The 104,095-nt window shown below is 38.6% G+C and overlaps 5 protein-coding genes across 7 annotated transcripts; 3 read left to right on the top strand and 2 right to left on the bottom strand.

Moving 5' to 3' along the window:
- The first annotated feature begins 12,095 nt into the window (after positions 1-12,095).
- Positions 12,096-50,634, top strand: LOC146164474 (uncharacterized). Of its 2 annotated transcripts, none has more exons than XM_083381953.1 (7): positions 12,096-12,607; positions 14,464-14,511; positions 22,880-23,582; positions 24,128-24,270; positions 27,507-27,748; positions 48,633-48,840; positions 49,124-50,634. In XM_083381953.1, the coding sequence occupies exons 1-7, from the start codon at positions 12,583-12,585 to the stop codon at positions 49,573-49,575; spliced, it is 1,821 nt and encodes a 606-aa protein (XP_083238079.1). In that variant the 5' UTR covers positions 12,096-12,582; the 3' UTR covers positions 49,576-50,634. The 2 variants fall into 2 exon arrangements, with proteins under 2 accessions (XP_083238079.1, XP_083238078.1); XM_083381952.1 differs by having other exon boundaries at positions 48,630-48,840.
- A 13,579-nt stretch (positions 50,635-64,213) lies between these two features.
- LOC146164473 (cytochrome c1, heme protein, mitochondrial-like) lies at positions 64,214-70,111 on the bottom strand. The gene is made up of 7 exons (XM_083381890.1): positions 69,993-70,111; positions 68,201-68,349; positions 67,065-67,191; positions 66,502-66,672; positions 64,991-65,138; positions 64,744-64,844; positions 64,214-64,469 (listed from the first exon to the last, which is right to left on the bottom strand). The coding sequence occupies exons 1-7, from the start codon at positions 70,101-70,103 to the stop codon at positions 64,371-64,373; spliced, it is 906 nt and encodes a 301-aa protein (XP_083238016.1). The 5' UTR covers positions 70,104-70,111; the 3' UTR covers positions 64,214-64,370.
- A 1,900-nt stretch (positions 70,112-72,011) lies between these two features.
- Positions 72,012-76,287, top strand: LOC146164472 (uncharacterized). Its single transcript, XM_083382498.1, has 7 exons — positions 72,012-72,150; positions 72,342-72,517; positions 73,549-73,639; positions 73,764-74,008; positions 74,662-74,821; positions 75,278-75,454; positions 76,040-76,287. Exons 1-7 carry the CDS (start codon positions 72,097-72,099, stop codon positions 76,169-76,171), a joined length of 1,035 nt encoding a protein of 344 aa, XP_083238624.1. The 5' UTR covers positions 72,012-72,096; the 3' UTR covers positions 76,172-76,287.
- A 2,982-nt stretch (positions 76,288-79,269) lies between these two features.
- Positions 79,270-89,178, top strand: LOC146164471 (cytochrome P450 4F2-like). The gene is made up of 12 exons (XM_083381990.1): positions 79,270-79,400; positions 80,660-80,747; positions 83,487-83,643; positions 84,211-84,264; positions 85,313-85,440; positions 85,588-85,718; positions 85,851-85,958; positions 86,117-86,255; positions 86,494-86,684; positions 86,935-87,065; positions 87,234-87,381; positions 88,071-89,178. The coding sequence occupies exons 1-12, from the start codon at positions 79,279-79,281 to the stop codon at positions 88,237-88,239; spliced, it is 1,566 nt and encodes a 521-aa protein (XP_083238116.1). The 5' UTR covers positions 79,270-79,278; the 3' UTR covers positions 88,240-89,178.
- A 2,184-nt stretch (positions 89,179-91,362) lies between these two features.
- On the bottom strand, positions 91,363-103,867 carry LOC146164470 (long-chain fatty acid transport protein 2-like). Of its 2 annotated transcripts, XM_083381469.1 has the most exons (13): positions 103,140-103,867; positions 102,834-102,975; positions 102,571-102,747; positions 102,400-102,499; positions 102,094-102,186; positions 101,081-101,239; positions 100,754-100,878; positions 100,089-100,286; positions 99,295-99,365; positions 98,404-98,530; positions 97,762-97,951; positions 95,294-95,414; positions 91,363-94,978 (listed from the first exon to the last, which is right to left on the bottom strand). In XM_083381469.1, the coding sequence occupies exons 1-13, from the start codon at positions 103,310-103,312 to the stop codon at positions 94,795-94,797; spliced, it is 1,860 nt and encodes a 619-aa protein (XP_083237595.1). In that variant the 5' UTR covers positions 103,313-103,867; the 3' UTR covers positions 91,363-94,794. The 2 variants fall into 2 exon arrangements, with proteins under 2 accessions (XP_083237595.1, XP_083237597.1); XM_083381471.1 differs by lacking the exon at positions 102,094-102,186.
- Between the last annotated feature and the right edge of the window lie 228 nt (positions 103,868-104,095).

Below are 104,095 nucleotides of genomic sequence, written 5' to 3'. Positions count from 1 at the left end.
GTTTTATTTATACTGGATATATTTGATGTTTGTTGTGCTCTACGAAAAGTAGTATAACCACGTTTCATTTTCCCAAAGCTTTTGCGCTACACGTAAATCGACCAGTTATGCGGTATTTTTACTCTGGTTTGCGTCAACATTTTATATTCTCATTTTGGACTTGGCTAATTGCCATGCTAATGACTTTGATAGATACCTAAATGATTTGTTATTCACTTTGCCTTAAGGTTTTTTTTGGCCGAAGTTGAACTCGGATCGGGATTATTTTTAACCGACTCGATCCGCAGCCCTGAGACAGGGGCCTGAAAAACTTTAAAGTATACTCTAGAACAGTGTTTCCCAACCTTTTTGACACTAGCGCCCCCTTGGGCTCAATATTATTTCATAACACCCCCCTCATCTTGCTTTACAGTTAAGTATTATAATAATGGTTGCCTAACATCATATTGTTTTTACTTTCGTTTCGATAAGCTGTCAGTCTTATTTTGGGTTGTTCATACATTCACTATAGGAAGTTATAAATACATTAATTCACCAGGTTATGTCATTACCAGGAAACAATTTCTGCACCAAGACTTTATATCAGGGGTCGGCAACCTTTTCTTGCCACGGGCACTAATCAAAGTCAGAAAGGTCTCTTTGGGCCGCACAAAATGTTAACTAAGAATTGTGTTATTGGAATGTTAGAACAAATGTTAATCAGGTGGGTATCGGATTTTTTTCATCCATACTACTAATGAAAAGTGTAATAAAGCTAGTTTGAGTAAACGCGATAACCTTAGTGTCTATAGATAGTGTAATTCAGTGTTTGTTAAGCTCTTTAAGTCTTGGTGCACCTGGCAAGCGAAGCGAGCGCGATTTTTGGGGGGTATACCAACATTTCTTACAAATTTCGTGCTTGGATTCATTACATTGCCCAAAAAAAAAAAAAAATGTTAAAAAATATATGTCTAATATTTTTGAATACGTTTTCCGTTTGTCCTCAACGGTAAAAAAACACTAATCTATTCCAAAGAGAGCTTGAAAACGTAAACAAACTGGACGTAGAAAGATTATTCGCGCGAAGCGCGGAAAATTTTTTCCCGTACTAAGTTAAAATAGTCAAAAAGTATTTAAAATGGTTTTCAAAGAGGTGGCGGGCCGTAAGTTGGCGACTCCTGCTTTAAATATACCAACATTTTGCCACCTATAAAATTGTGAAACGCAACAACAACTAGCAGCTTTACATAAGAAAGTCAATTATTACGTAACAATGGTCCGAAAACTATTACAAGTTCGCAGTACGGAAGTTGCCATTTAAGGTTAAAAGTTACCTACAGTCCTGTTTGATGCTATTTTTATGTGAACTTTTTTTAAAATTTAGCCTGTAAGTTATTTTATGTAACGCCCCTTATGTGCATTCAGCGCCCCCCAAATTAGAAACAGATCCAAAACGCCCCCTTGTAACTCGCCAACGCCCACAAGGGGGCGGTACCGCCCACGTTGGGAACCTCTGCTCTAGAACATTGGTTTTCAAACTGTAGGTCGCGACGCCGAGGTCGCCTAAAATTATGTGGGGTCGCCATCACTCTTCATATTCCTACTGTTTTAATGCGATTGATGTAGTTTGTTTTCTTTACGTTGACCACACTAATAAACGTGAGTGAGTATATAGGTGAGACAAGCTTTCGTTTATTCGACATAAATTCAAATTATATTTTAAATAAAACTTCCTACAGGAAATCATTTTGGTGCTCATGTGTCCACAGTTCAATGGAATTGTGTATAATTTACCCATATTCGATCGTGTTACTTTGTTCGAGCATTATTTGAAGTATTTTTATTTGTATCTTATACAAAATGAGGTCTTAATTTAAATTCTGATTTCATTTTGTTTAAATTGGGATCGCTTGTTAAAAAGGTTGAAGACCACTGCTCAAGAACAGTTGTGTAATGTAGAAATGACAGGTTTGCGCAAAGCGTAAAAAATTGTGGCAGTTTTGTTGCTAAAATTGAAAAAAAAATAGTTTGTGAAGAGGGTAGCATGGTTCACAATTTAGATCTCCATCAACCATATCATATTTTTCTGACTAAACACAGCCCCAATCGGCCGTACTATAAGTAGCATATATTGTCCCCAAAAAACGAGAAAATACATTAAAACATAAGTAGCCCCAAAGTTCGCAAACCGCAAAATTATCAACCTTTTTCTTCAGTTAGGCCCTATACTTATCTAAACATGTGCAGTTGAAAATTGCTTGCAACGAATTTTAACAACAATCCTTTCTTTTTACTTGACGATAACAAAGTTGTCTAAATTTATGTTTTATTACTGTTTAACTGACTTTTAGAGCATTTATGAAGCGCAAATCCTTTCAAGTTGCTACCGTCGCTTAATGTTGGATTCATACGGTCTGTTACTTTCACCACGTTTATAACGTTTCATGAAAACAAACGAAAAAATCACAAGTATGGGTAAAATAAACAATCCATATTTCCAGTATATTACAATGTTTTCCTGTTTGATGGATTTCTTTGAATCCAGGGAATACCACAAATGTCGAATGTGTGTGTCCACTCCGCGGTAAATGCTGACGGAAGAAAAGTTATCATTAGCATATTTTTGTTTTTCATAACATTACGTCAACGGTTTAGCGCAAAACTATATATTACCGTATGTTATTTTCATTTATAGGCTTTGGTATGAGTCTTATGCAGCAGCAAGTTATACTTTAAAAAATCGGAATAAACAGATAAAAGTCTAGTGGACATAGAAACTTCTGTTTTTTGTGCTCCGTGTAAGTGTGTTTTGTTCGCCGTGTATAAGTATTAGAAGCTACTGCACTTAAACCGAGTAATGTACAGAGGCACTTGGAAACAAATCAAAAACCAATACCTTTCTTGTAGGCCTACTGATTTTTGCTTTCAAAATACCTCTATTGTTCTTTTGATTGTCCTTCATTTTATAATGGACCGTGAATCATTTAAAAAACTGTCAGGGGACCGCCATAGATTCAGAATCACTGGCCTAGTTGTAATTTCTAGTCTTAACTAGCCTTTCTTAGTTTAAAAGAAAATACCATGATCTAAAGGTCATGTATACATAGCAAGGTTTCAGTTCTAGAAATTGTTTTTGAAATTAGAAGAGTATAGTACACCGAAAGCCAATGCAGACTCAGCGAATCTGTCGATCAATAATAGAAGCAGGGCAGGATAGAAAAAACAACTAGCCTGCAGTGAGGTTCGAACTCACGACCTCCTTACCGGGACCGTCGCTCTATAAACTGAGCTGCACCGGCTCAGAGAAGAGCGCCTTACGCCAAGGCTTGCCACATTATGTTAGCAAAAGCAACTTAACATATAGAACAGTATATATATATTTTTCTAAATGATTATTTTTTACTTAAATACTTTCTATTAAGTTTTATGAACTTACTTTTGCGGTCGAAGCGTTACTAAAAAAGTCAAATTTGATGGCATGTTTGGTTGTTTCTTGCTTTATGTCTGTAATGCCATATGGCATACAGCGGGGCTGCAGAGTCGGTTAAAAGTAACCCCAGTCCGCCTCCGGACAAAAAAACAACCCCAGTTGGAATCCGGAAAACTGTGCGATTTCGTGGAGTCACGAATTAAAATAGGGTAAAGACTGAAATTCACTTGTAGGGAGTGTCTTATCATGTCATTTACCGAACGGAAAACGGCGATGGAAAGCATTCTACCATATGCTGTTCCACCTTTACGTGTTACTATTTGCGGCCCTTTTAGTTTCGAAAATTGGTTCTGACTCGGGACTCGGGTTGTCGCGTCGGACTCAGGACTCGGGTAGTCTTATTCCGAATCCTCAGTCCTAGTATAAAGTTCTCAGCCCTGGTATAAACTAAGTTGTTATTAAATATGAAAGAAATGCACATTTTATGTTATTTTAACATTTATCGTTTATTTAATAATTGTTATCTTTGTTAATAAACTTTTGTTTGCAGAGAGACTGAAACGGCAGATACAATTTTAATGCCAGGATCAACGTTTATATCCGCAAGTTTCTTATCTTTCATGTCGGGAATTTTAGCCGATTACAGTCTCAAAGACAGGATGTCCGGCTTGCGAATTTGACGCCATATAATATGCAGTGTTGGTATTCCCAATTTTTTTGTCAGCTGGTCCTGTTGTGTTTCTAACCTTTGTTTGCCTTGCAAGAATAGTAACAGAGTCCAAGCAAGCAAATGGTTTAATTCGAATGGGGTAACACACTCCATGACACCTTCCCTTTGAAAGAAACGCCTCGTTAGCAGCAATATAGCTGCCGAGGCTTACGTTGGCGTTTCGAGCGTCGTGGATTGTGAGATCCGTACTTTTCTTGATTGGCCGTGGCCAAATTTGGATTTGGCAGCACCAAGGATGGCCGCGAAGAATTCTTCGATGGTCGAGGAGCCGGGATTTCATTTTCTTTTGGATCGGCGTCCTCGTCGCTGGTGTAGCGGAATTGAAGTTGGTCGATATGGCACCTCCATATCGGACCACAGGGAATCACCTTTACACTAACACTTCGACTGCCATGTCGTTTGGTTACGACAGCTGGAACTCAACGTGCATCTTGGTCGCGCTTTGGACCAAAGTATAACGCATAACAGGGATCGCCAACTTTAAACGAGTGACGTAGTTTGTGAATGATTTCCCTTCGAGGGAAGTCTTTCGATGCACATCATCTGCTCGCGTTGTTTTACGTGAGCGGGTGTGGGAAACATGGTGTCGATCCGAGCACGAATTTGACGTCCGTTTAACAACTCACTCGGAGAGCAACCGCTGCTGTCAGCCAGTAGCGTTCGTTTGGAGACTTCGACGAATTACGGAGAGCTTTCTTGAAAGTCTGCACCAGCCTCTCGGCAGCACCGTTTGTAGCAGGGTGATAAGGCGCACCTGTTAAATGTATGATTCCCCTTTGTTTGCAGAAATCTTGAAATTTTGCCGAAAGAAATGCTTGAGCATTATCGGAGACAATGGTGTGCGGGTACCCAAAATGTGCAAAATCCTTTTCCAGCAATACCATAGTAGTTTTGAATGACATGGATTGCGTTCGGTGATTGCACGGATACTTCCGAGTATGCGTCGATTACCAACAGCCAATTGTAGCCCATAAAATTCACTGCATGATCAATGTGAATTCTGCTCCACGTTTTCTCTGGCATCATCCACGGATGAATGACTGCTTTGATTGGTGCTTTCTGAGGCTGTGCACAAGCAATACATCGCTGACACAATGACAGTATGTCTGCATCAATATTTGGCCTGTATACGGCAGTTCGTGCAAATTGTTTCATGCGCTGAACACCGAAGTGTCCCTGGTACAATAGCTGCAAGACGATCCATAGAGCATTCCATAGAGCAAACATCCATGGCAAGCACTTAACGAGTCGGATATTTTCCGAAACTTTTCTGCTTTATCTTCAGCACTTCGATTGCATTTAGGTGGCCAGCCTTTCCTTGTAAATCGCACAACACGCGATAAGATTCGGCGGGCTTCACTTGTAAGCTTAATGTAGTGATAGAGCAAACTGTGTCCACGTCATCTACACTCTCCTCTCCTTCGAACTCCTCATCTTTACCTCCAGGTAAACGACTGAGGGCGTCAGCATTGCCGTGTTCGGACGTCTTTCTATACTCAATGTCATAGTCAAATTGACTGAGAAAAAGTGCCCATCTTGCGAGTCGATTTGCCGCAAGGGCCGGAGTAGGCTTGGTGGGCCCGAATAGTGCCAGTAACGGTTTGTGGTCGGTGACAAGAATAAATTTCCTCCCGAACAAGTACTGGTAAAACTTCTTGAGTGCAAAAATAATAGAATGTGCTTCCTTTTGTATTGGACTGTAGTTGCGCTGCCTGATTGAAAGCGTCTTTGAAGCGTTAAGAAATTTGGCCTTTCAGTACCGTCAGGATAAAGGTGAAATAAAACGGCGCCAATACCCACACTTGATGCATCACATGCAATTCAGATCGGAAGCGATGAATTGAAGTGAATTAAAACATTATCTTTCGAAAGCCATGCTTTTAACTGATCGAAAGATTTTTGTTGAACCGCTGCCCATTTCCAAGAAATGTTAGACCTAAAAGATCATCCTGGTATACAGCAACTCCTGAAAGGTATTTTTGTAAAGGTAAAACATTTTGCAGAAGGACTCCACGATGTGTGCGAAGAGCCAACCTCTTTCGGCTTTCTGGTCCGAGACGTATCTGATTGTACGCATCAGCCAAGTAGATTTTCGTGAATCCATATCCACCTTGTAGCTTGCGTAACAAATCTTCTGGAAGCGCCAAAGGGTGGCGGTGCGTGGCCAGTTGCGGGTTTGCCGTCACCGAATAGTCACCACACACGCGCAATCGACCTTTGGATTTCCCTGGAAACGGAGTTTTCCGTATGGGTACTACAGGCGTACCCCAGTCGTTTTCGCTGGAGTCCAGATTCCTTTAGCGATGCCAACATCATATGCTTGACCCACGTCGAGATTTACAAAACACAGGCTTCGTCGCGGATTTGAATTGTACCTCTAATTCAAAGTCCTTTAGACAACCTAACTCTTCTTAAAACAGGTCCGGAAATTGACTGCAAAGTTTCCGGCAATCCGTTTGTAACTGAATATCAGGTTGAGCATCGACAAATAAAGCACGTACGGGAACAGCATCGGTAAATATCAATTTGTCCACTGATATTTTTAGCGACTGAATAGCATTTCTTCCAAGTAAATTAAGGTTCGGTATCTTAGATACGTGGAACTCTAGCGTACACTTGGTGTCGTCATATGCTGCTTCTGCTTGAAAAATACCGATTAGTGGCACTTAATGTTCTGTCGCCGAATTAAAACGATAAGTAGGCGTCTCCAGCGTTGGACTGCCAATTCGCTTCCATGTATCAACAGAAAGGAAGTTTCCGGTATTTGCAGTATCAATCTCCAAGCAACAAATCTTGTCTAAAACGTAAATATTGACGTCCAGCTTCGGTGTTGACCTCCCCAATGCTTGAAATAGGCTTCAAAGTATGAACCACGCTTAATGGTTTCGTTGACGCCAGTTTCTTTCGACAAGCCACTTCCAAATGACCGATGCGCCTGCAAAACTTGCAAATAGAACTTCGGTGACGACATGTGAAAACAAAATGTCCAGACTTGCCACATCGATAGCAACACATGTTTGTCGTGACTTTTCTGTCCCACGTAGCATAACTTGCGGCGATCTTTTAAACTTTAGTATACGGAGACGGACTTGGCTTCGCTGCTTCGCGTACCTTTTAAACAGAGCCTCGTTTTCCATATAAAGTTTCCTTCGCAACTTTGGCAGCATCCTCCGTTTGAATTAGAGACTGCGATGGCTCGCGCAAAACTTACGCCTCGTCCAATGGCTCTCTGATTGCCGAAAAGTCGCAAGTGGCTGCCTCAAAACGAATGCGTGCAGCCAATTCTTGAACAGTCGCACCAGGCTTTCGCTGCACACTGCTCCAAAACTTGAACCTTTGCCGAATGACGAATCGCTTTGGGTCAAACTGGTTCTTCATGAAACCCTTAATGTCGTCAATAGATAGATCATTAGCACTTTTGGACGGGCTGCCCTGAAGTGCCAAGTTAGGTGACAGCTTGTAAGTTGTAGGAGTTTGGTTTGTTAAGAAAACCTGAGCCTTTCGTTCGTTCGGGACCGCATGTGCTTTGATAAACGTGCTGAACCTCGACCAATAATCATTCCATAACTCAGACGTAGAATCAAATGGATTGAAACTTGGTACTGCTGCGGATGACGTAGCTGCTCGAGGTAACCCAGCCTTTTCAACCAGAGCCATCATTACATGCATTTATTCTTCGTGACGTCTCGATTGTTCATCCTGGCGTTCTGCTTGCTGTTGTAATTGTGCTTGCATGAGCTTCAATATTTCTTTCATTTCGCAAACAAAAGTAGTTGGAATAGTCAACTGCGTAGATACCTCGTTCAGAAGACCTTGAATCCAATATCCTCGTCGCCAAAGCTCTATTGTGTTTCTAACCTTCGTTTGCCTTGCAGGAATAGTAACAGAGTGCAAGTAAGCAAATGATTTAATTCGAATGGGCTAATACAAAAAGGGCACGAGCATTTATAGGCGAGTAGTCGCGTAATTAACATTGCGATACAATCAGAGCGCAATACAATAAATAATTACAGACACGTGACTAGAGCACGCGGCTCATGGGCAGCGGGCAACCTCTCGCAGTAGGACCACGTGAACACTCCATGAGAGGTTCTATCACAAAAGTCATATATTTCAGCCGGTTCCGTTACATATTTTCCGGGAAGTAATAATTAAAGTAGTTTCAAGAACAGGATGCAACCTCAGGTTCCAGCAAATGTTGCAAACTGCGAATAGGCTGAATTCCATCACTGCTAACAGCCACTCTAAAAAGCAGCAGTTGTCATATGACTTGCAATTATGACGCGACAATTAAATTTTCAAACAAAAATCACGAAAATTTATTACAATTATAAAATTAACACAATGTACTGTATGACTGTTACATGCGACCTTGACCATTGCACATTTTGAAAAAAAACAAAACACGCAAGCTACCGTACTTGAATTTAAAAAATCAATGTATGTAATAAGATGCAAAATACATTGACAGTAACAGGTCTGCGGAGTCGGTTAAAAATAACCCAAGTCCGACTCTTGAGTCCGACTCCGGCCAAAAAAACAAACCCGAGGCCGACTCCGATCTAATGTACGATTTTGTCGAGTCCCTATTCCGGCCCTGACTCCTGTATTCCGCCAATTTATGTAACTAAAATAACGTGGATATTCAGCAATCCACTTATAGGGATGTCGTATAATTCATTTAGTCACAATACGCGGTTGGAAAATATTCCACCATATGCTATTCCACCTTTACAATTTGCAGTTGGCGGCCATATCAGTTTTACAATTTGGTACTGCGCATGCACATGTCGGACTCGGGACTCGGGTAGTTTTCCGTGGTCTTACTCGAGTGTCGAGTCCGACTCCGACGAGTCTCGAATCCGACTCCGTGATGCTAACCGGTTCGCTGATCTCATAAAATTTCGCGAGTAGTTCTATAGAACCGGTGCGAACCGGTTAAATCCCACCACTGCATATATGGCTCTTTCGATGATTGAATTTGTATGACAGATAAAAATGAAACATCATTTCCAAATTTTGAACGCCATTTTCTCTAAAACACCATATTTTGATTTGTCTTAAATTGCCTTAAATGAAAAATAAATTTACAAATATTTCAACACAAAAAGAAAAAATTATTCTTTTGTATTTAGTTTTTAATTTAATTTAATTACCAACGACCGCGGTACGCAAGGGGCCGTAGGTTGCGTTAAAATATGTATTTTCTACGGTAGCTGTAATTCGTTGAGCTCTTTTGCATACAGTAAATGCTTGTTAATCCAGTACATTTGTCATTTAGATATCGGTAGAAAAATTAAATACTTCGACTTAACCTGCTTTCTAGTATGTCTGCAATCGTTATATGCGATAAGGCGAATTAGCGAGCCATAGGTTCCCCACCGCTGCTCCAGGACTTCCGTTGTCAATTGTCATGTTGGCGACAACCACCGAGACTTGACTAGGACACCCATCGCTGTACTGCTGGTAATATTTTTAAAGCTTAAAAAGGATTGCTCTAGTCTAAGCAAAACCGCAAGCCTGGCATCAACCGGGAGAAATGGCACCCTGTCTCTTACGCTGTAATCGGCCAAAGTTCCCATTCATATATATTCTGTAACCTGTGTAAACATGGCCTGCTGGTAAATTGGCATGGAATGACCCGTTTGTGCTCACAGCAAAGCATCAACACAATATAGACATGTTAATAACATTTAAACGGTAAATATTGGTTTCAATTAAAACAGCATGTTATGTTTTTTGTCATTTATTGTAAAAAAGTTTTTTGAAAAAACAAACGCTTTTCGGTGATGATGGAAATTTAAAGTCCAACAAGCCTTAGTGCACTCCGTTCGCTATAATGTTTTTTTAGCTGAAATACAAAAACTTTATCAATTTTATTTTCGTGTTGAACGTCATGTTTACCCACTAGAATTTGATCAGTAAGTAGGCCTACATATGTGGTAATAAACTGAATTGTACACAAACTAAGTTGAAAGTCCTTGAAATAAAAAAAAGTATTGAAAAACCTTGTTGAGATATTTTGTCGAATTACAGTTGTCTATGCTGATTGTGAGATGTTTTTGTATAGGTGTGATTTTAAACTTTTAAAGCCCTGGCCTGTCGCAAATAAAAATAAACGTTGCGAAGCATTGGTCGAATTGTTTAGTATTGATTTAACTTTTACACCTCGTCTGCGGGGTTTTAGGTAGTTTGTTGCAGTGCTTGTTAAACTTTTTGATTTTGTCCACCTCTTTCCACTGACGATAGTACAACTGCACATAACGATACTATGGATGATGTTAAAAAATACCTTTTCCATATAACGCCAAAAGGTAAAATTGCAGAGGCAGCGTACGTAGCTATCTAAGCATTTAACCTAACATCAAGGTTAAACAAAATAGTTAGAATAAAAATGTTCCATTATTAATTTAGAAATATATAAAATAAAGACAAATAAATCCCATTCCAGAATATTTGTTTCACAGTCGGACGATTTGAAAAGCTTATATTTCAAATTGTAGTGCACGCATTGGCTTAGAAATAGTGTCCGAATGTGTCAGCAGATTTCTCAGAAGTTGTGCGTTTCGAATAGCTTATTTTAAAAACCGGAAAGAGCGCAGCCGCTAATCGGCGCAATTATACTATAGGCGCAAATTCTTAATAAGCGGAGAAGTTTAGCAGAAGCCGACTTGTCAAATAAGTGCCGGAATTTTGCCGATTATTAATTACGAAACTACGGTTTACCAGAATAATTGACATAACAGTTTATAGCTTCCTTACTTTTTTTATAAATGTATCGTTCCTTAAAAGTCCAAGACGAAGTCTGACAGGAGTTCAAATGGGGTAGGACACACCTGTCTGTACACAATTTATAAAAACAATCATATCTTGGCAGAAATATAACAGCCTCGGAAGCGAAAGTTATTTCTGAGAAGTTGTAAGATTATTCCGTTCTCAATGTGCATCGGGTAATGCCAAACACGACCTTTCGCTAAACAACGCCTCGGGGACTGAATTGGCGCTGCGTTTGGTCTCATTGCAAGCGGTGAATATATACCGTTGAAAGTTCATAGTTTTCAGTACGAGAAATAAATAATCTGACAAATAACGTCGAACGTAGGCAACAAAAATCTGGTTAGGCAAAAAATAAGGTTGCGCATGCACCCCGTTTCTAGAAAATTGAATTTATAGTATAACTTGTGAGTTAACTGATGCATATTTTTTAGATGTTGGTTTGGTATATTGTCATGATTGATAAGAGAAATAGTTTTAAAACGTTTTATAAAAAGAAAAAACTTTAGCTATGGAAGATCATCTTACTCAATGGATGTGATAGTGGCATTATGCAGGCCGAAGGATAATACCTATTGCCGAATCGGCATCTGTTTTTTTTAGTTTTATACAACAATCAAAGCGGTTAATAAGATTTGCACCCTTTTCAACATGAGTTTAAATGCTTTTGAAAATACTTCATTTAATATTTAGCTTTATATTTTTTTGACATGGGCATACGCTGCAATTTTGTTAATGTGTCTCTGTTAAGCTACTTTTCCAAACTGGCCAAAGCTAATTAAAACGAATTGTCTGGCTAAGCTCCAACAGATTTGATTAGGGTTGCTTGTTTATTACAGAAAAATCTACCCAGTTATACCTCATTCAAGTGTTTTGCATGGAAATAAGAAAAGTTCACGGTCGCGTTGTCTATTGTCTGGCATGACTGGACCCTTTTCCAAAAGCGTGTGGCGGCTTTGCATTCATTTTCCGTCACGAGAGAAGGCACCGGGTGGGTGACTCCACAAAGAGAGACAATGGGAGAAAGAGTTTCTTTTTTTCTTTTTTTATCAGTCTCTCCACTTTGCTTCGCTCTATTGGCTCCTCGGAGGAGAATAGAAGAATCGTACGGTTGTTTAGCGGGGGGACTGTACAATACCGAGGCGTATGTACTTGGACAAGTCTGCGCGGTGCAACCACGTCTAGCTTTTGTGTCGATACGTGTTCACTGTGCCTGTATACCGAATTTTGCCGTGTGTTATTTGCAACCTGCAAGTTATAGCATACCAAGCAGGGAAAGCATAGCTTGTGGAGCTGTCAGAAACCGTTATGTCGTTTTTACTAAAGCAAAGTACAGTTGTCAGCGTTCAAACTAAACTAGAAGATAAATTTTGTCAGCAAACTAGAAGATAAATTTTGTTTTTATCCATCGCGATGCACTTGTGGTTTGTTAGATTACCTTAAACACCTAGAGATAAAATTTTTTTACAATTTATCAACATATGGTTGAACGGAGTTTGTAATTAGCATATGCAATTCCTGCAGCGACATTTAGAGTTGAAATCAAGGTGTGTTTTTACGGTGAATTTTAATAGGGTTAGGAGTGTAATGCTGCTGAAATTTGAGCGGATGGAAACACGCCGAAAGCGCAAATGACCCGCATACCAGCGACTAGCTGCTGTCATGCAGTATGCACTTTATAATTTTAGCAATATGTGAGTATGCCCATTTTGACACCTTGTTGCCCTTGTTGTTTGTTTTGTCAAAGTGCGTACAAACGGTAGATGGATGTTTTTATATTACAAAACTCTACTCAGTCAGAAAAGCCAACGAAGGTGCTCTTGCAGCCAGTCGGGCCCCTTTAATAACACATTCCTTCCGTCGTGACCATGAACACAAGGGGTTCGTGTGTATGGTGGTGTTCTGTTTGCCCTTTCTCTCTTCGCAATCCACCTTTGCCGCTGCAGACCTCTGCTAAAGAGAAAGACCAGAGGGAAAATGGGGGAGTTGGCTAGACGCTCCACCGCTCGAACTGTTAGTGAAACAGCGCTGTGTTGCTCTTTTTTAAGCGTTTATTGTGTCTACGAGCGGCGGAGGTGAGCTGCACACTTCACCGTTTGCTGGTGCGTAATTCGTTCGGGTATCCAGAGGCGGCCTATTTCTTACTGTGTCGTCGACTTTTTATGTCACCTGTCGCCGCGAAAACAAAAGAACAAAAAGGGCCAGAAGCTCCATAGAGGAATCCGTTCGTTTGTTTAACTACTTTCGTCACCTTTTTAAAAGTTCCGAACGCTCACAGCACGCCCGATAGGAACAAATCGATAAAGCACATGGGTTGGGCAATTGGGCATTTTGCAAACTAAATTCTTTATATATGAAACTCGCCAAAATTTCGGTAAAATTTTTATGCGTTTATTTTAAAAGGGCAACACAATTTTTTTCCGAGTAAGCCATTTTTTTCGTTTTACCTATAGTTAAGGTACACTCTGTCTTTATACTAATGGTCGGCAAACTGTTTGTGTCGCGGCTCAATTCAAGAATATTCGTTTGGGGAAGGGCTGCGGAATTGGTTAAAACAACCCGTGTCCGACTCCGGCCTAAAGAAAGAAACTCGAGTCCGATTCCCGAGTCCGACTTCGGCCAATTTGCAGATTCCGTCAAGTCCCGAGTCTGGCTCCGGCTCTACAGCATGTATTCCACCCATTTACTTCATTCAAATAGGGTGGATATTCAATAATTCATTTAAAAGGGGGCGTATAATTCATCCATTCACATCACGTGGTTGGAAAATATTCTACCTTATGCTATCCAACCTTTACAATTTACAGTTTTTCGGCCTTTGGTTCTGCGCATGCGCATATCGGACTCGGACTCGAGTAGTCTTGCGTAGTCTTACTCGAGTCTAGACTCCGACTCCGCAGCGCTGTTTTGGGGTATTATAAAAGTTTTTAGCAGGACGTCATAAATTTATGTCATAATTTACGTCATTAAACAATTTAAAAAAAAGGTTGCGTTCCTTAGGATTAATTTGGCAAAACTTCGGGTAAAAGAATAATTGACGCACGAGGCACATAAAAGAGGTTCGAATAACGACATTAATTACTTTAATTTACCATAAATTGGACTTCGTAGAGTTAATAAGTCACACAGCGAAAGTGCGCAACATGCCATAGTATGCATTGCGCTTTTGGGCTAAATCGTTTTCATTAAAATGACGTAACGAATTCTAGTCATATAGTTAAACTTGGCTTAAAAGTATAATTTGGAAGCATAGCCTAGAGGCCCTGATATGCAATAACGAGCCAGAATAAGAAAAACTCTTGGTGACGCCAACTTAAAAATACGCTACAATGAAGATCACACCGTGTATTTACCAAAATGCCTCGTGTTTCAACTTGCCGAACATTTCAGCTGTATCTATTGTTGTATACCATTGTATCACCACGTTATAAGCCTATTGCACCAGAATCAATGCGGCCAATGCTCACCTGTCCACAATTCTCCTAGTTTATTTATATTCTGGAATACTGATTTTACACAATATGCGTTAAACTCGATTTGTGCATTTCAGTTGCGCTGATTCCTTTGCTTTTCGACCATGCTTCGTCCCGGATAAACGGTAAGTAGTTTGAGATTATTAATTTTGCGCTAAATCGGATTGAACATATATCTATTTCTCAATATTTATTTCCTAAAATATGTATTTAAAAAAAAAAATATGTGATAAAACTGTTAAACTAACTCAAAAGGTTTACCCGTTGCAAGTTGCAAAGAACACTGAAGCGACCTTGCTGGGAATTCGTTGAAGCGACCTTGTTAGGAATTCGTTGATAAAACTTAGGGCTTAGGATTTCTCCAGATAAAAAGCCTTCCCCGGGGGTCAGGAATCAAACTTGTGTCCGACGAAAGCGTAGTCCGCGGGTTAAATTTGCTGCAAACTTGACCGAGTGACGTCAGCGCCCTTGTAATGATGTCAACGACATTTCACTGAGGCGGTGCGCTCGCAGACGCAAGACGCAAGAGGCGCAGGCGACAGGGGTGAGAAGGGCTGCTGGGGATTAGGCTGAGAGCTAGTCGAGGGGAAGGGCGAAAGGCAACTGCGGCGACCGGCGCCTCTTTGCCAGCATTTCGGAATCGAGTTCGTTCGTTCACCAGGGCCCGCGCGCCGTTCTGCAGGTTTCTCTCTTGTGCGCGATCGCGCGCAAGCGCGGCGCCATTGAAAATAAAGTCACGTTTTGAATGTCTAGACCAGGCGCTGTGGCCGGGCCCGATCGCTTTTGCGTGTGTGCCTTCCACGCGCCCGCCACCTTCGCCGTTGGACCGGTGGTGCATGAGCGGGTGAACGACTAAGCGAGCGAACCAACAAGCAAGCATGATGACTACTAATGCCTTGCTGTTGTTAAACCTCTGGGCGATGTAATGTCGCCGACCGTGTGTGTTGGGCTGCGCTGGGCATGCGTACTTGCTATTTGCTACTGCGGCTTGCGCGTTTTTCGTTCTTTTAGCTCCTCGGCTGTACATGATTTCAGTGCATGCGACCTATCTTGCTCGCTTTGCTTTGAGCTTCAACTCGCAATCTGGCGGCCCTCCCTTCACCAAGATCAACATAAGTTTGTGTGTACTCATGTCCTTGTAACATAGCCTTCTAGCGCGCAGTTGTTGCAAACCAAATAGTTGCCTTCCGTACGTTTGGTGGAGTTGGTAACTGCCACTAAGACACTTTCTCGCTTGCGCCTTTGCGGTGTGATTCTTGCTGCACCATAGTCGTAGCTAAGTAACGAAAACTAAATGTAGTGTCGTCTTAAACTTAGGCTTAATATACGTGCCAACTTATCTAACAGTGTTTTAAGGAAGCCAAAGTTACCGTTGCATGAAATGTATTTTTCAGTGTTTATGTCCACACCACTTTCACCTTTGCTTAAAAACATTTTTATTCGACGCACAACGTGTTAAATTCAGATAACATTTTGCTGATCGATACCGCTATAACGTACGTTTTAGTTAGCCACAAGGCCTTTTAACGAGCACCCCTACGTCTTAGCATGGAAAAAACGGCTATGTAAACAAGCATTACTATGTAGTCGGTTGGAATCGGCGAACATTGCACTTACACCAATGGCCAAGAAATGCGTTTACCTACCTACAATTGCATAAATGATTGGGGTGTTGATACGCGCCATTCCTAAACTCGGAGACATTCAGCAAAATGTCCTTCAATTACCATATCGTAAATCGTTTAGATGCTGGGCAAAGACTTTGAACGAAGCACTGCAAATGAGCTGTTCAAATGAAGGAAACTCGGCTCGTGTAAACTTTCGTGATACCTTAATTTGTGTTCTTTTCTAAACGGAGTGTTGAGACATCTGCCATTTATCAAGTCGAGCACTTTCATGTTTGCCTACTGCAGTTTTATGGAATTATGTTGTTAATACATAAAGCCTCTATATGTATCAAAGACTACAAGAAGCGCTTTCTGAGTTTCTTGCAACAACTGAACGAAACCAATTCGGTAACATCAACCCATCGCAGCGAGCGACATTTGAAGCACTGTTCAAATAAACTATACAATTAAGTCAGCCCAACCTTCATATATTTGAAATCTACATTATCAGACTAATATTAAGAGTCGTAATAGCTAACAATTTATAACTTTTAATCAACTCGAATAACTGGTATAATCCATTTCAGTTGATAATTGTATTCATGTGTTAGGGAGTTAAAATAGCTGTATTTTTCGTTTCACCATAAATATCAGGGCTACGGAGTCTGTTAAAACTTACTAAATTAAGGTGGATTTTCAGCAATCCTTTCATTTGCCATTCCACCTTCTACAATTTACAGTTGGCGGCAATATTAGTTTTAAAATTTGCTACTGTACGTCGAACTCGGAATTGGGCTAGTTTTTCGTGGTCTTACTCGAGTCCCGAGCCCGACTCCTGCAAAACAAACCGACTCCGTCGAGTCCCGAGTCCGACTCGGACTCCTCAGCCCTGATATATATTCTTACAATTTTTTTTTTAATGCTTCGATATGTCAGATGAGAAAGATAATTACCCTGGTTTGTAACGAGTCATGACCTAATCTTGTCACAACTGACTTACATATTATTAACCAGCAGAACCATAATTTCGGTGGTGTGATTCCAGCTGGTTAACAACTGGATCGCTTACCAGGGGCTGGCCTAGAATTTTTGTTTAATTGAAGCATGAACATTTTTTACACAAAAGCACGTCATACGTTACGTCATAAGACAATTAGTCCTAAAACACATGTTGTTCCTCAAACTAACTCGTGCGCCAATTTACAACTAAAATACAGTTTAACACGAAGCGCAAAAAATGTGTATATTCTGTATAAATTGGCAATATTTTTGATTTAAATTTAACGAGATTTGCATATTGCTCGATATAATGAAATTTATAGTCTGAACTGCGTAGAATATAAATGTTCACACCACGCAGATGGCTTTTATTTGATCCACTCTCTGAAACGGACGAAAATATACTAACAATGGAATGTAGTTCGCGCGTAGCGCGTAAAACCTATTTGCTTAGTAAAAGTCGGCGATAAAAATAGCTTGGGGTGAGCATGGCCTGGTGCCCTTCATCCTTGGTTCCGCCCTGTCGCTCACTTGCTTAATTTGGAAGGACAACTTAACCTTTGTACGGGTATGAAAAATACAAATAATTTATTTAGTAATTTAATCAGCCTTAATGCAATTAAGCCTGTTTGTTTCAAACTAAAACTGGTAACCCTTCACTGAGTGAATATATGAGGATTATTAGGTCTGAGAAAGTTGTCCAGGAACCGGTTCTGCGAACTTCTTAACTTTTAAGAAGCAGTTCGCGCAAACCGGTAAAAAACGGTTAAATCATACCACTGGATGTTATTCGTTAAGCATTAGCTTCTAATGCTTTTATCTATGCTGCTAATCGAACCATTTTTGTCTTACGGTCAACACATTTTTTAATGGTTCCCTGGTCACCTATATTACGATTTAGATTTTAAAACAACGATACAGTGTTGGCGTGTAGTTTGGCACTTTTACTTATCTGGCGGAATAACGAAGAATATCCCATAGAGTGGAATCATCCCTTATATATCGATGACCTTGTCTCAGTCTGTTCAAGTTAAGTCGGAATAACGCAGAATATCCTATAGAGTGGAATCATCCCATATATATCGATGACCTTGTCTCAGTCTGTTCGAGTTAAGTGAATAAGTTAAATCAATGCTGTAGAGTCGGAGCCGGATTTGGAACTCGGGAAATCTGAATATTGGCCGGAGTCGGATCAGTATGTTTCTAACCGACTCCGCATATAGTTAAAAAATCCTGAAAAGCTTTGTTGTAGACACCAGTGTGCATGAAAAGCAAAGTACATACAGACAGCATTGGCATACGAGGATTCGAGTCAATGTGACCTGAATGACATTGCCGAAGATGTAAATGGAAGGCGTTTTTCATAAATATTGTATGATACCTAACGCGATTCACGATTCACGAAATTGAAACGCGACGTGAATGTAAATTTTCGACCTGATCGATCTCTTTTGGCATATGCAAGGAGGATAAAGGTATACTGCATTCTGTAAGGGCTGGCGCGCCTGCTATGGCTGTACGTTTCGAGCGGAATCAGATACACGTATTAATCACTTCATATTATGTCGTGCGATGCTGACAAAGACGTCTTTATTTAATTACAGTATTGTGGAAAGGTTTCCGGGTTGATAGATCTATTGTGTTATTGTGGTAGCTACGTGGGGTCAAGCAGTATTCAAAAAGGACATTTTCCAAGGCTCGTTTGAGAACTCCTATCCAGAATATTTTTATTAGTGAGTTTTCGGGGGAAACCATTACCTCACTTTTCAATTATTATTGGATGTCCCATGTCCGGCATGTCAATACATGATGTTTTCGGCAAAAAATACTGCTATTTGATCTTATACCAATTACATCTTTATGAATCGCAAAAAATGCTGAAATGTCGATATATACGTGCAAATCGGATGGGCGACAATTGTACCCTCCCACAGCCCCACCTGATATCGGGATTTGCCGTAGATCACATATTTTCAGGCACTTTTACTCCAATTCACAGTTAGTTTTTATCCAACTTATTTTTTGACATATGTTCTCAAAGAAGGACTTTTTTGGTATTGCATTATTAAAACAATGCACTGTCTCATTATAGCCTACTGAAATAAAGTACACAAAACAAGTTACAAAAGGTTGCAAGTTCTTCGCTGTGCCACATTCAAATCCCAAGACAGAAAACGTATGGCTGTATGTTTTAAGAGGCCTGCTTCCCGAGGTGGCAACTATAGTTCTGACATGACTTTACCCACAATTATGCGCGCGGCTTCCTGCAACGACCGTCGATAAAATATTCGCCAGAACTTACGAAAAGGCAATTGTACACCCCCAAGCGAACTCGATCCTCGTCTAGACGCGACCACACGTCGCCGCCATCACGTTCGTCAGCTCAGCACTCTCGCATACGGCATACGGCATACGGCATACGGCATACGGCATACGGCATACGGCATACGGCATACGGCATACGGCATACGGCATACGGCATACGGCATACGGCATACGGCATACGGCATACGGCATACGGCATACGGCATACGGCATACGGCATACGGCATACGGCATACGGCATACGGCATACGGCATACGGCAGGGTTGGCTTGTTCGGCGTTCACCAAGGAAGTTTCGCGGCGTTTAGGGGTTCGCCTTATCGACGAATGGACACCGATAGTTTGGTTCCAGATCCACACTACTATGGTTAAGTTTTTTTTTTATGATTTTGCAATTTAACTGATCAGGTTAATTTTGTTTCATCTTGACTAACAACGCAGATGAACGACGTTCGATATCGCTGAATTGGTGGTATAATCTAAAGCTAAACAATTTACATGTGACAGTTTAACACCGATATATCAACCTATTTAAATGTCGTACAGCCGCCACACTAAACTATAGTTCACATGAAGTCCGAGTTTGTGAGTTGAATCTTGCACTTTTTGTAGCTTTGTGATGCTTGCGGGCGAATCCTTCCTTGAAAGGTGAACCGATAAAACTTTGCACGGTTGTATTTTTACTGTTTACCGTTCAGAAGTACGAAGTGCGTTCATCCTCAAAAGGCATACATATGCCTTGGCGAGTTTGGCTTGCAATACCTATACTCGCTTTTTCCGCTCGTTTGTATTTCAACACGAACCTACGTCAAGGCTAAGGCGAACAATACATTGTTCTGAAGGGAATGCGTACAATGGAGGAAGCTAGTTGGCAATCACAACAACGAATTGTAAGGCCGTCGTCGAAAACATACCCACGATGGTGCTTCTCTGACTCAGTTGTATGCAAACCAGAGGCGCGGGGAGAAAAGATGGAAATCTCGACGAGTAGGGATTTAAACCTTTTAAAAACACTTCTAAAGTTGTTTTGTGCGTATTGCTAAGGTCATAGACAGGCGAAATCATTTGCCGTGGATTCAATAAAAAAACCTGCCATTGCTATCCATAAAAATCATTATCAAGAACAAGAACAGTAAAAGTCATAGTTGGACCAATTTATTAGTTATTCCGGCATGTTAACAGTTAAAGTAACCAGCGTTGAATCGTAATCAAAACTTTAGATATTTTTTTTAATACCAACACACCAAAGTAAATAAAAAACATACACATCGCTTTAATGCTAATTGTTACGCTAAAAGTGAGGTTACATGTAAGTGGGCGTGCAACAAAGAAGCTAGCAAAACTTACCTTTATTGTCGATGCACCTAAACGTCGATTTTTGATTGACTTATAATCCACCTGCATTCGACTGTTTTGTGCCTAAAACATTTTGCGGTTTTCAGAAGCTCCCAAAACATTTTTCGGTTTAAAAAAAGTTCCGTTCTCAGTGTGCTTACCTCAAATAACTGAACATCGTGGAATTCTTTCGGAATGCAACTTAGGTCAAGGTGATTGAATACAGTGGCTGCACCATATTTTTAGTTACTCAGAACACTGCCAAGAATCTATGCTGAGGAACATGAAATATATTGAAAATAAAAGTGTGCTTGACGACGATTCATAAGCTTTGAGGAGGTATTAATAGTTGCAGGACAAAAAGTCGAAACACGGCTGTTTTGTAAATTTAAGTCCAACACGGCTGTATTGTAATATTTTTCAGCCAGTGGAGAATGCAGTTGGAAAGCTGTTTGTATTCCTTATTTTTGCTGTCAAAACGATGCAGTCTGCAGTCGATAAAAACGTTTCACCCATTCTGTAAGTTTTTCAACTATTTCTTTTAATACACATGCGACGAAAGTGTGTCAAACTTCATTGGGGGTTTTAATCACGGTTTTATTTGTCATTTTATTGTAATGGTATACCCTTGGCTACTGCGTGCATTGCGATAATGTGGATACCTGTTTTGGTAATTAATAAGTTGAATAATAAAAAGTGGATCAAATAACAGCAAAAATACAGAAAATTGCAATACGCCGGTAAAACGGTACACTTCTGTTGTAAAATATTGACACGTTCGCCAAAACATCCTACAAATTCAAAACGCGCAGCAACACGGAAAGCCAATAGAATAGCTATATATCAAGCGCAAACACTCCCACCCCACTCTGGGTCATTTGCGGACTGACGGCGCGCTTGGCAGTTGGTACTTCAAATTTGCCCCCTCGAAATACGAGCCATCGTAAGGGCTATTTTTATTTTAACCTAAAAAACAATTTTTTTAACTTCTAACGAAATTGCTTGTTTGTAGAGGCCACAGTTCTTCCTTTGATGCCAGTTACTGAATTGATGCCAGTTACCCAAACATTATTTTTTTTGTCGGTTTCAGACCCAAACGTAATATTTTGTCGCAAAGTCAAGGTGTTTTATGGATTATAAAAAGTGTGTGGGTTTTTTTTTGGCGATACAAACTGTTGATCTTCGAAAAGACCACGTTTATCAAGATCAAGTGTTTTATAAGAATTATTTAAATACGTATAATAAAAAAAAAATAAATAAAAAAATAGACAATTTGCGATAAAAGTTATTGCTGATTCAAGTGAGCATTGTAACATATTTCCTGGTTTTATAGGTTAATTGTGTCGCAGTTTCTGATTTACAATGCTTTCACGACGATTTTCGCAAAAATTACTCTCAAGAAACACAAAAACTTTGTCAAAATAATTTGACAAATTTTGACTTTATTAAAAACTTTTAACTTTATTGTAAATTTTAACTTTATTTTGACCTATAAACTTCTTAGAAACAGTCCCCTAGGTGCTGAAAACAACTTTATTCTTTGATTCGTGGACAGACAAGGTCCTTAAAAAATTTTAACTTTATTGACTTTTGCGGGCCCTAGCCATCATATTCTGTCGGAACTCTTTAGTCCAGCGTTCCAATACAAACCGAATCCAGAAAAGCCGTATTAGAGGCTTCGCGATATACTGTATATTGCACGTAAAGAGTTCTAAACTAGAAAATTACGCAACTTAGTCGCCGGGCACGTGTTCTTTTTCGTTTGGCATTTCGTTGATTAAACGTTAATATGATATTGCGCTTTTATTTCTGCTCACTATAGTTTTACAGATCTATAGCATATGCAGTCATAAACACCCACTAAAAAAGCATTATGATTCTAGGATTGTAAAGAACAAAATTTTAAAGAACAAAAAAATTGTAAAGAACAAAAAGTGCCGCCATTCGCGAATGACATTTGCTTATAGGAAAAAAACAGTGTTTGAAGATATTGTTTTCCGGCTCAACGCATAAATGTAGTTTTAAAAAGCGAAATACGTCAGTTTGTGAGACAATTTACATGTCCGGATTTAAATACGTTTGATGAAAATGAGTGAAATTTTCCTGTTGTTGCAGGAAGTGTAGGTATGTCGCTACAATTTTTACGGCATAAATAACTGATTTGTTCTCGCGTTATACACGTTTGTTGGCGAGGTTGCCCGTCGATAATGCGAATTTGTTTATTGCAGGCGGTTGCGACGTTGTAGTGACATCGACCTCCTCCTGGCAATGTCACCTCGGATCACGTGACGCAAAGCCAATCGTATGCGATCTTGCGTCGGGCGGCGCCGGCGGCGAAGCAAGCGACAACGCCGACGCGGGCGCGGAAACGTCGCCCCTCCCCGAAAAACAGTTTCCTTCGTTCCGCTTCTGTATGCGAGCATCGATTGACCGGCTGGTCGATATTCGGGTGTTCGCGGCAGACTCGGGTTCCGTCACGAGTAGGCCTGAGTTCTGCGGCCGTCAACGGACCGACGACGAGTACAACTCATCAAAGTGCGACGGCGGGTCGGACGCGGCTTCTCCAATGCTGCTGATCTGGCAGGGGAACGGCACTCTTTCGCGCCAGCGACGCGACGCGGAACAGCAAGAGCAGCGGCGCGACACGCGACTTATGCAAACGAGCTTTGGTGCCCCTTCCTGGCGCGGCGTGGCGGACTCGCGGCGCGGGGAAAGCACCGACGCCGCGATAAGGATTATTAATAAGCGCAAAGGCGCGCACGTTGCAACGGGTAACGATAAAGAGCACTCGCGCGCGCGCCGTTCAGCGCAGGACGGCCAACAATCGTGGTTTTTATTGCAAGAGGTCTGCGCCTGGCAGTTGATTCAGGACGCCAAGGGGAACCCCCAAGCCTACGCTGGGCAAGAGGACCACGTCGCTGACGCCGAATTGTGAGTGTTTTTTTTTTTAACAAACTGGTTTAACTTTAGCGTTTAAAATGTAAGGAAACGAGAGAATTTAGATTGCTGTAGTGATAACGGAAAGGGGAGGGAGGGAGGCAATTTGTTTCATCAGAAGATACTAGGGCGATACTATTCGTGCTCCGTTATGTTGTATGTAGACCCGACCTACTAGGTTTAGGGTTAGAGTTTGTAAAATGATTTTCAATTTACTATAAACAAACAAAACGTCTTCGCGTTTATATTTCAGTGGTTAGAAAAATACACAATTTCAAAAACAACGCACTATTTTGAAAGATGTATTTCAATATCCGGTCTATTTGATAGCGATTAGTAAATGAATTTCCAATTTGTAGGAAATTTTGTCCCCATACCTGACTAACGACATTCTGGCGCCGAATATTTCGTGCGTTTTGTACATTACTCGGTAGAAAGGATTCATTTGAGCTGGATATTTAAGATAGATTTATTATCGTCGCCTCTATTCAGCGACGGGGTCTTGACTGCATATATATATATTGTTTATTATTCCGCAGGTCCGGCGGCGAAGTTTGTTTATTTTCTTTGCTTAACAAACTAATCGTGGATGTTAGATGGCCGACTAGCACCAGTCCCAACGAATTTCCCAAGCGCATCTATCTTGTGTTCAACTTAAGGAGACCAAACCGTCTCCAAAACGGTAAGCAGACTCAACTGTATTTTTCTTATATTTTGCTCAGTGATGTGGACCTTATGATATGTAGGGCAACGAATTTGTATCTCACTTGATTGTGAAGCAATGCATGTTTGCCTACACGAACTATTTAATCTGGTACGCAGTGAAATCGTAGTTTTCTTGTTTACAGTCTGGCCGTCATCCTGAAAACCATAGCGGCGTATAATGAATTGCCGCACATCACCCAGTAACGAAATGTTGATCGTACTACGCAGGTACGAAATACTGTAACGTCTGTGCGTTTAAAAACCTCCTACTATAAAGAAAATTGTTTAGCTAAAGTATGTCAAACTGACTATGGGGGTTCTAGCCATATTTAGCCGTCGTTTAAAAATTTGCAGGTAATAATTCGAATAAACAACTCTTAAGATTGCAAAGAAGTTAAATCTGTTCATTCGAAATAACCACACATTCAGTTTGAAAGTACTATGTGCATAGTTTAGAGTACGATCTCCAAAACACTGTTATTGGCGCCAACCCAATGTTGTTAAATTATTTACTATTCTTGGTTAAACAATTACTTTCCAATTTAGCAATTCTGGAATAATGTATCACATAAAACATAAGTTCTGCAAGGTTGAATGGGTCTAAATTAAATTAGTCTCTGAAAAATTCAGATGGGAGCCGATATGTGATACCCGATACCTGTTGATGGCACTGATAGCTATTCCTAAAAACTTGATCTCATGTGCCGATCTAATACCTATATTTTGAGTAGCTAAAGAATTTGGACCAAAGTTAACGATCAGACAAAAGTTTTCAATGAGAATTTTTATTATCATTAATAAAATAAGCACAAGAAGTGATTTCTAAAACAAACGAATAAATTTTTGATTCATGAATCAGGAATCATTCGAAACGTTCACCAAATGCTACGAATAAAACTGTTTCCAGATTTCTTCTCATATGTCTGTTACCGGTTCTGAAACCAATTCAGTTAAACTTGGGATATTTTGCTGAAAATTGTCTTTATATTCCCGGCAAATGCTTCTCCCGTTAAAAATGTATATCGGTCGCTCGACTAGAAATCAAACAGTGGCGCTAAAGCACAACTTCAGTGTGTTACCTTGCCGACGGCAATTGACGCGCAAGGTATATAAAGCCGGTAACAGTCCGCTCGATCAAGCGAAAACGCCAGGTCGCCACAGTTCGCCGGTGTCCGTTGCACCTCGCCAACTTCAAATACAAGCCATGCATTTGGGGCGCCAAGACCTAGGGATATTACCTTCAAGCTGCAATGTTTTCGCAACGGCGCTGCCTTGAAGGGGCCAATATGACGAGCTTGCCAAAAATTCAATTGCCGGTCACGTTTTTGGTTGTGAGCTCTGTGTGTGTACTTTGCCACCTGGCAGTGTATTTTTTAGATAACACGCGTTTGGTCATACAGGCGAAATTGTTTTACTATTGCGCGCCAATGCGTCTATTTAGCTTTGCGGAGGTTTGTCTATGTATCCCGGCCTCGTCTCAAATTTAATTTTAACGATCTTTAAAATACCATATAGGATGTTCGGTCACTTTTTCTCGTTGTATGTAAATCAGATAGCTAGTAAATTGAGATCAAAGGTAAATGTCGGTTATAAAAACAAGGTGGATTGGTGGTTGTCGTCGGTACGCACTCCGGCTGTAAGTATGCACCTCTAAGTAGTTGTAGTGTTTTGTCGTCCTTCTATACTATGTACAACAAAACACTATAACTACAATTAGTTAAATTAATTAATGGTGTCGGCATTTAAATTGTACCTTTTACGTTTTTGTCACACCCTGTAGGCTAAACTATTTATTATTATAGAGATAACGACAACTCCTTCCTTGAATTGAATTTACCGATCTCGTTCCAAAAAATCTCAACTAAATATGAGACTAATTCCTTATTTTTCCTGATTTTTTTTAAACAATTCGATTTCTAGATACAAATAAATTTCGTTAAAAGGTAGGACAAACCTTTTAATTGTCCCACATTTGGATAGTCGCTTCCATTATCTTTGATTAAAAGGTCGTGGTACAATGTTTAATCCAATCCGATGCTATTAGTAGAAAATATTGCAATACATCTTCAATAGGTTCTTTAACTTTCTTTAGTCGGTTTTCTCAGAACCGCAAAAATTTACCATTGCGTGGCATTGAGATAATCACAGATCCAAAGCAAGTCCTATGTATGTAGATGATTTAAAAGTTGTAGTTTTGTACTAATATCACTGTCCGAAAAGATTTGTATTCCCCGTGGTTAAAAATATTTCTGCGAAACAGCATAACATTATTCCCGCCTGACGTTTCCAGTGTAGCTGAGAAAAAAATTCAAAACTCATGGCCAGCCTTCCAGTCTATCCGTCATTAGCTGGTCGCACCGGAAAATTGCCATAATATAGCCGCGCGATGCTAAAACAACATAACCGCGTGACCTCTGAACTCGGGGTCACGTACCAGTCTAGTCCCTTGCTGCTTTCGGGCGTTATCGGGTCGAGATTATCTCGCGTTTTCGAATCCCTGTTTGATTTGCGCTTAATCGCGGGTTAAGCCAAGTTGCTTTGTGCTGCAAATCTCCCGACGGCGGCCCGTGGTCATGAATCCTTTGTTTATACAGCGCCGTTTAAAACGTTTTTTCGCCTATATAAACGCACATGCTGTTTTTTACCGGTTGCTGCAGCTTTTCTTGAGAATTCCTGTTTGGCGGTTGAAAGTAATATATGGTATATGCTATAACTGATGGTGTATTCAACTGAACTTCAGTTTTTAATTTAATCTACTATCTTTTGTTTGGAGGTCATGAATCACGCACCTTAAAATTGTTCTTAGTTATGTTTGGAATTCGTACCCAAACATTAAAAACTACTTTATAATTTGCGGAATTTAAGCCATAACAGATAACAACAAACTGCCATATTAACTGTATATTTCACAGGGTTGAAGTATAACAAAACGGATATTACAAATATAATTTACCACAACTAAAATGCCATGAAAAGTCCGATTTCATTAATCGTGAATTTCAGTAAATCGTCGTAATAGGAAATAATAAACCCCAAATGAAAGTGATAAAAATTAAAATATAAAATTGTTACCCACAAACATCTTCAACGTTCGATGGAACCTTTTTTACCGACCCAAAACAAATTATTCTATGTTTGAGACATTTTCCATTTCTCCTATTTTCGAAATAAATGTTATACGATTGATTTAAGGTAAGATTTTCAATTTCTCAGTGTCATCTGTCGTGCACAACGGAACGCCGGGTAGACCGTCGCCCTCGGTGGTCACAACGTCTTCTTACGGCAGCAGTGCGGTCAAGGTCACCTTGGCCGCCACCTTGGTTGTCATGACCTTTCTTCTCGGTGGCCTGGTGTGCTGCGTAATACGGCGAGGTTCACGAGACCACTGCTGCTGCGACATCCGCCGGCCAGGATCAACTCAAACTGGCGACCGCGAGGTGGCGCCGGAGCATACGGTTTGTGAAATGTCTTAGACAAGAGTTTTCTGTGGTTATAACTAATCGTGTTAGTTGCCTCATACATGCACATTAGTAAAAATAGTACGGCTTACGAGAGTGAGTTTCAAGTCATTTAGAAAACATATATTCAAGTTAACTTTATCGGTTATCAAAAATTACCGGTACGGTTGGAAGCTTAAGTAAAGAAAGTAAGTTCAAACAGAAACAATATCAACAACAATTGCGTTTCAATTGAGCTTTGAGCGTTCTTTATTCTTTACATTATTTTGTTTGTTCATGGTTAAAGTCGACAACAAAGTTCAAATTCACTTGGAAGAAGTAAGTTGTTTATTTTAAATCTTAGCCGTGTCTTGTCTGTTACAGGAATACAGCAGCGCCAGGTCTGAACGTCCCTTTGTTTAAAATAGCAATGCAAGGTGTTTATTTAAAAGAAAACAAGCAGGAACATTCAGTAACTTCGAAAGCCTAATGATATCCTTAGTTGCGGCGACCTAAAGTCAGCGTCAACTACTCTCGTCTCTCGTATTGTTTACCTCCTAGACACGCCCACTTTGTCGCTGACCAATCATATTCCAGACAATTCGCATTCAACTGCCGAGGTCCTTATTTGCCCTAAAAATGTCACAAAAGCCTAATATGCGTTAAATCAACAGAAAGTTTGCGTTTTTAATCATTTTAACGATGCTATACTAAACTTTATCGAAGCAGTAATAAAGAGCCAAGATAGTCAATCCTAATGATTAATAATTGCTTTACACTGCCTCGTAACGAAAAAAAAACACCGATCTAGCGCACAATATGTCCGATCGATTGTTGTGTTTGGACAGATCTCCGGAAATTTTAAAATCACTTTATTTAGTATAGCATTTCGTCACCCTTTAACAACAGCAAAGTCTGCTTAATATTAAAACTTGGTAATAAACTAATAAAAAATATATTTCGTAAAGAAGTCATAGAAACGGTGTTCTATATAGTTTAAGCCAATTTTCAAAAGCTGCATATTAAAATCTATTTTTTTCCTCGACACTAATTCATTAAAATCCCCGAACTTATATAGTGGCGGTTTGATCGTACCCCAACGCATCGTGTTGGACGTTACACAATTATTTCTGTCAGTAGTATCGTTGTACTATGGCCGAATTAACACCTTTGGAATATATTTTATTGGGCAGTGTTAAATAGGAAAATTTTGGCTGGCGAGAAACGGTTTGACTTTTGGCCTATGAAATAATTTTTCAGGAAACTATTCACAATTCCTATCACCTGTATACATCTAATGGAAAAATGATACATTTGCTAAACCACACCAAAAAATCAAAATTAGGAACAATCAATATTTAAACGAATCAGCTGGGGTGGTATCGACGGACAATCTTCCAAATTATGTCTTAAATTACAACTAAAATGCATAATTAAAATGCATTATAGGCTTTTACGCGAATTGTAAATTTTGCTTAAAATTAACTTGGATTTCTGTGCACTTTAACTTAACTTGATGTGTTGTTGTATGAAAGTTTCGGTTAGTATTTTGTTCCATGTTTGCCAATATTTGCCAAAAACCTTCCCTGGCATCAAACGTCGATTGGCTTGCATGATGACAAAAACAAATCTGCTGCAGCTCATTGGGTAATCTGACTGTATAGCTTAACCAACAAAAAAACGTTCTACAACATTAAGATTTATTGAAACCAATGTGTTCGTTCAACTTTAAATATTACTCGAGATAACTCTCCGTGGCACATTTTACTAAGAACGTCATCGCCTAAAATATTTCCAAATTTCACTATTGTATGTTGAAGTGAAATTATTCTGTGGCCAAATGTAAACATCCCTGTCCAAGGAAACTGCTGTTAATAAGATAGCTTGTACTCAGTGGTGGTATTCAGCCGATTCGCACCGGTTCTGTAGAACCGTCTCACGAAATTTTATGAGATCGGCGAACCGGTTAGCATTACTGGTTGCTTTCAATGGATTTTTGCATCTTATCTAACACACCGATTTTTAAGGTCCAAGAAGTTCACGTGTTTTGCTTTTTAGTGTAGCTGTTAGCAGTGATGGGATTTGCATCCTGTTTATACAATTACTTGAAAGATTTGCCGAAAAATATGACTTTTGCAACAGAACCGGCTGAAAAATATAACTTTTGTGATAGAACCAGCTGACAAAAAATTTGAATCCCACCACTGCTTGTACCAAGTTCGGTAGTCCGGAGACTGGTTCCGAATGGTAAACCGCCACTGCTGACACACCTACAGTATGCGGCCGCAATACATTAACATGCGTATCATGAAAATGTGGAGAGTGGGCTGTGCAGACGCAGGCTCCTCTTGCCTATCTGCCGTTCCTGTACGTAGCACTCTAAAGAGGATGTGGCTTTCGCGAAAGGCTTGGTCGTAGGCGTGCTTTGTTGTTTTTACCGCCCGTGCACTGCCGCACGTTACCCGGCGGTGTGATGCGGTACGAGCAGAGCGGCAGTTGTGTTTAAGTATCTTCACCTCTGCACGATTTCGCGCTGTTGGTTTAAGCAAATGTCGCAGCATCGTTTCTCGCTTTATTATCAAACCGCGCGTCGCAGCCGTGAACATGCCAATCAAGCTGCTTTTTTTCTGTATTCTGTAAGAGCGTTTTCCCCTTCCCGAAGCGGTATGTTACATTAGTCGGTTAAAACCTGTGGTCTTACATAACTAGATGCTGGCGACGCGTGTGTTATTTTTAAGAAATATCTGTGATGTCACAGACAGAAAATACGTAAGTAAGGTTATTCGATTGCGCAATATGCGTCGGGCATGATAATTTGTACAACGCTTATGTTCAAAATACCGGAATTAAAATAAATTCTTTTTTTAGACTTCAAAGACAGCAGAGAATTTCGAGAATAGTTTAAAACACGGAAAAAGGATGTAAGCTTTATTGACTTTGAAGGCACACTTATAATAAGTACAATTCTTCAAAAAATTCTTCATGTAAAAATTTGACTTTTATAGTGGGTCTATTTTTAACCAATCACAGAAGTTAAGTCAACAAAGAGCACAACTTTTAGAAAAAGCGTTGTTGAAGTATAATCAGAACTAAATATGGGGGAATTTGGACAAGGTTAGCATCTAAAAAACCAACAGTCTACGTTATACGTTATCCAAGGAAAACTATCCAAAGAAAGGCGAATACTTTTTCCCGAGAGGATAGACTTTACCTTCTCGTTACGTCTATTTTTTTTATTAATAAATGATATGGCTAAAAATGCACAAGGAAAACAAATTATAATGGAAAAGCTCTCATTCAGCTAACGACAATTTACCTTGTGTGTTGTATCGCTATACTTCCTCTTTTTAAAGCCGAATTTTGCTTGGAAGTTCGCACAGAAGATAACATCGCGAAAAAGAGTAACATGGTCGGGGCATATTCACATTGATAGATGACATATACATATACCTTGCACATAGAAGGACACAATTCACAAATGTTTTGCACGGTTCGACTTTGTGCACTACAAAGAGCAACTGCTCGGGGGATTCTCGACACGTCTAGCTGCTGGTCACCGCCGCCGAGCCTTTCAGCCCTCGCCGCCGCGCTCCTGAAAATCCGACTTAGTCTGGGCGCGGGACGGCCATCGAAAGGTCAGTTGACAAACGTGCAGCGCGACTGTCTGCGCGCCGACAAAAGCAGCACTGTGACGCAGCGTTGGCGTGACAATGCGTCTGCGCGTGATATGGGCTGGGCGCTGGGCGCTGGGCGCTGGGCGAGCGAGTTGGCAATCGCGAATGTTTTGAAATGTGCCACCAGCAGTGCGTGTCACTGCAGCGCGCCTCCCTGGGCCTGGCTGGCCAGACACACACGGCGCGCGCACTCTGTGCTTAACCAGCGCCAAGTAAGTGTAATTAGGCGATTAGTGAAACCTAACGCCTGCTCAGAATTGGGAAAGCCCTACGTTGCCTTGAAGCGAGAGTTGTGCGGATTTTCAAAATATATTACGTTTACAAATGTGCGAAGATTTGACGTCGATCTGTCGAGCTAATAAATCGATAGTGCGAATGTACTGAAGGTACGCTGTATTTTGCTTGCTGAAACTGCACCGTTTGCATATTATCCTAGCTTAACCTTATTTGCTCAGAAATTAGAACGGCGGTGACGGTTGCAGAGAAATTTTGATTTAAATTTCGAGAATAAGTCACTTACCTGAAAGCGAAAGTGTCGAAATGCGGTTCGTGCTGATGATTTGAGTTCATTTTGTCTGTGCCTGGATGAATTACACTAAACACATTGATGGTGACCCAATTTCAGGTGAAGAGGTACAATTTGAAGTGTTAGGTGACTAAAAGGAATAACGTCAAGGCTTAATAGGTTTGTAATTCAAATGTTTAATTTTTTTTACTAAAGTGCTTGCGTAATTGAGCATTTTAATATATATATATACATATATGTCTGCGTAATATCGATGACATGCTCCATACTTGTCGAATAAACATTTATGTTTGTGTGAAAAACATATATTTAACTGTTGCACACCGTATTTTTTAAGTTTATGTCGAGGTAGGTTAAAACAAGTTGACTGGCAATCGGTTGATACTGAGTGAATACACATTTTGGTTTGGTTTTTCTTGATAACGCTCTGAGTGGTGTTAATTTCAGCCTGGCTTAAGACTCTATCGCGAAGTTAAATTAAACTTAGCCTTAGTGCCGCGAGCCATAGGTGTCTCTCACGATTGCAAAACCGTATACTTAATACATACACGCGCTCGTGTGCACATCTTAGATCTAGACAACGTACTTTGTTCTCCGGAGCTGGGCGAATGGCGGATAATATGTTCAGCCAGCTTGCTAATAGTGTTCGCGTGCATCGATTGCGATTTCCTCAAAAGCAACTTGGTCTGGGAAAAGTGCGCAATTGCCAGTCGGCCTCGCGAGATTGTAGGTTGCGCTCGGACGCGACTGGCTGAGCGATGCGCGCAAATTATTTCGGTCTGGCTCTAGGAGACGAGGCCAAATATAACCCCGCCGCGAGTAGCCCGTTTACGCGACTATCCTGCCCCGAAAGATGCTCGATGCTTTTTCTCTTTATGCTAAGGGCGCGGTGCAAAACGACCTGAATTGAACTGTGTAAGCCAAAGAAGCTCTCGCCTTTGGGGGATGACGGAGGGGAGTTACTTGGGACACATGGCTTATGTCGAAATCCTTTACTGCGCTGCTTGACACACTATCCCACATAGCATGGTGCCCACTGGTGCCGGCAAAATTCGCCTCGGAATTGACACCGGATTACTAGTGCGGTGTTGCGTCAACTTATTACAGGAATGGTAACTAGTTTACGGCATTTGTTTGGGCTTATTTGTGCTCTGTGACTGTGTTCGAGATTGTGAAGGAATAAATTGACCCAATGAACTTGTCTGAGAATAGCTATCTTGCGTAATCCTTACCGGTAAATTTCCAAACGGCCCCTGGCGGATAAATTCATGATTTTACATTCTTGGCGGAAACAGTTACATTTTTATATTGCCAGGCGACAAATCAGGCTAACATATAGAGATGCAAAGTAGCGACTTGTCTTATTGCAATGCCTGCTTCACGGCCCGCCGCTGTATCTATAACGGAACACCGCCGTTATATTAAAGTTGCTGGCAACTTGTTTCGTGCAGAAAGCTACGGGAAAATGTGGAACAATTAAAATTAAAATCGAATTTGTTTTCTCGAACTTCGAGGGATGTGCTGCAGGCTGTCCATTGAAATTTGAGTCGTGACCCAAAGCTTAGCTGAGAAAGTCAATTCACGGTTGCCAAGAGACCTGATTCGATGAACCTTCGACTGTAAACATTGCCTCGCCTCGTAGTTAACGAAAACAAATGTACGACCAACCTCTAACTGCTCTTTTAATCCTCCTTTTTGGATCGGGATTCAACCAACCTTTGTTAAAGAGATGCGACACAGAACACACGCTCCATTTGCTATAGGAGTCGTTGAATTGGTGCTACATATTTGTCGAATATGCGTTGTCGGATAGATTTTAAGCAGCGTTTTAAGATAACCCCTCGACCAACTTCCATGAAAACTCTAAAGGTACATTTTACGACAATTAGCAAAATACCCTTGGGCTTGTACAGTGGCTCTGTTCGCTTACAGCGTCAAACGCATCACGTCGATACGCGGAAGTCTCGAATGTCGAGGATGCACAGATAGTCGCTTCGCTCGCCGCGGTTCAGTGTTCCACCTGTCGGCATGCTAACGAGCAATTCTCCCTCCCCCCACACACATCCCATCAAGAAGAGCGGCCACCGGTTTAGTTGCGAAGTGGTGTCTTTTGTGTCAATGATCAACGTTAGGGTGTCCGGTTATGTCTGCGAGTGAAGCGGCCTTGGTGACGCAAGGGAGGTAAACTACGTGACTTCGTCCCGGCTCGGCAAGATTCCTGCTTATTGTTGCTGGCGTTGTTGTCGTTGGTTCTAATTCTAGACACGAAGAGGGGCGGTATCGAATTACAATTAGCGTTTTTGTGTGATATTGAAAAGCCTTTCCCATGTGTTAGTTTCAAAGATTGCGTAGCGAGAAAATTTAACGGTTATCAATTGATGCTCTTTCTGGATGGTAAACATGCCGCTGGCGGTATCCACAGTTTTAACAAGACTAAATTTATTCATTGTTTTAATTTCAAGCAAATTAATCTAAAAATCTTGCGATTGACAAAATAGGAAATCTGTAAGTATGCATCTTTGTTTGTTGCTAAATGGGCAACTAATGAAATGCAAAAAGTATCTTTGGGACAGTGATATTAGATTCTTGCAATCCTTAAAAACTCCCAGTCAGTGAAAATTGACAACAAAGTCAATGATAATAATAACTTGGGAGGTTTGAATGTATTTCAGTCACTTTATCTGTCAATCATACAGATACCAGTGCGTATCGAAACGTTTTCATTAAGATGATGTCGATTTACTCGACCTATTTGGCATGACATTCATTTTCAAGCAAAAAAAAAAATCAATATTACAACTCAATATATTAGCCAATTTCCAAGTCTAAAAGCGTATTACTTTCAGCGAGAGAAAATTTATCCAAAACCGTGCCCAAAACATCAACCTTTCCAGTCATTTTGCCACAATTGAATTTAAAATATAGTTATGCGTAATTTATTCCCATCTTCAGGAAAATCTGCCAGCGTGGTCCTGGTTAACAGAGTGAGCCAAACTGCAACCAGAAAACAAAGTGTTGCCTTATATCAAAACATTTTCTAAAGCAACAAAACGTTGTAAGGCGCGAAAACTGTTGTTGAGATGTCAGTGACATGTGCTTTATAACGCAGGTAATTTTCGTATTCTGTTCATGCCGGTAAATTTCAACGAACTAGAGACTTTTTTCCGCGTTTCGTTGGAACTTGTAAACACTGAAGAACACAAAATATATCGTTGTCTTAAGGTAAGGTTATCGCGCAACATGGGCAGTACGAAATCGCGCGAAACCCGATCGCCGAACTTGCGCGAAACAAAGCGGCGCTCTTTTCTACCTGCCCTCGTCGAGACTGCCACGACCTTGTTGTTCGACAGCATTCCCACAGCTAGCAGCGATTTCGTTCGACGGCCAATAATGAAAGGCACTTTCAAGCGTGCGCGTCGCACTTAAACCGCTGCTGTCAGTTCTCGTTTTAATCAACAGCTCGCGTCGAACTCTCGCGGGTCAAAAACTTTTCCCGACACCGCGCTTTTGTTGTTGATATCGTGTGTCTACCTGGTACCGACGGTAATGACTAACCACGGGTTTGGCGAGACCGCACGTGTTCGTCAAAAGCACCCGGTTCATTATGTGCTCCCAACATATGCATCCCCCAGGTCGAGCCGATATCCGCACCGCTTGGAATTGCGTTACTGCAATTAGCCTGGTCGTGAAACCGCCTTTTGTGCTTTGGTGCCGCGGCCAGACAGACACGGTCTCATTGCGTGGTGCAATTATTTTTATTAGCCGGTGTTCCACTCAGCCGCGCCAAGCGGGTGTGTAAAGTCGTCCGGCCGACTGCGGCCGGAAAGCGCGGCACAGGGCCCGTCACCGTCTGCTTATTCACACACACCAACCGCAGCGTCGCATCACGTACGTAACTTTGGCCGCTCGGCGGCGCTTCGCTGACATCGGGGGCATTTGGGTTTCGCTTTGATCTGCCCGCGACGGTGCTTATCTTTGCAGTTGTAAACTGCAAAATTAATCCGACAAGTCGCCAAGGTTTGCGACGGTTGGTTTTAACATTTCCAAATTTACCTTTGGGTATTTTTCGTGTGCTATAATTTGATAAAGGAAATAAAAAATAGATGTCTAGTTAGTGGGGATTTCAAAAGTTTTTTCCGTCAAATTGCGCAATGTTCGTAAATTTGAAATTTATATGTCGCGCCTGGATGCAACATGCAACGTGATGTCTAAAGGCGTAATATACAGCATAAGCCGGGGTTGTTTTATGTTACACACAAATGATAAAGCGATTAATAAAGCCAGACTGTTTAAAATATGTCGCCGTCTTTCGCGGCTAGAGGAACTACAAACTTCTATTTTGAGCCAGACTGTTTTCCCCATCTGCCGTCAAACGCTTCTTTTAGGACGGTATATACTGACGAGTTTGTCATTCTGCCATATTCGCCCGTTCTACGAACAACTATTTATACCATTCCAAGTGGATTGTCGATGCACTGCTGTCACGGAAAGCCGCTGGTAGCACCAAACATAAATTAAGCCTTTGTTTGATATAATTCTTTAGGCTCGATACAAACGTTGAAAATTACCAAGTTGAAACGTGCATGCATAAAATGAAGGGATGGAAGAGGGAGCAGTAAGGCAATCGAATTGATCACAGGCAAATAAACTGTCCTCAGTATATCTTTAAATTAAACCCATGGTATATCGTATTGGTTTGTGTTTGCTGGTGTTTGTCAATATCAATACAATCATTATACCTATGCCCGTAAAAAGTACTCTTTCTCTTATTTAAAAAGCTTTGAATGGCCAGGTCACTTTTAGTATACATGTTGACCAAATTTTAACAATTTGTATTTTCTTTATCCCTCAGATCACTTCACTATTTGATGTAATCGACATAGGCTACACGTCTTGCAGATCAAAAAGGTTGTTTTTCATAGGTAATTTTATCTCCCTGTAATCTTAACAAATAACATTAAACATGTCACGTTATTCGTGTTGAGTCTGTGTCCTCTGCAGTAATTCAACAAGTGATACCAGTGCTTTCAACAGATATTTTACTTCTGACTAAAAATATAAAGGCCTGGACAAACTATGGCCCAAGCAGTTTAATATGGCCCGCGGTTCATTTTTCATAAACTTAAGCAAAATAAGCATTTAACATTTTTCTCTTAATTGTAGAAAACTTTATTAAATAAATTGTACTTGTAAGACATCCTCATCTATATTTTTATACCCCTCCTTTGACGAGGGCTTACAAGACATTTTCTGTTTACTGATGTGTCCCTATGTCAAAAAGAATTGCCCAACCCTGCTCTAAATAATTGTTCATGCTTAATACACATATTTCAACCACCTTTGTTTCACCGCAACAACAACCCTAGATAAAATCATAAATCAAGCGTTAAGCAAATCATGTAGTTGTTCACGTCGAAATATAAACCACTACAAGTAATGCATTTTCGAGAGCGTTCGTAATTTGGATTAGTTGTTGGTTCACAAAGTCCTTGCTGCTGGTGACATAAATCATTCTGGTACAAGTAAAAGGTACAGGCTAAACTTATCTTTAAATAAACTAAATATTAACGCTTTTATCATTTCTTTTGCACCTCGTCTCGGAATTCATTAACTGTCGTGCAACACAGAGTTAACTTGTTTTATTATAATACAAAGTTAACTTGTTTTACAATATAAGCTGTAGTCCGGCTTTGTTAGTTTTGATTTTTACACAGTATAGGATATATTTGTCGGATGTTATCAAACCTAAACAGGTGTCCTTTTAAATTCGAGGATAAAGTGGTACAAAGATACCAGCTGCATTTTTTTTAAATTTGGAGCCCTGATCATTATCCTAATCTGGTCGCACCGCGTTCTTTTTGATAAACGTTAAATACATAGATTCTTAATTAAACTATTCTAATCCGCTTTATGATTTGGTGCCGTATTCACTCCCTTTGCGTATCGTGCTGCGTGCGGATGTTTGCTCGAAATGCAATATCCGATTATTATTGGATGTTGCTTGTTTGCAGAACGAATCACGGCGCCCCTCGCTCAGTAATAACAACATGTTGCGCAAGCAAGGAGTAAGTCAATGAGCGGCGGGCGATAAAAACAGAACAGGACGCAATAAACCGCGACATAACAGCCACCAATTCTTCGTAAAAATATGTCGCCTACAAATTTGCGGTTCGTCGATTACGCGCTACCAATATAGCAAGTTATTGATTCCAATTTTATGAACGGCACCAGTAGGTTTCTTGACTAAACCGGGAGATAGACAAAGACGGTCACTTTACAAGCCTGCGTTATATACTTTTTTTTCGGAGAGCTAAAGCACGTGGCTTACTTTTGTTAATTCTTTTCTGATGATTTTGTCGCCAGTCGTTGAATATGCAAATTTAAACGATCGGACTGAAAAGCAGTCCTTCTGTGTAAAGTCAACTTATGTTTTCTGCTAAGCGCACAAAGATATATAGCATTTGTGAGAAAGTGTGTTCCTGATTTAGAACTGTTTGATTACGAGTGCCCTTTAAAACGTTGGTTCGAGTACATTTCGGTATCGAATCAACGCCCACGTTCTGTATCCGTTTGTGTTTCTTGTTCAAAAAGGTAAATGTGTAGAAAGCGAAAGGTTTTATTGTTGCCACTATAAAATCCATGACGATTTATTAAAACAGGTGTGTTGCCTGCCTAGTTTTTGGTAAAATAAAAGGCTATTTTTGAATTGCTGTCAAAAGGCCTCTTTATCTAATTAAAAGATATAAAAAGATGTTGGCTATTTGAGCATATCGTGCTTTGCGGTCACTTTGCATGTTGTGCAACCGACAACCGTATAACACTGCGTTCCCGCTCATTCTTTGTGCATGTGTTGAAGTGCTTGACTTATATCCTCAGGACATTATACTACAAGTCGTGTTTAAATATATTCAATAAAAGTACAGCTCTCTTTTGCCCACGCAGTTCACGCGACAGCCGTTGTTGTTTTCATGTCTTAATGCTCAAACCGAACAGCGACCAGACTTTTGGCTATACAGGAAAACGAACCCTGCAATTGGCCGATGGGAGTTCACAAACAAAAATATTTGCGGAAATTTTACTCGCCTGCCCGTCTGAGTGCGTCACCCTCAGTTTCTCCTTTTGACCGCAAGCACGTGCGAAGTCGTAGGCTGTCGATTTTCGTTCTGTATGCCGAGTGTCGCAATGTCCTTGTTATAGCCCACAGCAAGTCGCCACGGCCATTGGCAGCCGTCGCTGATAAGCCCTGTAGTGTCCAGTTTCGCGGCAACGACGCGTCGCCGTCTACCTTCGCCAGCGCCAACAAACAAGACGTCACGTCTGCGAAGTGTTGATGGCAGGCGCGAGCCCAGCCTTACGCGAATCATCTCTCGGCCGTGCTTCCGTGGAGAGTGCGTGTGTGAGAGGGAGAGACGCGCCGCCGTCTGCTCCGCTCGGCTCTTCGACTCTCTCTATTTTGTCTGCGCCGCTCCCTGTCCTTTGTCAATCGGTCACGGTTAAGATTGTGGCCGAAAGCCTGTAGCACCGCTGCGCGGGGATGTTACCCGAAGCAGAGTCGTTTGATGGCGATGTCGAAGGCGCAACAGTCAGTCCATGGCACAGAGTCGTTTTTACCGGCTTACAATCAGCAGCTCGAGCGGCGAAGTACATAGCCGGTTGAAAGAGTGACATGGATTAAGGAGTTTAGGTAGTAGTACAACCACAGACGCGAATGCAGCATCACGCCGTATTCTGTTAGACCGTGGCCGAACATTTTTGAGCAAGGTTTTTGCGACCCCCCTGAAATTGTGTGTGGAAACACACACTCGATGCAGACGAACATCAGTACAGATGATTTTTGTTTCCAAGATCGTTTAATTCAAATACGCTTTATTTAACAGGTTGTTTTTGCCCTTCACGCGCGTACAATGTTGTTGTTATGGCATTCGCCGGACAGAGACAATACTTTGACTGGCATATACGGACCTGCGGTCCTTGTAATTAAACCGTAAAAAAGTAAAGGTTTACAAGTAATACAGTTTAGTTGTTGAATTGTGCAGATAGCAATTTCCTCAGTAAACCGTTCGCTTGTTCGTAGTACTATATCACTACAAATTTAAACTTATCGTTATCCAATAGCCTATAGGAATATAATTTTGTTTTCTCTTAACGGCTTTAAATATCCAACAGTGTGGGTTGTTAGTTGAACGCTGCGGTGATATCAGTGGTGGCTAATTGTGTCTAGAGCTCTAGCACTTTTTTCATTCGTTCGTTCGGAGAGCCGCGCACTATAAGTGAATGGTTCTTGAATGCGTGTGGCGCACTCGCCAACCTGGTTGTAGGTAGAACAATCATCGGTAATTGTGTGAGTGCAGGAAAACTGCCAGTTCGTACCCTAGTGTGACCAGCAAGCACAAAACCAAGAACTTGAACAACTTGCAGAAAGGCCATTGACGTAAGATTTCCAGCGACTCAATTTGGCGACAGCGTTGGCACATCTGACCCGACTGCATCCGCAGTGTCACTCTTTCGTGTTTCTTTAAGGAGCAAAGCGAGTTTGCAAATATCTTGCTTTGCACCTCGTAGCCGTCGAATATGAGCTGCCACAGGAAAGGTTGTCGAAAGTTCAAGTCTTGCGCGTAAAGAAGACGTGATGAGACAGTTATTTAAAAGTGTTTGATACATAATACGCCGGCTTATACTCAGACTTAGATAAGTAGATTTATTTTCGGTTTTTCAAATTATATTAGAATTCGAACTGGATCATTTTAAGTTTTTTTCAAATTAGATTACAATCAGAATTACCGAATTCTTGAAAAAACGAATTTTGAACTACAATTTGAACTAGAATTAAAAATGTAATTCATTGAATTAGAAAACTAGAAATATCTAGTTGTCCAAGTCTGCTTAAACGCACCGTCTGCTATGTTGTTCATATGGTGAAAAGGTGCGTTTTAACTACCCGACATCAAAGGTCAATGAATCATGTAACGGCAGAGACGCGTATTTAGAAGGTGCCACCGAGTGCGTCTGCGAACTTTGCACGACGTAACGTTGTGCATACATATTCCGTCGTTGAGTCATGAGCGTGGAATGTCGGGCTGGTTAGCGAAAAAAGGGAAACGAAAATTTTGCAATACCAAATATATCTCTTTGACTTGACTCCATTGCGAAACTCGTTTTAAACCTTAGCCAACGAACACATGTTTGCCCGAAACCGGTGACTCATCGACAAAGCAGGCTCGGGGCCTTCACATTTAAGATCGCAAATTAAGTTCACTGCTCTCGTCTGGAAGCGCCAACACGTAAAGGAGAAATCTGCGTAGTATGCCCGTAGACGAGCCAAGTCCGCGAAATCCACGGGCTTAGCAAAGCAAATTCCACTAATAAGTTGCCTCTAATAGCGCGCGCCCAATTTAGGCGATTGTTCGTTAAAGGATTTCCCAACAAGGTCGCGCATCCCGTTCGCCTTGAATCAGAGCTAGCAGGCATAACGTGGATGGTGTGTCACGGCTAAGTTTGGCTTGGTGTGCAAGCGAGACACTTGTTTGTTTAATCGTCAACCGCACCTAGCCCAGTCGCTTCTACGTGCGACGAGGAACTTGTGAAAAGCTATTAGCACGTAGTCGGTCTGAAGCGGTTCGCTGTCACCTTTCGAACGCTGTTGCTGCTGTTTATCTCATCACCACTGACTCGCACACAATGTACTTAAAGGGTGTATTTAGATTTGTCAAGCTCCTAATCAAAAATCAAAATATAATTGTATGTTACCCGAATAGTGACTTTTAATTAAAAAAAAAGGTATCTGAACAATTTGTTTCGCCTGTTCAGACTAGCTCTATACGAAGCAGCGTTTGGAAACCAATTGGTCGATATCTGCGAACCGCAAGGGTTCGGGCCGGGTCATATGCGATTTTGTTTCTATTTCCAACGACGCCGTCGCGCTGTTATTTTCTTGACAAATCGAACATGGTTCGCATGCCCCGTGTAGTTGTGATGAGTCGCGTTGTTTCAAATTTTAAAGGAAATTGCATCCCGTTCAGGATAAGGCTCGCGTATTATCGAACGACTACAATTTAGAATAAATTTAAACTGACTATTTAACGATTATTCTATATGCAAATGTTTATAATCATCATACGCGACCTCCTATGATGTTTACTTCGTTTTTTTGGCACGTTGGGTTTTTCAAACTGTATGTTGCAATGGTATTTTTCTATATTTGAAAACCAAACGAAAAATATTTGTTACGTTCATACAGGCAGGTGTTTTTTGTGGCTTCACTATCCGCACTTGACGTTTTTAATTCTCAAATCAAGCATCTGAGAAAAATTGTTTTCGCATATTTTTGTTTTGTCCATGTGTTTTCTCGTCTTATTAAAAAAAACTTGAGAAGGCCGCCGTTATGATTTATGTTTTGCGTTTAGTGAATGTATCGTTGCAAAACGCGTTTCGCGAACAGAGTAAACCTACTAAGACTTTGGCTTTGATACCAGTTTCGATGGATCCGATGTCCAGCCAAGGTTTACAGGGTGCTTTGCTTAGTTTTGTATTGGAGACTTAACCTTTTTCCCTTCCACAGGCGAATCATAGAGCTTGAAAATAATTTGCTTAAAAATAATAACGCGAAAAGAAATTTGCCTCGCGTGCGTTTCTTTGGAATGGGAATAAAAGGCCGCGGATGCAGAAATTGACGTTTCTTCGACATGCCTGAACCGATCGCTTATCTTTTCCGCTTTCTAAAACCCAAGCTTAGCGAAAAGTCCAAGTGCTCTTGCCTCCGAAAGAAGAAAAAGCGACCGCAGTCCCAACCGTCTTCGGACTCTTGCAAACACTGTCGTTTCAACGCCCTGTGCCCCTGTTTTCCGGTGAACAGAAAGGTATACATCCCTTTAACAAGTTACTTAACGAATGTATGCCTGTATGCTAGTTCGTTACATGCATTTTGGATTCTACACCCGGTTAGCTGTTGGAAGTGCGCCAACGAAACTGTTAATCAATATATATAAAGTTTGAATATACTACAGAATCCAGATACATGAAAAATTACAGGTTAAACAATGTTCTTAGTTGTCTGTAAATTAAATTCCAAGTCCAGCGTTTTTTCTTTATTTTATCGACGTAGCATAATTCCCCTTGTCACCGCGTGATATCTAATTGCATTGCCACTAAAATAGCCGTGTCGTCCCAGCAAGATTAGAAGTAATATTTGTGTGAAAACCTATGCATCAAAATACCTGAAAATTACTACTTGGTTTTTGTTGTCGGCTTATAAAGTATAAAAGTATATTTCTAGTTACATGCTTGTGAAAGGTTTTGGCGATTTTTTTTCTGTTTATTGTTTACGCGTTTAAGTTATTGTTCACTCTACTGCGTAACCAGTGTGGTAAACAAGTCAGACCATTATTCAAGTTCCAGTCAAGTCATTTGCAAAGAAAATGGCAATTCAAGTCCTACTTAGAATAAAATGGTAATTACTCATAACACCGGCGTAAACTTAGACTCTGCTTACGATTGCGTGTGTTTTCAATTATGTAATCGTTACTAACCCCCGACAACAGTCTCCCTCTGGACCGGAAAAGGTGCGTTATGAAGTCAGTCTGCACCCATCCTTATTGAATAGCTGATAGCTAGTTGTAAACTGGGCCGCGCCGTTTTGCACCACTAGAAAAAAGGGAGAAGCTCCCGGCCAGCAGCATACAAGTACGGCAACAGGTGCCCGTGTGATTTCGAAAAACAGGCGACCAGCTAGCAACGACACACACAGTGTACACACACCACCGTCTGACGCGACCTCGCGTTTCAATCATTAACCTCAAGCCGCCTCCGTCTGCTGGCCTTGGCCGATCTGGCTTCGGCTACTCGCTTTTCTGCACTCGCAACTATGCCCGGCACGCGACGCGACGTCTTACCACATGACTTCGTGCTCGGACCTCTTCGGGATTCACGCGCGATTGTCGTTTAGCCGGACTGGTTACCACCCGCTGACTTTTTGTCGCGCCAATTAACGATGAGGCAGCATTAGCGTAAAAGCGGTTACCTCGCTAAGGTCTTAAGCGAAACCCAATTTTGTTATGTTTACAGTACATTTCGGGCTTAATGCAGCCACCAAGTCGCAAAGAGGACTATGGTTGGAAAATTCCCCGATATTTGTGAAGGAAAAGTGCCGTTTACGGTAGGCCACCTTCCCGCAATCGGGCATTAACATTTAGGGCGCATTTTACACCTGTTATTGGATTTTTACGTGCGCGCAGCGAAGGCTCAAAACAACGGGTGCCTGTTTGCTCCTCGTGTATTTTCGCTTTACTGCCAGCGCTTGCATTTAGCCTTGGGTGAGGCTAAACCGCACAGTCATTTTGCCGTGCGTTCTACGGCACAGTTGTCCAGAGACTGCGCCGAATGCCGTACTTTCACTGGATGTATAAGCCTTGTTTTGCCGACGCGCAACGTAACGGATAAGAGTCCTCTTATTGGTGCGTTATCCGGATTTCTCCGTTCGTTGCCTAACGGTAGCTCCGCTATTTTCAAGAGGAAATGGAAACAAACCAGTTAGGATGAGTTCCTGTTACAGCTTAATCGCGCCCCAGCCGACAGAACAAGTGGGGATTATGACGCTGCTGCTAACACTGGCGGAGCGAGGACGCGACGCGACGCGAGCGTGCTTTTGTTGCGCCTTCTCGTCTGTTCGCGCAGTTCAAACCGAAGGCGAGGTCGGGCTTGAGACTTTGCCCGACACAATTAATAGTCTGGCGTCTAGACGAGTCGAATCACGCCCCGCGAAATTAGAACGGAATAGGAAATAAAGATAAATAAGTCATTTTCTCTCTCAATTTAGCGACTTAACCGTCTTTTTTTCGGCTCTCTTTTTTCTTCCTTTCTCGCTTAGCACGCCACAAGCTCGTTGCTGGCTGGGGAAAAGTCTACTTTTAGGTCGTGAAATCAAGACACGACATGACACTATCGCGTTGGTATCGGAACAATCACGATCGGGTTGCAGACCGGCCCTGGCGCAATATCGCCTAATCGGCTTTGGCCCGGTCGACGTCGCGCAGTTTCATTTAAAATAATGCACGACAGTCTGATATCATGTTACAGCTGCTTGGCGGTCGCTTATTACGCTTTTAGTGGAGTGCCCCTTAGCTGGATTGGGTAGTGGCATTGTCTGTCCGTTGTTCGCCTTAGAAACATGCCTCAATATACGACGATGATATCGCGCTTTCGAATTACGTCAATGGCAAAGCATGTGCAATGCAGGTCACCCGACCGTCGGCACTGTCACAAAGGTAACAGACTGAGAGCGACTCTCGCTTTACGGTCAGTGGTGCGAGCCGAGGGCCGGGGCAACGCACAAGATAGACACAACACAGGATCCGCCTGGGTAAGAAAAAAACCCAAAAAACGCAAAGAGCGAAAGCCAAGCCTTTAACTTAAGGGTTTATTTAGTTAGCTTTTGATTTCAACACTCATCCACCCTAAATTCCAAAGTTTATCACTCCTAGTTAAAAGTAGTGTATTAGTCCAGGGTGGTTTATTACTACTTGTTCCTCGATTAATATATTTTTGGTGAAAAAGAAATTTTGTTGGTGCTGTATGCCAATAAAACTCGTCCGGTTTAAAAGAAAATACCCGCCCCTCGCCCAGTTTAGCATTGTTATTGTAAGTTTATGTAGATATTAAGTGTATAACCACCGCATATCCAGACCTGGATCGAGGTCTTAGCATACGTCCAGTATCCAATCTCAACCCTGTAGCAGCTTTCAAGGAATCATGGACTGGAATTGGTCGTACGCCGAAATATAACGTCGTTGGGGTTAGCAACTCTCTTGAAAACGGCGCGATTAACGTTGATTACAATACTACTATTAACGCATCCCTCTACGGGTTAAGCCGGTGCAACGCAATTTGCATACACGTGCCTTCCAACTTCTCCCCTAACTCTCTGTATCTAAGTTGTACGTAAATTCGTCCCACTGGTGAGTCGGGTTTGGCCAACCCGGCGCCAGACAGAAAACTATTATATTTTTGCAATATGAGGACTCGTCAGCACGCAAGAGTGAATTTCGTTTTCAGATCTGTAGAAGCATGACACTGATTTATGGAGCAAGGTATTTAACCTGCGATTGAGGGTCTCTCGAGGGCGTGCTTAATCAATTTCGAAGGAGCAATTACCCATCACTCTTCAGTTGGAATATGATTAGGCGCAAGACATTTTGCCAACCGTTGTCAGACTTAGATAAGCGACAATCGAGTGGTATTTTTCTATTTTTAAAGTTTTTGTGAGGTAAATGTTGCCCAGGGTTACCGGGGATTTGGTGCAACATACCCAAGGTAGTCTTCTGTGTTCCGTGTTATTCCTCCTTCCTACTAAGACGTATAATTATATATTTGTCACTATTTGCTCCCCAGTATATTGCGCCGTATCACATCAACCGCATGACTTCTTTGTCGAGAGCGGCATTGCCCACGCGCATTTCCGATTTCCTTTCCCTAGCAGTCTGTCTGTGCCCCAAAAATTCCCCACACAGCCACTTACTACGTGATAATAGCGCGTCTGTGACGTAAAACATATCGAGCCGAATACGTGACTGGAGCGCACCGCTGGTCTATCACTAGCTAAGTTCGTCGGCGGTGGCAATTTGCGCCATTCTGCGGTACTCTTAACTTTGTAACCCTCGGTTTAAGATATTTGTTTTGTTCAATTTACTTTGAGACTGGGTTGACTACGTACGTGTTTTTTTATAGTGTTGCCTATGCTTTTATTGTCTCTTAGATAGATACCTATTAAGTTTAAACTGATTCACTTTATATTATAATCGCAAATTTTTTATTTAGCGTCACTCGTTTTAGATTTACCTAATAAGTTAAATTGGCTTAGCATAATGAAAGAATAATATTAAATTAACCGAGAAATAATCATGTTAACTTTTACCCAAGATATACTGCAAAATATCACGTACTTTTTATTTGAAAAAGTACGAGATTTTTCTTACATTTATATCATAACTTGTGATGAGAACTCGAAACACTTAAAACAATTACGTTCCAAAAACTATTTCCGTGCTCTACTGGTTAAAAACAACAATCTTGCCGCTTTGGAGCCGTCACAGAAAATGTAAACACAATTACCGCAACTTGTTGTTCATACCCGCTTTGAGTCTTAACCTATGTTTACCAGCAACTTTGTGTAGGAACTGCTTTTTTGCTATAGTTTTTAAATGAAACTCGCGTCGCGTGTCGTGTCGTGCAAAATAAAACGTGTCGCAGTAGAAGGGAAGCACAGCCAGAACTTGCTTTTCGGTGCGGCAGAGTGTTTAGTCACGCCTCTTGTTCGGCATCCTCCATAGAAAATTGGCGGCTTCGCACAAAAGTTTGAGCGATTTGTTTATTCGTAAATCGTGTCGTGTTGCCTTTTGATCGACTACAGACTTGACAATGGCTAGGAGCGGCTGTGGCCGTGCTATTGTAAAACCCTGCACGTTTTTGAGCAATCAGGGCGTCGACGCCGCTTTTTTAGCTTTTAACTCCATCGACGCAATGTATTGTGTTCCGTAAGGTGTTGATTAACTTAATGAAGCTTCTATTAATCGTTCGTTGTAACACTGCGATTTTACAACGGGTGCTACATGGACAAACAGATTTGGGATTGAACATACGAACAACCAGTTTCTCACCCCTTTTTATAAGATATTTTGGTGCAGACTGCATCGCGTGACGGTAAATATCCTTTGCTGTGTCCTTGAGCCCAGAAAGCGCTGTTGCATGCGCGTTGAGCGCTGGTGTGATGACGCGCGGTTTCCCCGAAAGGCGGCTTGCAGAGGGCTTAGCACGCACTACGTGATAACCTCCGCTCAACCCGTCTGCGAGTTCGCCGCCTCGCGCATGCCTGCGGTGCCAGCGCGAACCGGAAGGATAGCGGGTTCGAAACCGGCGCCGGGGAATTTCTGCCCCATGAGATGAGACGACCGTTGATGGAAGTGGTTGGCGCCGCAGTCCTGCGAGATTTGCTCATTCAGCGCTACCGGCCCGTGCCTTGAATGGTGGGCTTTTGTCGCCTCGTGACTAACTATTTATGGCCTTGTCCCTATTCTTTGGTTTAAACTTAAGCCAAAACATTATGCGACCAGGATGTTGTTGTTGTCGTTGATTAAAGTGATTTCTTTTATACTGCACGCCAACCTAAGATTTATGCTGGTTTGGTTTTGTGTTTTCTAAACCACAGATTGGTTAGATTGGAGTATTCTGTCGTGTTCCCAACCTTGTTTTCGAGGTTAGAGGCCCTTGTTTTCGACTTGCCTTGGTACCAATCCAAAAATAAAACCTGTGACCATTTGAGCTCCGACCAAGCGTGTTGTAAACAGGTCGACTGATTTCGAAAGAAAATCAAGTTCCACCGTTGGTTGGAATTTGACCTGTTGAACATTGCGGTATATGACGCTGTTACAAATCTTCTAGCGGTTTAGTCAAATTCCACAATGGTTCGTTCAGTCATGGAATTTGACTTTTACTGTGTCCTAATAAATACAATTGGTAGCACAGTGAACGATGCGCGTTTATGGGGGTGGGGGGGAAATTAATTTGTTTTACTCCACTCAGCACTTCCTGGGTACATAGCTTAGTAAACTTTTATGCGAACGAAACATTTCTTAACCGCAACAGTCAAATGTATTCAAAAGCGTTTGCCCGTGGGGTCTAAAAAAGCTAAATATTTTCAATGTATTTTTAGCAGCCTCTCGCCGGAAACTTTTCCTGCTGTGGTTTGCAATCGAGCGACCCTGGTTCGAATCCCGCGCCCGCCACTGAACACAGAAGCAGGAACAGCTGTGTGATCTGCTGCTGCACGAAAAAGAACTGCCGTCGCGTCACGCGTCACGTGCACAGCGCATCGCAATCCACCCTCATGACGTCACACTCTGGTCTGAATGCGAGTCGATCACGTAAGTAAACAACCGTCGGTCTTCAGAAAGTTAGCTATTCTATTTTCTTTAAAAAAACAAAACAAATCCACGGCGAATCGTTTAATATGGCTTTAACTGGTTCCGTGTAACGCATTTTTGCGCTGCACTTTCTGCCTTTGTCCTTCGCTTAATACATTGGCAATCCAAACCATCACTATAATAATAATAATAAAAATAACAATGGCTATCTACGTCAAACGAGAACTGGCGGGAATCCAACCACTATAGTCTGCGTTTTTAACAAAGGGACGTCGCATTTCAGGTTCAACGTCGTTCGGCCATTCCTCCCACACAAGCCTGACGCCGCAGCCGTTCACCGGCGGCCAAATCAACAACCCTTACAAAAGCGTTACCGCAGCCCCGCCGTTGTCGTACGGCGGGCGTTCGACGCCACTGACGCCGCCACGCATGACGTCGACCGCGCATGATCGGCGACCCGAATACAGCAACTGCATTCGCGCGCCGCTTAACAGGACTTTCGCCGGCGCCGACAACGCGCTTATTTCGGCTTGCAACAGCGCGGGTCACGTGACCTCGCACGTGGTGCGAAACTCAAAAGGCGCTGCAGCGCCCCCGGCGGTTGCCTCTGGCGCGCAAACGATCCTGGAATCCGGCCAACTGCTGCTGTCTTCCGGCGACTTCGAGCCGCCGCCTACGTACCGAGAACCCCCGCCCGAATACTCGGAGCCCCCGGGCTACTACTCGGTCGTATGACGAACCGCTGCGGGAGTTATCCTCTACTTTGCCCCAAATCGCAACCATACTCTTACTACTGTTTGTCCCACTTTGCCCCCTTTCGCTTTAAAGTTTATATTTTAAGATATTTATACATTTTTGTTTAGCCGAGAAAGTTTTTTGCTCGTTGTTGTTTCTTGTGCGTTCTCGTGTTTAAGCACCTTCCTCACCAGTTCAAAGTTGTTTCTCTCTCTTTTTTTTGCGCTCTCCTTATCTCTCTCCCTCCTTCTCGTCAAACGAAGTGTTTTTTTATTTATCTGTAAAACAGCAACTTAGCCAGTGGAACTTTCTCTCTGTATGGCAACATCGCGTACGCGGCGCAACTGTATTTTGGGGAACGTTTTTTTGCTGAGCGACGTAACCGTAATGCGCACATGCATCTGTAAAACAGTTGGCATATTCAACGTTTTGGTGCTTTCCCTATTTCACTGGTTGGTCGTTTCACTTGCAACTGTGAAGCACTATGTGTTTCTGCAAATTTCGATTACATTTTAAAAAAGGGCAACTGAAGATTATTACTAAAAATATCGCTTTTTGTGCCGCACTGCTGGTGCAAATTAAGATTTCTACTGACCCTATAGTTTAACATAGCACAATCAAAGCTGCTTAGACCCAAAATAAATTAGTAATGAATTCCCGTTATACTGTTTAAATTGCAGTTTATTTAAACAGCCCTATAGTTTCAAACATGTCTGTTTAAAGTAACGGATATGGTAATCAACCAACGGTGTTTAACTGGAAATTGCTTACTTGGCACACTTTTATGTATGGCACCGCCTAAATATCAATTTAAAAAATAAATGTCGAGGTTTCAGTTTACACCAGTCAACAGCACCATATGGTTGCCAAACTCGATGATACCACGAATGCACTGCATATGTGGGTTTTGCAAGGTATTTTTTTGTTGCACGAAGTGCTTTTTTTCTCTCTTCCCGCCGTCGAGTTTCTGTTTTTGTCTGTCCTTTTTACGTTTGATAGTCTTCTGCGCGCGCCTCTACTTTGTCTCTCCTTCGAAACGACGTGATTTAAGAAATGCTATTTATTTGTCTTGCTGAAATTTTTGAAAGGCTTGTCAGGTGTTTAGAGCAGTTGCGAAAACCTCCCAGGCTTCTATTCAATATTTATGTGGAAATAGAAACAGTTTTTTTGTAAACACAGAAATAATAGCACGGCAACGGGATCATACAGCCTGGAACAAAACAAATGTAGATATTTTATTGCATTAATTTAGATATATTTACAGCCACCCTAATTGGTCTGTTTACACCAGGGGTTCTTAAACTGGGGTCCGCAAACTAGTTTTAGGGGTCATGAAAGGCCTAAATAAAATGTTAGTCTATATTTAGGAAGTTATCAATTTTAAAAGAAAATTGTTTAACGTAAAATAAAACTGTTTTGCACTGAATGTATTTAGACTATGTGTCACTTTCACATTTTTGGGACCGATATTAGCAGATTTCTGAAGTGTATTTGCATTGTGTTGTTAATTTAAGACGTCTTTTCTGAAAAATTCTTGCCTACCGTGGTCCACGCAAAGCAGAAAAAAACTGGTGGTGCGCGAAAAGTTTAAGAACCCCTGATTAAAACGATAAAGCCCCTTATTTCGGTGGAACTGATCAACTATAAGCTATAGGACAATTGTTTCCTATAGTATAGAACAGCGTTTCTCAAACTGGGTGCTTCGTGTTTTTAATAAGTGTGCCCGAAACTTTTTCTAATTTAGGAAAATAAAGTATCTTATTACTAAAAATCATGCAAGCAAGCATGCCAAATTTAAATGCCAGCTATTCTTTGAAAAACTGATATAATAATATGGTATTCACCGATTTTCCGTGCAGGTATTTTTTGGTCAAGCAGTGTTGTAAAGAAGTTCTTCCAGCAGAACTAAGACCCAGTCAAGTTATTTACAAAATAACTCAAGTCCAAGTCACGTTAATTTCTATAATTACTAATCAAATTCTAGTCTAAGTCATTAGTTATTCCAGGCAAGTAAGTTTTATAGTCAGTCAGTTCCAAGTTAAGAATGGGCATCAAAAATGAATGTAAAACTAAAAAAAGTAGTAAATGTATACCATTTAAAGCAATATGTTGCGTAGTTAAACTCATAACTTTAAAAACTACCTTTGCAAGTTTCAATTTTACTTGTTTGAGCATAGTCATGACGGGGATCCGTAGACGACACTTAAACTATCGTGTATCGTTATCGGGTTAAAACTTCCAATGTCTAAAATTGTCAGGTGAAAGTGTGCCATGAGCGAAAAAGTGTTTGAGAAACACTGCTATAGAATGACAGTCAAGCAGTTTTTACATGGCGTTTGGTGTGATGCATTGCGTGTACATCTCTATATGTCATCTAATGGTATTACAATGCAATGTTATCCCGATTAAATATTAAAGAACTTTTGGGAAATTTCGCTGACGTTATCACCAACATAAGTAGAGTTAACACAAAAATTGCAAAATAGAACCGCGTCTTGCAAAAGAGAATGGCATAAGTGAATCGCGTAAACGTCATTGCACATATTTAAATAAGATTTTAAAAGGTTCTGTTGTCGTTGAACACCCATGAAAAGCGTTAAAAAAATCGGAATCTGACTGGCTAAACAAAAATACAACGCCTATAGTAGCGATAATTCGAATGTAAGTGTCATTTTCTGTTTACGAAACTAACCACAGGTTTGAACTACGAACTGGTTTCATTGTGACACTTCCGAATCAAGAGCTTCCCACGGATTATTTTTTACAACACGGTGCTTCCGGAGTAAGTTTGTTCGCGATGGTATCGTTTTTTCAGAAGCATAGTATAAATACTATAGGTTGCAGTCCTTCTACATAGCTTTAAAACATTATATTTTTATTATCGCTAGGATTTCAATCGAAGTATATTTGCCTTAAAGAATTCTGCTGTTAATTAGGAAAGTAAAAACGCAAATGCAGTACAAAACGTGGATTCTTATTGCCTACCTTGGTACGGCAACTCTTTGATGAAAACCCAACAGGGTTTTTCTGTAATTGCGTAGACAAATTTTACATACCTTACTAAAACGTATAGGCCAATTAAAAAGTTTTTTGCTTTTGCTGTTTTTTCGAACTAAGAATGTCTGTTATACCTTATTTTGACTGTAACATTTTAACTGCCACTGGCTTTATTCGGTTGTTAAGGTTTTTAGCTATGATTGTTGTTCTTACCTATAATGAGGTGCAAACGAAACAGACAGTTTGCACTGGTCGCCCTGCTGTGTGTAGTAGCGTGGTTTGCCGCGTTGCGTTCATTCACCAGAAAAAGCTACATGGTTGGAATACTTCCATGTAAAGGTAAACATATTCAGTTATTTTTGGTAATTATTTTAACATAAGGCAAGCATGGGCGCCCCCACGAGGGGGCAAGGGGGCACTTGACTCCCCCCCACTGGAATTTTAAAATGCGATTATTAACATTATTTGTAAGTGTAATATATATTACTAATAAAGGTTAAAAAATAGTATACATTATCCATTGCCCCCAGTGGCGTATCCAGGGGGGTTGGGGGTTCTTATCCCCTTTTGTAAGTGATAATATCGTTTTTTGTTCGTTTTTGTCATTTTTGTTCGTTTTTGTCAAGTTAAAATTTTTTAAGGACCTTGTCTGTCCACGAATCAAAGAATAAAGTTGTTTTCAGCACCTAGGGGACTGTTTCTAAGAAGTTTATAGGTCAAAATAAAGTTAAAATTTACAATAAAGTTAAAAGTTTTTAATAAAGTCAAAATTTGTCAAATTATGGTTTTTGACAAAGTTTTTGTGTTTCTTGAGAGTAATTGTTGCGAAAATCGTCGTGAAAGCATTGTAAATCAGAAACTGCGACACAATTAAACCATATTAACCTATAAAAGCAGGAAATATGTTACAATGCTCACTTGAATCAGCAATAACTTTTATCGCAAATTGTCTATTTTTTTATTTATTGTTTTTTTATTATACGTATTTAAATAATTCTTATAAAACACTTCATCTTGATAAACGTGGTCTTTTCGAAGATCAACAGTTTGTATCGCCAAAAAACCTACACACTTTTTATAATCCATAAAACACCTTGACTTTGCGACAAAATATTACGTTTGGGTCTGAAACCGACAAAATATTATGTTTGGGTAACTGGCATCAATTCAAGGAAGAACTGTGGCCTCTACAAACAAGCAATTTCGTTAACTTAAAATAAAGTTAAAATTTGATAAAAATAAAGTTAAAAAATTTTTTTTTTAGGTTTAAATAAAAATGGCCCTACTGATTAGCAAGTGTGAATTCGACAATTGACAACGCGAAGTCAAACCTTTTTTGTTTTTTTCTCGCTAAAAACGTCGAGTTTAGCGCAGTTAATGTTTCTCGCTGTACGCTCTCTGCGCTAATATCCGATATTGGTGTAACATCGGCATTTATTTAACTAAAGCAGATTGTTAAAAGGAGGCATAATGTTGACTGTCGTGCGCGTTTCAAAGTCTCTATTTTTATGCGTAAACACTATTAGAGAGTTAACGCAAAATTATTCTCTTTAAGCATATTCTAAGACCACGTGTTAAGTGTGCAATTGACACAACTTATTTTTCCTCAACCGCAGCTTGTAATTTAGCTGACTTGGCACACAGCTCGGCGCAGATGTGCACTAATCGTGTCATTATAACACCCGGGAAATACGATCTTCGTGGTGACGAAGGTCGTGCACGTAATTTAGCGTTAGTCCCGTTTATATAACTTAGGAAACTACGCTGCTGATAGCCGAATTATGATTCTCCCACAATCAATCACACATATTTCACGGTCTTGGTATATTTTTTTGCCTAAAGTTAACGATTGCACACTAAGTTGTTTCGCAGCTGGCGCGTGGCAGGAAGGTCGACGACGCACGTGTAAGTTCTCTTTTGCTTGGACGTTTTGTTTCTGATTAGTTTTTTTATGACGTCATACGGTCACTATTTTATGACGACATTATTCATTAACGTCGGAAGGAAAATAGGGGGATTCCCTAAGTTGAAAATGCCCCCCCCCCCTTGAAGATTTTCTGCGGGCGCCTCTGCATGTAAGACATATTAAAAAGATAATAATTTATATTAAACAAAACTTTGCATTACCATAGTTAAGATATACAAGAAATACCGTTAGGCCTAATACCTCCCTGGATCCGCCCCTGAATTTGTTGATATATTGGTTCCAGGGCACCAAATTTTTTGACCTTTATATGAATGGATATTTTTAAGTTTTTGACCTCCATATGAATGGATATTTTTTGTACTCAAGACTTCAAATGAAATGTTCAAGCACTACACAACTCTCAGTTATTCCATTTCGCTTTATGGATTTTGTTTATTGCTTGCAGTTGTGGTGTTAGGAAGATTTGAATTCCTCGGTAAAAGCGCTTTGCTAAGAGAAGCAACTGTTCCGTACGTGAAGTCGGAGAAGGAATGCGTAATGGCCTGCTTTCTAAGGTAAGCATGGTCTTGCACGATAGTTGTCAACCGTTTGTAAGTGGTTGCCCCTCCCAGCTTCCATGACCTCTCAACACTTTGTCTCCCCTTGTTCACGGGAAAAATGCGAAAACAACACTTTTTAAATATATAATATTTAAATTAATATATGCTCGTGTTCCCCGAACGCCGACCCGTGCCCCATTCTTCCCAGGGTGGCCGACGATCGCGGGTGAGAAAGATAGCTTAAAGGTAAGCACACTAAATTAAAATGTTTAAACCTAAAATAAGTCAGCGCTTGTTATTCAGATATGACGTTACAATAAACGACATAACCTGACATCCAAAACACGTAAAGTAAATACAAGTTGTTTGAAAAACAATTAAAAAAATTAACTGTATGAATCAAAAAAAAAAATTCTGTGGAATTTAGATTAAGATCCTTTTACTTTTTTTTTCCATATAACACACTTTTTATGTGTAGAAATTCCAATAAAACAGATATTTGACTTTCATTTTTTTCTATGCTTCCAGAAGCTTGCCCCTTGCTTCCTACTATTTGGTTTGTCGATGTGCAACGTCACTGCTCACCACCGCTGTAAAACATCTTGCTAAAGACGGAAAGGGACGTATGCGCGTGGAAAAAGTAATGTTTATCACCAACAAGTGTGAAAGAGGTAATCTTAAGCTATAACCATCACATAATTACAGACAGTGCTCGTTATTGGTACTGCCTGAAGTCCGTGCTATCCAATTTCTAAAGATAGGGTGATTTTGCTAAACTAAAGCGTCCTTCGCAATAATGATAAACATCCTTAACATTTAAAAACACGCATTACAATATATTAACTAAGGAGAAATACATGTATGACTCTTTTAAGACTATAGTATAGGGCAGCGTTTCTCAACCGGTGCGCCGCGGCGCACTGGTGCGCCATGGAAGGATGCCATGTGCGCCGCGAGCAGAAGGAAAAAAATAATTTAATATATTAAACATGTATTTTTACTTTTCTATTAGGCTTAGCTCATTGATTCCACAGTTATTTCAAGTAGAAAACACAAGAATACCTACAAAGCAAAAATATCTAAGTCAAAATTTCCATAATACCATGTTACTAAGACCACCGACATAATAACGCCAAATTCGAATAAATGACCACGACAGAATAAGATCTAAAATAGTCTAGATAAGACCTAAACATGTCGAATTAAGCTCCAAATTAATCAGAATAAGACAGAATTACGCCCAGGACTGTAGCGAAAGGGTATGGGATGATTGGGGGACACATGTTAGGCATTGGCCGTTTGCTGTCTCCATTTGGGCGCCGCTGTTTTGGCCCTGGATTTTTTGCCTCTGTTTGGGCTTATAGGCGGTAGTTGGTGGTGTTAGCAATTGGGCTGGGGTTAGAAATACTCGGGGAGTTGGTGTTAGTTATGGGTGGTGTTTGGGGTTAGATAAAAGGTTGTATTGGCCTTATTTTCGTCTGATTCCGATTTCGTCTTTTGTTCGCATTATTCCTAACTGTCTTTTATTCCGAACTTGACGTTGTTCTTATTTTGGTCTAAAGGCTGGAGTCTCTTTAAAGATGCTAAAAAAATTTTTCGCGCTTGCTTCGCTCGCAATGTGCCCGGCAACGTTTCAAAATATCTCTAGGTGCGCCACAAGTAAAAAAGGTTAACAAACACTGATGTAGGGGCATGAAAAGTTTTAATATATCAAAAGGATTGTATCCTGAAAATTTGAAAAGCCCTTTAATATGCTGATATGCTCCATATTTTTTCAAACAGATCGCCAGACCAAGCTCATTGGCTGCTTTAGAACGTCTAGCAACTCCTCCTCTTTCTCCAACCAAACTTTGCCTAACCATGATGCTCCGTCCCGTTGGACTTCGACAAAGTGTGCCGAGTTTTGTGAGGATATCGGCCAACCCTTTGCCGCGGTTCCAGCACGCAGCGGCTGCCAATGCCTCTCATCAGTACCAGAGTGTGTTTGAGAAATACCTTGGTCGAAATTTACATGCGCAACGTTTTTCTCATTCTGTCATGTTTCTGTCTTTGTTTAGTTTTAAGACAGTTAGGAATAATGCATAATATACACGTTCGTCTTTCAAATTAGGTTTACCTTGTTATTTTTTAACCACTAATGTATTTAAATAATAATTAGTGGTGTTTTAAAAAGTTTACCAGGTATTTTGTGGCTTTTTAGCTGATTAACGATAGTACATTTCAGTGCTGAATTGATGGAGAAAATATACGACGTTGAATGTCCGCACGATGATAATTTGGAAGCAGTTTCTGTTTGGCGAACGTGGGCGGAATATCCCCAATGTGAAACCAAAAGGTTTGCAACGAAGGGCGACACCGAACCTGTTGGCTTGGTGAGTTTTCCTGGCTCGGGAAATACCTGGACTCGTCAACTGTTGGAAGTAGCAACGGGGATATATACGGGAAGCGTATATAATGAAATGGAGCTGTACTCTAAAGGTAAGGCTTGTTTCGTTGCGTTATTTAACGTGATTTACTCAGCTTTTTCCGTATGCCTAAAGATTATAAAGGCAATTGAAAGCAGAGAATAATGCACAGACATTTATGTGTGAAGTCATAGTGTGATTAACACCAACTATATATGGTTGCATAAGCACTGCTGTGGTATACTGAGCACCTTTTTCAGGTTTTCTCGGAGAAATAACCCATATGAAAAACGGAAATACCATCTTTATCAAGGACCACTTGTATAAGGTAATTTTGCTTTGAAAACCCAATGATTAACCTCTTTAAACATTGTTTTTTGCTTTAAATACTTCAAACACAGTACCGGTATCCATGAAGTGTTGCTAACTTTTAAATCTATTAATGGAATTATAGTAGGTTTTATCTTATATTTAAGCCAACCTAACACGCTGCAACTATATAGTTTACTCAAGCCGCACTAAAATACTTAAAGCGTCTCCAACGTCAACGACTTTAGGTATATTTCAATTCTACAAAGTTACGACTTCCTTTGTTATTTCCTAAAATCTGAATTCGTTTATACTCATGTAAAAACACTGTTTTGCCGTTTTCAGTAAGGAAAAATGTTTGATTGGCAATGTTTTTGGTTGAATCTGCCAAAATTTGACTCGTGCTCAAGGTAACATAAATTTGGTTAAAAAAACGTTCATATGTTTTATCTGTCGGAAATATAATGCTCAACAAGAAAACGCAGCTGTTTTCTGCTTACTAAAACAAGCATATTTCAACCCATATACAAACACAAGTGACTTAAACTTAACTTGTCACAATTTGTTGTATGAAGGGCAAGCACCGAAGTTTATCGGAATACAGCAAAGTAGTTTTATTGATTCGCAATCCTTTTGACGCGCTTGTGGCCGAATTTAACAGGAGGAAAACCCATGATCACGTTGGAAAAGCTTCACCCGACACATTTAACTCACGGGGTATGTCCAGTCTGAGCAAAAACAAAAATAAAAAAATACTACATACTAATTAAGCAGTGGTTCCCAAACTTTTTTTGCTCGCGGCACACTTTTACCAGAATAACAATAGAGTAATTTTACAATTGCCCTTAACACACGACAAACTTTATATAAATGTCTCCAAATTATTAATTTGCAATGAAGTGCGTATTTCTTGCGTGTATGCTTATTGGTAATAAAAGTACTCTCTTTTCCGGAATTACAAAAAGTTTCGCGGCACACTTGACCATCTCTCGAGGCACACTAGTGTCAGTTTGGGAATCACTACATTAAGGTCTGCTAATTTTAAACTAACCTACAACGGCGGATTGAACAATCAATGCAACAGACCAACTTTTTTTAGCTGATATAAATTGGTGTTAACCCTAGTATAGTTTTACAATAATTATTTGTTAGTGTATTTTGTTGCCCTAATGGGCTAATTTGGCGTCTAAATTTCAGATTGAATAAAATAACCGTTTTTTCCAAGGGCGAAGAGCGCAATAATCGTATACGTAAATGAACATATTTGGGTGACAAAAGTGTGTTGTACATCTCTAAAGCGAACTCCTAAAGCAACAAAGCAAACGGTCATTTGAAATATGCAAAAATAGTTAATTTTGTAGTGGCCTAAGTTATTTGAGGTCGAAAGGGCTTGTGCCCAGCCTTAATTACAACTTGGGGCATTTGCCCAATCAGAAACTAACGATTTTCAATTTAATATTTAGAAAGTGCAAAACAATTTTTTTGTATCTCAAACCTGCTTTAGTGGTATACTTGCTTCACAAAACAACCTTTAAACGCGTATATTAAAATTTACAATGCGGCTAGACCGTCTTAAGACAGCCACCCAAACCTTACCCCTTATCACACTGATTTGTCTCAGTTTCCTTTACTTGACTATTATGTCTATATTCACCGCGTCCGTTTAAGGGCTCGACAATTTTGTTTTGACACATTTTTTTAACAAATGTAAATCGCCCCCCCCCCCCCGCCTTTCTCACATCATTCAAACAGTATATTGTACTTTTACATTAGATTGGTCGAGGTACGTAATTCCACTTCTGAAAACGTGGAAATCTATAATCTTTCAAGTAACCAAATCGGGCATTTCGATGAAGATCGTTTACTTCGAGATGTTACAAAAGGACAAAGTAGTTGAAGTGAAAAAAATTCTACAATTTGCTGGCTTTTCCGAGCGCGAATACGAGCACAGAATGAAGTGTATTCTTTCGGAAAACGACGAATTGTTTCGACGAAGCAGCAGCGAGCCTCCTCGTTTTTCAGCTGGACTGACTAACCTCGTCAACAGTGCAATCAACGAAGTTCGCAATTATCTTTTCGCGAAGGATTGCGAAGGATGCCGAACATTTCCGAATTACGAACGGGTTTCTGGCGATCCGAAGGCCAAAATAAACCTTAACAGAGACCATGGAGCTAGTTCGGTGTGTGCGATTTGCTGATACGCAATACAAATAGCGTCAATCGAAAAATGTTAGGACACTGTTTCTTATTATTGTTGCCTGGTTGATATTTTTATTTAAAAACGGCGATTCGTAAAGGATCACAATTGTTGATTAATCTTTTACTTCTATTTTGTTGATATCATAAACTGTTGAATAGTTCACCGCAGGGTGGATGAAACTTTTGCAAGGGTGAACCAACAGATAGGGGTAAAAGAAGGGTGAATCGTTTATATCAACCTATTGTTAATAAGCTTTGCTTACATGTCTAAATATATACAATCGACCAATCAACCGTTAACAGTACGGATTCTGACGGAAAGCCGAACAACAGGTTCTATTGCAAAATAAAATTTAAGCTTAGTTCAGCCGAAAGCAAATTACCTAGAAATCACCGACACCTGGCAAATTTTGGGGGAGTGAAACAAACTCGATCATAATTTTGAAAGCACTCTAGTTAAGGGTCGGAACACCGATTAAGTAGGATAATTGCTCTAATTATTATTTTTACTGCTCTTTTGTGATAAGTTGCTCGTTGCTATGCCAGGCTTGTGATTTTGATTTGCAGTGATACTAAAATTCTGTTTCGCCTTGTTGTTATTAAAACAGAACGGATTATTACGTTTGTTGTTTTTTTCCATTTACATCCTTTTAACTATAGATATGGAGTTTCGCAACACATGAGCAGTGCTTTTCAACCGGGTGTAGGCCTATACACCGCAGGGTGTACTAGAATGGGTAAAAAGTGTACCACTTTGGTGGGATGTACTGTGGTGTACAAGATACCGCATTACAATAAAGCCTATGACCAGGTTTCATAATAAATAAACAGGTTTATGACCAGCCTGCCTGGAGTGTTTAATATATGGCTCTATTTATTTAGGCTTAATTAACTCGTAAGATAATATATTCTATTTGTGACATCATAACTAAATATTACGGTACTGTTGAAAATCGTTATTTTGTGGTAGCTCTTCATAGCGGTTAATAGTTATTTTTGCAGTGCAATACGGTGTATATGTTTCTATTCAGTACATTGCGTGGATTGGGTGTACAAGTTATCCAGTAAACGTAAAAGTGTGTACTGATCCAAAAAAAGCACTGAGCTAGAGTATATGGGAGCAAACAGTTACACCCTAAAAGCAACAATACCTAAAGAAGAAAAGTCTATACAACCAGATTTATAGCATTTACATTAAGACTAACGACAGAATATAGCCAAACATATAGTAATATCGACAACAGAACAAGAACTTAATAGTCAAAATAATTTCTAAATTCATCGGTACGGTTTAGGCTTAAAAAGCCAATAACACCTGAAACTGTAGGGAGAGGGTATAGGAAGATCGGGGGCCATGAGTCTCTCTACTTTGTTTGGGGTTATTGGTGGGCAATGGGTGGGGTGAGGAACTGGGTTAGGAATAAAATTATCAGGGGAGTTAGTGATATACTTAGGGGTGGGGTTTGGATTTAGGTAAAGTGTTGTATAGGCCTGATTCTAGTCATTTAGGTCTTATTGTGTCAGGTCTAGGACTTTTCCGATTTAGCCGTTATTACGACTATTAGGTATAGGCTAAGTCCTAATTTGGTCTTATTCCGAACTGTGTTTGATTCCGAAGTAGAGATTGTTCTAATTTCCGTCTTATGGCTGGAGTCCGAGTATATCTTGTAAACCAAACGAAAGTTATAACACCTCAAGTGTGGATCCAGGGGGGCTCGAGTCCATGATCCCCTCCTCAAAACAATATATTTTTTTTTCTTATTTACTTATGCTTACATTAAACCGAAAAATGTTTGCGATTTGCACAAATTCCATACGCCTTTGACAACATCGCGAGTAAAACAGGTTTATTTCAATATCTTGTCAGCTTAAACTGGGTAAAAAATATTTTAGTATTATGATTATATTGGTTCTCAACCAGGGAATTCCCCTGTAATGTACAAATTTGAACTTTCAAGGGGGGAATTGGAATTTGTGTAAAAAATTCAAACCAAATAAAATCACGTTTTAGTTGGTGTTGAACTTCGCGCACATACTGTATGGATATTGGGGTAAGTTATGAGCAGAACTCACTTCAAAATGTAAGTAGTACAGAAATTTTTCGCAAGTGTAGAGGAACGACGCATGTTTGTTTGTGCTTGTAATTATAGCGTGTTCGCCTGATAAAGTGTTAAATATTTCACCTCGATACTCTTTTCCTTTCGTGGCCGTTCTGGCAAATCCTGCCGGCATTTCAACTCAATTAATCTCCATCGCAGTCGCTCTTGTGCTATATAGTGTCACGCTGCTGTTGGATAAAACACAACAGTCAACGATGCGCTTCTTACTGGCAACACGTGTTTTTACTGCGCTGTAAGCTCTTTTATTGAAAGCGAAATATGCTAAATTATGTGAATGTACAATAAATCTATAAGCGACCTGACAGTATGCACTTTGAAATGCTATAACAGTTTGTTTAGTTTCGATTTAGTGGAGTTCAGATAGCACGGTGGTCATGTCTCACCTGTTGAAATATACACAAGTGAGATTAAAGTTATTTTGAGAATAACTAAAGTGTACAAGTTTGGTATTATGACGTCACAATGCGGTATCATTGAAGGTACTAATTACTAAATACTGTACTGTACTAATAAATAGATACTAATATAGCTTCTCAACAGCTTATAGTTTTAAATAAGTTATACTCTCTTTTGTATGTAGACTACTTATTTATATATATCTGCAGGTTATGTTTTATTAGGGGGACTAAGTTTAAATATCGGTTTAAAGCAGGGAGTCGAACCGAATCCGAACTTTATAACCCGTTTTTGGGTGATTTTTTTCCCGAACCGTAACTCAACCAAATATTTTAAATGAACCTGAACCTTAACCGAACCACAACTGGTTAAGAAGGCGGTTCACTCCAGCCAGCATGACGTCACAACTTGTATTTTACAGAATAAAGTTACGTAAGTTAATATTCATTAAATAAAACTTGTATTTTTTTATTATTTAAATATTTCAACAATGAAATACTTGTTTCTTAATACGTCACTAAAGACTCCCTGTAAAATTGTGACAAACTTTATGCGTTGACAAGCTGTCATCACTTGCCTGGTTCAGGGGTGACCAAACATTTTTCATTAAGGGTCGGATAACTGTAAAGCCTGGCAATCGCGGCCGGGTATAAATTTTGTGTTAAACGTTATTAACTTGTTTAATGTTAAACGAAGGAAATGCATTTCAAACTGTATAATCACCTTTAATAAATTGTCGTTCAGTTTAAATTTATTCAAATTTTAGTTTGGAATTGGCATACAACAATATTTCAACTGTAGCCTACTTTATATTTGTAGGGGAAATAGGTCGACAGAAGTAATCCACGGGCCAGAATAATCCCGCGGGTCGTAGTTTGGTGACCCTGACCTTGAGTGATGTTTAAGGTGGGAAATAATTGGCAACTTATCACATCACCAGCAACATTGCCGAACTTGTTGAAAGAAAACCAGGCAAAAATATTTATCCATAGTATCAATTAGTTTAAAACTATATAAAGTTTTATCCCTTTTAAGGTCATATATCCATAACGCCTAATTTGGATCTGTGATGTAATAAGACATGGTCGACCAACCCGCGAGCCCCATGTGACTTTTTCCCCAATTCGATGTTTTTTAATTGTTTTTTGAAAGATTCTGCTGCTTTTGTATAAGATACTAACATTTGATTTCAGAAGCTTGGACAGCGTTGTTATATAACGTGTGTGGGTGATGAATAAATGGGATGATATTGTTTGGAGTGAAAGGGGTTTCTCAAAACCTTTTTTAGATGGGTACCTTTTCGATGTACCTGTATGTCTGGCGTACCCCTTTAAAATAATCAATTGAAAAGACAAACATTTTGAAAACCATTACTTTTCTGTTTGCTATACATTTATAAACTTCAACAAAAGTAAATTTGTGCCCTTTATCGCATACTTCTCAAAATAATTTAAGCTGACTACAGTAACGTAAGCAGCGAACAGAATGTAAAACCTCTTTTGTTGCGAAACAATGATTTCCAGTCCAAAGACAAAATGGTGGTTAGAATGGAAAGATTTGATGATTTGCTTTTAAATTAGCATCCCAATAACAGTATTTTGTTAAGGTCTAGCCTAGCAGCTAGTCATGGCATGGAATGTTTTTGGCATCTTTCTATTAGTAAAAGAAAACTAAAAAACAGTTACGCCATAACCTCCTTTTGTCAAGCTCGACTTATTTTTTTCTGCAGCAAACCTAATGCACTGTAAAAACCAACACAACAGTTTGAAATAACAAACGCTTTCAATTTTTTCGATATAGAATAATTTAAAACTGAACAAGGAGGCTAGAAATTTTGAAAATACAGAGTTTTTACTGGACTTTGAGCTGTTAATTTTAAGAGGGTCGTAGAACCCGCGGTATTTCAGTTCTTGTAGGCTATCTTTCGGTTTTTGACCATACTGAAGACTCGCTTTTTGTGGTACCACATCAAGGGAATGAACAATGCAGTAAAGCATAGCATCTGCAAAAAAGTTGCGTTAAACATTGTGTAACCCACGAAATAGCTTTTACGGTTAATTTCTGTTCTACTGAAGAGAAGTAATTTCCTCTCCTGAGCAAGTGTAAGATTCCAACCATATAAAGGACGTCCGGCGTAACTGGCAAGGCCGAAATACTAGTCATTAACACTTATTGTAAACTAGCAAACGTTGTAGGAAATTACCTCCATCTAACTGCAATGCTGGCTGACTTCTGCAAATACGCACCTTGCACTGTTTAATTCTAGAAAATCTTACCCTAAATCCATATAACTTCCTCGTGTCATGGTCAGGACTGGCAACCCATCGCAAGAAGGTGCTAACATCTTTGGCGAGCTGACTTTGTGTGGCTGGAGTGCCTATCAGAACACAATTTGTTCGGTGAAATATAGGTTGAAAGTAACTTTTAAATGTACGCCAACCGCCACACAGATTTCGTAGGTAACTTTCTCAAAATTTATGTAATATTTTTTCTACAGGGGGCATCTGCATTTGCCGGTCTTACCATCCTCGTATTCGATGATTTCATTGTACAGAGCCTGCGCCATTCCGATGGCTTGTCCCGGGAAGTAAGCATTGAAGTATTGCTCCTCGGGAATCGTTACACCGGCAGGTGGATCATAGTAGCCGGTCAGCAGCGAAAAGATGTAGTCCTGAAAAGCACAACCACTTCTATCTAATATCTCGGCTATTGACTTCTTTACTTAATGCATAAGCCGAATAAATAAGTTTAAGGCTCATAAGAATAATCTAAATTAAAAATAGGATTAGATTTAGAGATTAGACGAACCGAAGTTTGGGGATGTAAAGTTTTTGGAATCTGCCGTTAATATTGGCTAATCGGAACCGATAAAATTAATTTCTGGGTGACCAATTAAAACTATTATCAAGTGTCAATCAAATGGTATTTGAAGTATTATTTGCAAGATATAACTTGACTGCCTAAGCAAAGTACAAATATAACATAACAATTTTATGTAAAAAAAATTTGCTCGTGTTGCATGTCACTCAAACTAAGGACCAAAACAAAAAAAATACGACTATAATGTTATTTTTATTAATTTTTGCTTTACTTTTTATGTGTTACAATTCCTGCAATATACCTTCAGACCATCATTGTGATTTTAGTAATTATCATAATTAGGGATATCCGATAGCGGTCGTTTTATTTCGATACCGATACACGATATTTTAGACAAATCCGATACTAAAATGACGTCATTACTAAAAAACAAGCAGAATGGAAACTTAATCATTCAGCGGCAACTTTTTTCGGTTATGAGGCAAAAATTTGCCTTGGCGTTTAGAAGTTCAGTCAGTCCCACCTCAAGTTTTTTAACCTACTATTTTTTTATTAATATTGCATTTTGAAGTAGGATTAACTGCGTTGCATGTCAAATCATGGCTAAAATTCTTAAATTTGGTATCGGATCGGCATCGATACCGACATAGTATTAATACGGTATTGGACAAGTACCGATACTACCACTTGGCATCGGTATTGGCTACGATCCGATATTATCAAACACCCCTAATTACATATACGTATTTAAGCAAATTATTTGGCAATTATTAGGTATTCTATTTTTTAAGAATTCTTTACTGAGCTAAGAATTCCCCCAAAAATAAAACACGCGTAGGCATATTATACTGTGGTTTAGCCCTGTTGAAATAGTACTGACCAATGGTCATGGTATAACAATATACCGGGTGCCTTTGAAAATGTTTAACTTATTAGTATTACCAATATCAGTTGGCATAAAATTCTGTGCCGAATGAGCTAACCTAATTCTGTAATATCTTTTCAATGGGTATTAAGGTGTTTTCTAGTTGTGAGTTTCTGTTTATAATTAAATAGAGTTTAGAAATGAATTTATCAATTGGATTTCATACTGGTGTCCTGGACGGCGGAAAAAAGTTGAGCTAAGCGTCACCTTAGACAACAAGAGTTTTCTTTTGTGCAAAAAAAAAGAAATAACACGCAATTTTAAGTTATAAATATTAAGGTCAAGTCACCTCTTCCCCGTGTCTTCCAGGAACTATAGAGCTGAGATCGGGTGGAAGAGCACCGTTGTTTGCCGCTCGGGCCGCCTCGTCATTAGGGTAAGGTGGCTGGAAGTAGTCAGACAACTTGCCAGGACGCATGAACATCTTGCCATTTTCATCGGGACCATCCTTAATGCTGACCTGCAGAATTTCAGCAAGAGTGGGTTTACGGCCGTTTAACCCGGAGATGCGACACTGTGTTCTGCCTTTTGTGCGTCCACAAACTCTTCCTTTGGATGTACTTTTGGCTTGACGTTATGTTTTAAAATCTAATACGTTTGTCACGCTTTTAAAAAACACGCGTTTTTCACAAAACAATTGTTACAAATGTGCTATTCAGACTAAGTAGAAAGGTTTAGGCGTGGCTTTACTAATAGTGATTGCTGAAAAATTTAAACCATTGCATTACCAAAAGTATCTGTAAAGCAAGTGTATTAGCCCACCAAATGCATGTGTAATAGTCACAGTTGCAACAGGCTAAACAATTATGACACATTCAAATCCTACCTACTTTATGATCATCTGCAACTTACCTCGGCTGCTATAGCCCTAGCCTCTTCCTCAGTATGTGTGTTGTCAATCAGGTTTCGGAATGCGATATTGTTCAAGCTATGACAAGCAGCACACACTTGCTGGTACACTTGGAAGCCACGCCGTACACTAGAATGCATATTTTTACTGGTTGAAAGTAAAAGTGAATAGAATAACCATAAGATATTATGGATCCAAGCAATAAGATTGAAGTTCTGAAAATATAATGTCGGAATAAAGCTAAATTGGGAACAAGACCAAACTTGAGATGTTATTTAGGCTTTAGATATAAATCCCAAATGAAGTTGTATGTAGTTTTACGGTTTGTATGTAGTTTTTACGGCGTAATTCAATCTCATATAACTTTGTTTTACCACAGATGGAGGCGCTACATTGTCCGTACGTGAGTAAAGTGTTATTTAGTTAAGCGTCAGGCTACAGGTTAATGCAAAGGTCAACTTTAGGCCAATATTCAGCGAGGTTCAGCGTATTTGTCACTAGTTGGTTAATGGTTATGCATTACTGGCAGTAGTAACTTGGTATTTTTGTAAAACAATATTTGACTGCATAACACATCACAATTGTAGTATAGTAGAACAAGGGAGTTCATTGTGTTGCATTTTACAACAAGAACAACCTAATAGTTCTTTTGTGTTCTTGTTTTGTATCTTATATAGTTCTGCATTGCGCTCCAATTAACACCAGTTCGCAGGCTAGAGAGTGCATTAAGTGAAAATTACTGGCTGACCCAATTTGTTGATCTGTGACAACTGATATCTGTCAACATGAATGACTGAAGGCCAAGAATTGATAACAACGAATTGACATGTAAGGTTAGGCTTTGGTAGCCGCCAAGAAGTCATAAGAAACAGCAATTCAGTCAAAGTCTCTAAAAATAACCATAAAGCATTAGTTCAATATTTTTGCGGGCTGGTGGACAAATTTAACACCGTTTTAGTCACTCAAAATACCTTTTACTGGTCATGTCCAAGTAACAACTTATGCAAACTTATAATCTCAAATGGCATGTCAAAATTTTTTTGTGAGTGGTAATTCTATTGGGCAACTGCTAATAGGCAGACAAATTCTTAAATCAATGTTCACAAGTACAACGCATTGGTAAAGAAAACATATTAACCTTGCCATGTCAAGGGTGGACAAAAGTGGACCATGGCCCCATGCCATTTTAGGTGGGTGAAGTTCATCTTCTGAAGCATGGGCAGTTTTGTAGTAGGTGCATGCTGCTAATGCACCTGCTCCAGACAAGACTGTTGAAGCACCCAAAACCTGTAAACAACAAATTAAAAAGAAATTTTAATTTTCTTGCTGAAGAGAGCAATCGTTTATCGAAAATCATTTTACAGTTATTTTACCCAACAATTACTCTTAAAGAACACCTGCTATTGTCAAACAAAATCATGTGCAAATACAGTTTAAATGAGTCCAACAAGCAGCTTTGGGCTAAATAGAGTTATATAAAACAGGAAAAACATGAAGTACTTAAAATTTTGCATGTAGTAAAAACTGGCAAAAACATAGTTAAGGAGGGAAAGGCTTGGACCTTCCCAGACCGGCACCTGGTTATGTGGTACTAAACATGACTGGATAGCAGTTCGGAACCAGTCCTAATACAAAGATTTGTTGTGATGAAATTGTTTGTCAGAAGGTTTATGCCAGGGGTTCTTCAACTTTTTTTTTTTTTTTTTTCGCGGATCCCTAAAATGTTTGTTTGCCTCGTAGTGACCATAGTAGGCAAAAAAATTAAAAATTGACGCCATAAATTGACTATACAGTATAAATAGACTTATAAATCTGCTGCTTTCGGTCCAAAAATGTGATAGTGAAATAGAGTCAAAATACTTTCAGTGCAAAACTGTTTTATTTATAATCAAACTCTTTTCTTTAAAAAAATGATTACTTCTTAATAATACTCTAATATTTCAACTGTTTTATTTTTAATCAAACTGTTTTCTTTAAAAAACTGATTACTTCCTAAATATACTATGATATTTAAAGTAGGACTTATGGACCCCCTAAAACTAGATTAGGAGCTACAAGGGGTCCATAGACCCCAGTTTAAGAATGTCTGGTTTATGCTATACTTATTGTGGTGTTTCTATAATTACTGTGTAACATTATGCAAAGCTTGTATGTACTGCGTTTCAGAAACCCTGATTGTAGAGATTTCCACTTGCGTTGTGTGACTCTGCTAAGCTCTATTTTTGTTAAATTAGACTATAGATGCTGTTATTTAGCACAATGTGAATCGCTATGTTTCCTCCTAAATTTTTTCAAATAAACTATTAAATTTGAGCTGCATTTGGTGCGTCCGTTTGCTCAACAACAACAGGTTTTAAGATAATTTTATTTTCCTACAAACAAGAATTCTGGATTGCGCCATATACAGAGTAGAGTGCTTATTTTTTGGCCTTTGCATAAAAATAGTAACAAATAACAACTTTTATAAATTAAACCTATATTGTAACTTACATTCACTTTATCTCCCTACTTAATTGTACAATTATTTATTTGATTGTACAATATACATATTTTGCATGTTAACTTTGCATAATGTTAAGCAAGAAACTTCTAAACTAGTCAGTCATAAAAACAAAAGCAAATGACAAATTTTAGAAGTTAAAAAAAGCAATTTGTTTGTTTACAAGTAAAGGCTATATCCTAAAATATCAGCCGAAATAAACAGACACAGATGTAAAATTTAGGTGGAATATTAGCTGTTATTATTGGTCTATCTCTACATCGAATTGTTACATAAAGATTGAATAGGTCAACAACTATGAATTTAAAAATTTGTTAATTCAGACTTTCTGGGGAGTTACATGTAAATTTCTAAACAGGCTATTTTATTTGAATAAAACAATATAAAAAAATATGTTGTAAAGTAAGGTCACACAAATAAAACAACTTACAATTTTTTTAGATTTAGAAAAATTAGAAAATTGATGTTTTTGTGAATTGCGAAAGTGTTGAACCAATAGTAGCTGCTTTGAACTTAGGCCTTTTGATAAAACAGAAGTCATTATGCTAGGATTCTATAATACAAAAGAAGTCATTACTGTACATAGTAAACAGATTTTACCAAACTTTAAATTGCATTAGTTTATAAAGGAGATATAAAGCTCTGCTGCTTTCATGCTTGCAAATTTGCTCAAGTGACAGATATACAAAGTATGTTTAGGATATTAAGATACTAATCCCAACTGTGTCTTATTTAAAAAAACATACGTATTTTTTTTTGCAAAGAATAATTTTTCATGAAATAAAAAATCTCATTTCAATGATAAAATTATGTAACTATTGAGGAATTGTTAAGAGCATTAAAGACCATATCAGATGTATGAAAATTTGAAACAAAAAAACTCTGTTCAAAAAGGTTTGGTGGTTGTACAAAAAATGTGTTTTGTCACTCTGCTGTACATTGTATTTTCGGCAGGAATTTCGACAGACCCAACTTGTACACCAATTTTCCAATGTGTCAAACAAGCAGGGTACACTTTGACCCTAGTGCACCCAGGCACCTGTGGGGCACGAGATTAGTTTAGTTGAAGTTTCTGACTCTCGTTTGAAGGTAACTTGAAAGGTTGCATGCGTATAACTCGTTAGCCAACCACAAGACGTATAGGTTATTAGAATTGTATTATCTGATAAGCGAACAACCAGTTAAACTATAGAAGGCGGACAAGTTAGCATATAGCAGATGCTACTTGCAATATCAAAGTTGCGAACAGCAAGACGATAACTGAAAAGAAGATGTTCTTACAAGCGGAAGGCAGTCTCTTAAATAGCTACCGACAATCAAACAGCTGTCCGCCGAGATAATCGCGGAACAGGACATTTAGCATTTACACTTTGGTGCGAGTAGACAATAAATCTGGAGCATAAGCCGTTACAGCGTAAATTGCACAATAGACACAAAATCTCTTAGTCGGTAAATAGCCGTGCGCTACACACCCCTATTTTTTTGCTGTGTACCCATAATATCTCATAGCAATTTCCCATACAAGACAGAGTGTTAAAATTATTGCATTCCGAACATATAGATATTATAGAGTCTAACAAAAAAAGTGTTAAAAGTTACGAACCACAACACTCCATCAAAACTCAAACTGCACATTAACCTAAATAATGTTAGAACTATAAACTCCCGGACCAAATTCTAGACTAGCGCAGAATAATTTGATAAGTATAAATCAGACCTCTACTGATTGAATAAGTTAAATCGATACGGTTGAACTCCAATTACTCCACTACATAATACTCTCGTTTACTGCTATTGGTCGACATTGGATTGGATTGATTCGACATAAATGTTCCTACCGGCGTTTTTCGTTACAAATCCGAAACAGTAGAGTTACATTCTGGTTTACCTTTTTATATAATATTACTATTAAACTTTTAGTTTATACAAAAAATCTTTAAAACAAACCAATTTTATAAAAAATATCTTCATGTTTCTTTTTAATTTTAAGGCAATAATACAAAATTAAAAATCCTTTATTGCAGGAAAAATTAAAAAATAATTACAAGGACACCGTTGCGATAGAAATCAAGCATTTTTTTCATTTTTTCACATAAATAACTATTATCAAATACTTTTATTTAGCAGTATGAGTTGTTCTAAAATAGGTCCAGCTCAGTTGCAGGTTGGCTCCAAATGCTTACAATTACGCGTTAAAATTGTTGGACTTTTTATTTTAGAAAATCGGTTGTTGTGCCGCTGCCACCCATAAACAATAGTTTAAATTATAGCCTGCATCAAGTATTTCGACCATTGTTTAAATGGGTAAATGAAATGAAAGGTTTATTCAAGAATCAATGATTAAACGAAACCAGTGATTACTCCGGCTGACTCGAACGTTCTAAAATGTACCCCGGGGCGTCGCCTGAAAACTCCATAACCACGCGACAGTTTGCGAAAAAGGGCGGCAGTCGACGAAACGCTCGATATATTTGGTTGTCAGCGCCGTTTTCTTAGTAGTTTTAGAGGTAAATTGTAGTAAACAACAAAGTTAGATGATGGTATTGAAACTGGTTATACCTTTGGCAACATACTGCCTATTTGTTTTGGTGAGTACCCTATATTGTATCGCCTAATTGCTAAAAATACATAAATCTTTTATGTACCGGTAACCTAAATCCGAACATAAACTTGATGAAAGAATATCGCTATTAATTTGGTATTTTGTTGAAAAAGAAGCGCGGCGTGAGGAATTTCAAAGTTAAGCGAATGGAATTCCAACATATATTTAAACGTACAGGCTAAGGAAAAACGGAAAAGCTTGAACATGGACCCGATCGATGTGACGGAATGGGGCCTACCTGCCGACGATAAATACCCATCCATATTCCATTTAACCGATGATAATTTTAAAAGTTTAGTTTTGGATAGCGAAGACCCATGGATTGTAGTTTTCTATAAAGGACCTTTAAAAAAGTAAGATTTTACTTATTAGGCCTATGTAAAAATACATATGTCTTAGAATTTGAGAGCAAAAATATCTTAAAATTACTACGTTACAGGGCAATGTTTTCCATCCATATAGGTCACCCACCGCAGTGTTTTTTATGATTAGATTTACTATAAAGATAGGGTCAAAGAAAGATTGCTCCAAAGTGTGGGAAAATTGCGTAAGAATTCGAAGACATGGTGCAAAAATGTTTGTTAGCTTGCAAAAAGTTCAATGAAGAGTTGCAAATGGGAACGTGGCGGTTTTACAATGTAGGCAAAAACGTGCACGTGGAAATATGCGCACATTTTTTTAGAATGTGTACATTTTACTTATGTGTAGGCTACAATGGTGATATTAGCAGAGTGAGAGTGGAAGAAGAGTTGGAAAACGAGTTGGAAGAAGAAGGCGAAGTGTTAGAGGCAAAAAATGAGAGGCAAAAGTTAGAGAACATTTTGCGAAAAAGCTCGCATCACCGTCTCGAAAATTGAGTCACAAAACTTCGCTGTGACCTAAACTTAGTATTATAAATGGCCTAAAGAAAGTCAAGAAATATTGGTAAATCTATTGTAGTCTACCACATTTGTAAGAGTGTCCAAAATCCTAAACGTGAATAAATATTTTTGTTTTGGATTGTTTATGCTGCTTTGCTTGTTAGACATTAGGGCATTAGGCTATACACACAATAGTGTTTAGTCGTATAAATATAGGTAGGCCTAAGTGCGTTGACTTGTTGGTCAAACTAACATTTCAGTCGTACGCTACCAAAGAAATTACATTTGACAAATTTAGCATACCCTTTTAGTACCTATCGTAGTAAATTATCTAAAACAAAATTATTAAGCTAATTTTTGAGGCCTTGTGTAGCATGTGAAAGTTATTTTAGCTAATATTACCCCCACTGCTCTTCCCAGTATGAAGACCCGCTGTACGTAACTATAGTGTTCAACTGAAAAATGAATATTGTTACTGGGATAATATAGCATTTGAAATTAATTACCATTTAATCGTTTTCCAGCAAATGGCGACTGCATTCACAATACCTGAAAGGCTCTGTTTGGTACGGCGTCGTCAACGTGCAAAAGGAAGACAAACTGGCCCAAAAATGGGTAACACTTTTTGGGCATTTAATATATTTGTAGTACTTATTTAGACCGAATTAGGCGTATATAAAATCATATTTTTTGCGTTTGTCATTGTATTTTTTGAGCGCTACATGTTGTTTCTTTGCAGGCACCTTCCTTTGTAACAGAGAAAAAGGACAACGAACTGGCTTTAGTTTTTCCGTTCGGTAAAAAGCAAAAGGCAAAGCCGGGCAAGGATGTACAACGTGTGGATGGAACAACAGAGGCAGAGGAAGCCGTCAGCAAAAGCTTTCCGTCCAAACTCGCCACGTTTAAATTCACGAAGGAAGAAATGCAAACAAAGTTCCACGATTGGGTCGTCGACTCGTACTACAACAAAAATTCCAGGCCTCGGTTCGTTTCAAGTAACAATAATTTAAGATAGACATAAAGGATCTAAACGCACATTTTCCGACTTGTTTCACTCACTTAGTTTTTCCTAACCTTTTTTAGAGCGTACTTGTTTTCCTTTAAAAACGTAGTGACGCACCTGGCAAGCGAAGCGATTTCTTTTGAGGGTGTGACGATTTATGTTTTGAGGCTATATTTTTCTCTTCCTTTGTTTGACCTGCCGCACTTGACAACCTTCCATGGCGCACCGGTTGGGAAACGCTGCTCAATAAGCTAATCTAATCTATTTACCAACAATGGTGAAAGTCTGCCGGATTGGCGCCTTGGTAAAATAATTCTTGTCAAGACGCCGCACCGGTAAACCGTAGATATTTTTTATCAAGGTAACGCCACACAACAATATTTCCTGCTTTATTGCAAAATAATAGTAATACAATATATCGAGCAATTACCAAATATTTTTCGGGTCCAATATGCGTTACGTTCCCTATTTGTTCTAGTAAAAAAACTTTTCATGTTTCTATTGCTATAAAAAACATTCTACTTTCACTTCTGTTTAACAGTAAATCATTTAATTTCTAAATCAGTAGAAATTAGTTAAAATTTATGATAATCGTAGTTTACGAAACAACATTTAACAAAAAACCCATTTCTAGATTTCCAGTATTTTGCATAACGGATACTCCTACACCAACAGTGCCTGTAGTATTCCGTGCTCTCCAACTTTATTTTCGCGATTTCTTTTCGTTTGCACTTATTCGAAAAGAGGACGTGCCCCTTATGCGAAGCCATTTTAAAGACATTCCTGCTCCAACTGTAAGCATACACATTTGTTATGTGGCTCGGTTAGCAATAATATTCTTAATATACAGTTATTAGTTACCAGTGTCGACTGTTTAGACAGGTTTCTACAAAAAAAATTTTACACAAAAAGTTACTGCAAGGCGGTAACAACCTTTAATAATAATGTGTTTATTAAAAACGACTTGTGTACTATAGGCAAACAGTTTAACGTTTTTTATTACTTCTGAACTTTAATTGTAGCCTTGTTTTTGTATAGTAGGCCTACACTTTATTTAACATTTTTATGTACATTTTAGTCCAATAATAGCAAGATGAATCGTAAAAGAATCAGTTTGATTAAAATATTTTCGTCTTTGTACACAACTATTTAAATTCACAGTAGAAAAATGTAACCTCATTTAAAACTGGTCGTAGTCTATATTAATCTGTAGGGAAAAAATATAAATCCTACTGTTTCAACTCATGCAGGAGTATCCTCACTATTGGCTACTTCTTGGGCAAGAACCGTCGACAGAAGAGTTTCACCAGCAAAAAGTCGGATTGCACTTTAACGTTGTCCCTTTCAACTCGAAAAAATACGGAAATTCAAACGATTTTACTGCGCTTGTCAAGTTTTTATTTGCTAATAACGAAGACAACCGCAAGGTTAGACGCTTTCGCACAGCAGCGTATACAAAAAGTTTAAAATTAAAAAAATATATAATATGTCGACTTTAAATCAATGTTTACGATTGTTAGCCTGCCACATTGGTTTTAAAGACGCTATCGGGCTACCGGAAAATAATGTTGCGTGTCCTCCTTCGTTGTTTTTAAAACAGATTTTCAAGTTTACTATACGTAGCCCCTCGGATACATGAAAAGGTGGTCTGCCCCAAAATATACCAAATAAACAAACCTAACAATTGGTTAGGCTAGTTAAATATCCTAAAAAATAATTTGTAATACCTTATAGCAGTGGTTTTCAAACTGGGGTCCGCGGACCCTTAGGATTGTTTTTAAAATTTGTTTAAAAAATGCTATACTTACTGAGATTTAAGGATAAATTAATCATTGATTTTTTCAATAGTTTGCATGAGTACCGGTACTGAGTTAAATGTAGTACTATGAATTTGTAATTTTTTGAGAATCACTGTCTTATAGGCTTTAATTCGATTTTGATATATTTGTAAATACTTAACTGTAGAATGATCTCCAAACTTAAACTAACCATATTCGTGAATTTTTCTATAGAAGTTACCAGGACTTCGACCCGATGAAGATGCTGAGCAAACCTTGATGCAGCCTGTTCGACGTCGCTTAAACCGACGAATTCCTAAACATGTGTCCAAGAAAAAGGCAAAGAAAGTCAAGCAGGAGTTGTAAGCGTGTTGATTTACGTTCACAAAATTCAAAGATTTTTCCTATCACCTCTAAAAATGCTAAGATCGGTTCAACTGTCACCCGGTATTTTGCATCATAATGCGTTTTTTTGCGTAGAAATAAAGTCGTATTTTCAACAAAAATGTTTTTTTGTTATCTATTGAACATCCAGGATATTGCATAATATTAATAGTCAACGTGGAGAATAAAATTATTTATTCAAATATAACTATTAAGAAAGTACAATGTGGCTTTCTAATAACAGCCACATTAAAAAAATTAGTGTTATTCGTAAGGTTAAGATTATTTTGAATCCGGGGTATTACACGAACCCATAACGGCATGAAACATTTAGAGCTGCCATAAAAAAGCTAGTACCGTAACCTGCCCCCCACCCCCCGAAAATTATTAAAGCATAAACGTAGTGCGAGGCACCACAGTAAAGGTAAATTTCTTGATGACCGGCGAAATTCCCTTAGTTTGCAATTTCATCGAAACAATTGTTTATAGTGAAGCAACAATAAAACATTTGGTAAAAGTTGCTCGGGCGGTTTACAAAAAAATAACTTACCCTCAGTGATTGAAGCTTTAATCAAAAGGCAGCATAACAATACATAACAAGTTGTGTCAGTATAATTGGCTTAAATTTAGATCTTGAGTCGCATGAAATACATTAGTGCTGAACTGGTTTTCCCGAAGCCGCTTAGCATAGGAGCACATATAAATTGCGCGAAGCGGAAAGACTAATTTACGGAGTTAAAGTATGAAAGAAAAGCATACTTTGCCAACACAAATGAAGAATAATTTTCGACAGACCGGCAAAATATTTTAGCGGACCGGCGATAACACTATTGAAACATATCAGGAAAACTGTCAGCATTATCGTGCTGTTGAGCTGTAGCCAATTGATGTTTTTGTTTGAAGATAAATGTCAACACAAAACAAATATAGGAAAAGTCTACCCGTTAACTAATATGTACTACCAACCAAGTAAGTTTGTTACTTAATATTGCTAAGAATAATTTGACTAGATGAAATCAAAGAGATTTTGTTGAAGTATCTTTGTTGAAATGGATCACCTTTCAGAAAGACAAGGGTTGTTATAAGATGTCTATGATAAGTAATGTAAGAGGGAGTTTACCTTTTTTAATAATTGCAATTTTATAAATACATATATTTTTTATTAAAATTTTCGAGGACGAATACCACAATATAACAATAAACCTGTTGAATGTACAATGATTTGGAAAAACGACTGGCAACGATAAGACTGCTGAATAAATGCGAACGACAATAGAGGCAAAACACTTTTATTTTGTAGAGCTCGCATTTCAGTATGGATCTTACGTGGTACCAGCAAAGCTGCAGATTCGCGCAGGACTCGGAACCCCACAATCCCAATTTATTTGCCTGATTCGGACTTGGGATATGAATATTCGAGACTTTTCGAGTTTGACGTACATTTGCGCAGTAAGTTCAGCACCGATTAGGGCGCAAATCGTAAAGGTGAAATATGGTTTGATTACTGGATAGGTGGAATGAAGGGTTATTGTGTCGGAGCCGGACAAGGGACTCGACGGAGTCGAGTAATTTGGCCCTATTTGTTTGGTCGAAGTCGAACTCCAGATGTTTTATATCAGCCTGATTCAACTATTTTTTGTCGCGGTCCATCGGTTTATATAGCGTGCCAATGTTGCAAACGTCATCATTTACGCCATAACTTGACGTCATAATTTGAGTAGTCTTACGAAACGTGCTGTTTTTGAAAGAACTGGTACGTGCAATTATACAACTGAAGCTAAGTTATTTGCGAAAAGCGCGAAAATTTGTTTCTGTTTGGTAACTTTGGTTCCAGTTGGTAAATTGATAAACTTTCACCCTTGAATGACTGCACAGTCTACGTAAAGAAGTTATAGGAAGCTCAAAAAAGCTTAATACACTGTATCTTGTTAAAATTTGTATAGGGTTAATCGCGATTAAAAGGTCACATTGCAAAACTGTATAGAAAATTTTTGTGGTATGCGGTATTATTTTGTTTTGTTTTTTGCATAACTTTTCACGTACGTAAGTATAAGAGCGCCGGTATATGTTTCTGTAAATTTGATTTGCTTTTGCCGAACAATTTTAACACCAAAAGTTTATTCCCAAAATTCTGTAAGCCTAATGCTTTGGAAAGTGTCCTGAAAAAAGATATGATACCGTTAAAAAATTAATTTCTCTGTAAGCTATTGCAAATTTAGCATAAATTTGGCGCTGGTCTCGAATCCGGCGCTCTTTCACTATTGTACGTAAAAATTAATAAAAAAAAAACTTTCTTCAAATGCCGCATACCACAACGCATATTGTTTGGGTTAGGGTGCGGGTTAGCGTTTGGTTGAGGGTGGGTCAAGTTATTATTAATAATAAACATAATATTACTTGACCCACCCTCACCCAAAACGCTAACCCTAACCCAAACAATATGCGTTGTGGTATGCGGTATTATTTGTTTTGTTTTTTGCATAACTTTTCACGTACATAAGTAAAAGAGCGCCCATATACCAGTTGTATAAACCACTATGGAAGGTATGGCAAGTGCACCCGCACCAGGTTGGAAAGTATGGCCAGTTTCCCGCTCGTCATAGCTGCATATTTCATGTAAAATCAACGTAAAGTGCGGCCAGCCGCGAAACATCACTAAAACGCGCAAAACTTATGTTGCGCTAAAGGTTTTCAGTATAGTATTCCATTTTCAGCACCCAATTTTCCCATGATTTATAGTTGCAGGATGCACTATGGACCTTAGTTGCACCAAGTCACCTTGATTTTGTCGGCCGTGCACCCACAAGTTCTTGTCAAGATCTTCCATACTTTTCAGACAGGACTGTAAACAAAGAACCTTTTTGTAAATTTGTTATCAATTTTCGCTGCTCACCAAGAAAAGTTACCTCCATTGATTGATTCCCTTAGTATCTCAAAAGGGGCATGCCAATTTATTATTAAATGTTTAAATTTCGTGCCAATAATGTCCTAAACAAAGTATCTGGAAACCCTGAAGATGGTCATTGAGTTGATGTTTATGTACAACTTTGTGTGTTATAGGTTTTCATGTGGGAATAAGTTTGAAAATAATGGAAGCTATGAAAGCTGTTGAGCAGGTTTGGTTGGAAACCATGCTGCAATTTATCCTTAATGTGCTGTATACTGCTGTTGTCATTGCAGCTGTTGCCATTGTATATCTATTTATTAAAAGGTATATATACCTTATATATAAATATTTACTTTACACATGTAAATAGTAAATATTACCTTATGCTTTTAACGTATGGTGGCACCTGTTATTCAGTGACGCCTGTTATTTAGTGACTTAAGCTGCGTACCAGCCTGGTTTGCTTTGCTAAGGGACAGATCCATGCTTTCTGTTTGGTGGGGCACATACATACAAAACAATGCAGATATTTGGTATAAATTGAAAAAATTTTCTATTTAAATGTAATAAGATTTGTATAATAATGCAGCATTTATTAGTCCAAGTCAAGTCTTTTCTAATAAATAGCAACTCAAGTCCCAGTCTATGTCATCGGCTGCCCAAGTCAAGTCCCACTTAAGTCATAATTAGAGCAAGGCAACTTCAAGTCAAGTCCTTGTCATAAAAAAAGTTAAACTGTTAACATTTGTAAACTCGTCGAAACGTGAGCAATTACTCATCTAAATAAATTGTAAAAGTGACATGGCAAGCAAATTGTTTTATGTACAAAATTAGGATAACTAACCCAATTTTATAAAAAAGTGCTTAATGAAAACACTTTATTTCAACCCAAGTCATTTGTACAAAATACTTAAGTCAAGTTAAGTCATTTTTCCCCAAATGACCTAAGTCCAGTTAAAAAACAGTAATTTAACTTAAGTCATTAGAACACTGGTTGTCTGCGCCAAGTGCAATAAAATTAAAAAAGTATATATAGTAAAAATATATAGCTTGAAAAAGCCATGGCCTGGTCCCCTGCTCTGTTCCTGTCACTCACTTTAATTTCACAAGTCAACTTACTTTTTATACAGGTATTAAACATATAATTTAGTTTTACTGCATGCAGATTAGCCCATTTGGTTGAAATTAAAACTGGTAACCCCATGTTGAGTGATTATATCAGGACAATTTAATCTAATCTGAGGAAGTTATCCAGGAACCAGTTCTCTTAAATTTTAAGAAGTGATTTATGCGCACCACTTATATCCCCTGACATGCCAGGTGTGCAGTTGTGCCATTATGCTTTTTCACGCCTGAGGTTCCCACTACAATGTAACCTTTTTTTAAATATATATAGGTGTTTAATTTGTGCATACAAATTGCTTTATATGTGCCAGGGACCCACACAGGATAGGAGGTGACAAGTTTAATCAATAAAAAACATAACATTATAGATATGAAATATATAGTTTTTGGCTAGTATAACAAAACTGCAAATTATTGTATATTCTAGTCTTATTTTTGTTTTCATTTATTGTTAACAGGTTGTTTACGTATTACAAGATCAGGCAAAACTTACGTCTCAACTGGAGCGGACCAGCAAGTCATTGGTTTTGGGGACATTTGGGAATGGTAAATTTATTTTATAAATATAAAAGAGATAGTATAATATTGCTCCAAACTAAGAAAGCTGTTCATCACAAAGTTACTCATACTATGTTTTCAAGTTTATATTACCTCTATGTTTTAAACAAAATAAAAACTAAAGACTGATCAAATTAAAAAGTATTAAAACTTATAATGTGACGCTACACAACTTTTTCAAAATGATTGTAATTTTTTTGGCCATTATTCCATTTTTTGTTTATTGTTCATCAGTTTCACAAATCCAATTTATTTTAGACATTATAAATCGGTAAGTTTCTATAATACAGATAGTGTAGTTTAGTAGTTTATTGAATCCAACTACTAAACTAGGATTTTTGTTGAAGTAAATGGTTTACCGTAAAATAGAATGGTTTAACTTCAAAATAATCGCCATATTTAATTAAAATACAACCTATATTGCATGGTAACTGGTAATGGGGCCACAGATATGTATACATTCTATATTTTTTAATGTAATTTAACTCTTACAGGGTTGGGCTTAAGCACTCGCCCGCTCGCCAATGCGAGTGCTGATTGACACCCACTCGCCCGACTGGCGAGTGGCTTCAGCGGGAAATTTAATTAGTTGGTGTAGGTCAACTTGTGTTAAGCACCACTAATAAGCGAAATATTACTTAGCGCCAGTTATTTCCTTAACACTAAGGTGCAAATACATGCAACACTACACAAATAATAAGGTTGATCGAAGTCACGTTCGAAGCTCGTAATAAAGACTCTTTGTCCCGTTTAAAAAAGTCGTTTACCGGCAAACAACCAAATACGTCATTGCTGCAGTGGTAAACAGTTATGAGGTTTATTGCTTAACTTGAACGTTGTTAAGGTTTAACCCGGTCATTGACGCCTTTGGAAAAGTTTATTGGACGTACCCAGCGATAAAAAAATTACTTTTCTGTATTTATTGAGAAAATTACAAGCAGTTGCTGCAGTTTTGGGTAGCAATAAGTTCGAAGCAAATGTCTTATAATAATATTTGTAAGCATTGTTTTTAAAATGTTTTGAGGGACTGAAACGGACCACTGAACACTACGATATTTAAAATATCGCCTTTAATTGTGTAACTACAGCTGATAATTAGTAATTAGTCTACGTAAGTATGTTGTTGCGATCTTTTAAAGTTCATAGCGGTCAGCCAGGCCAAAGCTTAAAAAATAACTGTCTTTAAATATTTTATATCGTAATTAAGTTTAGATACGAATCGAAACCATTGCGGACGCCCTTGGAAAATAGAAACGACCCACTATAGGGCGTCGCGCCGCACAGAACCTCTAGTGCAGGGGTCGGCAACCTTTTTCTAGTCGCGAGCCAAAACGAAATTTTTTTGGTGTACCGATATTTCTTTTAATTTTTTTGCGAGTTTTTATTACATTGCCGAAAAAAGAAAAATGTTAAAAAAAATATATCCAATATTTTGCGCGACGCACTTTTCAGTCTTCCACGGCGCAACGGTAAAGAATCGCTGATCTAGTTGAAAAGGCAGCATCAAACGTAAACAAACCGGACGTAGAATGAACATTCGCGCGAAGCGCAAAAATTTTTCGCAATTACGTAGTTAAAATAGTCAAAAAGCATTTAAAATAGAGTCGTGTCTAATTTGTCAAAGAGGCGGCGGGCCGGATGAATAACATTCGCGGGCCGTAGGTTGCCCACCCCTGCTCTAGTGCCCGTGGTTGTTAACCTTGCGAAAATAAAAGTTAACTTTCTGTCATTTTTTGCTTTTGAACCAGTAACTATAGTGTTAGGCGAAATTTGGCGTTTTGTTTGTGGTGCGAACCAACCTGCGATGAAACATCCTGCAAGCACATAAAAACAGAATACGAAAAAAATAGAGCGCGAGGAATTGTCAGTGTTATTTTTTCACTAAATTTAAAAAATATTTCGGCTAAAAATCATTGTTTTAAGCGTAAACTGCTTTTTGGGTCATTCATTTGTTCATACATGCATAAAAAACTTAACGACCAGACTTTTATAAAAACTAATGTTTGCGCCGGGTTGGAAAGTACCTGCTCGGCCGCGCTCATAGCCGCGCATTTTATGTAAAATCAACGTAAAATGCGGTCAGTCGCGAAAAATCGCTCAAACGCGCAAAACTTTCGTCGCGCTAACGGTTTTCAGTATAGTATTCCATTTTCAGTTAAGCAAATTTTACAGATAACTTTATTACAGCCAAACAAAATTGCCTCTCCCGCGCAAAATGTAAAGTTTCCAATCTCTGATGTTTACGTATAGAAAAGACAGGTTAACGATAACCCAAGAAATGACGGCGCTAGGACGGAATTTTGCAGACGGCGTGCCAGCCAATTTGGCGAGTGTTATTTCGTCCTGGCGAGTGCTGATTGATAGCCGATCGCCAAACTGGCGAGTGTAAATTTTTGCTTAGGAACAACCCTGTCTTACCTGTTCTTGTATTGTGCAACATTTTAATAGTGCACTGAGGATTTAGTCTATAAACATGCCAATAGGTTATGCAATGTTTTTGATCGATACTTTGACCAGTGCTCTGGGACCTTTTGTCACTTGCGGCACAACAACAGAGTTTAAAATTCTTGGTTGCAAATCTACAAAAATGTATGTAAAATGATGGTAAATAAAGGGACTACTATCCTGTGCAGCCAAGGCGAATGAAGAGTTTATGGTTGGATAAAATTGTGATGTATTATCAAATTTTTAATACTAAATTCATTCATTTTTCTATATATGTTTTAGGTTACGAAAGGAAACAAAGACCCTGGTAGGTTTATCACTTGGTTTACACAAAAGGAAAAAGAGTATCCTGTTGGTTTTACATTGTATGCCGGGCCATTTTCTGCTATTCTGATGCTATATCATCCTGGCATTGTGAAGGAAATCCTTTCCATGACTGGTGAGCAGTAAGCACCTTTGTTGAAAGGTTTGATTTATTTATATTAATCTTTGTTGCTGTTTACACTATCTATAAAAGAAGCTTAACAAAATTAACAATAAAAAGCATAAGCTAGGCACGGTGACTTAAATTGATGTCAAATATGACTTTTGAAATTTAATTGTGTTGACTTCTATGCCCTTCTGCCTTAGCTTAATGGATTGCGGAGATTGTAAACATGACAACTCAGCTAAAATATATCTGAATATTTAGTTTACTACATTTTTTTCATAAGACACAGTTATATAAATTTGCTGGTAGCTTAGTACACTATGTATTTCAGACTTGACTAATGTAACAAATTTTACTCTTGTTAAACTACCTCAAATTATGGCCTGTGAGTGGCACTGGTCTATATTCTTTAAAGTGGAATGCTTTAAATTGTATGCGTATATTAAAATCATTTTAAACCTACACCTAAACTAAAGGTGCTATTTTAAATCTACATTTTGTTCGATGTAGAACAGTTTCACTAAAGCCCTATTGTTAATTTCATTAAATTATCATGATTTCCTACCTTTTGTTTAGCATTTGAGGCACCGAAAGGAAGAGGAGGATACAAAAGTTTAATACCATGGTTAGGTCGGTTGAATGGTGAACTTATTTCAATGTGTTATGTTGTAATATAAGTATGATAATAATTAAATTGTAATCCAACAAAAATAGTTTAAAAATTGTCACGCTTTGTAACTGTGAATTGCTTTTTTTACAATGCTGTTTGGAAAACTATGGGTAGATTACAGCTTTGGTCTTCAACAGTTTTATTAACTGACCTCATTTAAATATAATGCAAACAGCATTTACATGCAACCCAGGTTTGTTTTCTGATAAGTAATGTAATGTTTGTTAGTTGTTAACTAAATAACACCAGCGATTGATTGTATGCATAAATTATACACAATTCCAGAGGACTGTGGCACAAGTGTACCAAAATGAGAGGTTTAAATAAAAACATAAATTTGAAGTAAACATGACCCGCAATTTTTAATTTGTTTGAACATTTTTAACATACTCCTTGCCCTCGTTAAAGCTACGAGCGCAATGAACCACTAAAACTGCAGGAATCGGGAAGACTGAAGTCAGGGTTCGATTTTTTAACTTAATGAATGGCTTAATTGAACCCAGGATCACAAAACATGTAACAATTTGTATGATCAAACCATAATTTTACTATCAACAGCGAGGTTTTTCTAAGTTGAATGCCTGGAACTATAACGTGCGCCCTTTTATAACCTGCAACACAAAACGAAAACAGATCAAGTTCATAAACATGAATACACCGGAACGACTACACGCGATTCAAATATAGACCGTTATTATTCGGATATTTTGGTTTAGTTGCACCGGATGTTAGCGCAGACAGCAAACAACCATGTCTAACTGAAGGTTTTTAAGAAAATATCGTCGCTTCAGACAATGTTTATGTCTTGTAAAAAAAACGAACACAAAACTATATAAGCATTTACAAAAAAAGGGATTCGGACCCCGCCTGGATGCACCACTGCCTGTAGTTACAACTTTCACCAGGCAGGGAAAATCCCACCAGTCAACAGCACCTTGGTTACTTACAAACAAACTTCACATTCTATTTGTTTGGGTGACAACTGACCAGTAGTTTAAATCTTTTAAGGTAAAGGTTTGCTGGTGCTTAATGATTGGCAATGGTACAGGCATCGCAAACTGCTGACATCTGCTTTTCATTTTGATATTTTAAAGCCTTATATTCAAATAATGGACAGTTGCAGTCAAACTCTAGTGGTAAGTTTTTGGTTTAAAATCCTTTTAAAAATAGTGGTAATTAAAATCAGTCAATTTATGAAAGTTTATTTTTTTATCCCGTATATCTTTATAAAGGGCCAATGAAACTAAAGGTTAAATTTTTAAATATGAATAAACTTTCAACAGAGAAAGTGGAGTTCGCTTACATCTGATGGTAAAACCGGCCATGTCGAGATCTTTAATGAATCCAGTTTACTTACTTTGGATACAATACTTCGTTGTTTAATGGGGTTTGAATCGCACTGCCAGGACAGAAGGTACAACAATTTATGTAACGTAAAATCAAGTAGAGATTGCGTTCCTGTAGCGCTGCTCTTGGCCTTCATGATGCCTTACGCCATGACTGAACCAAATAAACACAAAAATAATTTTAAATGTGTGTTTACCAGGACAAACAGTTACATTGATTCAATATATGAACTATCCAAACTGCTTGTTAAGCGAAGACGTGGCAGAAACATTTTGGCCACCGTTGTATCATCTTACTACAACTCAACGTAAGTTTTTTATAATTCTGCTGAAAACTGGGCTATCAACCTTTAGTTTGATTTATTCTAGTTATTATTTTTCTATAGAATGTGTAGTATAAGTTTCTAAAGTGATAGTTCTATAAAATATATGCCATTGTTTGTTAAATTAAGGCTCTGTTGTGAAGGGATGACGGAAAAGCTTTCAAGCGAGCATGCGATATCGTGCACCGATTCACTGATAAGTTGATTAGTGAACGGAAAGCCGAAATCCCAAAAAAAGAAAAGCCATTTTTCGACTTTTTGGATATTTTAATTCAAGCAAGGGTATGTGTAGACTGTAGACGGTATAATGGACTTGAATTGCAGTTTGCTGACCATTTTTAATATGAAAGACCCCATGCCCTTTTCAATACAAATTTAAATTGCATATTTAAAATTTTGGCGAAAGATATAATTTTTGTTGTTGTTAATTTGTTGTTTTTCAAAAAAAAATTGCGTATTTTCTGTCATGTCAATGTCCAGAGATTGTAACATAAACTCTTTAGAGTTACTGTCTTTACAGGATTCCGAAGGTATAGGATTGTCCGATTCGGATATCAGGGCGGAGGTAGACACCTTTCTCTTTGAAGGTCACGACACGACCGCGAGCGCCCTCTCGTGGACTCTTTACTGTCTTTCAATTAATCCTGAGCACCAGGATTTGTGTGTGGAGGAAATCAAATCCGCGCTCGGCGATAACAAGGGGGTTCGATGGTTAGTCAATTTTGTTTGGCAACGGATAAAACCATTAGGTTTTCATAAAAAAGTTTTACTGACCTAAAAGTAAACATGCAATTAGTTAATATGACAGCATTTTCGGTACAGTTTGCATTTAATGTACGGCGTGTTTTTTAAAATGCCGATCTTAACTAAGTTTAATATATCTATTGGTGTTTTACTGCTTTAAACCTTGACGATCAGACTTTACTTTTGAGCTCAACAAACATTAATGTTGAATTCCAAGGCGCGACATGTCTTCGCTCCCGCACCTGACGCGCTGCATAAAGGAGAGCCTGCGAATGTTCCCGCCCGTACCTGTTATTTTACGCAAGCTCAACAAGGACGTTACATTTGAAGGAAGTACTATTTTAAAAGGTACAGCGTGTTTTTAATCTTGCTTACACAATGTCAAACGGTGTTAAATTTTGTTTTTGGGGAGAAACGAGAAGCTACTATTGCCGATTTAAAACATGTTTTTAGACAGTAAATTGTAAAATGCCCGCCACTAATTGTCCGTACTGTATACTCCTGTTTCTTCTGCAGGCACAACGGTTCAGCTATCGATCATCGGTGTTCAGAGGAATGAACAGTTTTGGAAGAACCCAAAAAAGTTCGACCCGTCGCGGTTCGACTCCGAAAATGTCGCCCAACAACATCACCACGCCTTCATTCCCTTTTCGGCTGGACCGAGGTTTCTGAACATGTTTTGTGCGCGATTAAATCGCCAGGGAGCACGGCATCGTAGTGTTTATCAAACGAGTTTGTATATTCAGTGCGATGTTTAAAAAACGGGCAAAGATCTGTGCATGCCCACGTGAAAATTAGAACATATTTTAAGTAGTAAGTTTCTGACTTTACTAATGCCACAAATATCGTCAGAATAGTTGATATATTAGGTCTTTTTAAGCGATCAATGTACTCTCAAGTTTGAAAAGGAATTATTATGACAGCAAGCCATACCATTTACACATATTTAAAAAAGATTTTAGCAAAAAAATGAAGTATATTTAACTCGTAAGAATCATGGCTTGTGATTGCAGTTGTCAATCTATTTAATAACTGTCCTCGTTTAACTTAAATAACTAAACGTCCAAAACTTACTGTAAAAACTACTTACTATTGTTTGAGGCCAGTTTAAAATTTACTACACTCGGTAAAAAATAATCCCAATGTGCCTATTGGTATCTTTTACACATAGCCGACTGAAAAGCTATTATAACTAACTTTTTATTATGTTGTATCAGTAACGCTATCTTTAACCATAAATTGTCTTCCTATTTCAATTGTTGCCAATGAGTTTAACAGAGAAATAGTATAAGGATTATCCTACGCCCTTTAATGCATATTGAGTATATGATTTTTCCCGTTTATTTTTTACAGAAACTGTATCGGTCAGCATTTCGCCATGAACGAGTTGCGGGTGGTGCTCGCCAATGTTCTCAGGAAATTCAGCTTTTCGCTAGACGAGAGCAAGGAAATCGTGTCTTGCCACGAAGTCATTTTGCGTGCCAGGGGCGGCATTCATTTAAAGATACGAGAGCGGACCTAGGCTGTCTCCATGTTCTTCTTGTGTAGATCGTAGTGGCACAAATACCTCCGTATTTGCTACGCTACTGCAAGGTCCGCCTTGCTACAAGATCTTGTTGTTACTGTTATGTAGTAACGCGTGGCTCGTTCTTTGTTTGCGTCGTGTAAAACTTTTTAAGCTCTTCGGGCGGCACTTAAAAAAATACGTTTATTTTTAATTGTGAATCTTCGATAAGCGCCCCAAGACATAATTGCCGAAGAATAATTAATACAAAAAAGAGTTAAATGAATTCAATTTGCGCTAAACATAGAACTACAAGTTTATTAGGAAGTATTTTGCTACAAATAATTAAATTATATAATGGAAGTAATAACTACGTTATATAACGGAAGACAAGCTCACGATCTTCCATCCAACTTTTATGATTTTTTAACTGTGTAAAACTCCTCTAAATTCTAAACTGTTCTTTCTCAATATCAATACTCGTTTATCATAAAGTGTACGTCACAGTTTGGTTGAACTTTTTAATCGTGCTTTAAGTAATTGGTACCCAGAAAAAAACGCTAACTCACTAATCTTCTCTATGCAGATCTGTTCGTGTAAATTTGTAAGGGGTGCTGAATAGAATTTGAAAACTTTTTCGAATGTTGTGAAATCGTAATCGCGTTTGTAGCCAACTCCTGTGATGTTAATAAGTCACCGACAATATTTCAAACATGTCGAATCGGCGACAATGGTTCACCATTGCTGAAAAACTTGTCGACAAAACCAAACGGCTTTAACACTTCCAAAATTTCCTCTTGTTAGGGGTAAAGGTTTTCCATAATAACTAGTTATGTTTAATCGAAAATTGATCACTTTATATTACTCGTGTGTGTCGCCTTGCAAATCTGATTGTATTTTGTTTGTCAACGGTTACGTATTTTTCTCACTAGACCTATATCATGTAATCTTGACTGGTGTGGTTTTATTCTTATTTAATATACAAGAAGAAATCCTATTGTACTCGATCAGTTTACGCTTATTTAAACAGAACGAAATCAAAATTCTTGGGAGCATTGCTCAGTTTTTTTTACAAGTTTTCACTTGTAATGCAATTTGCTTTTAAAATTTTCATTAAAACGTTCGAAGAGAGCAATTTTCTGTCAAAATATGTTTCAAGAAATCCCCTTATCAATCCGTACCGACTAATTAACAATTAAAGAATGGACTTTCTGTTGCCAGAAATAACTTTAAGCTAACACAGTTAAAGGGGGTAGATTAATTATTTTTTAATAAGCAAAAATTTTAATTTATGAAATTACTAAAATATTTATCCTCGATATTATATCTGCCACCATTTTAGATTATATAACATTTTTTATAATAATCTAAAAAAACATCTACCATCTAGATTATATATTTGACATTTCCTAAATCTAGAATCAAACCAAAACATTTAGATTTTAGACCTAATCTATGGTAGCAACTATGGTTTCAATTTCATTTATTGTTACGCTACAGCAAACCACTGAGCGAAAACACTAGTATACATGCCACAATCTATTTTTAACTTTTGTGTATGAGCCATGAGCCAAAAAGTTTGAGAACCACTAACCTAAACGGTAAATATGCCTGTATAAAATTGCCTGATTGAAAGGGATGGGGTGTTTAAAGTAGCATAACTAGGTACCATTGAATGGTAGTTTCAAATCCACAAAAATAATAAGGTTTTTTTAATGTCAAAAATATTGATTTGTTGGTCCATAAAGTGAGTGACATTAACACAATTAGGATTCAAATTGTATGAATGCAGTTACTACTTTACTGTTTGGATACGAAAAAAGGTGCAAAAACTATAATGTTCTTGTATATATATTATTTCCTTTGTATTCTAATGCATTTTATTTCAACTTTCTTTATTTGATAGGCATATCTATTATATTACTAACTAGGTTCAACATGCTATGAATAGCCTTTAAGATCTTCTTCAATGAAGTTGTACATGCAACAGAAGGCAGCAGGCAATGTTGCATAGCTATTTTTTAACCCGTTCCCATGAAGCCCTATGTAGCTCAGTTGGAAAAGTGACGGTTCCTGTTAAGCCAAGATCTAGGGTGCAAGCCTCATCATAGCTAGATGTTGCTGGCATGACAGCCTGAATTATTGAACCGGATTTTAAATGAATGTTTTCAAATATTACAGTTAACTTTCAACTTATCTAGTGTTATTAATTGTTGGTTTAATAAAAAAAAGCATGATCAATGTATATGTTAGGTATGCGTACATTTAAAGCAACAGCATACATTTTTGTGAAAACAGTTGTATTTAGAATATATATGTCCAAGGGCACTGTGGTAATGTTGTCTAAAATGAGATATCATGGTTCATATTTGTTTAATATTGGTAAAATATAATTAGGTACACCATACATTAGATTTATTTCTTGTTTAATATCTTCCAAACAATAATTTGAATAGTATCAAAAGATGTGCTTAAACATGTAGGATAAATTAAAATAGTCTCATTAAAAATCCTACCACAATGCATATTATCTCAGTTAGCGGCTAGTATAGGTTTTGGTTTTGTTAAACATTATTATTAAATTTAATAATATTTGACCCACGTGAGCTCAAACGCTAACACAAATAATGTTAGCAATATATGCCAACGGACGAAAATTCGGTACGATTCTGAACTACCGCCATTTGCTTTGATATTTTTTGCGGAGGTGAACAGCATTGCAGCTGCTCGAAGTGTCCTATTAAAAGAGTTAAAAATATGTTCAAAATACCCGTCTGGTATTTGTCTTCTTTATCAAAAATAAATATCTAGTACGGCCGCTCAGCTGATCGTCTGTTACGTCTCAAAATTTCTTCTATGACGTCATAACATTTCAGCCAATAGGAAGCGATCTGAAAACGCTTGGATTTGGAATCCCACTATGGACGTATCTACCGTCAAAGGGTGGTTCAGCAAGAAAGCGTTGCCACGTAAAAGCGGTTCTTAAAACTCTTATTAAGTAGGTACTAACACACAGTAAGAAATGCGAGATATATAAAAACGCTTAAATGCCACCTACTTCTAAATGGGCTTTTAACACCCCTACTACTTCTAACTAAAACTTCAAACGATTATGCTCAAAAATATTCTGGTTAGTACAAGCATATATTTTGAAGCACAATAATAAGAAATTCTACAGGTAAGGTAAAAGTGGTAATATAAAATTAGGCAGAAGTTAAAACAACGTAAATTGACAATACTGTACAGCAGGGCTACTCGATTGGCGGTCCGAGTGGTCGTTTCGGACCGTGTCCGGTTGGTGATTTTGGCTACATTCAATTTCTCTTTTTGTTCATAATTTCGTTGATTCACAATTGCGGTTATTTTTGGATCAGTAGTTATCTACTGATATGATCGTCTTTGTTACTGATTGTTTGTCGTCACAATCACTTCATTGCGTGGTCTTCAAACCTACATTTGAAAACTGGCAAGTGCTAGTTCTGCAGCGTCAAAATAATCTCACTGCTGTTAATACTTTCAGACTAATTTTTACCCAGACTAATCTTATGATAACATCTTCAAAGAGAAGAAAATTTGATATTGAAAAACGCTTGTTCAGGGACGAATGGAAAGAGCAGTATGCTTTCATTCTTCCCACAGGCAGCTCAAATCCACACTGCCTTATATGCAGTCAAAGTATTGCCTTGGTGAAAAGCAGCAACCTAAAGCACCATTAGCAGGCATGGTGGATTTGAAAAGATGTATAAGCATCAAGGAACCGAAGAGAGAAAGAAAAAAATAAGGCTACTCGCTTTGCAGTATGAAAAGTCAACCATGATTCTTGCCAATACCATGAAAGCTCAAGAAAAAGCCACTGAATGTTCATTGAAAATAGCTTGGATTTTAGAAAAACATAAAAAGCCTTTCACTGACGCAAAAGTCGTCAAAGAATGCACGATACAGACTGCTGAGACTTTGTTTGATGGTAAACAGAGAGACGAGATTAGTGATTCTCAACTGTACATTTTGCGGCTCTCACTAACGGAGTGAAAAATTAGCAGTAGCAGAACTGCAACAAAGGAAGTAAAATAAATTAAAAGTGAATGAATTTGATCAGCAAGGATCCCGAGTACGAAGTACTAATGTTACCGGGTACTTCCGTCCGGCTCTTTAAAATAATTTTGTGGTTTGTTACGTCACAATATATTTAGTCCTGATCGCCAAGCTATGGCAATAGGCAAAGCTATGGCAAATACTGTTAATTAGTTAGCCTAGGCTAGCGTGATGTATATTTGTTGTTTTCTTGTTGCTATTTTAATGTTTTTTCATTATATGCCTACTGTTGTTTTTTATGCGGCTCCTTGCAAACCTTACTCTGGGTCTAAAAAAGGTTGAGAATCACTGGACAAGATTATTGATAAATTAAAGCAGATCCCATTGTCCGATTCTACAGCAATGAGGAGAACTGAATTATTGGCTGAAGATCTTATACTGCAACTAGATGAAGGACTGAAAAGCGCACCTTGCATTTAATTAGCTATTGACGAGTCAACAGACATGACTGACAATGCTCAACTTATGGTATTTGTGAGATTATGATGAAAGTAAGAAAAAAATTATGCAGGACTTGTTTGGTGTGGCTGCTCTTTAAAGGAAGAACAAAGGGAGAAGATATCCATGAAACCTTGAAAAGCATGATAGAATCGCGAAATATTGAAATGAAGTGGATCATTTCACTGACCACAGACGGAGCTCCAGCAATGCTTGGTAAAGGAAGGGGGCTGATTGGGCGACTACTAAAAGATAATCCTAGTTTAATATCTTTTCACTGTATTATCCACCAAGCAGTACTGTGTGCCTGTCTGGGAGAAGAATATCGTGAAGTTATGGAAACTATTATGAAACTAGTAAACTTTCTTAGATCAACGTCTGCATTACAGCACCGCCTTCTCCGAAATTTTCTTTCCGAAAACAATGCTGTTTATTCAGATTTGCTGGAACACAACAATATCAGATGGCTAAGTAAGGGAAGAGTGTTGGAGAGATTTTGGTCAATAAAGGAGGAGTTAATGGTTTTTTTGAACGGTCAAAAGAATGTGAAGGCAGATGCATTTTTGGCATTTTTAAGAGATGATACAAAAATGGAAATTATTGGATTTTTGGCTCACATGATGTCGCACCTCAATGAATTGTGTCTAAAACTTTAAGGAGAAAAATGCAATATTTTTAATTTGATCAATGCAATTCGCGCATTTCAGAAAAAATTAACAATTTTCAAACATGACATTCAGAATCAACTTAACCATTTTCAGAGGCTTTTGGAGCAGTCTAAAGGGAAAACAGATGCCAGATACGTCGCATTTATTGAAAAGTTGATTGACAACTTTGCAGTACGATTTGATGACTTTTTTCTTGGAAAACAGTTGTTACTGTCCATTGAAAACCCGTTTCTAATGACAAATATTGTAAACTTCTCAACTGAAGCAAAATAAACATTTAAATGGGTAGATGTGGCTAAAATTCAACTTGAGCTAATCGAATTTCAGGAGAATGCAGCAGTGAAGGAAATATTTTGCAATTGTACGCCAGAAACTTTTTGGTCAAAGGAAGGGCTCTTTAGTAATGTTCCTCTTCTGCGCCAATTGGCAGTGCAAATTCTCACCTTGTTTGGATCAACATACTGCTGCGAGTCTGCATTTTCAACCATGAACTTCATAAAGAATAAATTTCATCTGTATGACAAATGAAAACCTTCATCACTGCATCCGACTCGCTATCACTACATTAGAACCAAAATTTAAGGAATTAGCAAGAAACAAGAAATGCCATTTCTCCCACTAGCTGGTTAGTTGAACAATAATAACTACGTGTTTTGTTCGCGTAACATGTGTTATATTTGTTACCATATGTTCTGCATTGTGTTGTAATTTTTCTCCGGAGTGAAAGGACCGCGTCAAGCTTGGAATTTCTCTAAATGGACCTTTGTTAAAAGTAATTGAGTAGCCCTGCTGTACAGTGAACAACTGTACATACATGTTAAGGTATCATTGCTCAATTGCTTCAGGCTTCAGAGTTAAAAATAAAAAAAAACATGTGTCAGGTTACATGTTCACTTTAACAATTGCATCCGATATACAAATTCAAAACTTAACAAATAAAAAAATGGATAATATGACAAAATAAGGCAGAAATAAAAAAACTCTAAGCGATTTCTAGTGCAATAACGTAAAACACGGCAAATCTTATGTTAAACATAGGTAAGAAATCCTAAAATCGAAAAAACGGTAATGCTGAGACAATAAAAAAACCCGCTGTGGTAAGCTATAACATAAACACGGCTGGCTAAGCAACGGCTCGTATACGGGTACACGCCTAATTTTGTACAAACAAAAAGTAGTTTGCATTTTACAAACAACATGAAAACCTTGTTTCTAAATAGCTTAAAAACAACCTGTATAAGCCGGAAAATAAATTGGGAGAAAATTAACAATTTTTTTCCTGAATGTTTTTCCTAACTTTGAGTCGGAGATGCATTTTCACAAAAACAGGAAAACACAGGCAAAACTTAACTTCGTCCCCGTCCTATTTTGCACGTTAGACTCGCAGCGTGCCGTTTTCGATGTCGCGCTGCAACTCGTCGGTCATAGGGACGTACGACTTAGTCGCCATGTTGAGGAAATAAACGGGGTCGGAGAACTTGGTTCGGTCGCAGCCCTGCGTCTTAAGGCGACCCTTGCACATCTTCAGTGTACCGGTCAGGTCTATGTCATCCACGATCCTGTTGGCAACAATGCATATTATTTGTTAATTTCAGACGACATTCGGCCATATTCTGTCTTGGTTACGTGCAGTTGTCCCACGTATGGCTAGTAGTTTACCCAAAGGCGGCAGGAAAAAGTACTTTTGGCATTTCTTTTCAATTAAAAGTTCTTAGGCTTCTTTGTCGTTGTTTTTTGTAGAATTTTACCTCTTTCTATGAAAAATGGCATTTTTTGCGACAATAGTCAAAAACCCTGTTAGACTTTTTACTTTTTTGCACAACACATCGACAACTAAAACCTGGATTTTTCACTTGCAAAACATCCAGTATTACCTGATGAAAATGGGGCGGGCGTAGGATGCCAGATGCTCACAAACGTAGTCGAAAAAATGGTTGTACTCGAATTCCGACTCCTCCAGGACTAGGGAGGCCATCCCGGCCCTGCCTTCAGTGTCTGAAATGAAAGCAAAGTCCCATTTACATTTCAAATCTGGTCATTTAAATCACAACCACTTTCGACAGTGGCCACTAATCACATTCACTGAAATTTGGTAGTTCATGAAAAGAAGATAAGCAAGGATAGTTAGCCACATGCTTTTTCAATTTTTTTTTTGTTAAAAATAAAAGTGTCAGCGATCAAACGAATGGAGTGAAACTTTTCTTTTTGTGGTTCTGAAGTGCGAATAGTTAAGGCAGGGAAACTATAGCTTGTGAGCCTTCATGGCTTTTTTGATGACGGTGCTTATAACTGTTCGCAGATAAATCTAATCTAGCTTTTACGCAGCATGATTGTTACGAATAATTTTTTTTTCTGTAATTTACCATAACATAACAATCCTGCTAAGAATGATTTTGTGGACAGCGAGAAGAGCTTGCGAGCACATTCGTTTTTCGGTATTATATTCTTTTTCGGTATAGGAGAGCGTGCGCTACTCACGAACGTCGTGTTTACAACACACATAATGTCGACTTTACAAAACATGTAGGACAACAACGCAAGTTTCAGGTCTAATTGTCCCTCGTTAACGAACATGTTTTGTCTATTCCAGGGTTTCTTAACGGTTGCCATTTGCCCTCCATGCGGCCACAGAGCAATAATTTTAGGGGCACTAGAATCTAAACTGCGTTTTAAATGCGATGGTTGAACTCAAATTTGTGTTTTTTTATGACTTTGGAGACCTCCCTCGTAACGGTTTTTGACGTTTTCTCTTAAACGTGAGCACAATTTGTTGAGAAGCCATTAAAGAGGGCCACAACTGCACAAATGTTGTAAACAACTGGATCCTCTTTGCTTAGTGTTAACAGTCGGCAGTGAATAACAGTACGACGAAAAAACCTTTGCAATTATTAGGTATGTAAAAAATAACGACGCAAAGAAGTCTGCACTCTCATACCATGCTGTTTCCCGAAGCCACCAAATTGATGTTGGTGGCGCTTCAATAATAGCACGAGAATCAGACTACAGGAAAAGATTATTTTTGGAATCGTGGAATATTCATAAGAAGGGTAACACCATGAACTTTAAAACTGACGTGATGCTTTCTGCATGCTACAAGCACCTACTGAAGGCCTAGAGGCAGTCGCTAATTATTTTCTTATCGTTTTGTTGCTCACGTTTATTTCTGTTTTTTTCCTTTTTTTGCTTTCCATTTATTGTACGAGCGTTCAGTGTCAATCACCCTGACGAAGGCGGCTTGTATAGGTTGCCGAAACGTTGGTTAACAATTACACTTACCAGAGGGGCTGTTTTTTTATTTATATTAGGTATGTATTCGAGAAAAAATATACACGTCATTGGTTACGATGAGTTTACGTCGCTGTTCGTGAGATAAATCGAAAGTTTATCGCACCAGCATATTTTTGGTGATAAAATAACAAAGTAGGGATCTACCTACATTATAAAAAGCACCAACACAGGCAGAATACTATTTTAAAATTGAAAGATGGAAATATAACCAAGTTTTTAAATTGCGGTTTGGTTCGCACCCATTATTTCGGGTTCGTGTAAATCGGCGGCCGAAGTTACATGTCCTTAATACAATTAATCCGCCTCGTAAACAGAAAGCAGTCTTAACTGTAGCATAAATATTTATACCATAAAAAGAGGTTAATACCTAACATGACATGGGAAACCTGACGAGACTGTACACTAAATGTTTAGTAATCCTCTGTTTACGATTTTCATCTATAAATTGCCGAACAGCCAATTTGGTCCAGAGGTTTAAAATTTTAGTCACTTGCCCCACGCATAGTCGCACAGTAATTAGTCGGGCAAACTGTGGGTATCGACTTCGTGAGTTACTGGTTTATCGTGTCAGCAAAGGACGTTGAAAGCAAGGCGGAAACGCATACAGTCTTATTCTGCCAGTTAACGGCCTGCTCGTAAACTATTCACCCCAGGCGTTGATTTGCGCGAGACAGAAACAATCTGAGTGATGCGACGTGATTAAAAAAATATTTAAGGTTAGTGGGGCGATTTATATTTAACAAAACACGATGGTGGCAGCAAGATTATTATTTATGTTAAGCAAGTTTTTATTTTATTTTATTTTAATAGTATAGCATTCATTTGGTTTTAAAATTCAGCTTTTGGCTTGAAAGAAAAATTCTACAAGAAATTAATTTTCAACCTATTGAAAATCATATAGGTATTTCGTATTGGAGGTTACATATACATGTTGCGGTCTTTGTTGATAATGTCAACTATCGTCGGTTAAACTTAAGAAACGCATCGCACATGGCACCTTTGCGCTTCGTTGGCTTTCTTGCTTCAATAATAGAAAAATAAATTTTGCGCATACCCTTAATCTTAACGCCGTAGACGGCGGCAATCTTGACGCCTTTTGCCTGTGTCAGGATGTCGGTCACCTCGTTGGTCGAAACGTTCTCCCCTTTCCAACGGAAAGTGTCTCCGATGCGGTCGCAGAAGTGGACGCCGTAGTCTTCGTCGACCAAGAGGATATCGCCGGAGTTGAAGTACATGTCGCCCTTCTATAAAGTTTCGTAAATAGAGGTTGTTTGTTATAAAGTTCAAAACTGCCAAATCATTTTTGTTTGTATACAAATCGATGATTTATGTACAAATCGATGACTTACTTACGCGTTAACAAACAAAAAAAGGTTGTGATAAAAAGCTATATTGTTTCTCGACCTAAATGGCCTGTACCTTCATTTGGTGCAGATTTACTTCAGTTTGACGGTATAGTGTATGTATTTGGTCTCCTTTTCTTAAATTAGCAAGAAAACAATTGTTCCTTTACTTATACTTTTTCGTGTTTCGCACATTTTAGCCACTTTTAGTGGACATACTGATTTCAGTGTAAAGTTTTCAATCATTCCTGAAGATTTAATAGGATGGCATGAAAGGCCAGGTCAAACCATTCAGAATTTTCCGTAAATTAAACCGAGGCCGCGCATATTTGCCGTTAATCATGTCGCGTTACTTTGAAAACATCCCGAAGGATCTTGCGTTCGGTGAGCTTCTTGTTGCCGGTGTAGGGGGAGAATGGATGCTTTTTGTCGATGCGGGAAACCACCAGCCCGGGTTCGTTGCATCCGACGCGTATCGCACTAAAAACACAGGGAAGCTTGACGTCAAAGAAAACTGAGTTGCAATAAATATAAATTTTGAAAAGAACTACAGCGATTATTCAAAGATTAGTCAAATTCCTATCTTGTCTAACATTCCGTTTTAAAGGCGTCGCAAGAAACAAAGTTCAAGACTGGCATATAAGGTAGCAATAAACCTACAGTTTTTAAGAAAGAGACATGATATTTACAAAAATGACTGGACTTTGACCAGTATTCATGAGTATTTTATATTAATTAAACGTAAAATCACTTAAAAATCACATTTTCATGTCGATTAAAAAGACGACACAACGCTGTCAGCTGATAGAAATCCAAAAAAACGTACAGTATTTTAGGTGCGCTTGTTTGTTTTTATTATCTTACCGAGAATACCTAATTTCATTTTATTTTTGTATTTTTGTCGCTCTTTTACTTTTGGTATTTGTCGTTAAAACGCAAATTGGGAAAACTTTACAGAAAAGTATCCAGGAAATAGTATGCATTAGAAACAACGGTTGAGCGACTATGCATCGTCGGCATATTTTTTAGTAGAAGTGCGTTAAAGGTTGCTTCGTTTGTGTTCACGTCACGGTTAAATCAACCGGCGTAACATAGTTGCGTGCAATGCCGAATGAAAGAAGCTTTAGTTGAGCGCTTAACGGACTTCTTAATGTTGTTCAATCTTACTTCGACAATGCAACAACACATGCACGTGTTTTAAGCATAAGCTTGCACTAAATGGAAAACGGGCGAGTCAATTTTACCTTTCGTTCTTGTCTTTGACGATTTCACCGGTCTCGGTGTTGCACTTGACGATAGCGCCGTAGCTTATAGCCTAGAAAAAGTGTAAAACGATCGATGACATAATAAGTTTACATCAAAGAATAACCTAACAATAAAGCGAACCACAAAGAATGCAGAATCTTAAGAGAACGTTTAGCTTCCAACGCATTTGTGTATAACTGAAATTAACAGTACCTATTAGGCAATAAGCCAAACTTGAAATAGCCCTTTGGCGATTATAATACCGCCGTAGGACTGTACAGAGCGGCGTAATCCGCTTACGTGTCTCATAACATTTTAAAGGCAGATATCAGTACAACCATATTACTAAACAAAATATCCGGTCGTACCCAAGCCAAATAGAGGGTTTACCAGTTTGTAATATCAATGCACTTCGAAACTTAATATGCTAACATTTTAGTTATTTTCTGGTACAGGAAGTTTTCAATATAGATATTATACAGTTCGAAATTTTGTTATGTTGCCCTTGTATCGTAAGTTACACCTTTCTAACTCAAAACTTTAACAAAATAAAAACAATGTTTTTTTGGCATCTTAAGTGGCTTTTGTGTAGCCATAACGCTGTTGGGAAAATATTCTCCACAACATTTTTCGTCAAATCTAATAAAACCGTAAGATCGAGAAATGTGTTTACATTTAATTAAAAGTTTTGCCAGTTTAACCAAAGAAATGCTAGGTATTTCGTCTCAGTGTATTTTAACCTAATGGCACATGGGCGACAGGTCTATTCAAATTGAGATATCGATTTGCACACCTGGTACAGGGGCCCGAAAGAGCCGATGCAGCCGAATTGGTTGAACAGATTGAAGAAGCCGAAATTTCCTTCGGTGGCCGCGTAGAACTCCATTACGTGGATGTCCTTCCCGTAGCGATCCAGGATATTCCGCCACACGTTGGGCCTCAGGCCGTTGCCTATTATACATCGCACCTTGTGTTCGCGGTCCTCAGGCGTCTGCGTAAATCAGGCGCCGGTGTGACACAAAATGTTCGCGGACAAATTGGGACAAATTGCAGTTGCATTTGTTTCGAAACACACCTGGCTGGCCTATGGTCGACCCTAAACTTTCCCCGCTACCAGCTTATTTTCGCAAACAATCAGCGGCTATCCCTCACGTTAGTTTACGTGCGATGACACGATTTCTCGCCAAACGAGGTTCAACCAGGGTTCACGCACAAGCAGTACACGGATTTAGTCAATATAAGAGATCTTGGCATTAAAATGAAACTTTCAGAATTTCCAAAAAGCTACACATGACGGTCATAGCAGTTTAAATTGATTGTATACATCGTGTGTATTCTGACATACTTTGTTTAAAAGTCAAGCCGGTATAAACGTTGATACAATTTGTGAACTCGACTTTTAGTGGCAATTCGTGTTAAACGGTCAGCATAAAAAAGATGAACGAATCGCCAACTTACAGCGGGTTGGTTGCAGACGTAGCGCATCGTTTCGCCGATGTATTGAACAATGGTGACGCCATACTTTCGGCAATCCGGCCACAGTTGACTGGCCGAGAACTTTTTCCGCAGCACGAGGGTACAACCTGATTTTAAAACAGTACAACACTTTTGCAAAAACGGGGTAACTTGGAAACCACAGACCTGTAGGATTGCGCAGTACAAAAAAAGAATATTTACATCTTCTGGCACATATATTTCCGCCGAGTAGCTATATGCTATACACAATTTTAAAAGCGAAATTAATAAGAACAATATTTTAAAGTAACTGATTTTACAAGAAATAACCTGTCATTAGGGCTCCGCCGAAGCCAAGTAGAGCTGCTGAAGTGTGATAGAGTGGCAGGGATGTGTATACCACATCTTGCGGGGTAATTTTGCAAATGATGAAAATCAAACTAGCAGCCCAGCATTTCTCATGGTCGACATTAACGGCTTTCGGAAGACCTTTTTGCAGTATTCATTTTTTTTTAATTTTGGATAAAAAACATAATGGAAAATAGGTTTTGTTGTCAACACTCTATAATCGATTTAATTTAACTGGACGGACTGTTAATATCGTTATTATTTAAAAAAAAAACATAATTCCTTACACTAATTCGAAGTCTTGTGTGAATTTAAACTATCTCTTGCTAAAGCTTTTTCAGATAAACAATTTTAATGGCTAAAAAATCGAATACACCTTCTTTCATAAAAAAAAATTATTTTGACCAAACCAAAATGGTTTCATCCATAGAGAAATATATGCCCTGATTATGGTGCATAAAATAGTCCACCAAGGAAAATGTATTGTGGCAAGGGTAGTTTTTATCAATTGCTATTTCTATTTTTACAACAAAAAAAGAGTTTAACATGTGTTTTTTTATATTACTGTAAAACATCCTTTTTATTTTTATAAAACTTATGTTTGTGATGAATGAAAATTTTAAAAAGATACTAAGAACTTTTGAGTTACAGAAGATTTGACACATAAAACAATGCCAAATTGCGGAGCCAAATCAATTTTTATGTTAGTACGCCAATACATTCACAATAAAATAACTTAAACCATCAATTTCAAGTAACATAAAATTAAAAATGTTAGACATCTAAACATGTTTACTGGACAACCAAATCTCAACTAAATACCTTAAGATTTGAGAATGACTAGTTAAAAAGTATAGAGAAATACTAATCTCATGGTTAAATAAACAACAGTGGTATGTATAGTTAAAAAACATATATTTAAAAGAATTAAATTTTTTTTAATTTGTATTACTGATATGATACATGTATGCTACATCAAACACCACCAAACTAACCAGTTGTTCCAGAAGTGTAAATATAGCAAGCTGTGTCAGAAAATTTTGTATTTTCTTTCCACTCAAAGGGGACCGATTCACCACTTTGTTTTTCTGTGTTGCAAAAACTATTTGACTAACTTTACAACAAAGGCAACAAATTGTGGAATATCAGGCTGCATATTGACTTTCTAATGTTAGTTAAACTATGCCACCAAACCAGCAAAAGCCTGGCAGTTTTTAAGGTTTAAAGGTCTGCAAGAATATCATAAAAATGGTATTTATAAAGCCAATGTGTATTACTCTAAATATATGGCCTATACTTACCCAGTTTGTCTGAAAATGAAAGAAAGTGGTCAGTTCCTTTTCCATAAACATAGAGTTGAACATCAATAAGGCGAAGTTCTTCTTCAATATCCTTCACTGCCTAGCACAATATTTTACTACAACCTTATTTTGAGACATAATGAATCACAGGTTTATTTAAAATAAACAAACCTCCAAAAGAACTTCATCGTTGCCCACAAGGAGTACTTTAGCCTCTGCTATTTTAATTGAGTATAACAAGGCTTTATGCCTCAGGTTTGTATTAATAAATGCAGCCACTGCACCCCTTCTGGCACTGCCCATCCAGTTTGCAATAAATGCAGGTTCATTAAACATCATCAGTGCAATCTGTTAAAATCACTCAATTTAAAAAAAATTTTCAAGTGATATTGCTAGGTATTTCTTAAAAAATACAAGTGTCGACATTGCTTAACCTTATCTCCATGTTGTATGCCAATAGAATCTAATGTATGTGCACATTTGTTTGCCCAGACATCCATTTGCTTGTATGTCCAAGTGCTATCTTCAAACATAATAAATCTTTGATTTGGATGATCTGAAGCAAGTATTTGTAATCTGAAAAAAAAAGCACAAATGGGGCAAAATAAATGTCAACACATTAAGTTTAAATCATTTAATAAAACACCAAAATACAACTGACTAATATGAAAACAGTTCAATGATATTTTAAAAATCCATTTAATTAGTATGTAGTGTTTTGCAGTAAAAACAAAACTTACTTATCACACATTCTGATGTTCTTCTTTTTCATTTCCAAACGTTTATTCTGCACTGTGACCATTGTGTGTATAAAAACAACGTCGGCGAATAGCCATGGATGAAACCGTTTGATGTATACCAGCAAAGCACTTAAACTAGCTGCACCCGCTAATAAGAATTCTAACCAGCCCATTGTAAGACAATGCAAGCGCGATCTGTTAAGAAACTCAGCTTTATAGGTATTGCAATAGATGAACAGCGCCAAATATAACTTTTATGTCAATACACCCAATCCGTCAGAAATTAGTGCATTTCTTAGCAAAACGATCTATGACAATTATACCCCTGGTAAAAAGAAGCTATCACAATCGACCAGAGGCATTTGTTGACCAAGTTAAGTACCGGCTATCTATCATTCAGAGAGTCTATGTTAGCAGAAATGTTTCCTAACTTGTTCCATCACAGCAGAGAGCGCATTACCCCAGGGCACTTCACTTGAACTTTATCCCGCAAAGCCCCTGGAACATCCCTTGGCTGTCCTTGCTTATAATTGCAGCGTGTTTGTTCGATGAAGCAGTAAAAAGGCATTAAAACATGTGTCGTTTATTCAATTGAACTCATTGTATTGTTTGCAGCAAAGTCTCTTTTGTTTGCAGCGTAGTATAAGAAATCATACAAGCGAAACAATAATTTAATGCAAAATCTCTATTTTAATATTGATGAAAATTATCTTGTTTTGAAGATATTTTTGCACTCCATATATGTTAAAAAATCGAATTGTAATTTTGTAAAACGTTTTAGGGGTCTGTACATTTTGTAATAACTAATTCAACCAAAATGCAGCTAAGATCGATATGCCTGTTAAGATGGAGCAAAGAGATTATAACCATGAGGACAAACTCTCACTTTTGCCTTTTTTCATTTGCCTTTAAGCAATGCATTCTACTTTTGACAGCCGTCACGGTCTGATTCACAA

The sequence above is a fragment of the Ascidiella aspersa genome, chromosome 2, assembly GCF_963924565.1.
Source record: "Ascidiella aspersa chromosome 2, kaAscAspe10.2, whole genome shotgun sequence".
NCBI lineage: Eukaryota > Metazoa > Chordata > Ascidiacea > Phlebobranchia > Ascidiidae > Ascidiella > Ascidiella aspersa.
The sequence above is the reverse complement of the archived record's forward strand: the minus strand, read 5'-3'. Positions and strand labels throughout refer to the sequence as shown.

Excerpts from the sequence above, each read along its gene's own strand:
- LOC146164474 (XM_083381952.1), top strand. The coding sequence starts at position 12,583 with ATGCACTTTATAATTTTAGCAATAT. Across the intron at positions 12,608-14,463 it reads CTTTATAATTTTAGCAATAT|TTGCGCTGATTCCTTTGCTT; the intron begins GTGAGTATGCCC and ends TGTGCATTTCAG. Across the intron at positions 23,583-24,127 it reads CACGTCGCTGACGCCGAATT|GTCCGGCGGCGAAGTTTGTT; the intron begins GTGAGTGTTTTT and ends ATTATTCCGCAG.
- LOC146164473 (XM_083381890.1), bottom strand. The coding sequence starts at position 70,103 with ATGACTTCTGTTTTATCAAAAGGCCTAAGTTCAAAGCAGCTACTATTG. Across the intron at positions 64,845-64,990 it reads AATCATCGAATACGAGGATG|GCACTCCAGCCACACAAAGT; the intron begins GTAAGACCGGCA and ends GTGTTCTGATAG. Across the intron at positions 64,470-64,743 it reads GGAAGTTATATGGATTTAGG|ATGCTATGCTTTACTGCATT; the intron begins GTAAGATTTTCT and ends ACTTTTTTGCAG.
- LOC146164470 (XM_083381469.1), bottom strand. The coding sequence starts at position 103,312 with ATGGGCTGGTTAGAATTCTTATTAGCGGGTGCAGCTAGTTTAAGTGCT. Across the intron at positions 101,240-102,093 it reads TTACACTTCTGGAACAACTG|GTCTTCCGAAAGCCGTTAAT; the intron begins GTTAGTTTGGTG and ends TACTGCAAAAAG. Across the intron at positions 99,366-100,088 it reads CTTTCGGGCCCCTGTACCAG|GCTATAAGCTACGGCGCTAT; the intron begins GTGTGCAAATCG and ends CACTTTTTCTAG.
- LOC146164472 (XM_083382498.1), top strand. The coding sequence starts at position 72,097 with ATGATGGTATTGAAACTGGTTATACCTTTGGCAACATACTGCCTATTT. Across the intron at positions 72,151-72,341 it reads CATACTGCCTATTTGTTTTG|GCTAAGGAAAAACGGAAAAG; the intron begins GTGAGTACCCTA and ends TTAAACGTACAG. Across the intron at positions 73,640-73,763 it reads ACAAACTGGCCCAAAAATGG|GCACCTTCCTTTGTAACAGA; the intron begins GTAACACTTTTT and ends GTTTCTTTGCAG.
- LOC146164471 (XM_083381990.1), top strand. The coding sequence starts at position 79,279 with ATGGAAGCTATGAAAGCTGTTGAGCAGGTTTGGTTGGAAACCATGCTG. Across the intron at positions 84,265-85,312 it reads AAGTTTAATACCATGGTTAG|GTAAAGGTTTGCTGGTGCTT; the intron begins GTCGGTTGAATG and ends AAATCTTTTAAG. Across the intron at positions 85,959-86,116 it reads TCATCTTACTACAACTCAAC|GGATGACGGAAAAGCTTTCA; the intron begins GTAAGTTTTTTA and ends TCTGTTGTGAAG.